This window comes from Onychostruthus taczanowskii, unplaced genomic scaffold (genome assembly GCF_017590055.1).
Source record: "Onychostruthus taczanowskii isolate IOZ18803 unplaced genomic scaffold, ASM1759005v1 scaffold23, whole genome shotgun sequence".
In the NCBI taxonomy this organism is placed as follows: Eukaryota; Metazoa; Chordata; class Aves; order Passeriformes; family Passeridae; genus Onychostruthus; species Onychostruthus taczanowskii.
This window is the reverse complement of record NW_024499573.1, coordinates 11,759,170-11,902,540: the sequence shown is the minus strand read 5'-3', so window position 1 is coordinate 11,902,540 and position 143,371 is coordinate 11,759,170. Positions and strand designations below refer to the sequence as shown.

The 143,371-nt window shown below is 39.1% G+C and overlaps 5 protein-coding genes across 5 annotated transcripts; 2 read left to right on the top strand and 3 right to left on the bottom strand.

Annotated features, from left to right (window-relative positions):
* Positions 1–22,054: 22,054 nt before the first annotated feature.
* ATP6AP1 (ATPase H+ transporting accessory protein 1) lies at positions 22,055–72,745 on the bottom strand (the record flags this gene model as incomplete). Its single annotated transcript, XM_041405519.1, has 10 exons — positions 22,055–22,759; positions 27,481–27,718; positions 34,353–34,406; positions 34,987–35,228; positions 54,462–54,547; positions 58,069–58,112; positions 59,171–59,358; positions 66,124–66,192; positions 66,295–66,421; positions 72,483–72,745. Coding segments are annotated over 10 exons (1,521 nt in total), but the record flags the coding sequence as incomplete, so codon positions are not given.
* Positions 72,746–76,826: 4,081 nt separating this feature from the next.
* On the bottom strand, positions 76,827–95,590 carry IQUB (IQ motif and ubiquitin domain containing). Its single transcript, XM_041405394.1, has 11 exons — positions 95,337–95,590; positions 94,345–94,494; positions 94,062–94,237; positions 93,665–93,820; positions 91,522–91,732; positions 87,673–87,848; positions 83,203–83,373; positions 81,602–81,778; positions 79,980–80,228; positions 79,381–79,566; positions 76,827–77,143 (listed from the first exon to the last, which is right to left on the bottom strand). The coding sequence occupies exons 1-11, from the start codon at positions 95,563–95,565 to the stop codon at positions 76,982–76,984; spliced, it is 2,043 nt and encodes a 680-aa protein (XP_041261328.1). The 5' UTR covers positions 95,566–95,590; the 3' UTR covers positions 76,827–76,981.
* Positions 95,591–100,242: 4,652 nt separating this feature from the next.
* On the bottom strand, positions 100,243–104,522 carry NDUFA5 (NADH:ubiquinone oxidoreductase subunit A5). The gene is made up of 5 exons (XM_041405393.1): positions 104,414–104,522; positions 103,421–103,465; positions 101,837–101,953; positions 101,060–101,125; positions 100,243–100,469 (listed from the first exon to the last, which is right to left on the bottom strand). The coding sequence occupies exons 1-5, from the start codon at positions 104,486–104,488 to the stop codon at positions 100,368–100,370; spliced, it is 405 nt and encodes a 134-aa protein (XP_041261327.1). The 5' UTR covers positions 104,489–104,522; the 3' UTR covers positions 100,243–100,367.
* Positions 104,523–110,699: 6,177 nt separating this feature from the next.
* Positions 110,700–113,998, top strand: ASB15 (ankyrin repeat and SOCS box containing 15). Its single transcript, XM_041405330.1, is given in 12 exon segments — positions 110,700–110,709; positions 110,863–110,994; positions 111,404–111,442; positions 111,445–111,543; positions 111,546–111,711; positions 112,201–112,295; positions 112,298–112,352; positions 112,727–113,001; positions 113,004–113,073; positions 113,075–113,234; positions 113,824–113,883; positions 113,885–113,998. Coding segments are annotated over 12 exon segments (1,275 nt in total).
* Positions 113,999–124,543: 10,545 nt separating this feature from the next.
* Positions 124,544–130,810, top strand: LMOD2 (leiomodin 2). Its single transcript, XM_041405446.1, has 3 exons — positions 124,544–124,932; positions 128,741–130,042; positions 130,387–130,810. Exons 1-3 carry the CDS (start codon positions 124,660–124,662, stop codon positions 130,411–130,413), a joined length of 1,602 nt encoding a protein of 533 aa, XP_041261380.1. The 5' UTR covers positions 124,544–124,659; the 3' UTR covers positions 130,414–130,810.
* Positions 130,811–143,371: the final 12,561 nt, after the last annotated feature.

Genomic DNA, 143,371 nt, shown 5'->3' with positions numbered 1-143,371 from the left:
GGGGAAAGAGAAGAAAGCTCCAGAAATGGCCTGGGTAGGCACTGTGGTGGGATTTACTTCGGATTTTACACTTGCATATCTAAATTGGTCACCATAACCTTTGTTTCACAATCTCTAGATAGATGGACTGTTGGGGACTCTCCGCGTGTTGAGACACGAGGCTTGACTCCATTTCAGAAGGCTGATTTATTATGCTAAATATTATATTAAAATACTACATTAAACTATACTAAAAGAACAGAGAGATCAGAAGGCTACAACAAGAACAGAACAAAATAGAATAACAAAAATCCTGTGACTGCTCACAGCCTTGGCACAGGTGGCTGTGATTGGTCATCAATGGAAAACAATCCACATGGACCAATCACAGATGCACCTGTTGCATTCCACAGCAGCAGATAGTAATTGTTTACATTTCTCTCCTGAGACTCCTCAGCTTCTCAGGAGAGGAAAAATCCCAGCAAAGGATTTTTCATAATATCATGGCTACAATGGAATACTCCCTCCCTGCTCAGCTGAAGTTCTTTAACCAGGCTGAGGAGAATTGTGAGCGTTTCTGTAGACTGGCTACAAAGTCTTATTCAAGGCATCAAACTTTTAGATGTCTGTGGTAGGATAGACATGTTTTACCTTCTGCTGGTTTGGGAAAAAATCTTAAGAAGCTCTCTGGGGTCAGGAATAGCTGCAAAAGACCTGGAGCACTGAGCAAAGAAACACACTTCCTTCCTTTCGTCTTAGATTTTAAGCAAATGGATATAGCATGTACCCATCATTAAACAAGATTTTATCAGTATTTTCAACTTCATTATTTTTGTTGAAGAATTAACTCTCAATCCTTATAATTGAAAAAAAAAATTGGAAACCATCTCTAATTTTATTTGTGTATTAACTTGCCAGTAGCTGGGATCAAAGTATTTCATTATTGCCAGAGAAAAATTAAATGTCTTTAGTGCCCAACACTGATCTCCACCTTTAGAAAGATGCCATTGAGAATAAATTTTCACTAATTAGAAAGCATGAAAATTAATTCAAAACCACTAATTCCTGAAGAACTTGCATGTTCTGTAAAGCTTTTAACAGGAACAGGAAATTTTGCCTGGCTGTTTCCCATTCTTGTTGCTCATTATTTTTCTTCAAAAACATAAAAGCTTTTGGAACTGAAAATTCTATTAACATCCCCATGTAGCATATAGAGAAAATTAAATGTTCCTTCTCTTTCCTTTTTTCTTATTACAGAAGTGAAATCAGAGCTGCACTGAGTGCAGTTCCACAGTGGTGGAATTGGATGTGTGGTCATGTGTGTCCCATCCTGAAGTTTTCCAATTTCTAAGTACATATCCAAGATGATAACAGACAACTGCTCCAACAACTCTAAATGTTCTAAAAACTAGGTTAGTAAATCTGTATGGAACTGTACTTCTATTTTAAACTGTGTGTTTTCTTTTTTTAAAGAATCTCCTAAGGAACAGACTCTTCTAAGCTTAGCAGGATGCTATCAGGGACAATGAGATTTGTATGGAAAAGGAGTTAAAGATTCAAAACAAAAGTACCTTTTGGGTATTTCAGTAGCACAAAATTCTGAATTATATGTGATATTTATCTGCAGATTGAAGATGGAGATTTTGGAGGCTTCTGAAATAATTTGGGTGTTGTATTCCTATATTCTTGGCCTGACATACTAAACAGCAATAGTAAAAGAACACTAAACCCCATTTATTTTCATAATATTCCTTGCATTTCTCTTTATACACCACAGAACAGCCGAGAAAGTTCTCTTTGAAAGAGATCATTGTCACTTTTTGGAGAAGCAGTTCACAAAAACCAGATTAAATCAATTTTCATCATATTATGAGAGGAGAAACTTATTTTATACCTACATTCAGTCTGTATTTCTGAATGGAAAGAATTTGACATGTTGAATACACTTCCACACTCCTTACTGCATAAAAGCAAACAAACTGAAAAGAAACAAAATCCAATTACTCAACACTGAAAATTTTAATAAGCAAGAAGCTCACTATTCCTTGTAGACATGCTTCTTTTCACTTTGGAAAGAAACCCAGTGTATCTAAAGTAGTTTAGTGTGCTGATTTTTCAAGATGACCTGTACTTAGAGCCATTTTCTTTGAATCAGTTCAAGTGCTTCAGAAATCACTGTATAGTCTTCCAAGTTTCTGAAGCAAATTACTCTGTTCCAATGATGCTAGATAGGACAGAGGGTCTCCAATATTCTCATTTATTCTGGGTACTCCATTCCTGTGATACTTCCCACTGGAATCACTGCCCAGTGACACAAAGGAGAATTTCCAAGACATAAACTACATGTAAACTTCCTGTTCATGAAAAAAGTAAAAGACAAAGAAATAATGGGATTTTAAAACATTAAAGGGCCTATATATGGGTCTCCTATATTTGAAGCATACCTTGAGAGCTTAAGAAGTCTTAGTTATGTGAGATTCATTACACAAACTCTGTCTCTGCATCAATCTGCTTCTCTCAAACAGCTCCTTGACAATGCTTCTCTGCACCTCTGAAGCAGCTGTAAGCAGTTTAACTTCAGAGCTGAAAGCAATTTATCTTCATCAATGAGATATCTACAACAAACAAGTTCTGCTGAGAGTTTTTCCTGGATGGAGCATGACATTAACCAGGTGAGTTGAATTTCACATATTTAGAACCCATCCTGGACACTTGTCAGGCAAGCCTGTAATTCACCTGCCACAGCATGTTATCTTCTTAGCCAGGACCTCTCTGTAAATACAGTCCTCTTGATGAAGGAGCTGCCATGCTTCCAGTTTGCCCAATGATTTTCTCCACCCTCATTCCAGAGGTTTCACTGAATGCCTCACACTCCTGTACATGGTGTCCAATGTGTTCCTTTTAAGGACAACAGACACATGCCTTTTGGAAACTACACCTGTCATATTCTGGCAAATTTTCCTTGCCAATAACCAGCATGGGCTGGGAAAAACCTGAAGCCTTCATAAGCTTTTCATCTTCGTGCATATTCTGCTCAGCAACTGAACAGGCAATAATACCATTCTGTAAGAGACATGGCCTCTGGGCTGCTGTCATGTGCCCCGGTACAAAATCAGAACACAAACCTTGAAGAATTTATAAGCCTAATTTATCATTAGCAAATTTTTTGCCTCCTTAAAATATGGCTCCATGTTTATTCTTGTTGAATGACATGTAGTTGGTGCTGTGTGAACTCAAAGTTTAACCTGCAGTGGATCTGCATGGACAAGCCTTCTTTCCAGAAGAGACACTCTCACAGCCTGGGAGAATTCATGTGCATGTTGGAGCAGCTATAAAGGCAGAGCTGTTTGTCTCACACCATGATCTAATTCTCTATGGCACAGAGTTTTCAGACCTCTTCCCACTGAAATGTGCACATTCCTCATGAAAGGATAGAGATTGTGATAGAGTTAACACAGATTTGTAAGACTTCATTTCATGAAGTGCTAATAATATTCCTCAAACTTACAAAACACTGGCTTGGTAATGAATTTCAAATATATGTCTGAAAATAGTCCACAACTGTCAGCAAATTATCTGAGCTGCAAATAAACTAGGTGTGCTCTGACAGAACACCATCCTATACTTTTGATTTTTATCATTTTGGAGGAAAAATCTTGTTTTAAAATAAGTTGCATGATATAACTCCCAGGTAAGAGTTTTAATTTTCCTAAGTCTATACATTCAGGGCCAGCTTGGATGAACTTTGAACAACCCGGTCTAGTAAAAGATGTCCCTGCCCACTGCAGGAGGTGAACTTGATGTTCTTTAAAGGTCCTTTCCATCCCAAACTATTCTATGTTTGCTTTTATACAGAATGCAAAAGCAGCAGGAAAAAACTCTGCCTACAATGGCACTATAAAAGGTGTCTGTTTGCAGGGGATTTCCGTTCATGACAGCAAAATCTTTTATGTGGACTTTTATCAAATAAAATCTGAGTCAGTAATACCATAATGATGTCTGTTGAGATGCAACATGAGAAAGAAAAATATTTAAATCCTTTCCCCAAGCATTTGCTAGTTTTTTTCATTTTTAATTATTCCAGGTGATGACAGATAATTGGAAGTGCTAGAGTTATGCCTCTCATAATTGGTGTTGTCTGTGTGGTGATGACATGCTAATGTCATCAACCATGCTGGCCTTTATCTCAGATGTTTGATCAGTTATGTTATTGTTGAGGAAAGATGTTAATCAGCCAAAACCAGTAACTATTATGTTTGACTTAGAGCAAAGTTCAAATTAATTTCCTTGAATAAATTTATTCTGGTGAAGCATGAAATTGAATAAAGGTAGTTTGTCAAAATTATGTAGGAACTTCTAATTGATAGATGTAACTATATGAAATTTCTCTGTGGCATAATTATTATAAACAGATCATTCCTAGATTTAATGTTACTTTTTTTTCTTTTTTTTTTTTTAATTACTAATGATTTGAACAGTTTTCTTCCTTTCAGAAAAAGACATTTATATTTCCATTTTATTAATACATTTTTTAAGTTCTCACATTTTTCCCCCGGTGATATTTTATTAATAAGGTTTCTGCATAATTTTATTCTATCTTTTGGAGATTTTTAGAATTCTTTATTAGGTCTTCTCCTGCCTTGACCCAAAACTTTACATTAAAACTTTGTTTTTCTGAATAATATCTGTTTGTCATAAATGTCCACATGGAAAAAAATCCCACATGAATAATTGCATCTTATAATGTGTACATGTTTGACTTCATAATACTTTTGAGTTCAAGGGAAAATCTTTTCTCTCAGTCTTCTTATGTACTCTTTTTTTTATAAAGTTTATCAAACTGCTAGATGACCACATCCACATTTTTCTCATTGACAGTAATATATTTAGCCAACCTTCAGTTCTGTTTTCCTTGTTCCTTTCTTAAATTTTCAGTCATTCTTTGTTTCTCTTGGAACTTACAGTGATCAGTTTATCATCAACAATAAGTGTTTCAGTAATTTATTTCTGTAAGGTCCTGAGAATAATTCATAACCAGATCAAAGCTGAGCTAATGTCTTATTCAAAACATTATTTCCTAATTTTACACTAATTTTGGATAATAAGGGCACAATTGTATTTACTCAGATTCTTTGTAATCTTAACTTTCTCATAAAAATTTTCTATGATGTCTACTATCAAAACAAACCACACAAGTACTCCCATTGCCCTTTGCTGCTGCAAACAAACTCAAATTGCAATAAAATTGACTTGTGAAGCCTTGGAGTTAACTGCACATATTCCTCTTTTTCCTCATTCTGTCAAGACCTTGCAAACTCTCTGCAAACTTGGGTTGGCAGAGTGTCTCCTACACTGCCAGGACACCGAGCCCTTCACTGGCAGTGAGTGTGGCTCCTAACGTGCCCCAAGCCAAGCTGTGCAAGGAAACAAGCCAGGCTCAAGCTTCTGCTGGACTAAGAAGGTGAGGTACTTGCACACATTTCACATCTCCAACCCCATTCAGTGTGGCTGAGGGAATTTCCTGTTAACAAAGTTAAATTTCAGGCTGAAACTGCAGCAACGAAAGGAGTCTGCAGCCAAATAACCTCCACCAGAGTGGAGGAGAAGTGCTGAACACAGTCTCTGCTCTCCTCTTCATGCCTATATCCATGTGTACATATTTTACTACCTACAGAAATTAATCATAGAATATTAGGGTAGCTATATCATTAATAGCATGTCCTAAGAGAAGCTGAAAATTCAGAAGCAGTGCTGGGATGTTTCTATCGGCATCTGCGTTTTCCCGCTGTTTACAGTGCCCATGCCAAAGGCCTATGGCTGTCATGTTAAAGAAAGTTCAACTCTGAAGAGTAAATTCTGCTTGATAATAATGTATTTTCATAGATTACTTCTTTTACTATCACAGGAATTCTCTGATGGAATAATAGGGAGTCAGGAAGAAAAATCACCTGAAAAATTATTTTTGAAAAGGTCATGAGATGAAAACTGACCAAGTGCAAATTCTCTCATATCCACAGAATTAATCTGCATGAATTAGTATGCAAACTTCTTAATTTGAATAAGGAGCTTTCAGTGAGTTGGCTAAATCATAATATCTCATGATTGGGGCAACATTGAGACTTATATGCCATGTTGCCAATGTTTTTTTCCTTGCAAAAAATTTATTTCTTGTGGGATGCAAGATCAGCCTCCTAACAAGAAAGCATATTTGTATCTGTCATTTAATCAACAGTAAAGGAAAGCATGTATTTCAAGAAAAACATATTCCATAATTCCATAAAATTCACATGTGAAATCACACTAAAAATCCCACTTTGATTTTCGTAGTGTGTTTATTAAAGTAATACAGAAGAGAAAAATATTAATCAGTAATTGCTTAACCATTAATTATTTTTTTTTAAATAGACCAAGCTCAGAGATCAGGTCCAGAGTTGCACTGAACAATATTTTAGGGCTCTTCTAATTTGTTTAATTTGAATTTGATTCAGTATTAAATTCTAACAGCATGAAAGACCAGGGAGCACTGATCATGATGTTTGACCTGCACCATCCCTTTCTCCTTTATTCTGAAATAATTATATTTTTCAGGTTCAAAGCAAGCTCTAAATTAATATTGTATGGCCCTGCCATTTTTGTGGAAAGAATCAGAAATCTTAAATGAACTTAAGAAGATATATAAAAAAATGCATAAAGATGCTATTACTTTATCATTAGATGTAATTCTGAGCCTCCTATGTATCCCTGGAGCACCCTGGTTCCAAGCCAGCCAGCTCAGTCTCGTGAGGCTGAGCCCCCAGCCTTCAGGGCTGATGGGCTCACACAAGTTTACATCAGTGGTGGGCAAGACCTCTTCAACAAGTGCTTTCAAGAGAAATTGAGGAGATGGATTTGCAGCACGCCAGCTATTAGCTTCATGTGGCAGATATGAAGCAGGAATAAATGACCACAGATTATTTCATGTCAGTGAGAGCAATGCACAGAAACGTGCTCAGATGGGCAGGCTACATTCCCAGCAGCTGCTCCCAAAGCCAATATCAGCTGAACAATTTAATTTTGGAAACACCTCATGCCTTAGAAATAAGTGTTCCCCCTGTCTTAATTTTCTAACATGGAAGAGGTTTTTTTTGCTTTTGATCTAGTTTTGACCTGAAACTAGATTAAACGATCTAGTTTGTATATTAACAGCTCCTGTGGCCTGGAAACACACAGCCTTTGCCAGCCCTACTGACCCACTTGCCTGAAGGATCTGCTTACATCTGGGAAGACAAATCTCCAGATCTACTGGGTGTAAATCAAGAAGAAAGGGGCAAAAACATATTTTATGGGTCAAAACAACCTGAAACACCTTTTATGTCTTACAAACTAACAGTATTTGTTTTTAAATTATAAGAAAGGCTTCCTTAGTTGTATATTTCCAAGTCCCAGAAAAACATTAAGGACAAAGAGGAGAGAGATACAACAGCACAAATATGTAAAGTATGGCAATCTGGAATTCCTTATGGAATTAGTTATGGAGAGACATCAATCACTGTCCCCTCTGACCTAGCTTCAGGTCACTACTTCTGTTCTTAATCTTTGCAAACATTAACAATCAGCCAATTTACATATATGTAGCTCTGTAAAAGATTTACAGGTTCAACACGTAGGAATGAGTTTCAGATATCCTGGCAAAATTCCTATCTTCACGGTTCTTCCAAATTAAATTCCAGTGTAAGTTCTCTTTCCCACCACCCCTCTTTCCCAAAATAAAAATAAATTCATCCAACAATAGTGGAACAATACCTAAAAATACCACCAAAAAATTGTATTTTATTCTGACTTTTTTCAGAACAGGGTCAGTTTTTTCTAAAACATATCCTACATGATTATAACTTTACTTATGAAGAAGACAGAAGAATATAGTTCAGGGTAAGAGGTGTTTTTGTGTACTGCTGGGTAGCAGGGCACAGCAGCACTGGGCTCCCAAGGGTTGGATTCTTAACAGAGCAAACTGAACAGCAGTAGCTCAAATTACCTTCTCAGCCAACTCTTGGATACACTTTAAACAAATTGCCTGCATTTCAACAAAATTATCCTTTCCTCTACTTTCCTGATGTGTGACACAGTAACTTTCATGTCCAAAAAACATCCATAATACTCTTGGTCGACTTCCTTTATGCTATGAAAACTGTTTTCAACTGGATTTAGCAGTTTAAGATCTCTGTAGAACACGATTATTTGTCAATACAAAGAAAACACTTCTTGAAAACAACTTACATTCCCAGCTGTGGTACTCAGGGCCAAGTGATACAGAGCCAACTATTTGGGCTTTCTCTGTTTTAACCCCTGGTGAGGGCAATACAACTCCCTTTTTCTGTCTCCAGTAGTAAGACAGGCACAACTCAATGCTGGCGCATCCCAAACAGCTTTTCCTATGGGACAGCCTCTCCAGGCTCGTTGCTTTTCCCTGAGAAGAGGCAGCTGCCAGCTAACAGCAATCATTGGCAAGCAGGCACATTCCTCCTGCCTGCCTAGAGGTGCCAGTGGGGAGCAGAGGCCAGCTCTGCAGCCCTGGTCCAGAGCAGGGCTGATAGCTTGACCTTCAAAACCAGTCTCTTCTGGCTGCTGAGTTCAAGGCAGTTTGGAATAGAGATTTCTGCTGTGTTAACAGCCCCATCAAGGGGCTCCCATTTCACTTTGGGTCCTGGTGCACTAGCTATGTTCAGACAGTGACTGCTGTGAACCTACTGCAGCCAAACATGCAGAGTGGTCATGATGTCTTTTAAAAGATAAATATGTCATGTGGCTATGCAGATAAACACCACTTTCCCCAGGTATTCTGAACAATGACAGTGGGAGGTTAATGGGAGTTTCTGTCAGATTCTGAAAACTCTCCTGGCTACTCAAGCAGTCTGCAAATTCCTCTGTCACAAGGTTCAATGCCTCCACATTCCTTTGCAGAGTGTCAGGGTGATCTAACAACAGGAAACCTGCTGTTGCTGGTTGCAGAGCAACCAAGGAGACGAATAAACTGTATTATAACAATTTGGTATTCAACCAGGCTCAGGTTAGTATTGGTGGGGCCAGGCAATAGCTGATCACAGCTGGGTGATGAGACTGCAATTTTCCCACAGTGTTCGAGTGTCCTCGGTAATCCACTTTCTTATAGGACTACTATAAGAAAGTGGATTACCGAGGACTACTATAAGAAGGCAAGTGAGGGGTTTGAAAGCTTTAAAAAACAAACAAACAAACTATTCCATAAAATAAATAGGCTTTATTATAATAGAAAGTAAATCAGCTAACAATTTAAATAGAAAATAATAAACTACTTGATATGCTAGGAAAATTAAATAAATAAATATTACCTTTTTTACACGGACCACTTCATCTCCAAAACAGTGTTCTGGTGTTGGTTTAGCTAGTTTTGTGGCTTTCTGACCAGAGCAAATTCTGCACAGCCCTCTGACATGGATAGTTTTCCCTCTGTCCCTGTCAGGGCTGGCCAGCTGCTCTGTGCTCCTTGCAGCAGCCCCCATCTCTGAGCTAAAGGTTCCCATCTCTGTGCCCTGATCCTTTGCTACCCCTCCCTGACAGCTCCTGAGCCTGCCCAGTCCCTCAGCACTCTCCCTCAAGAGCAAGTTCTCCCATCCTGCCTTCTTTCCAGATAGCTGAGCCAATTTAGGTTCTATTTAAGTGATCAGCATGAGTACATCTGTAGCAACAAATCAAGTGTTAAAACTGCCTGGCTCAAAATTTCTCAGTTGTGTAGACCAACTGGCTTTTTAGTGGTCAGCACTAGGGGTAAGATTAGTTTGGCCCTGCTGCTCAACCTTGGAGGCAAAGGGAACCGTGCTGCCCACAGCCTTCTTAAAAGCCATTAACTCTTAATATCTTCCTTACCTGTCTTGTCTCTTGGCAGACCACACAGCCAATTCAGCAAACTCACACTTGCACAAACAGAGCTGGCACACCAGGGCTGTGTTGTTACTGCCAGAGCTGGGTCTCCTCAGCAGTCTCTTTGCACCCTGGCTGCCTTCTCCAAGACACAGGTGGCTCATGTCAGCCCTGCTCCCCGAAAACAGACTGCAGCTGAGCTGGTGGCATCCCCTGAATCTGAATGGCATCATCAAAACTTTGAGAGGCACATGCAGACTTGTGCAGCAAGTCAGATGTATTGTGGAAAGGGCCATTGCAATTAAGGCCCATCTCTTATTAAAAAGAAAAAAGCCAAAAAACCAAAACCAAAACAACAACCCAATTAAAAGTCACACTCAGAATAGACTAAGCTGCAAAACAACATTCTTGTTAAGTCCATGCCCACTGTTATCGATACTGCAGGCAATGGGACTATAAATACAATAATTAGTGAGGAAACTCCTTACCTAACATAATTTAACATTGACTAATCTTTATAGCTGAACATATTTGGTTTGCAGCTAGTGACTGCTGTGGTGCAACTGTGGCTATGTCGAATTCTGGCAGTGGGGTGAGTTATAGCTGAGTATAACCCAAAACACACATTGCACTCTTCTGAGTTTTGAAGTCTGTATACAAGATTCCCTGATTTCCTACTAATTCATTTAATTCTAACTAACTATGCATTTACATTATTTTTGGCAAGGTTTCTTTTTGCAGTGGTTCTCCATGGTTTGCTATAGTATGATTTGACAAAAGATTCTCACAGAAAACAGCAGAAAACAGGCTATTAATGCATTGCAGTAGAACTGTATTTCATAGAAAGCACATGCAGCATTTGTAACATGCGTGTGCCAAATTCAAACTCACAGCAAAGCAACAAGAGCAACTATTTTTAATACTTAAAGTTTCTCATAAGCTCTGCTGCTGCAATGGTCACCAGAATTTTAAAGGTAGTAAACTTTAAAACCTTTATAAGTATAGATCACTTGGGGAGGATTTGCTGGGATTATTCAGAGGCTGCACAGTGCACTGTTAGTACATAAAAGGAAAGACTTTGTTAAAATTGTCAGTGATCCTCACTAACATATATTTTTGTGTGTCTTATCACACCCCAAAGGAAAGAAAGAAGAATAATTTTTTTTTTTTTTGAGAGGGGGGAATGGTGGGCAGGGGAAGTATTTTATGTTTATTTAAATCTCTTTTGCTAAAGATTCTGAATTATTCATACTATATTGTTAAAGCTCATATGTGTATCCAAGGAGTTTACATTAATCAGCTGTTAGCCACCGTTTACCACAAGCTCACTAGAATATCTACCACAACCAAACAAGTAAGATGACACAAATACAATCAAAGCAAATCCAGTTAGAATGTCAATGACTATTCATGGTATTCATCCAGCTGTAATTATTACATATATTCAGCTTTCCTGTCTCTGGACAGTGGAGCTGAGCCTTTTTTACAGTACCAGAAGCAACTTTTTCACAGGAAGAATGAAGTGTTCCAGTGTTTCCTTTTTCATCTCATTTTCAGTATGCCCTGTCATTTCTGTCTCTCTGCTCTCTTTCTTTTCTCTGCTCCTCAGTGGACCTGCTGGCAGGCTAAACTACAGAAAAGTTCTGGCAGACTAAACTACAAAAAATTTTAATTAAAAATGGTTCCTTTCCCTGCTTAACAGGACAGAATCCTCACAACTCATTTGACCACGGTGAGAATTTTGTCACACTCAGGCAAAGAGTATTACTTCAGGAGAAATGGAAAGGTTTTCAGCTCTGACTTTGCTTTTGAAAGGACTCTGCTTTCACTAACTTGTTGAAAATATCCAGGCTTCACAAAAATTGAATGCTCTGTCATTTGTCTCTAATCTAGCTACAAAAATGCTAATAACTTTAATTCATTCTTCAGATAATGAAATATAATAATTAATATAACAATTAATATTGTGGTTCTGAGATTCTAAAGTTGACCGGGCTTGAGGGATTACTTGTTTAATGGGTGAAGGAGAAGGACAAACTTCTCCTGCAGGAAGAGCAATATTAAATTAAATGTGTGTGACCTTTTCCACTTTGAACATTCAAAAAAATATTTTGAATACAGGACTGTTTACAGAGATTCTCCTAATTTTTTTTCAGTTCATATATAATTAAAAAGTTTGAATTTTTATCTCAGCAAATTGTATAAGGGAAGAATATGTATTAGGCATCTAAGGATCTTATTTTCTTACAGCCAAGAAAAACTCCAGTGAAAGAATTGAAGAAAACAAAATGTTCTGAATGCGTGGAATTATGAAAATTGTTCCTAACACAAAAACTAATGAGATACCAGAGCAAATATTCAGGGAAGTTCAGGGGAGTGCTACATGGAAGCAAGGTCTGAGGGCAGACTAAGTGGTGATAAGACCCCTTACAAGCGATGATGACACCTGGAGCTTCTGCTGTGCCTCTGTGTGTGTAGGTGCAGCAATGGCAAAGCAGAGGTGCTGTTTGTCTGTCTGAGCAACAGCAAGGTGTGTGGGTGGAAGCTCCACCTGAATATGAGGAAGAACTTTACTCTGCAGTGACTGAGCACTGGAACAGGTTGCCCAGAGAGGCTGTGGAGTCTCCCTCCCTGGAAATATTCCAGTGCTGTCTGGATGCAGTCCTGTGCCACGTGCTCTGGAATGACCCTGCCTGAGCAGGGAGATGGGACCAGATGACCCATGGGGGTCCCTTCCACCCGAGCCATTCTGTGATTCTGTGAGATATATAGATGCATAGCTAATTAGCTAACTGGCTAGAATATTTCCTGTTGTTTGCTGAGACAGTGGCTTCTACAGCAGCCTTGGGTTTGCCAAAAATTTTTATGTGGTCTACATATTTAACTGAAAGAATATAATGGAGGAAGCAGTTTTCAAGACCTTGTTTTCAGTCCAAAACCAAGGATTTTATGCAGCTACCTTATAGCTAAGTAGTTCTTAATAGGCCTGCAACAGTACTGTGGCATTTCTGCTCTAAAACTGGGTTCCTTTTTAGCTCTCAAAATTACCTGCATTAAAGAAATATCACATCATCTGAAAGCATGAACAACAGGATATTATGAATTTGGTACTTTATGTTCTTATAATCTCGATTCAACCATTTGGCAAAATAGGATGCAATGATAAAATAAGAGGATAAAATTTCAGTATTTGCCCATTATTTGAATATCAGGACACTTGTCCTTCTCAGATGCTTTTTAGGAATACTGGATTTAAACACCCACAAACAAAAGCAGAAAGAACTATAATTTTGTGAAGATCTGTCAAGGCTTGCTCTGTTTCTCAAGAACTAGTTAAAAAAACCTGGGGGAGAGGATAGCAAAACCTACCATAGCATCAACCGTGTTTTCTCACTTCCAACTATTTTCATATTCTTTCATATTCAACCACAAACATGGATGTAACTTGCTAAAGATTCCTTTGACTTTTCCATAGAAAAATTCCAGTACCATTGAACAAAGCCATAATTTCCAAATGTTGCTCCCCCTTAAAGACAGTTATCATTGCAAGGCACCTGGCAGATTGTGTGGGCAGAGGAGGGAAGGGGTACCACGCTGTGCTGGCAGATCCCCAGTCATTACAAAAACAAGGGATGCCTGACAACTGAAAGAAATCAATGCCAATTTGCTCACAAATGGTTAGCAGAATAGCCGTTACTTCACTGACTAAATCATCTGCTAACTAACTGGCAAAATTCAAAAATTATTAGAAAATTCATATTGTCACTATGTAAAATTATCTCCATTCTCTTACCAAGCTGCTGTGTCTTCTGGTGAAGACCTGCTTTGTCTCTCAGAGCCTGTTGCCATGGAAGTGACTGAAATATCATTAGTTAAGCAATAGCCTCTATTTTCAAAACAAATAAGCAGCTTCCTTCTGCAGAGAGCTGTAAGTGGACCTTGTGCTACTCTCAGGTGTGCATTGCACTTGTCAAATGCTTTTAAGCACAGAGCTGATCTCTAAGCAAGCAGGTTACCTAACAGGAAGGACCAGCTAGAAGGTGGTGCCTTGTGTGGGCAGAAGGGACCTCAGGTTTCACCTGACAGTATTTCCAAATCAGATCAGGTCAACCCTCACTTCTGCTGCTTACTGGCTAAGAAGGTTCATTGCAAACATTGAGAAGTGGAGTAACAATGTAAGTTTCAACTCAGGCCAAGCTAAAAGCCAGAAATCCAGATGGATGGCACAGTCCCATGAACAAAATGATGAAGCAAAAGCAGGTGCAATATTCAAATGCCAAACCATTTTTGCCTGTGTGATGGGAGCATGATAATACTTTGTCTGTTTGGAGAAGACAGGGGAGGACCATAATACTGCAGATGAGGAAGAGGTAGATCTGTATAATCTTCACATTAATCCCTCAGGTTTTGGGGGAGAACTGCTAATTTATGGTCCTGAACAAACCACATGGCCTACACAACCAGGTTATCTCAGGTATTAGCTGTAGCTTATTCATGCTTGTATTCATGGCAATATACAGTAGCATGCCAGAAAAAAAAGAGGTTGTATGCTGACAAAAAGCTTCAGGTTTAATGTATACATGAACTGATTTCCATTAATACACCAAGATTTGGAGACCCTTTCTGTATCAGAAACTTGTATTACTATCTGGTATGGAATGACTGCCGCCACCGCACCACCAGCAGAGTGAAGATACAAGGCTCCTTAAAAGAAGTATCCAATATAAAATTGTTTAACATTGCCCTTACTATTTAAACGGGAAAGATCATCCTCCTCCCAAATACAGTAAAACAATAATATATAGTGACAATAATGAAAATATTTTACTTAGAACACAAATGGCAGGCATTACTCCCCTGTTGCAAGTGCCCTTCAAGGTGCAGAGTGCTAGAGCACAGATTCTATTGCAGTTGAACCGTGCTGACACTTTGGCACACGAGGCCCTATATATTACACTGTCAGAGAAGCACACAAGCTACAATTTTGATCACTATGTAACTTCCAGATACAACATAAAGAGCTTCTGGAGTGAGAGTCCCATTGCAGAGTGCCTGAATCCAACCCTGGATTTGCAGAAGATGCATACACTCCTGATTAGACAACAGGCAGATTTACTTCAGAAGTACCATGCAATCTTACTGAACCTTTGAAGTGAAACCACCAGCTATCCACATGAAAACAGTGTCTCTGCTGAAGGAGGCCCTCACCTTTCTGATAAAGTTGGTGAAAGTAACTAGATCAAGTGTCAACCAAGAGTTTCATAACAAACAGAAAATAGTAATTCATTAGGCAAAAATCTATATTTTTCTTAATTCTTAGACAGCAGTTTTATAGAGAGTTTCAGGTACTACAATTCAGAAAAGTCATCATTAATCATGCTTATTGGGCTAAGCATGCTTCTGCTTCTAACTACAATTCAGAAAAGTCATCATTAATCTGTAGCTCATTTACCCATTGGCAGAAGCATGCTTAGCCCAATAAACCCTTTCTTCCCCCTTAAGCTTCATAATTGCTATAAAAGCAATTACAGCAGAAATGGGTTCAAATTATGTCAAAACATGAGTGGACTATTTTCAGAACCCAGGACATCCCCCAGATGGTCCTGGATAATCTGAGCCCCAGCCAGGGAGCTTTGAAGCCCTGGCAGGGGGGTCGGAGACCCTGGCATGCAGCCAAAGACCCCTGCAACTTTGAGTTCAACCCATGGAACAAATTACCACCTTTGTATGAAGAATTAAAGTCACAAAAGTTTAGACAGCATAACAGTAGTTGTCACAGGGTGAGGGGTGAAATTTTGAAGAATTTTACTATGGGGGTCTAGGGACAAGACTGAGGGATTTGGGCGTTGTCCTGTCCTTCTTCCTTCTCCTTCCTAGCCTCCATCGTCTTGGTGATGGTGGCACCTTGGGATTTGTTTAGAGTAGAAATTCACTGTCTGACATAGATGACAGGTATTGGAACATAACTGTAAATATCGAATATGTAGTTTATAGTATAAAAGACAACACCAGCCCTGTGGGAGGGCAGTGTGCCTCGGACTGACCTGCTGAACAGACCTCTGTAGCCCAGACAGAAAATGTTTTAGATCAGAAATAATAAACAACCTTGAGAACGCGAGCCGAAGACTCCTGATGTCTTCTTCGACAGCTGGGTTGGGGAAAAGAGACTTTTTAACACACCTCAGGATCATCTCAACCAGAGAGAAAACCCCGAGAGACTATAAATTCCCTGATCTACCCAGTAAATAATTGTTTGTGCTATTTAAGGAAAAAAAAGAAACCAAACCATATCAAAGCCCAGGTGAAAACCCCACCATACTAATTTATCTCCATTTAGGTATCTATTAATCACTGTTAGACCACAGAAATTGGTAGCAGTAAGACATTAAGGTGTAAATTCTTATGTCAAAACAAATGAGTACACTGGCAAAAACTCCTGTGAAAATCTAAATCAATAAAAACTGATGGAACCAGTCCACTTTTATAGTATGAGTACATACCCAAAAAACTCTACAAGCAAAAGCAGACTGTCTGTTTTGGTATGGTAATATTAATTAGTTATAAAAAGATAGATGAAACTCCGATTTTTCTACTCAGAAGTCAACTTTCTGTTTCAAGCACTCTGGGGTCTAATTCTGATGTTTCATGCTGTTGGTAAGATAAATGTGATATAGCTGCACAGTACCCTCCTTACACTCCCTTTCAGCTACCTCAGAATTTCTGAATGGTAGCCAAAGCAGTGACTTCTGCCTTAGCTTGCAGACAGCCCCAAAGAGTGGCTCTGGGAGAGAAAGCTGAAGATTTGAATAATGTTCCATGACAGCCCAGCACCACACAGATGTGCATACTTCTACTGAAAATGGTTAGGTCCTTTGTTTTCAGTCTTGCTTTTCCAGGCAAGGACTCGGGAAACCACCCAGAAGGGCAAGGATTCTCACTGTGGAGGAAGAGATGATGATCTGTCCTGCCCTTCCTCTTCCACATTTGTTTTTCTTCTTCTTCACTAAAGAGAAGAGTTGAGACTTGCTGGGGGCCTGGGCCATCCCTGTTCAGTTTCAGTCTGAAGATACAGAATGAGAGAAGGTGTCCACAGCTGGATCTTGATGCTCTCTAACTATCTTCTTCCATAGACAGCCTTCAGGGGTCTCCGTAGCAGGACATGAAACAGAGCACTCCAGACCTGAAGCTGAAGTGTGTTGAGGCATGTGGAGACAGAAAACCCATTCCCTGAGCTGGAGCTGGTCCTGCCTCTCAGGCTGTCAGTAACGTTGATCCCGCCAAGGCACTTGGCTATTTACATCCTTTGTATTTCTCCTTTTGACAACTATAGCAGAGATATTTCCTCAGTATTGCTACACATCAGTGTTTGCAGCTATCTGCTTTGCTCCTCTGCCAGGATTTCAGCAGCAGGAATGGCAGATCCAGAACCTGCATCTCTGCTACTCTAGTGTACAATCTGGTACATTACATCATTGGTGCCACAAGAGAGCACAGCAGTGTGGTCTTATCAGGCAGCTGAGGCACAGATACACATGAATGAAAGGCAGGGTAGAAAGGGACAGCAATATCTTAAATCATGCCAGTACACTTCAGTGAAAGATATCTGTTAAATAACTAAATTGATCACTCTGCTATCCATGTGCATTCATATTTACCCAAAGTAAATAGGATACACAAAATTATAATTAAAACATTACATCAGAAAGTCCTTAACTTATCCACCTTCCTAAATTACTTTTATGAAAGTGTTTGTTACGGTTTTTTTTTTACATTACAAACATAATTTTTTCAGTTTTCATTAAAGAAAATTAGTTGCATATAATATCATGCTGATTGTACACCATTCATTTTATATTACTTTTACACAATTAGCTAAAGAAATACTAAGAAAGACTAAAAATGGGTTTCTCAGTCTTCTACTGGACACTTACATTTCTCTCTGCAAAGCAGAGAGTATACAATGACTCAGTAAACAATCTTCTATTATGGCAATAATGAATGACATAAAAGACAGTCTAAAATGAAGCCCAACAATAATAATGCAAGAACATACCAGCTGCAGGGGTTATACAGAAATCCAGATAATGTGGAGCAGGGAACATGTGTTTCCACAGGAGGTGTACAAAAAGTTGTGATGGAGAGAAGGAAGCCACTTCATTTGTGGGACAGCAATAGCAGCTGATTTGCTCTGGGGCTCAGTCACTGTTGTAAGTCTCCTTTCCACCTACACAAGCAAGAAGATTAAGAAAGACACAGGCCCGCGTTCTGGCGAGGAGAGACTACTTGTTTAAGGAACCACCCCTTGGTAAGATCTCTTTTTTTTCCGTGCCCCACCCCCCGTACTTCAAGCATTTTTAAGCCTTTAGAAATCTGAGTTCTGAATAAACTGTTCTTTCCTCCTTTATATTATTTTTAATAGATAATTAACTAACCTAAGAACAGTACCTTTATTAGCAAACTGAAGATCAAGGGTTTTTACTGAAGGTATTAGACACCATAGGAATTTTTGGCATTTGTGCAGACTGAAGGCATTGCTTTAGTGTTCCTTTGGTTTCTTACTTCCCAACCTATTTTAATTAGCAATAAATTAATGTTCCATAAATGTTTTTAGCCCATAGTGGTAACTGCTCAAGGGTATCACTGTCTTTGTCTTGACCCACAAGATTCTCCATCTTATTTTCTTCCCTTATCCTGTTGAGGAGGAGGAGGGAGAGAGGAGCCAAGTGTGCATCTGGCAGCCAAGCAAGGTCAGCCCATCACAGAAGGCAAGATTAAAACACAGCCTTCATGAAAAGGACTCCCCTGCCCCCCTTGTGTGCATTGACTCTTTCTCTTGTTCAGTGTAATGATAAGATTGTCACTACCTGCCCTGAAAATCATCACCACCACTGCTATGTTTTTTTGCCAGCAGTGACCAGTATCTAACATTCAGACTTCTTCTTGTGTCTCTGATTATTTTAGGAATTGGCTTTTCAAGGCCATTCCTTGTTTTCAGCCTCTATTGCTTCTCCTGTTTGACTTCAGTTTATGCTGAAATAATTACAAAACTCTTTAATGCCTAATTAAAAAATAATTAGGGCACTGCCTAATAATTCTGCTGATTTAGATTAGCATATAATTTATTAGTCACACAGAAAGAAAGGTGGAGCTAATTACTTCATTGAGTTTTCCCCTGCAGATGGAATAACCTGTCTTCCTTTATTGCCTCCATAAAAATACTATTCTTGGACTATTTCTATCATAATTCTGTATTATTTTAAGTCATTGATGCGTTTCTGTAGGATTTGGGAAATGAGTAATTTCACAGGCAGAGAAACCTACAGACCAGGACACAAATCAGGAGGTTCAGATTCTAGCTCCATCTCAGCTATCCCTTTGAACAAATGATTATTGCTGTATTTTGTGATGAAATACCATATTTCTTCAGGACTTCTGTGTTTAGTTTTGTGGTTTCTCTGGTTTAACTCCTGATTCTTCAGAGTTAAAGTGATTTTTTTTTTGAGTTTTGCCATAGTTTTATAAAGTTCCTGATTTTTTTCCATAAAATATAATTTTTATATATGTAAAGGAAAAGAAAAAAAAAAGCTTTTACTTTCGTAAGTCATACTCTTATCCATTATTGCCTTCATCTTTACTGTATATTTTTTTAATTGGTAGAGAAATGAGCTAGCACATAGAGAAGTCAGTACTTCTGATAAATTCAGTGAAGTCTGGTAGAAGTCCTAAAGGCTCACACTTTTCCAGACAGAGCTAATATTCTGTCTGGAACAGCTCCCAAAACAGGCATGTTTTAACAAGTACATTTATGATTAAGCTGAATTGTGAAATCAGAAGTACGCAGGGTACTAGAAATACAGGGTTTCAACTTTATTCAGAAAGGGAAACAAACACAGACAGGTGCAAAATCCTCCTAGAATTTCCTGAGGCGCAGTCCTATTTCCAAAGGAGGAAGCCAGCCCTGCTGAACGAAGTGATCCGTTGTCCTTGTCTCCAAGGGAGTGTGATGGCAGCCACAGGGTTGCAGAGGGCATGGGGGCTCCAGCAGCCTGCAAGGTCCTCTGAGGCAGGGTTTTGGATGTCTGTGTCCAGGTGGTGTCAGCAGGGGTGGCCCCTGTGAGAAGAGGCCTGAGCAGCAGGGTGGGCACTTGCCAGCCAGCCCAGGTTAACCCATTCCATGTGGGCAGAGAGCAGTTCCTTTCCATGACAGACAGGCCATTGCCCCCAGAGCCCAGTCCACCTGGCCCAAAGGAGAGCTAGAGCTGTAGAGAGTTCCTTTCTTTTCCTGTTTTCCTGACGTGTTTTCCAGCACAGACATCACAAGGATAAGCCTGTGGTTTGATCTTTCCATGACAAAGACATCCCAAGTCACTATAGAAACAGACTATATGCCTCCACAGGCCCTACTTGCCAAGCATGGTACCCTTGGTGTGAGAGAAGGTGGGAAGAAAAAGCTTTTCTCCTTTAAAAATGCCTTCACATTCACCTTGCAATGTGTAATACCAAACACATCAAACAGCTCTTCTGAAAGAGGCTAATCTTTTCCTCATGGTACAGTCAATATGAGACTGTTTACTCGCCCTCTTCTCCAGAGTCCATCCTGGGCAAGCAAGAGAGGATATAAGCATTCCCAGTGCCATAATATCATCAGGACAATGTGAGCTGCCTGAGAGCCCACAAGCTCAAGAGCAGGCTGGACAGATTTATGGGCTATAGCTATATCCAGAGTTATTAAATGCAAAGGCAACACTTCTGGCTGTGGAAGTGCCTGAGCTAGATGGTGGAGAATGGAGAACACCTGCAGGGAGCACCAAGAGATGCTCTCCATACTCATACCACTGCTGGAGACAGACTCCTAAGCTAGGTGGCCTGGTAAAGCTCTTCCTCAGTTCTTTTTATGGCCACTGTTGAACAAAACCTTTTCCAAATTTTACTGAAGCTAGCTAGATAAAAGTCCTAAGAAAGCTGTTTTCTATGAATCAAGTCCTTGGCATAGCCTTTCCCTCTTCTAGCGATAGTTACATGACCATTATGTCAACTTTCCGTAGTCACATTCATACAATTTGCTTTGAAGGGAGAATTAATAGAACCAGTCCAGTTGTCTCCTGGCAACTAATTTGTGCAAAGAAAACATGCCTTTCTAACACAGAGGTTCTGTGTAGATCAAATGCATTTTTTCACGTTCTGAAAAACATTTGGGAAAAATACTACAGCATGAGAGACACCTCTGCTACTTATATGACACTTTCCTTTTGTTTCACAGGTCAGGATTGAATGATTCAGAAGGAATAGCTTCAGACAACATTTAATCTACTTTTTGGACTGCATAATAAAAGTGTGGCACCCAGAAATTATGGATAGAAACTACTGTCTGTCTAGTTAAATAGTTGATTCTAACTGTCTTTCCTCTGTATCATTGTACTATGACATGGATCAAGATCAGAAAAGTTAGAAATTTTTCTCATCTCATGAATGTAATTTTGTCAAAATGATATTTTTGGGGGTTTTAACTATTAATTGAACAGGCACAGTCATAAAAACATGCCAGAGGAAAGAATAAAAGTCTTATTTTTACCAATTTTTACCATTTTACCATTGCTCTTTTACTATTTCCTAGTTCTACCTGAAATTCAGTAATTCACTCAGTAATCAGCTTACCCAATTAGAAGATGTAGTGTTTCTATTAGTTGCAGAAGAATACAGAACACTGTGAATGTTTTCAGGCTTCTAGAAGCACTGAGATTACCATTAAATGCTCAGACTTAAACAGTACATTGACACAGTGCTTCTAATAATTTTATATAATATTATTTTTCCTTTTTTTTTTTTTTTTGTGAACTTCATAACTTTTCCAAAGATGCCTGGAAAATGGAGGAGGCTAAGAAAACTACCTTATCTCTGTTAAGATGCTGTCTGAACCAGCCCATTGAATCATAATAAGTTCTCATCTTGAAAATTTGCATTCATTGCCATGACACCAAATCTGATTTTGTGATCAGTTTGAACAAGGACCTATCTGCCACTGCCTGACCTCCCATCAGCTGTCCATTGCTAAAGCAAACACAAGTCAGTTACTCAACATAATTCTCACAAGTGCAAGATAAGAGCAGATGGAAGCTAAACCTTAATCTACCCACTCTCCTTTGCGATACCACATCTGAACAAAGTGATATATTTTGAAAAAACTCCTCAGGACCATTGATTTAGTGACTTATACTTTATTAGTTCTGTACATTTCTGAACGTTTTACTCAAGAGAAAAAATTTCAAAACACAGTTAAAATTTCCTAAGACATAGCATCATCATGACACTAAAGAGCCTTTAGAGAGACCAGTATTTTTAATATATAATTTCTCATCAAATATTTTATCCCTCCCTATTATCTGTGTCTTGGCATGTTTTCTTTGCCAATAGAAGTTAATCTGAAGGAAGTTTTTAATGGTCTTTCTAATAGCCAGAGAGAGTCATCTACAGTCTCACTTCAGAAACTTAACACAAAAAAGCTGTTAACAAATGATCATAATAACAGATAGAATTATTATTGTTGCTAAGCACAAGGATCATTTTTATATGTAGTTTCATTATCTGGTTTTCCTATGATATCTTTTTAAGTTAAACATATTTTGAAGTAAAAAGGTTATAAAAATCATAAACACCAGATTGGGGAAAGCCACAGTGGCATGAAGTCAATCCACGGCTATTCTGTCTGAGGAACTGACAGAGCTGGACCTTTGGGATCATCAAATCTGCTGTTTGTTGTGAGCTGCATGATCATATGGATTCCATAGGTCAGGATCCACAGTAAAATTATAGATGTCACCAAGCCCATCCAAATTCCAGGAGTGAAGAAACCTGTGCAGTCACTTGCATAGGAAAACTGGTTGTTTGTAACGTTGAAGCCTTGAATCTGAAAATGAAGAAAAGTAGATAGAAGAGTGCAATTAAGCATAGTCCTTACTTTCAGGATATATGTAGTAATTATAAAAACCCACAGCTTTTAACTATCAATCACACTCCCTGCCCATTAAAAAAAGAGTGAGAAAAAAAGAATTTCTGCAAAACAATTTTCCAGATCTCCTTTTCACCCAGGAAAGTAAAGATGTAGAATCCATTTCTTTGGTAAGCAGTAGGTTTGCCATTTCAGAAATTTGTATTACTTATAGAAGTAAAGTCCCAGAGGGGACATGTGGTCAATATTCTGCATTCATTGCATTCTGATCAGTATTCTGTATTCACATAATCAGTATTATCAATATACTGATAATATACAGTATACATAGATCATCAGCTCTATGACCACTTCAGAACCAGGAAACTCAAAGCACTCAAAGGAATGAGAGTTAAGACTCCTTAGATCACAAGATTTGTTGAAATAGTCTGACAGTTTTGAGGGTTTTTTTTGTCCTTGACAGACAAAATTCCTAGAACCTACTTTAAAACACGTCTAATAAAGGTGACCTTTTTTGGCTGAGTTTAGTGAGAGTTCAAGGAGAAAAAAGTTGTGAAATCTTTCTTCCTCCCTTCTTGGAATTCAAAGACTCAAAACAAAAGGAAAGTCTTGCTTTATTGAGGTATGGGGCATGTGTTGTCTATTAACTTATAAAACCTATATAAGCTTTTCCAGAAGTTAGAAAAGTTTGTAATATCTCTGATTTGACTGAATTCACAATGTCTATCACTCACTGTCCTCCGACCATATTATTTTCCTCAGAAAAATCAACCAATGTGGAGATATATTCTCTGTCTGGATCCCAATTGTACCAAAATATCAACAAACTGAATGCCTTTGAGACTGCTGACGTCCTAGAAATTTTGTTTAAACCAATCAAAGGATTAGAAAACAATGAAGAAAGGGAAGACAACTACAAACATGCACATAATGGCATAAGCACTGATTCCTTTAGAAGGAAGGGAACAAAACTGGTGGAAGAAGAGAAAGGAAAGAATTAATCTAATTCATTGTGATTAATTCTTAAATAATTTTATAAAGAAAAATTAAGACTGGGATTCTTATACATTTAGAGAATCTTTGAAATGGGTGTGTAGGGAAAGCACCAAATATCATAAACCCACTGCTAAAGAAACGATGTTAAAAATTACTATTTTCCATAAAATATTATCAAATCAAATTTCAAAAGGATTATTTATTTAATTCACTTCTCTTACCCAGCAATAAGCAAAAAGCAGAAGATCATGGATTTCTACTTTTACGTCTTCCCAAACCATAATTATTCTATGATTTACAATTAAAAAAATGGAAAGCTTGAGAATATTTGTGGTAATAAAAGAGTTTGTACTTCCTAGGAAAGGTGTTAGTACAAACTGAACAAATCTACCATGCAACAAACACACCAGTAAACACTCTGGGTTTGTAGTCAGGCATGTCTCATGTCCCTAAAGTTAATGTTCATGTAATATGTGTGTTATGAACAATGACCTTCCAGAATGGTGATTAATAAAACTGATGTGAGGAACAAAAGGCTCTTTAGATAATGTGGAGATGAAGACAATTTCAGCAATTAATTCAACCTTTTAGAAGAATCTTTCCAAGTCAAATCATGGTAGCTAACTCGCAAAGACTGTCTGCTTTCACCAAAGGTGCTCAGACTTCTGATTAAAGTAGGATTAGTGAGCATAAGCTGCAGGGCTGGACAGCTATTTGCACAGCTTTAGAGAATACATGACTGCAAAAGCCTTTGCTTGTTAAGCCACTGCTTTGACCACAAGCAAGAATGTGAATAGGAATCTTAAAATGCAACCTGAAAGACTTATTGACAATAAAAACAGACAGAAGATGATTGTTTATTTAATTTGTGTTCAAAAAAATGGATTGAAATTCTGGAAAACAATACAAATTTCCTACCACATTTACAAGGACTCTCTGAAGTACTTAACACGTATATTCAGTTTAGAAGGGCTTTGCCACTCCTGATTTAGAGCCAGAAATACTGAAATTTATTATTTCAATTCTAGTGGTCTTATATATTTTTAAATCAGAATTATGCTTTTTGAACCATCTAGGTGAATGATTCAATTGTACATTCCTAAAATGCTATGTCTTCTTTTAGGAAGGAGATAAAGAATATGCTGGGTTATTTTATTGTTTTTCTGAAGCTATATCATTTCTCTGGAGGTGTTAAATACCAGACAAAAATGAGAATCTTAGCAGCATATACAGAAAAGTTAAAAATACTTAAATGTAGTTCTCTAATATTTATGAATGCAAAAGTCTTTTGTATACAGGCCTTTGTCCAGTGGAAATTTTGATTTTGGTGTTTAGACCAGTCATTTGTCTTGATTATACAAGTCTGTGTTTACTGTAAATTTTTAAATATTTTTGAATGTAGATTTCTCATCATATGGCCTTTACAAAAACTTCAAGTAAAATATGCTGGGTTTATACCTCTTAAGTGCACACCAAATTTCCAATTTTTGAACTTTGAAATATTTTAGCTACAAAGAATACAAATATTCTTGATTTTGAAGTTTTGGCAGTTTTTCGTGGGTTTCAAAGTACTTCTGAACCGCACATACTAAAGAAAAGCAGTGTTTTTGCTGGCAGCCTCGTCTTTAACTTCATTGACAAATATGAGATCCTCAAAAGCACAGAAGATATCATGTTAGAACAGCCATTCCTGCAGCAACAACAACCAAACCCCTACCAAACCCAGAGCAGTTTTGGTGCTCTGCAGAGGTCTGGTGGCATCCCAGGCTGTGACCAAGCCTAGCCAGCATCCCACAGAGCTTCTCTTAGATGGCAGTGAGTGAGGCAGCTCCAGAACTGAAGTTAAAGGCTACACCAGTTCAACCTTGCCTAGGAAGAAGCTGTGCAAGGCTTCCCTGTGCAGCTGCCATTGCTCCTCTGTGATTCAGCTTCCAGGACCCAGCCTTGCAAAGTGCAATTGTGCCAGTTTGATTGGCACTGGATCCTGATTTCTAACTCATTGAGTAACATTGACATGAAAATCATGTTTCTCAGTTTCAGGAACAAGATTTTGTGCTGGCTGCAACTACTGAGCATATCCCACACGCTTCTTTCACCATGCAATAGAGTTTGGGGGTTTGTAAATCCTATGCAATAACAAAGACTGATACTGAGACCACCTTTCAGTATGTATCAGCGGAAGATACCTGGAAAAGTATGATCTAGGTCAGACAGAACTTGGAAATGAGCCCAGAATGGTGACCTTCTGTTTTCTCACACCACGGAAGAATATCAGACTGGGAGTTTTCAGGTTGTGTTCTATGTTTAGGATTTGATCAGAGAAAAAACCCTTTCTCAAGAGGAACTGGAGATTCTGTTGCCTGAACAGTGGAAGTGGCTGCTGTTCCAAATCAATAAGGAAGGTGGGAAACCACTACTTCTCCTCTTGGTTAAGACCACAATGAAAGGATGCCTGCTAAGGTTGGAGCAAGGCCTGTTTAGGCTTTAAGAAAGCAGTAATATCAGTGCATATAGCAACTGACAGGAAAGAGAGGTGGTAAGTATACACTTTGTAATTTCATAGGTCATGTCCTTTCATAACTTAGTGATGTGAAACCCTAACTCCAAAGAGTTTATTAGGCAAAGTACAGTTGCATGAGCTATGGTATTTTCAGGCCTTTACAAATAAATAACATAATAAAGAACCTTCACAACATTGGTATGTATTGCAACATTGTTTCTCAAAAAATGGTGAGACATGATACTGGAATGTGTGGAAAATAAATCTAAGCACCAATGATTTTTCTGTGAGATTGCCATTGCTTAAGGTGAAGTGTCAAGTCTGGAGTCAGATTATTGAGATTTGGTTTGTTATCAAAATTATAAATACAGCATTTGTATCCAGTTATCATGGGGTTAGCTCATGTTTGACAAATAGAGTACAGTTTGGAATTATTCCTATTATTTTCATCATCTCTTCCATCAAAGAGATCCCTTAGTGAAATATTAAGATATAAATGTTATGTTTCTCTTAAGAGCAAAGCTCAAAGGAGTAAAGGTGTAATTACCTACACTTCACTTATGTAGTCTCAACTACTACTAAATAAGCAAAAAAGCTACGTGTCATTCAAAAAAAGCCATCTGCTTTGCTTCTGGGTCATGCAGGAACTAGTACCATTCCTGATGGAAGTCCATGGCAAGCCTCCCATTAAATCTAGTTGCACTGGGCTTTGTTTCTGTCTGCAGGAGTACAGACAGTCCATGTCACTGAAAACAGCAGCCACACTAAGCTGTACTTTCCTAGGTAAACAAAACACCAAGAAATCAAATGAAAACAAAGCAAGCAGCATAAAGCCACCCACCTAAGAGGCCCCTGTTTCCAAGAGCAGCCCAATTCATTAAACAGGCATGAGGACTTAGCCATTCTTTGCCTGATTAAGCACATTTGGTTTAATTGAGTTTTCTTTCTGTAGACAACTTCACAGTTTTGTTTTTCAAAGCTGTGCTTTCATGTTTTCCTTGTTCAGCAACTGGCCTCGTTTTTACCCCTCTACTGAATAGCTCACCTAGGGAAACAGCTTTTCTTTTATATTTTCCCTCAGGCTGGAATGAAAGTTAGGGCATTATGAATGTGTGTCATTCACCACCTACAATAGCAAGTAATATTTCTTGGAGTTATTTCTCAAATGGCAACACATACTCACTTGCAACTTGGAAATGAAAATATCCCAATTTTTTGCCTCATCGTTGGATGGAACCAGCCTTGCAGGATAGAGATTGCTTGTTCCCACCAGCTGACAATGAAATGAATACTCTGCAGGGGCAGAGATGCCAGAAACACTAAAGTTAGCTAACTTTTCTCCATCTTGTACAATCTCAACTAAATCTAAAGTGGACCATCTTCTAGCCGAGACTTCATAGAACTTGTTGGTCATTAAAAACCTAGGAACACAAGAGAGGACGAAAAAAAAAAGTCAACAGGTTAGAAGGAAAAAAAATTAATATACATTTGATAAAGTAACAGATAAAGGCTCACCATTGCTGGCTGCAAACATCATGGCTGATGATGACATGGCCTCCCATGTCATTGAGATTGTTTCAAGGGAAGAGGTTCTGTGAATGTGTTTACTACTTAGAGTTTCACCTCACAAGCACAGCTTTCTGTAATGGTGGCAGACAAGAAGCAAATGCAGTTTCATTCTTCAAGGGCTTCTGCCAGTGCTGTATTTCATCAGTTACCAACAGTTTATAATAAATGGAGGCGAAGCTGAGAAATTGTCAGTAAGACTGCAGTGGCTCTGAATAAACATTTTATGGGATTTTTGGAAAATTGCTTTTCTTATAGGTAGAGGCATGATAAGCATTCTAATTTACCATTGCAATTCTTTCTTGGCTCAAATGCCTAAATGGCAATTTCCTTTGCAAAGGTCTGAATTTGGCATAGAAGACAGAGCTTTCTCTCACTGGTGGGTCAGGAGGAATTGCCAGCTATAGTTTCACAATTTGAAGTAGGCTAGGCACAAAAAATTATTTTATAATTTTGAAAGCATCTGTGTATGTGTAGTATTGCAGCAGTTTATAATCATGGAATTTATGTTACTACCAATGCAGTCTGAACAGCTCCCAACAGACATAAGTGAGAACATCCAGACATCCAGAAGTACATTCTGATCCTTTATAGATCATGTGCTACTCTTTACCAGTTTTTATACAGTTACTTTCAGGCATTCAAGCTATTTCATAAGGAAATTAAAAGACTTTTCCCCATAGTGTACATTGTTTGATGCTTTAACCCTACTTGGGCTATGCATGTGTATCTCTAAATAGTTTGCTGATTTTTTATTTTGATTATTGGTAACCACAAAATATTTAGAAGAGAAATATATTTATCAATAAATAATACTTGATACAAAATTAAATATTCTAATGTGTCTATCCATGATGGGTGACACTGTATGATCACTTTAAAATTTGAAGTAATAACTTAGATGCAATTATGATTGGTTAGAAAAAAAAGTATAATCATCTTAAATGAGGCTATTACAATATAAACTATTTTATGTTCTCTAGGGTATATGTACATAGAGAAAATATTCTCTCTGTAGAATATTGCTTGTTTGTTCAAATTAGTTACTTTCAATATTGTGTCATCCACGCAGCATAGAATCTAACCACAAATGATGCTTTAAAAAAATGTTTATTAATAATCAGTGGCTTTTGATTCAGGCAAGTTCAGAAACCTCAAGGGTTTCAAATGCTCAGAAGGAATTCCAGAACACAGTGTCATTGAAGTGAAAAAAGGATGTTTGCTCTTGTGGCATGCTTTATGTTTTAAGCCTGAACAGTTCTACCCAAAAAACATTGAGCTGCAAGCATCAGTGAAAAAAAAAAAAAAAAAAAAAAAAAAAAGAATTCCATCCAGTCCAAATTTACAAATATAGATAGAAAATATTCTATTCTTATACAGTTACAAAACTAAAACCTTGATATTATTGCTAGAAGAAAGGAACCTTTTCTGATGTACAGTACAATCTGAACAGAATTTCCATGGTGCCCCAGTAGCAATGCTATCAGCACTAGCTGAAAGCCAGTTATAAACACTGAGAAGATTACTTAAATGTTTATGACAACCACAGAGGCTGGGTGTGGTCTGTGCTTTTGCTGATAAGATGAGAAAAATGGTAAAGAAGGAAACTCCTTTTAAACTGACCATATGAACAAAAAGTTTTGTAAGGCCATGTATGTGAATACAGTCTAAAATGACTTTGAAGGGAATGCTGTCTCTTTGTGTTACACCAAAGACTAAAATACTGTGATACCTGCAGACTTATGAGAATTGCCATTCTAATTGGTTAACTAGTTGATCACAGTTAACTTAGTAATGAAGGCTGTTATTCTTAGCATTTTTCCAAACAACTAACAGTGAATAGCCTCCAGCAAGCACACACTTAACTGATAACAGATGTAAATATAGTTCATTAAACTACAAGAAAAAAAGGCATTCAAACAACAAAAATCTATTGAATTACTTAATTTAGTTCAACATTTTCTCAAATGAGTAGATAGCAAATAGAGCACATTATAGCAAATTAATCATACAGAGCAGAGAGAGAACAAAGGTTTTAACTGCAGAACTGAAAGTACCTTGGCTTCTTAAGGAAATGTTACATTCATGTTAAACATTAGAGACAATTATGTACATTAGAGACATTATGTACTTTATGTATGGTGGCACAAAAAATTCCTGGTCATGGGCCAGGCTCCCTTTGTGCCAGATAACCATATGAACTCTGAATGCCACCACCACTGATTGTGTCTCCTGTGGCTAATCATTACAAGCAGAGGTATTTCTGAAGCGGAAGATAGCTAGAATTACTGTTTCAAATATTCAAAGAGAAACACAACTGTTAAGCAAAAGACTTTAAAACATGTCTTTTGGGTCAGCTCTGCTCTCTTCTATACATTGAGCAGCAATAACAGTCAAGTATGTATCAATGTAAGTTTGGAACACTAATGTTGTGCACTCCCATTCACTTTGACACTTTTTCCCAGAGAAAATGACAGACAAGTGCTTGAACAGTTGGATCCGTTTATGAGAGAACTGAGATGGTGCTCCTTCCAGCAAAGGACTACTGCCCAGTGCTCCCACTCCTGCTGCAGCTGTAGCTTACTTTCCTAACACTATCACAACTCCACAACCACTCCCTTACAGCTCAGCTCCCAGAGCAAGTGCAGGAGGATGAGTGAGGCTGTAGCTGCTGCTGGAGAGAGTGAGAGGGAGGTGCCAGCTGTGCGTGTGCAGGATGGAGCAGCACTTGCAGCTGTCAGTGGGAGGTGGGATGTGACCAGCTGCTCTGTACGTGGGCATGGACTGGTGTTGGTAAAGGGGGCAGCCTCTGGATCCTGCTCAGCTCATGCTGCTGAAGTTAGAACCTATTTTATTGAAGAATAAACTGAGCTACTTGAACATGGTCCTCTCTGGAGTCACTTTCAAGATATGCTATCCTTTACAGAGGCAAGAAGTACAGTCATGGCTCTCAGCCCTGTTCCTTCCACCTCTCTGCCAAGCTTGTGTCCTGTTTGTTAAGGCAGACCATTATCTTAGCAAGCTGTAATCTTGAAAAAGAAATCAAATCAAGATTAACCAGGGGGCAAAACAGAGGTTGCAACATATCTCTATAGATTTTAGAAGCTCTGACGAGACATGCTGAGATACACAAGGTGAATACAGTGTTAGCAAATCATGAAAAAAGTCAATGGCTTGCTCTGGTTTTGTTCCATGTGTCTTATTATTTGCATTACATAGCATGCACTGCTGTATTATGGTGGCTAACAGAGGCCTAAAATGACACCATTGTCCCATCAAGTGACTATCCAACAGAAAACTAAAAATAATCAAGTAAGTCTTTAGAACCATTGTTAATTTATAAAGGCTCTGAGGTGTTATGGGTTGATACCAGCCAGCAGCCAAGGACACATTTAACTGTTTGCTCACTCCGCATGTTCAACAGGACAGGAGGGAGGACAGAAAGAGTAAAAATGAGGAAACTTGTGGGTCAAGATGAAGACAGCTTAATAAGTTAAGGGGAGAGGGGAAAAAAGCCATACAGAGGCAGTCAGTCTCTATCTCCCACATACAGGCCAAGGCATAGTGGAGGTCCAAGAAACAGTTGCCCTGGAAGCTGCTCCCTGCATTCTTCCTCTATTCCATTTTATATTTCTAAGCACCTGTGTCATAAATAAAAATTGATCAATTTAGGCATATTTGTGTTTATTTGTCCTGAAGGTCTATTAAAAACCTGGATCACACATGGCCCAATGGAATAAATCAAATTCTCCTGCAAAACACAGCCAGCCTATGCTAGTCTTATTTGCTTGGCATGAAAACATCCAGGACCCTACCTGAGCTCTCTTTTCAAGTCCTCACCTATTGTGGAGCCTGAGTTTCTTATTCCAGCTTCAAGGGCTGTTTATGCATTTTGTATTTAGCTATAATGTGTTCAAGCAGAGACACAGGTCAAGAGAGACTTTGTGAATATTTCTGCCTCTACTACAACAGGCTCAAAGGATATAATTTTTTTTCCTGAAAAAGAAAGAAAACATGAACCATTCACCTTTTGTACTGGCATTTTCGTTTAAATTACAGTTTTTCTGCAGAGTTGCTTCAAATTTCTTCTCTCCAGATGCAACTCAGATTCATGACCACACTAATTTTTTCATCCATTAATTAATTAAATGTATAACTTTTTAACAAACAGATTACTAAAAATAACTCTAAATAATCTTCACTAAATCCATGTGTGCACTAACATCACATCTGATCTTCTGCCAGCTGCAGAAAACAAAATCTAAGATAAATGTTTCAACTGAAAAAGGATTTTGTTTCTATAGTACTGTCTCAAGGTTTGCAATTTGCCATTGTACAGTTAAGTGAAGCCTGTTGACTACTAAAGGAAATAACACCTTTAAGATCTAGCTGTGAACTAGTTTTGAAGCAGAGTGTCATGCTCCATAGGATGCTTTGTGATTTGTACTATTTTTTTTTGGAACTGTAATTTTACTAAAAAAGATTATATTATGCTGAGGATAGCCATATTCAGGACAAATGTAGGAAACAACCACATTCATTCATACAGAAAGAGATTACAGCAGACCAGCTAAGACTTGTGCTAGGGTGTGCAAAGATGAAGAATGAGAATCAGAGCAGTGTTTTGGAGGGCTTGTTTCTATCAGAGTAGGATAGGAGCAAAGAGCAGTCAGAAGAGCATCAGGGCAGCACCAGAGAAAGTGATATTTTGGGACTTGTAGTAAAAATTAAAATACAACTTGGGTAGAGTCTTGGTTTGAGATCAGTATCTTTTAAATGGGATCCAAGGAAAATATTTTCTTAATTCCCCAAGGTGTTTAGGGAAATAGGTGTCTCTTTGATAATTTATATTACTGAGACCAAGGCATCACCAAGGACAAGTCCCAGGGATCCTATAAACAGCTAACTTCAATAGTCAAAAAAGTAAAAATACTGTACTAACAGCAATCTCATCTGTACAGTATGTTCTCTTACAGGACTCTAGCTGGTTGAGGGAGAAGGGAGGTGTATGTCTGGTTTTTTTCCACTTGTCATGATCTCTGATACTGACTACAAGTGTCTCTATGCACTCTGGATACCACTCCAAACACATCACTGACTCACCTCAAGTTCTTCTGGGATCCTTTTACCTTAACACAGCATGTCTTTCTGTCTCAGTGTAAACAAAGGTATTTATTCATTTGAGCATCTGGACAGGCTGGATTGATGTGCCAGAGCCAATGGTATGAGGTTCACCCAAGTCCTGCACTTGGGTCATAACAACCCCAGGCAGCACCACAGGCTGGGGACAGAGTGGCTGCAAAGATGCCTGGTGGAAAAGGACCTGGGGTGCTGGCCAACAGCAGCTGAACATGAGCCTGCCTGTGCCCAGGTGGCCAGGAAGGCTGATGCCATCCTGGCCAGTGTCAGCAATGGTGTGGCCAGCAGGAGCAGGGCAGGGATTGTCCCCCTGCACTCAGCACCGGTGAGGCCACACCTTGAATCTGGTGCTCAGTTCTGTGCCACTCAAAAACACAAGGACATTGAGGTACCAGAGCATGTCCAGGGAAGGGCAGCAAAGTTGTTGAAGAGGCTGGAGCACAAGTCCTGTGGCACAAGGAGTGGCTGAGGGAACTGGAGGTGAGGAAGCTCAGGGGGGATCTTATCCCTCTCTACAACAACGTGACAGGAGGTTTTAGTGAGGTGGGTTTAGTTTCCTCTTCCAAGTAAGAAGAAAGAACAGGAGGAAATGGACTCAAATTGCACTGGGGAGGTTTAAGTTGGCTATTAGGAGAAATTTATTTAGTTAAAGGGTTGCCAGGCCTTGGAAGAGGTTTCCCAGGCAAGTGGCTGGATCTCCATCCTTGAAGATATTTAGAAGATGTTGTACTCAGGACATGGTTAAATGGTAGACTTGGCAGTTCTGGGTTAAAGACTGGATTCAATGATCACAGAGATATTTTTCTTTTGATTTTTCCTTTGATTTTTCTTCCCAGGTCTTCCAATTCCCTAGCTTTTCTTCCCTCTTGCCATAGTAGGAGAAATATGGTCTTGTCACCATGCATGGAGCAGCAAAGACTTTAAAACTTTTTGCACCCCTCATTAACCACAAGCAAGCCCTAGCAGAGGGCACTGACAATCCACATTAGGACTCAATACAGCCCTGGCCATGCAGGTAGACTTCAACCCCTCAAAGTTTTGACAAATCACAGTTAGATTTACCTGAGAGGACTGTGGAACAACCCTATAAGTAAAACAGGAAGCTGCATATACCAGTAGCTTACAGTATGGATATTTGCCTACAATATTTTTTCAGAACTTTACCTGAGAATAATAATATATCTCCTGTGTAAAGACTGTATTGTTTTCCTGCTTCGTGACTCCTCAGAAGAGAAAGCAAATAATAAATTAAAAAATATTTTCATTTAACTTCTCCCCTATTTTTGTTCTTAGTTCATTAACAGGCATTGTAAACCACAAAAGATCTATATAAAATAAATCATAAGTTACCTTATCTCTAGGCTGCTGATTCCATTCACTGGTTTTGTGTATTTTAATGACAGTCTAAGAATAAGAAACAGATTTTTAATGTTAGAGTAGTCAGCTTTAATTAGATCATTGTGACATTTCAATTTGAGCGATATATTGTAAATCAGTAGGCAATTACAAAAGTCATATAGCAAAGGTTCAGTACATAAAAAAAATGACTAAATATTTCTAGGGTTTTATTCACCCAAGAGCAGATGCCTTCAAAGTAAAGGAAAACAGAGATCATGTTTCATTAATGTACTTCTAGCTGAGTTACTACCTCGTAACTGGCAATACTCCCCTTCAAAGGAATGAAATTATGGTCTCATTAATGCCAGTGGAGATTTTTGTGATTGTGAGATCAGGCACAGGGAAACCTGTCTGGACCAAATACAAACCAACAAGGAAGCGGGGAACATAAGAAGAAATAATCATGAAAATAACAGGCCTCATCTGAACAGTTTTTGCGGTCTTAATTTCTTTCTTCTAAGAATACATTTTTTTAAAGTTTTATGCTTTAGAAGAAGACAATGGAAATAGCACAGATTTTACATGATATTTCTGAAATTTTTCAGAATTACATGTATTATGATATGAAATTTCTTATGCTACTCACGTTGTGTTGCTGTCTGAGCACTCAGAGGCAGAAATATCCACATTCTGTGTTAAAAATGTTGCATTTGTCAAATCTACTAAAATGGAACTGTTGGCTTTGAGGCTGAAATTACTAGCATAAAAAAGGATGCATGTATCATTTCCAGTGGTTACATTCAGAGGAGGATATGATAAACTTTCATCTTCCTCAGTAGCCATTAATTGTCGCCTTACTTCTGCCACCACATCAGTTCTTCTGGAAATCTGGAATAACAACACATTAACAATTCATCCCATTGTAAGAATCATTTCAGTAGAAAACAGACCTTCACCATTCTGTACCATGAGCACCTGTTCTTCTCAAACCCTCAATCAACCTCAACAGTTGTTACTGTCTGTTTAACTGCTGGAGTGGAGGCTAATGAGGCTCCCAAGGCAAGGTGTCCACATGTGAAAATAAGCACCACTGATACTTGGCAAATGAATGTAAAACAATGTTGGTTGTGTTGCCTTAAGATAGTAGAATTCATTTGTGCTAACAGGTAGAAGAATTTTTTTTCCCAGAAGAAAATACTGACCCTTAAGTAACAGTAACAGTTTTTGCTGTCTTCATTTTAACAAGCAAGACAGCAGTCTACTTAGCTACAGCAAGCTTATTTTTAGACTCTTCTGATGGCTTCTGGAAAAAGAAGACTTTCACTCATTTGGCTGATGTAGTGAACATCAGCCTACAAGAGACACATCTGCTTTTAGGACATTTCCAAGAATTTAGGATATCTGCATTAATATTTTGGATATTTCCAGGAATTCCACTTGGTAGGCAATGCTTTTAAAAAAATGTGCCCAGAGCATCCTTGGTAAAGCAGTTCCACAGATATCAACAGTTAAAGCAACCTTACCTTACCACACAACAAATTTATTCTGTTCTTATCTTATTCCTCACTTCTTACCCTGTTCGTATCTGGAATATTCCACCTACTTTTGTGTCCCATGTCAGCTTTACCACTTTGTATGCTACAAGTGGCCTTTACCCTTGTATAACTTTAAGGCACAAGAAATGAAAGGCATCACAAAGGTTACAAGGATTATCAGAACTGTAATTATGTGGAGCTATTGCCTGCAACTACTTTTCATGGTTTTAAAGACAGTCAAGGATCATTTTCCTTGACTGAGACTCTAAAAAACAGAGACTATAATATCACTTTATCACCTGTCTGTGGAGAGGAGCCCCAGAAGATTTTGTCACCTGAACGGCTGCTCTGTAAACCATTGGCCATCTGTTATTTACAGCTTGTCTTTGCAGGTACCTCATTCTATCAATTAACCAGAATGGGCTGCATCAAAACCCTTTGAGTAAATGCTCCAGTGAAGAATGCAGTCTTCCCCTCCCATACATGCATACTTTATGAATTTCTTTTTAATTCAGAGTAGGGCCTTTTCAAATAGATCAGAACAAGCATTATTTTAAATGAATACCATGTTCTTTAAAAGAAGAGGGTACAACAAAAGAAAATATTCAACTTTTGATATAAAACTTTAAATCTTTCCTTAGACTTTCCTGAAATGTAATCATTTTGTTTCAAACTGAGAGGACAAGCTGAAGTCTAAATTATATCCTGTCTAACTATTGACTTTATTTTGTGGGGCCCATGTATCATCTAAAGAGGGCTTTAAAAACCACCTGCTAAGAGCTGAAAACAACGCTACATTGGATACTGTGACTGGGATAACTTTGGGGATTAGGTCGAAGTACCTTAAAATAAAAAGAAAGCTATTAAAATATAATCATAAGACTACAGCTTTATTTCTATTGTTCTCTGAGCAGTACTTTGCCATGAGGCTCTTACATACAGATTCCCTGTCTCTCTCAGAAAGCATGTGAACCAAAAGAGTGTAAACCTGGAAAGAAGGGCTTTCAGAGACAAAGAAATCCACTCGTTTGATAGGAATAGGCAGATCCATCAGGTCAATGCACGGCTCCAAGGTTGGTGTCAGTGGAAAAATTTTGTTTGCTGACCATGGGATAATCTACTCAACATGTGGTCCAGTGACACCTGACAGGATGCAACAGCCCAGAGGGGAAGAAGAGCTCTAGCCCAGGAGCCACTGGAGCTCGATGACAAAGCCTTAAATGAGCTTGGAAGGGGGAAAGGAACAAAACCAGGCTGTCCAGTGATAAGCAATGAGATGCTGTGCCAAAACTTGGGGAAATGAGCATTAACAGGATCCCTCAATCTTCTTCCAACTCAGATATTCTGTGATTCTGTGAATTAAGCATTCTTGAAATCAGAGAGAGATACTTAAAAAGTTAGTCTTCAGGATGGAAGAAGGATCTCTGAAACAGCCCAGCCTGGGACCCACTGGAGACCTGAGGGCAGCAGTTGCTCCTTCCAGGTAACTCCAGTGGGAAGCTGAGAGCTTCCACACTATGTCCCTGTTTCTCTGTTTAAGGAACATTTTATTTTTCTTTTGTTGCTGCACAAACATGAGTTTACTGAATCAAAATCATTCTCTGATGTCATATATTTCATGCTAAACTATAAATTACAAGACACTTCCTTGACAAATGGATTATATTGACACTGAATTACTGTAAATCAAATTAGATTATTTAGGAACAATACCTCGTGGAAGTGTTGCCAGTCATTACACCATATTTAATTCTGTCGTTCAGTGTGCTCTTCTCCTTCAGCTAATCTGAACTGAGGGATGTGTGAATCACTGTCTTATTCTCTGAATTTATCAGTGGCATTTTGGATCTCAGTCATGCAGTGAACAACAGCAAGACCTGATTAAATAATGTACAGGAAACCAAGAACTTACATTTTCCTAGACCACAATGGAATGTTGTAATTACTAACTGAACCTGCAATAGAGGTAGTTTGAACAAACTTCTTCCCTTTGATCTGATTTTCAAGTCTCCTAATTCAGAATCATTTCTCTTGAAAACAAGAAAGGAAGCAGATCTGGGAACATTTTGATACACCAACATAGAAACCTTTTTCAAAGCAAACAGACCTTACATCCAAAATTACTTGTTTTGTTGTTGTTGCCACAATTTTGTTGGCTCTTCCAACACAGAGTGGCTAGAGACAAGAAGAAAGATTTGGGGCCATTTTATACATTTGAAATTATAGCTGAAAGCAAATATAAATCAAACAGTTGTAAACACATAAGAAAACCATAGAAAATACTGTAAAAATGAAACTTTCATTTGCTGAAATGATGAATGGCAATGAACAACAGAAACAGATTACATTTTACACTGGCTACAACATGGGATTTTTGAATATCAGTTCAATAGAGTATTGTTTCTTCTGTTTCAATAATTTGTTTTTTGACTTCTTATTGCTGTGTTAAAGTGTGCACATCAAGAATAAGAAACTGTCCTGCTCCTTTTCATTTCTAACAACATAGATTTATGACCACATCCTCTCTGTGGGATTGCTGCTCTTATTGGAAAGGTATTTCTGTACTTTCAAGGAGGGAGGTGAGTGGTCAGAAGGGTCCATTCCCTTTCTCTTTTTAGGCTGTATCTTAGTTTAGTCCATACATCCATACTACTTTGTGCGCTACAGTGTGTTCTCTGTATATACCTGACTTAGATGGCAAATAGCAATTTTTCCAAGGTAAGTCATAACCTGATTAAGCCAGTTGTTAATATTGCAAAACTACATAAGGATCCTAGCTTCTACTTAAAAAAAAAAAAAAAAAAGTGCAGTATTAGAACCAGATATTGAAGAAAAGAAAATATTTAGGGAATGCATGTAAAGACAAGTTCAAAATACATTGTAAAAATGAGGACAAAGTATTTTTTTAGATCACATATGATGCCCTAAATAATGAAGTGAAAGGTCCAAGGAAGGGAGGGCAGGTGCTGCAACTGCTACAATAACACCACAAAGACAAATACCTTTTATCTGAACTGGATTTGGTAGATGGAACTGTATCTACATATCATGTACCAACTCTAGCTATTTTCAAAGGATAGTGAAATAACTGTATGCTTACATTTTCTCAATTTGCTTTAACAGGGACCATCAAAATCTTTTTTTTTTTTTGCAAGATGTTTTTTAAGAGAATGACACTAGGAGGTTGCCATGGGCTCAGTGGAGGGGTACTGCAAAATGGCAGACCATGCTTCTTTCTGGGGTTTGGCTGTGGCATATCAGAAGCCACTCAGCATTCACATCCTAGCCAAGTATCAGCACATTTCAAATGCTTTTTCTGAAATTATCTTTTCAATATTCCTTCCCACACAAACAGATCAGTTTTCCTCCATGCTTTCTATTTGACAAGGCCTCATGGTTTCACTATGGATAGCATCAGCACCACTTCTGCTAATACACAATTTTCCTGAAGGATAGTGTATCACGAATCTGTGATGCAGGCAATCTCACTGCTAAAGGTCAACAATTTCAAAGGCAAGCATTAGAATTTGGTATAACTGTAAAAATGTTCTTTATGGTGTCAAGTTTACAAAATCACACATGCAGCAAACAGAAATGTATTTGATTGGACTGTATTCTTTCACCTGTCAGTGGAAGACTGTAGTATAACAGTGTTTTAAGCTGTCAAAATCTAGAACATTAAGCAGTTACCAATCATCTCTATTTCTAAAAGTTTTAACTGTTTACATTTTTATGATTTCTAACATTTTGGGACTTTGTTTTTTAATTCCCCTCTAGACTGACTTGTGGCTGCCTCAGACCTGGAAGTGTTCAAGGCCAGGGTAGATGGGGCTTAGAGCAACCCGGTCTGCTTGAAGGCATCTCTGCTCATGGCATGGGGGTTGGAGCTGGATGATCTTTAGGATCCCTTCCAACCCTATTTTATGTATTTGTACTACAACTGTAAGCGTAAGCAAGAGATCAGAATAAATTTTAATAGCATATTGATATTTTTCCCAGAAGAGTCCTTGACCTCTATTTCCCATCTCTATATTACTCTGATGAAGCAGGTAAAAAAGAATGCACAGAGATGTGCATTCATTTATTAACAGTGATTACAATCATTGTAGTGTCTTGCATATATGACCAACCTTACTGTCTCACATTAGTATCTTATGGCTTCCCTCTTGAACCATGCACACTTCTAGCAGCAAGACAAATGGCTGTGGCACTCAGTTTGTACCTGGTGTGCTGCATCACTCAGAGGTTTTCACAAAAACAAGGCTGGGACATGAACGTTAAAGTCAAAATGCATGTCTTACAGTGAGAGATAATGATCTCACTGTAAAACATAATGTTCTCTTTTATAATTGATAGAACTGCTGTGACTTGTGGAGATTACCCAAGTCATGAGCAAGCACTTCAAGACCTTCTGTTAGAAGAAACAACAAAACTACAGTATTTACTATGCTGCTCATTTCAGTGGCCAAATCCATCATGCATAAACATGATCTGCAGGATCAGCTCACATACTCATAGCTAGATCTGCTTCTTCACAGGCCTGTCCTGTAGCAGCACTGGGATGGATAAAAGATCTCTTGGCTGTCATTTACAGAGAATGGAGCTACTGTGTGCCACTGACACTGTGCAGAGACAAGAGTTAGCAGGGACCATGCGAGCAACAGAGCAGAGCAAGGTGTTGTGATGCAGCACTTGTGAAAACTTCAATACAATTCCACTGAAAGGCTTTAAAATCAGACAAGGTACGGTACATACAAGAACATCTGTAAATGCAGTCCCCATTTTCTGAAGAAATGTATATTTCCTGTTATTTTCTTGATACAATTTTCAACGGATTTTTATACCAAACATTTTCATCTACCCTAAGAAAGAGCAGTAATTTTCTAAAAAAAAAATATCCTGATTTTAGAAAGTAAAACAGAACATATATAAGCTGGACTAGCAGCTGGAAGGAGCTACTATACTTAATTCACCACCTTAAATTTCAGTTACGACAAATAACCCAAACACAATTACTTCAATGAAAACAATGTATTGGTCATCTTCAAAAGTGTTAGAATTTACTTACCCCATTTTAGTAAATCAGATTTTGCAAGCAATATACAAAAGAGAGAAAAAATATATTAAGAACTTGCCTGTAAAACAAAATTAATCCTGAAAGAAATCTACCAGATGTATCATTCAAGAACTATTTGCTGATGCCAATGTCCCCAGGCTGAGCATTAGATTTTGGGCCCTGTTTCAGGCAATTCTGCCATAGAGATAAAAGAAGTTACAGATTTTGCATAATTTTTAGACTGCTAGGGGAATACCCACTTCCACCTGGTTGCTTTCCCCCCTTTCTTATGTCCATATGTAAAATTCAAGTTGCTATGGGAGATGTGAAAAAGGATGGAGGAGTGTCTGCTGCAATAAAATGGAGCAGATATGCAGTGAGAGTTGGACAGAGGTTACACAGGGGTCTGATGGGTTACTTAATTGAAAAATGCAGACAGGAGCCAAAGTGTGTGACTCACAGTGCTGGGAGACTTGCCAGCACTGTTTGTCCCAGATGTAGGCTAGTCACAGGGAAATTAAAAATCTGAAGACCCTTAAAATTTTCCCTTTCTCTATTTAATATTTAGATCCTGCAGAACTTTGGAGGACTAATTTGCAAAACTGGCCAGTAAAACTAGCAAATTGGATCATTTTACAGGGAAGTTAAAACAAGCATTTTTTCACAGAAAATCTATTAAAAGGTTTTCAATTTCTGCTCTGCTTTCTTGCACTTAATATGCATATAATTTTCCTGACAGTAGGATATGGAAGCTAGAAGGTGTGTGTGTATATATATATATATATATATATATATATATATATATATGAAATCCACATCAGAAAGTCTAGACATCTAGACAAAGCTAATCTTGGAAATAATATCCCTGGTTTTTTTAAAGCTTCTTCCAAGAGGAAGAGCCTTCCTCTTCCAAGTTTTTCTCAAAACAGACATGTTTTCACCAAAACCTAGTTAAATCTTCCAGTTAACACACCTCAGCCAATGTCATCGACCATAATTCCATAATTTCCTTTATCTCCCAGTCTCTAGACCATCAAATAAACCAAAATGAGACCAAAGCATGCAATCTTTCACAGCAGTTAGATGGAGCTACCACCCCTGTGTCTGCTAGTTATGGATCCTTGTCAGGATGCTTTGATATGAAACTCTGGAAAATAGAAATTTATAAGGTGAGGCTTAAGAAAAGAAACACCAATTTCCTTCCACCATTCTTGTGGGATTGCTTTAGCAGCTTGATGCCTGTTGCTGTTCTTACACCACATTCAGGATTCAATGCCAGGTAATGGCAAGCCTGCCTCGGGATTCGGTTCAACCACAGTCAATTACTCCTGCTGGAAGTTCAGATCCTGAGAACTAAGGATCAGGAGCAAGGAATATTTTTAGGTCCATAAGGAAATAATGTATTGGGGAGAAGGAAGGAGTTTTTAACAGCAATAAAGCACAGCAGAATCCAACATTGACCTTCCAATAGTTTTGCTCAACATAAGGCAAGAAACACTCTGTTCTGTTGCAGAATTTTCCAAGTGATTTGGCTGATTCCAAGTGATTTGGCTGAAAGTCCCAGAAGAAGAGAAATCTAGCTGTTAAAATAACTGAGGTTTCATTTTCATACTGTAGTGCACTAAAAAGTAGAATGTGCTTTTTCTGATTCAATAAATATCAATCTAGGAAATCACTCAATCATTTAGTCTAAATGAAAAATCAAATCACAGAATAATAGTTGCAGTGTTTCAATAAAATTGCAAACATTGAAGTTTTCATAAAACAGAAAAGACAGAACAAGAACAAAATATGCTGTGTAATATCAAATTTGATGTCAGGCATCACTTTTATGTACAGCTTTCAAAGTAATTCTTCCATCAAGAAATTAAAAAATATGCCTGTGACATTTTGTCAGGAAAGGGACTAGTTTCTTGCCTTTTTTCTGGTCTACCAGTGACACTAAGGACATATGTAATGCAGCAACTCAATACCAGAGAGTCCCGTGCGAGGCTGGAGGGAGCTGCAGGCACGCATGGTCAGAACAGAGCTGTGATACTGGTGGCATCCCAGAAGAAACAGTGACTTGTCAACCTCATTCAGGGCAAATTTGCCTCTTCTCTTCCAGCATCCCCAGTAAATAGTCCAGGGGGACACTGGCAAGTCCCAGAGCTCTCCCGACATTGCCTCTAGCTCTGCTGTACTTTTAATGCTGCTAGCACAGGTGACTGTACAGGGGTCTGACCACACAGGACTATTTCCTAAAGGATATTTGCGCCACAGCTTTCTTTAATCAGTCTATTTTCTAATTAGCTTTCTAAAAAGAAAGATACAATGTTTTAGTAGACTGAAATCGGTTTCAATTTAATTAAAGTTGTCATCTAGCAGGAATGGGTAATGCAGTCCTCAGAAAGAAATAAGCTCTGTGTTTCAATACCAAAACACTGCATTAACATTCTGTTAACCTTTTATTGACACCCTGGCTATTTCTTAGCTGTGTATGCTTAGTGCTGTAATGTACAAACTTTGAAAGAGAATTGCATGCAATTCCAGGTTCGAGATTTTTATGGAAAAGCCTTTAGGATTTAATAAAAGTAACTTTTAGAGAGAACATTTCAACACCCATCCCTAAATGAAAGATATATTCCTCTTCTAAAATCATAAAAATATTTGAAAATTCTGTTAAGAAATTATTATTCTTTATCCTAACTTCCGGGGCATGCACACTACACTTAGGAGTTTAAATGGCTGCAGAGTTTGGCATTTGGACACAGTGATGTTAGAGGCCTTTTCCAACCTTAATGATTCTATGGTTTTGTATACACAGTGACTATGTATGAATAATGTTGTCCCCTCTTTATTTTTCCAAATGGCAGGAAATCATTAGTTGATGGCTTTGAACAGTCTAATACTTCAGGGAATCACATTCAGGGTAAGAGTTCAAAATTAGAGAAAAACACAGCTGCTATATGCACAAATATAGCAGATCTAGAACTTCACAACAAAATGTCTTCCTACCACAAAACACTGACTTCCAAAATCAAAACTTTCTGTGGCATTACATATAGATTTTTTTTCAGAAATTTTTATAAAGTGAAAAGAAAGCCAGAATATGAAATTTCCCTTGAAACTAAAATTAAACAATCCCGGTTTCTTTTAACTAGTCCTAACTGTATTACAGACTGGATGCATTAAAACTTATGGCTTTGTTATTCTGCCATCAGATCTCACATTTCCCAGAATATGTGATCTGCATTTTACTGATTAAGAGCAAATTTTTATGTCCTGTGTTAGTAAAGTGTGTCTTTGTTCCTCTAACAGCTATTTCCCCAGCACGGACAACAGAGGCTGCAGTACAAAACAAATGATACAGGATACAAATGTTTTTTTCAGTGCACAGGGCATCCCTATGATTGCACCAGGTTTTTCTCTTACAAGCTTTAGTTTAATTTCCTGTGGAGGGAAGGAAGACAAGAAACACTGCAGGTAGATATTTAGGGTAAGGCTTGCTCTGATCACATGCAGAGACCACCCAACCATACAGCCACACATCTCTCAGCTCCTGGCTCTTCAGCCCCAGGTATCTCATGGTGGAGATTCACATAAATGGTCATCCCCGGGTAGACGTAATTGTTTTCCACTTCTAACCCCGTGCTTCCCTAAAATAGGAATGTTTATCTCCCTGTAAAAAAGATCATTCCAACAAGCTTTGGTGTCAGAAGAAAGCATTGAAGACACAAGTCTCCATGCTCACCAGTAGCAATGAATGGGGAAAGGATTCAGAGCTCCCAGAAGCAATTTGCAGATGCTTAATCACAAGGATCTTGAGAATCCAGCCCATTTCACTGTACTGAAAGTAGGAAGTCTGCACCAAGCTTGAGCTGCCACCTACCCAATTTTCAGCTGACGCAGTCACTTCTCCTCAAGGATTTCCTGGTTGCCAGCAGAACAATGATTTACATGCAGTAGGCTTTATGATGTGGCAATTATTTTCATTTTCAGAAGTGGCAGTTCTACAACAACCTAATAGGCGAGCATGAGGAGGAAAGTCCGTGAGCTTCTTATAGTGGAGCTTTGCTTATTCTGTTGGCTGCCTCTTCTGGCTCTTGGCCTTTAGTTAAATAAGTTACATATTACTTTTCACACTCTTGTTCCAGAGAAATGCTATGTCAACATCCCAAGCTTCCCCTGCCAAGACATGAGACCAGCTAAACTGTGCGAGGGCAAAGGTCCACCTAGCTCACAGCCAGAGCTCCTGATAGTAACTGGCAGCTGAAATAAGGAAAGGGTAAATACAAACAATACTTGTCCTAGGATGCCCTCTTTGAGTTCTGTAATCTTTAGGTTAGAAACCTTCAGGGCTGAAGACTGCATTCAAATGAACACATGTAAATAGGACCTTTTTTCCACTCATCCTTCCTTTCTTCCATTAGTTTATGTAATCACTGAAATCTATGTGCTTTTGTCATCCAAAAACCATTCACTTTTTTTCTTTAAAGGGCTTTGATGTCCCTGAATTCCATGTTACTGAGTGGCGATTGTCATGAATATTTTCCAGAGACAAGTGATATTTCCTGTTCAGTCTGTTCACATAATTGGTGGTTTTATTTATTATTTCCCTCTTAAATTGCCCTCACTTTCCCTAGCTGAAATATTTTAATCTTGCAGTTTTACTGTATCCTTTGGAGATGGGGTGGCCAGAACCACATGCACTATTCCACTGGCAGACTTGTACTCAGTAAGGGCTTAGTGAACTGACGCTGCTCTGCCCTCCTCCTTTCCAACATTCTGCTTGCTATTCATCCTACTGCTGACTGCTGGGATGTTCCAAGAGATCTACCCACGTTTGTACTGCAATTCCTCTTCTGAGCAGTCGCTCACTACAGTGTAATATGCATATTTAAGGTTTTCCTACATGTTACTTTTCTTCAGACTGGATTGTATCTGTCTTTTCATCACTCAGTAATGCAGTGCTGTGAGTGGTTTCTCCAACCTGTCAGTACATCAGCAAACTCTGGCACCTTTGAATTTCAGCCCCCTTTCCATACTAATCACTCTGCTGAACAGCACAGGCATCAACACCAATCCCCACAGAGTTCCATTGGCAAATACTCCCCACTGAGAACATGAATCCTTTATTTTTATCCTATGTTTCCTACCTTTAAAGATTTTACTTCTCTAATCTCTAAGGATTTTACTTTTTTACCCTTTTTACTTTAGCAACACAGTCACTTCTACTTGCACATCCTATGCCTCTTAGAGAACACTGAAACCACATAGTATTTTCTTCATGGATCCACATATTTATGACTACAGTTTCAACCATTTTGTCAGTATGGAAGGTAGGTTTCCTGGAAGTATTTTTCCAGACATATGGAGCCTCTTTTCAAGTGCCATGTTGCACTTGAGATGAAGGCTAAACTATTTTTTAGTTTTTATATACTTTATAAAAATTGTAATTCAAAAATTGCAAATTAGAAATCATGGTGACAGTTTGGCAGTTTCTTATTTTAGTTTAAACTTAGGTGAATAATATATGACCTTGATGATATGACACAATTCATTTATTCTGAAATCTCTTCTATTGCTAACGGAGTAGCAGCAAAATGTTTTGAGGCTCAATGACTATTGAAAAAGTGTCTGAAGTGAGAACTTTATGTTTTACCACAGCAATGATCAACACAAAGGCCATTTGGCTCTGCATTTTTACTCATTTTTCTGCACTCCTCTGTTTTATTAGATCCAGTACTCTCTGAAAGAATTTCTAATGTGTTTTTATGAATAGTTTTTGGGTCTTGTGCACATTATTCCTCTGAATCTCTTTAGGTCTGCCATATGATTCTGCACTAAATTTGCAAGAATTTATATTTCTTTTAATTTTCTGTATCTTACATAACTATGCTTTTTGAAGTGTGACTATTACTTTTAATATCCTCACGTCTTTCACTTTGTTAATTATGACAGGTTGGGATGTTTCCATGTAGGGAGGAGGGTGAGGGGAAAAATTCTTTTTTGATGTATAATTTGACCTTTTAATATGTTGTGTTGAAGCAGTTTGTATTCCAAAATAAGCAGTGTCAATCAACATAATTAGTGGAGATTATTGGGCAATTTATCAAATCACCGATAGAGAGATTATTTTAATCCTTATGTTAAAGACATATCTTGGATATTGCATTCAGCCTCAGTTCAAAGGCTGTTCTTAGAATAGGTCTCCAGGATTCTCAGAATATTTGTCTTTGTCTCCTGTAATCCAAAATTACTTTAAGATAAAACATCAGTCATTTACAGCTCTATTCTGTCACTCCAATACTTTTTTTACCTAGGCATTCTCCTTCCAGAAAGTGTTTAGTATGCCTACCAACATGTCATATAAATATGCTTGTTTACAGTTACACATTCCATTTCTTCTATCCTATTTTACCCTTATACCTTAATTTCATTCTGCATTATTATGTTTATGACTTCTGCTTATATATGCCTGTACCTTTCAGAATATTCATTGCAATTTTTATGCCTGCATTTTACCAATTTATGGTAAATTTTAGTCCTAAGACACAATTTATCCTACCTGTGTCCTTCTCCACCATACCTCCTCCACACTAGTTTTCTTGGTCCTTTGTTTTAAAAGCAAAATAAATACAACTTTCTGATTTGATCTTCTGATGGAAGATCTCTACAGGTTTCATCTATGCCTTAAAAACTTAGCATCTGAAAATAACAAAACTGTTCTGATCAGATAAAAATAATAGCTTAGTTCCACGCTGTCCTTCATTTAGCAGTAAAGTGCATAAACACACACACACACACACACACACACACACATATATATATATATATATATAAAAATAGAACATAAAATGTAAGCTAAAGTTGTAAAAATGTTTAAAGTAAGTGAATCAACTCACTCTGGTGCAAAGTCTACAGTTAAGGGTAAAACACTAGTTATTTCTCTGAATTCCCCACTAACACATCAAACGAATCATACAGAATTGCTAACAAGAATCTCTCACATTTTCATCACTCAATTTTGAAACTAATTTGGCTAAATGTTTGTTCATCTAGAGTGACAACTAACTGGCTTCAACCTGCCTCAAGCAGTTCTTTTGTAGGTATTTAAAAATACTCTACCGCTGTCAAAAAAAAATTCTCAAAACTGAGTTTGCTAGAAAATAATCAAATGTACACTCTTCATGTACAAGTTAATGTTTTGTTATAATGGCATTCATTAAGTGGGGAGAGGAGAGGATAAGGAATTCCTTTTTTCTTCTTTTAGGTTGGAAACACCAATACTTTATTATACTGTGCCAAACTACAGTTGCTCCTTCAAACATAAAAATAGAAGACTAAATGGGTATTCAAAGACATGTGAGGATATTTAATCTACACCCCAGCTCCTGAAATGGCATTATAACATTTTTCTAATGTTTATTCATGGGAGAGCTCATGTTATGTAATGTTTGAGCATATTAAATGGTCAAAAGCATTCCATCAGCCAGAAGCTGTGAAGTCAGTGGGGTGGCTGTTGCATTTAGTCTCCTCAGAGTGGTAAACTGAATAGTCAACAAAACAGGGGGAGCTGGATGGAAGTGGAAGATGCAGCAGAGAAAAATATGATGCATTTTAAAACGTGTTAGATGGAAGGCAGAAACAAAGAAAACATAACCACAAGCACTTGTCAAAGCAGATGAAAACTTTTCATACTCCTTTCAGCTGCGGTGCACCACAATAGCACATGAAGATCTCTGCAAGAGACACTTTTTAAGTGTCAAAACTAATCACTTGTGTGACAGATTCCAGTGTTACTTCTGACTGTAAAAAGTTTCTGTAACTCTTGCTTGGCTCTGAGTGGTATCAAGGACTCAACACACAGAAACACCAACTAGAGCAGACAGCTTGTAGAACGGAGTCCAAAGCTGATGGTAACTGGAGCTCTCTGAAAAGGTGGAGGCAGTGCAGAAAATTTAAACAGCATTTCACAAGGCATCTGTAAAAAGTGGAGTCAACAAAATGAGTATCAGCTGGAATGCAGCCATAAATCTCCTTTTAGCAGTGTGTGGTCCCTCAGCATTCAATCTCACTGAGAAAAGATACCAACTATAAAACTGTCTTGCAGTTTCAGAAGAAAACTAGTAAAATGTTACAGGGACATCTATGAGTTTCAGAAGGATTGGGGAACTTGATAAGATTTATGATTTGAAGCATATCTGTCTTTAAATCATTGCATCCTTTTTAACTTCTCCAATTACAACACCAAGGTAAGATTATGCATTACAACCACAAGCCAAAAAGCTAACCAGAAGAAAGCAGAATAGAGAGGTGACCATGATCAAACTCCTCAAGAACACAGAAATTCATTTATGCATGAGAACTCCTGATGAAAGAGTAGAACAAGGACTGCAGAGGGATTTGGTTCTCATTAAGAAAAGTAAGCTATCGAATGATTTTCAAAGGGAAGGAAAGTCTTGGCCATACACTCCTCATATCTTGAGATAAGTTTCTGGTTTTTAATGGAAAAAAATATTAGAAATATTGCGTGAGAGTTGTCTGACTATATGTACATGTCAAGATTTAACCTAAGCATGATGACTACCTTAAGATGAGTTTCATCTCATCCTACAGCCATCTCCTACAAAACAGTCAGAAGGATCATAACCTAAAAACCCTTGATTGTAAAGAGAACTCTGGTTGATGACTTCAGATATAGACATATAGACCTCACTTGCCCAGAATTAGGTGATACAAATCACTCAGCCAGAGAGATCCCAACTCAGCCAGGCCTACAAGGCAAAGCATTTCAAAACATGAGCTACAAGACCCAGCAGTTGCCTTTTTGGAGGAAGGGAGCTCCTTTAGGAGATGGTGGGAGGAATCATCAACTGGTTAGTGAAACCAGTTCAAATAGGTTGCCAAGTGGTGTCTCTTAATTCTGTCTTTGAGCTTCAAATCATACAATCATAGAATGCCTTGAATTAAAAGGCACATTAAAGGTCATCTAGGTCCAAGCCCCTTGCAGGGATACCTTCCCTAGAGCAGGCTGCTGAGGGTCTCATCCAGCCTGGCCTTGAACACTTCCAGGGATGGGGCACTGGCCTGTTTCAGGGCTTCATCATCCTCACAGTAAAGAATTTCTTCCTAATATCGAATGTAAACCTACTCTCTTTCAGTTTAAAACCATTCTCCTTTCTCCTATAACTACACACTCTTGTAAGAAATCCTCTCTCCAGCTTTCCTGTCGGTTCCCTTCAGGTACTGGAATGCCAGCAATTAGTTCACCCTGAAGCTTTCTCTTCCCCAGGCTGAACAATCCTGATTCCCTTAGCCTTTCCTCATAGAAGAGGTGCTCCAGCCCTCCAATCATGCTGAAACTGGAATAGAACCAGTGGGAGCAAATCTCCATCCTGCACTGGGGTAATGAACTGGTAATTATAACAGCCTAAAGGCATCTGTGTCTGCACTGACTAAAGTAAATAGGTCTTGCTCATCAAATCAGAAGACGCTCAGTCACAGGTGAGTTCTGCTCACTCATTCACTTTCTGTGAAGCCAATACCAGTCTGGAACCTTTTCTAATATATGCATGTCTCACATCTATTTTTTTCTGCTTGAGGCAATGGAAGAACAAACAAATATGACATAGTGATGTTATTAAGCCATAAACAGCCCAAGAGCAAGGAGGCAGACCTTTCAGAAAATAAGCATCCCAAACCCATCATTTTTTGGGAGTTTTATCATATAAATTGAATTTACCTAACTAGAAGGAGATTACCTTTTTTTTTTTTTTTTTAAAGTGTAATACCTAAAGCTAATTTCCTTCATAACTGAGAATAAGGCCACTAGTCAATGCAAATTCTTCCATAGTGAATGATAGCTATACATTTTACATAATGCATTTGAAAATCACTCTCCACGTGATTAAAGCCTTTTACTTCTTATATATATTGATCTTGGCTATCACTGGGGAGTGATCCTGTAACTTCTAGATCATGCAATATAGTCTTTATAGTCTAAGCAAAGGGAGTTAGTATTTTCATTTACAGTTATCAAACAGTTCATACCTTCTGCAGTTCAAGCACAGCCAAAGATATGCAATACATACCATGGAGAGGTTATATGCAAATACACAGAGTTATGAACCCTCAAAAGTACATTCTGCTTTGGCTTTTCTAGCTCTGCACAGAAGCTGATAACCTTGAATGCACTGAAATAACTTAAAGTTACTGTGAGGGGCCAAAAAATGCTTCAAATGGTTTTATAAAGTATTACATTTATATAATTGAGAAAAGTTTAAATTACTTTAAATTGTTTATTTTAAAAATGTAGAACATCTTAAAATACATTGCTTTAATTATTTAAAAGTGCTTCAGCTGCTCAAACTTAGTTACTTTAATTTGGAAAGCCTGTTGAAATATGCATAGATTTAAAATCTTTTTTAAATTGATCGAAAAAATTCCTTCTCTTAATTCCAATTTTTCATTAATTAAAAATATTTTTCATTCCAATTGTTCTAAATGCAATTTTCAGCTAAGAATGCCCATGTGCCTTTCATTTCAAACAGTACAGAGCCACAACAACAAAGTAAATTTTATTTTTATTTTGGATCTTTGTTAAAAAAGAAATAGAAGAAAAGGCAGATCACAAGACCATATTCTCTCCTTCTGTGTACACACAGTACACAGACTATCAATGTGGGCTTTCCTCCTCATGGTACTGTGTTTTTTTCTAAGTTTGAGCTCCAAAATTCAGACTCTGGAAGTTAATTTCACAGGGTGAATTTTTGAAGAAAGTTCTCATTTTTCTTCAGTAGAATTTGCCTTTGCCTCAGAGCCTGAAGGGAGTATTGTGATCACCTTGCTGGCTTAGTCAGAGGTTCAAGATCCAACCTCCATGCAAAATACTAATTTTGAATGAACACAGAACACTTTTGAGGGGCTCATCCACTACTGGGTTAAAGCACATTTATGAAGTCCATTTAAGTGGCCTCTTACTCTTCTCTTGGATGAGATAAAGGGACTTCCCTCTGCACGCACTGAACATAGGTTTTCTAGGTTTTATTCTTGTAATAAGAATAGCAGTGCATTTTTCATTGTGCTACCTCCTGAAAACCTTCCAGCCTCTCAAGATCCTGTTGGCATTTCTCATGCTAGATCTAGACAATCACACAAAGGTCTTTTATGTTGCCTAAACCAAGGAAAGGCAGGTGAAATATTCTATAAGCAACTGGCTGATGTTTCATGATTGCTAGCCCTTGTTCTTGTGGGAGACTTTAACTTGCCAGATGTCTGCTGGAAACTCAACAGAGTGAAGAGGCAGTCTAGGAGGTTCCTGGAGTGTAAGGAAGATAAATTCCTGACACATCCTGGTGAGTGAGCCTACCAGGGACAGTGCCCTGCTAGATCTGCTGTTTATGAACAGAGAAGGGCTGGTGGGAGGTGTGGTGGTCAGAGGCTGCCTTGGGCATAGCAACCCCAAAATGACAGAGTTCACAATTCTTGGTGAAATGAGGAAGGGGTCGACAAAACCTCTGCCTTGGACAGTCCTTAATAACAAAGGAGTCCAGGAGAGCTAGACACACTTTAAGAAAGACATCTTAAAAGCACAGAAGCTGGCCATCCCCATGTGCCAGAAGATGAGCCGATGCAGGAAGAAGACCGGCCTGGGTGAACAGGGAGTTCTCACTGGAAATCAGAGAAAAAAAAGGAGTTGATGACCTTTCCAAGAAGGGGCAGGCAACTCAGGGAGAGTAGAAGGCTGTTGTTAGGCCATGTAGAAAGAAAATTAGAAAGTTGAAAACTCAGCTAGAGCTCAATCTGGCAACTGCTGTGGGAGGTAATAAAAAGTGTTTTTATAAATAAATTAACAACAAAAGCTAAGTAAATTCTCTATCCTTGGATGTGGGGAAGGGGGGAACACTGTAACCAAGTACCAGGAAAAGGCTGAGGTACCTGTACTTTCTTTGCCTCAGTCTTTAACAGCAAGACTGGTTATCCTCAGGGCAACATGCTGAGCTGTCAGACAGGGTCTGGGAGCAGATCAGAACCCCTGCAACCCAAGAGGAAGCAGCTAGTGACCCACTCTGCCACTTGGACACTCATGAGTCTATGTGAGTACAAAGGACATGGCTGTGCTGATGACAGCAGCTGAACAGGACCCAGGGTGTGCCCAGGTGGCCAAGAAGGCCATTGCCATCCTGGCCTAGAGCAGCAATGGTGTGGCCAGAGGACCAGGGCAGGGATTGTCCCCGGTACTGGGCACTGGTGAGGCCATACCTCAAGGGCTGTGTCTAATTCTGGGCCCATCACAACAAAAAGACAGACGTTGAGGGGCTGGAACGTGTCCAGAGAGCTGGGGAAGGGTCTGAGGAGCTGGGAAGGGTCTGAGGAGCCACACGAGAAGGGGCTGAGGGAGCTGGGGTGTTCAGCCAGGACAGGAGGAAGCTCACATTTTCCAAGCGCCTCATCATTTTCCAAGCGCCTGAAAGGAGGCTGTGGCCAGGTGGGGGTCAGCCTCTTCTTCCAGGCAGCCAGCAACAGGACCAGCAGAAATGGCCTCAAGCTGCACCAGGGGAGGTTCAGGCGGGACATCAGAATGAATTTCTTCCCTGAAAGGGCTGTCAAGTATTGAAACAGACTGTCCAGGAAGGTGGTGGAGTCACCATCCCTGGAAGTGCTCAAGAAATTACTGGATGTGGCACTTAGTGCTCTGGTTCAGTTGACATGATGGTGATCAGTCAAAGGCTGGATTCAATGCTCTTAGAAGTCTTTTCCAATCTCAATGATTCTATGAGTCCATTATCATATTAGGAGCTCAGATTGTGTTACCTCTGAAACAGACAGACATCTTTCTTTCAAAGCTGCATTTTTAGCATTCAGCCCATCCTTCAAATGTTTCTCTTCTTAATTAGAACTCTTTTTTTTTTCCTCAAGGCAAGACTGTCTCCCATTTATTCGCATTAAAATTAAAAATGTAATATTTTTTGATTGCAATCTCTATGTCACACAAAAAGATAATTATGCATAAATAACTATCCAGCATTGTTATTTAATGTGATATGATGTGATCTACAAATTATATTCTGACTATCAGCAAGGGTGAAAACTTAACCTTGCAGCTCTAAATACCAAGTATTGCTTAAAAGAAATTAAACCAATTATTTTTAAAGTGGATACTTTATTAGCCTTCAGTTAATTAATAGCACTCTGCCTACACTAACCAACCACACTAGGAAGTTTGATAATGTTCCACACAGAACTCACTACAAAACCACTACAGTTAAACTGAAAAAAAAAAATTACTTACAGTTCTTAAAAATAATAATTAGTTCTATGGACAAAGGTAAATTTATAGTCTCCAGAACAGTAAAACTTCAATAGTTACGCGATATAGCTATCATATATGAAAATTCATGCAATCACTTCATATGAGGTCAAAACCTCATAAAATATAGATTGCTTGTCTGTATAATCTTGAAAATCATCTACAGACTTCTCCTGTAAACATTAAGCTATTGGATGACAAAAATCTGACAGTTCTAGGCACTGACCATTACTCACCCTCGAAGGTCTCACTGCAGTATAAATGACTGAAAAATGAATCCCTCGTTCCTGCAGATCCATGGTCACTCTTCCAATTATTTTGTCTGTAAATAGAAACATATAATTCAACAAACTCGGTACGCTGAGAAAGCTAGAATCCTACAGTAAATGGAGAAGTAATGAGCTAGATGTTTAAGCTTATTCAGTTTGTTTAAGCAACTTAAGTGCTCATTCTATCTAGGTACAAATGGGATAAGACAGTGTCTTGAAAAATGCACAGTTTCAGTGAGATGATTTTAAAAAAATACAACACTTCAGAAAAAGGGATGATTTTGATGCTGAAAAGTAAAACCATGGAAAATATACCCAAAAGTTTGAACTTTGGACGATTAAAAGCAGGAGCAGGAGAAATCACTTCAGAGGTTTCTTTTCTTTCTTTAAGAAATTTAAGCAGTGTTGTTCTCTGAATTACAAAATACACATAACTATCACTGAGAAACTCAAAACATGGTGTTTAGTGTGGGGCATGATACATATAATACTGGTAGCAATATTTCTTTTGCCTTCTGTGGATTTAAAGCCTGCTTATGCACCCCCAAGAAGACACAGAAAATTTTCATTTTCAGGCCAAAGGAGAAATATGTTGAAGTATTTCTGAACAAGGAAGAAGAAGTCAAAAAAGGAAGAGAGGGCCTTTCAAAGAGGTCCAAATATGCCTCTACAAAAGATCCTCTTCTAGTTCTGAAACCACAGGCAGCGGCAATAAATGCTTACAACTGATAAATGTTTTCAATATTTGTGCAGAAACATGAACATCTGCTAATAAGGAGCACAAAAGTTGTGAATCATGATCCATTATTAGTGTTGTTATTGGGACTGCTTGAGAAGCAAACAAGCAGAATCATATTTACTGTTTCAGTGCCTTCCCACTTCTCCTTCATGTACCAGCCTGGTGGATGGAGATTTTGTAACCTGGACATACAAACTTCTCAGATTTTGAGGTTATACTTTAGAAATTGTGTTTTATTTGCATTTGCTGAAATTAAGAGTTTATATTGTTATCCTCTTTAACCACTTCTATTTACTGTAATTATGGTGTCCTGGCTGAGTAAAATATTTGGCTTTTGTAAGAATTCAAGTATTGCTTTTTTCTGTAGGGTTTCAGCTGAACTGATTTCCTCATATCAGTCAAGAATCATAGCTATGTGAATTTTCCTTCTCAAAATTATTGCTAAGAGAATCTACTGTGAGAAATGTACTTACTCAGAAAAATAACTGCCTAAAACTACTGCCATAATTACACTGGTTGTGGAGATCCAAGGCATTATATAACGTTGATTTTATAATTTGGATTCACAGATTTTGGAAATCCTCTTCAGCCTTAGCAAAAAATTGCACAACAAAAAAAAAAATAATATGTATAAAAATGCAGAGATTGACTGGGTTTTCTTTCATTAAAGCAACCAACAGCTTTCTGAAGTAACATGTTATTTGCATTTCCCTTCAGAAGGGAGATACATGTAACTATAGTTACCAGTAACATCTGTAATTCCTGCCTTCAGGAAGATTCTAGAGGTAACTCCTTCGTCCAAAGAAGCTTCTGTGAACATCCTTATGACAATGGGGTTGATATAGATCTCTTGTTTGCCTGTGATCAGACTATACCTTTCTTATGATGTATTTTCAAATTATCCAGAGAAAAAGAGCTCAGACTGTCCACCATGTTTTAAAGCACCTAAATTAGATGCCTATCCGGGAGCAATAGTGCAGATTCTATACTTGGCCAAGCAAAGCAGCATATTTTCCCTAATCCCCACACCTTCTTCCCTATTAAAATCTAGTTGATGCTACCCAAGAAGTTGGCATAGCTTTTTCTTCCATCCTCCCACAGATCATCTCTTAACTTTGCTTTCCCAAAGCAAAGTGAGCAGCGGTTGCTTGAGTCTACAGTGTGCCCTGGCAGCCAGGAGGGTTAACCCTGTCCTGGGGGCATCAGGCACAGCATGGCCAGCCAGGCAAGGGAGGGGATTGTCCTGCTCTGCTCTCAGCTGGGATGGCCTCACCTCCAGTGCTGGGGCAATTCTGGCTGCCTCCATGTAAGAAGGATAAAAAGCTATGGGAGAGTGTCCAAAGGAGGGCAATGAGGATGGTGATGGGTCAAAAGGGGGAAGGGAGCCTTATGAGGAGTGGCTGAGGGCACTTGTTCAGCCTGGAGAAAAGGAGAGAGGGGAAATCTCATTGCAGCTACAACTTCCTCATGAGGGGAAGAGGAGGGGCAGACACTGCTGATCTCACCACTCGTGACCAGTGACAGGAATCAAGCAAATGGCATGAACCTGAGTCAGTGGAGGTTTAGGCTGGATATCAGGAAAAGGTTTTCTACCCAGAGCACTGCAATGGAGCACCCTAGAGAAGTGGCAGAGGACCAAACCTGACATAGTTCAAGAAGCATTTGGAGAATACAGTCAGGCACATGATGTGAATCTTGGGGTGTCTTGTGTAGGGCTAAGATGGACTCTGATCCCAATTGGTCCCTTCCAACTCAGTACATTCTATGATACTATAATTCTAGGGCTTGGGAAGTTCATTCTTGAATCCATGCAGCTGATGAAAGAAATGTCCCATAAAGACAAAGCTCTTGATCCATGCAGCTGATGAAAGATATGTCAAATCTGCTATTTGGCCGAGACCAACATTGAGCCAAGGCTCAGCTACCCAGTATGCTCTGGAGACAAGAAAATAGAACAAAATAACTCCTCTGCAATTCAGAGATGAAAACCCAACTGCTTGTTTTAGTATAAAACCCACTCAATTTGGACTAGAACAAAAACAAACAGAAAAGGATACACAACTAAGGTATTTTCCTCTGATTTTCAAATCTGCTTTGATTTTACAACCCCAGTTCTGATCATAGAACCCCAGTCATAGCCACCAAGAACACTGTTTAATTATTAGCCCACTACACTGTAAAGCTCCAAAGCTACCACTTCATGATTTTCATGCTTTATAATTTGATTTCTAATTTAGAGTAGTAAGTTGAAAGCTCTGCAATGAGATACCTCTCAGTGCCATTTTCATGTATAGCACCTCTTTTTCAAACAGATGCTAGGCAAGAAACTTTTTTTTATAGTATTATATTGAGAGATTCAACTTTAACAAGTAATGTTTAATACACTGCAAAACCAATAAAAGACTGATATCAAAGGCACAGAAGGCCATCAGTACTGTTTTATAAAGATTAGAAAAACATTTCCTATTCATGCAGACATCCTTTGTTGAGACAAAGGCCTTGGAATTGCCAGATGAGCCTGGCACCTCCAGCTGCCAGTGTGCAAGGTGAGATGGGAGGAGGCAGCTCAAGCTGCACAGGCTTGCAGGGGTTGTGCTCAGAGAATGAGCAAAGGCCCGTGCCTGAAGCAGACGTGAATTTATCAAGCTTACATTTCATATCACAGACACTTAGTGTCTGATTAGAACTAAGACAACCAGAGCTTATAGAAGGGGAGTGGGATAAAAGCCTTTAAATGATAGTAGCAAAGCAAAGCCTGGGGACTAGAGAATGCTACCTGCTCAAGTGAAACCACAAATGATGAAATGTTAGTTATGTCTAGGTACTATTACTTACCATTTTCAGCAATTGCTTCCAGGGTGGAAATCTCTTTTAAATCACTAGAGAAAAAGAGGGAGAAAAATAATTTAAAATCTTTCCTAGGCAAGAATGATATGAATCAGAAATGTATAAAGATACTGACTGATAAAAGGATTATTGTCAGTCCCTAGTCATTCTTTCATCTTCTCCTAATGACCTTTTTCTTCTGCAAAGCCATTAAAAATGTAAGGACCACATCTTCAGCTGATTCTTAAACCCCTCAAATTTCCTAGGCAGCAGAGAAGCCATACTACTGACAGTATTTTGGTCAGCCTCTGAGAAGCTTTTTTTTTCATTTTGTGTTGGCCCCTTGTTTAACATTTGTACAAGAGCTCTTTAAAATTGTTATCATGCCTCTTTTTGTGTAGTGATGTGACAGCTAGAATTGCATTTGTTTAGGACACGTTGATATCTGCACCTTACACCAACATGTACAAATGCCCAAGTAACAAGTTGGGAAGAAGAGGAAGCAGAAGGAGCTCAGCAACCATGCCTTATATTTTCTAAATATACATTCACCTGAAAGAACAGTCTCTCCCTTTCTCTGTTAGATCACAGCCCTCATAGAGCTGGAAACATGGAGAATTAGTCCTCCTCTTCCTTCCATAGCAATGGAAAATCAGACTTCAGGTTTACTTGCTTCAGGTTTGTCTGTATGTTTATTTGCTTGCTTATTTATCCTGCCAGTATTTTTGACCCCTGGAATGCCTTCTAGCAATTAATTCTGCAGGTAAATCATGTGTCAAGTAAAATAATTGAGCCTTTCTGCTAAAAAGTGCATTGCCATTTAGTTTTATTAGCTGCCCCTTTGTTCATATAATGAGGCAGACAAAATAGGAATGCCTGACTGCCTTTCTCAACATAATTCATCTAGTACACCTGGTAAGCTTATCAGGGGACTTTGAGAAACCCTGAATTTATCCTTATAAGAGAAACAATTTTGATAGCCCTACAAGCTTTCACTCTGTTTGTTTTTTGGTTTTTTTTTATTTTAATTTTCTGAATACAACTGACATTTTCAAAAGCTCTAAAAGTCGTGCACATGTGTGGGTCAGCTCTGTTAGTGATAAGCCCCTACCTGGTAAGTGGTTGTAGCTGAACCACCAGTAAATTTGGGTGAGATGCATTCACTTCCAGCTGAGAGACATTAGTTACATTTGTTAACTTCCAGTCTCCTGATTCTTGAAGAACCTTCAGGAGAGAGCTGGTAGCCTTGCAGTCAACAGCTGGCAAAACTAAAGATGAAGGAGAAGACTGAAGAATTTCCTGTAAAAAATTTACAAGATGTTTTTTTTTACTTGCTTAATATTCAGTTGCTTAATAATTAGCACAACATTTTTTTATAATGTATCCTTAATTTAACATTCAAGGTGAGGGACCTCCACAGTAAACAGCAATGTGAATTCTCACCAGTTGGATGGATTGTGGTTTGCAGGCTGCTCCTGAACTTTCTTGCAGCAAGCTTAAAGCACTCAGTAACACCAAATTTTTACTGTCTTCCACATGCATGGTGGAAGAGGAGAGCTAGATGATGTAGAAGTTCTCAAGCTAAGAGTGTAATTGTTATGAACACTGCCAGAAGCAAAGCTCAGATGACTCTAACTAAATACCCTTGGATGTGAGAAAGATCAGTGCCAGACACCCCCAGTTCCAGCAGCTCCATTCAGTTAAGTCATACTTGGAATAAAAAACATCCTGCATTTGTGTACATCCTGGTGGTACAGCACATGGTACAGAAAAATGTGTAATTTGTAATTATTAATTTTAAAAGCTGCAGATTCCAGGCTCTCCAGAGCATCCAGACACACACAAACAAAATTCATGTCATGCTTTCCACCTTTTTGCTCAAAGTACTCAGTATAAACCTCAGGCTGCATTCGTTCAGATAAAGCATCAGGGTATCATCCACTTTATTTACAAATCTGATAGCTGAGCTCCTGATACAGACACCTGAATGAAATTAATCGAAAAATATTCTTTACATTTGGAACTGTCAGAAAACATCTTTCCAAGCTTTTTTCTTGATAATAAAATTTACCTGAAATATCTGAGGAAACAAAATGCAAGATGAAGATTTGAAAAATATCAAAATTAATGTCGCGCATATTTAATGTTGTGGTGGGTTTACCCTGGCCTGATGCCAGGTACCAACCAAAGCTGCTCTATCTTTTCCTTCTTCAGCTATACAAAGGAGAGAAAATAAAAGGTTCATGGGTCAGGGAGAGTTCACTAACCAATTACACAAGAAAAACAGTCTTGACTTGGGGAAATTAATTGAACTTATTAACAATCAAATCAGAGCATGACAATATAAATAAAACACAAAAAGACCTTCTACCCACCCCTCTTCCAGGCACAACATTACCCATGACTCTCTACCTCCTGCCCTGCAGTGGAGAAGGGGGACAGAGAATGGGGTCTGTGGTCAGTTCATCACACGTTGTCTCTACTGCCTCCTGGCAGGAGGACTCCTCAAACTCTTCCCCTGCTCCTGCATGGGGTCCCTCCCATGGGAATCAGTCCTCCATGGACTTCTCCAAGGAGAGTCCTTCCCACATGCTGCAGCTCTTCACGAACTGTTCCAGCATGGGTCCCTCCCATGGGGTGCAGTCCATCAGGAATAGACTGCTCCAGCCTGGGCTCCTCTCTCCACAGGTCCTGCCAGGAGCCTTCCCACAGGGTCACAGCTTCCTTCAGGCACCCACCTCTCGTGGCACTGGGTCTCCATGGGGTGCAGGTGATCTCTGCTCCCCCGTGTACCTCCAGGGCTACAGAGGCACAGCTGTCACACCATGGGCTGCACCACGGGCTGCAGGGGAACCTCTGCCTGCTCTGCTGCCTGCAGCACCTCCTCCCCTCCTCCTGTGCTGACCTCGGTGATGGTTTCTCATAAGTTCTCACACCTCTCTTCTTGAAACACAATTGCTTCTGTGCAGTAACTTCTTCACCTTTTTAATACGCTGCCACTGTCTCTGATGGGCTCAGCCCTGGCCAGTGGCGGGTCCCTCTTGGAGCACTGACACTTTTGGACATGGGGGAAGCTTCTGGCAGCTTCTCAAAAAAGCCACCCCTGTAGCCCACCCACTACCAAAGTCTTGCCACAGAAACCCAATACAAATATAAATACTAGAAGATATTTTTTCATTGAGTCCTAGTTTACAACTTGTTAACTTTGCTTTTGTATTTTCTACATTTAAGTCCAGATTAAGTCTGTCACTTGATCCAACATTGAGATCTTCAAGCTGTTACAGACTCTCTCTCTCCCCCCCATGCAAGTGTTGTGGTGATCCTAACACTTTTCTCCTATTATTATTTTTTTCCTTTTTTTCTGTTCTATGACTGCTTTTCTGACCTGCTCTCTAATTCTTTCTAATTGCTCACATCTTCCTTCCTAGGCAAAGGCTACAGGTACTTCCATATTTCTATAGATGCTCATAAGGTAGGATTATATGGTATTGTCTGATTTACCAAACTAAGAGAAAAGTAACTACAGACATTAAAATAGAGCAGAAAGCATTGATCTTGTGTACAGGTCTTTTGAGTAGTGTTTTTAGCACCTCTTGGAAAAAAAAGATGAAACATTTAATTTTGATTTGTTTACAGATTTGAATTTAGACCTCAAATTATGATCAATTCAATGATTTAGTTTTATTCTCAATATTTTAATCCCTTATCCCATAGCAGGAGCCAGAATGGCAACAGCCATTTCATCCAAGGATATTAAGCAGATTACTCATTTAATGTAGAGTAAGATATAAAATGTATTATTACTTAGTAATATCTTAATTGTGCCTCTGCTCCTAACCAGCACTGCATTGCCATCTGTCTCAGCTTCCAGCCACTGGTATTCAGCTGCTTTTCATCCTAAGGGCAGACACAGCTGGATATCAACTCAACAGCCTCAGGTAGGCAATCTGACCCTGTGCCTCTTTGTCCTTCTTGCCATTTGGCAACTGTGCGCTTTTCTTTACAACACCCATATGTTGCTTTACACACTTTAGGATTTCAGCTACCTTGCTTGTTGAAAACATGAAAACTCCAAAAGGGGGTGGAGAATGAAGAAGATGTTGAGAAACACCTGATTTTGCATTCTGTTAAAGGAAACCACACAGTGGTTAGGAACAGGAGAGAGACAAGGAGAGAGAGAACGGAGAAAAGAAGGAGAAGGGGAAGGTTTAATTTTAACTTTCCAAATTTTATCTATCCCACAAACTTTTACACTGTAGCCATGTCCTTCAAATGTATGCATAAACCTGTAAGTTATAATTTTAATGAAAATTGATCTGATGTACTTTATGTGATAGAGTGTGTTGCAGCTAGAGGAAGTGTTGTTGAAAAAAACCCCATGCTGTACTGTTTAGTGGGAAACATGGCACCAATTTTTTTTTTTTTCTGAGGGTTACAGACAGATCCAAGGGACTGTCAAGAAGAAAACCTGAAGTCCAAGAATGGGAGGAAGCATTCCAAAGAATAAAATACAGATTATAACAATAACAAAGGATGGGGAAAAGATTGATGTGGCCTTCACAAAAAAGTTTTGCCTAGCAGTTCTGCTGAAGATACCTGAAGGAGTCAACAGCCATGTACTCTAGGAAGCTCTAGATGGTACAGTCTCCTTGGACCCACACAAGGCATTTGCCAGAGTCTTGAAGCAAGCACTACTAAAGAAACTGAGCTGCTTTGGAGAGAGAGGTAGTCTTCACATGAAGGTAGCTAAAGAATAGAAAAAGATTGAGCAAGCAAAGGGTATAAAAAAAAATCTGTTACTGCACTAGGGTCTGTTCTGTTCCATATGCTCCTAAACTCTCTGATAAAAAAATAAATATTGACCTAATGGGACTTGCTCATTATGCTGATTTTTTTCAGGTTAGCAAAGGCAGTGTCTGACTGATGAACTACAGAAGCAGCTCCTGGCACAGCCTCTTGGTCAACTGAGTAACTGATAAGATTCAACATAAATTGATTTTAGCACAGCACAGGGTGACAGAAAAACAAACCTAATTTTACATACACAACAATAGGTATTAGACTCAAACTGAGTATTACCCTTCAGTAATGAAACCTTGAGAATTACAGCAGCTCTTTGAAAATGGTAATTCAGAGTCTGATAGTGACCAGGATTGAAAAAAATGAAATATTAATAGTATTTTAGAAAAGGCTAGAGAACAAAACATCATCATGTCACTCAATAAGTCTATGATGAACTTTTATCTTGATTATTATACAGTTCTGTGCAGATTCCCTTGTCAAAAAATAATATAAGAAAACTAAAAGAAAGAAAATAAAGACAGTGAAAATTTTATTAGAACCTGTGTATCACATGTGACTAAACAGTATTGCTCAGTCTATGACCTCTCAGTGAGGACGGGATGGAGTTATCAGACTACAAGTGGCAATGACTTACAGTCATAATTATGCAGATGCACAGCTGGTCACTATTTGGAGTGTGTTAACATATACTGCAGTTCTAAGGAGCTGGGCATTGTCTAGGGAAAGCCCAAACTAATATTAAAGAAAAATAGTCTGTAGGGTAGGTGACTTCTTGAGAAAGAAGTTCCCCAAATGCTAATCTCTGTATTTTATTATTTAATTTAGAAGTTGCTTGAAAGTTCAAGAAAAATGATCTACCTATAAGATGCCCTTTGTATTTACTGGAATAAGATTCTTTTATTGCATGCAAACCCATTGATAACAAAATCTCAGAACAGCTGCTAATGCAGCTGAACAAATCAAATATCTGAAAATGTTTCTGGGGTTTACAAGTCTATAACTCTTTTTCAAATAACATTTTCTTCTTGTAGAACACATGCTGTTACATGCTCTTATACATTCCAAATGAAATCTCCAAAGTAGGTTTATGAATAAGTTTGCATTTCTGAGGTTCATAAAGGAGGATGCTTGAGAGCAATGGGATATTTATTACAGCTTCACTGATCACTTGTATAATATAGACTGTGTAGGTAAAAACCTTTGGATTATGCAACATCAAGGATTCTAATTTCCTCAGTGAGAAAACTCAGACCTGACTTTCACTCTGTCCTGTGTTGTGTGAGTACTGTTGCAATCTTTCACAGCATGATTAAGAATTGATTTCTTGCCCAAAATATCTCAAGTGGAGTTCAAGTAATACAAAAGCAACCCAGCAAATTTTTGTAGACTCTATTATGCCAAATATGGATGACTACAAAATTCCTTTACTGGCCCTGAGAACTAAACCCTATGCAATAGATATTGACAAAACTCTCTCTATGGGCAACCAGGTGAAAAGGAAGTATGCAGTTTATACATCTCATTTTCTTCCACTCACATGAATGACAATGAGATGTATAAACTCACTCACCTCACCTCCATCAAACTACACTGAAAAGCATTAAGATTGCAAAATCCAACAGAACAAATGTAGGAAGTGCTGGAGTTAAGGTGAGAAATTGGTAAAAATAAACTTTCCAGCCACAATATGGAAGCTCCAAGACAGAGAGGGAACAGAGGCAAAGTCAGAAAAAGACCAGTTGGTGACATTTATTCAGATTGTTAAATACTTGGGGGTAAGTGTTTGACCTGCCAGATACAGACAAAGATTTACTTAAACATGACCTTTTGTTTAGCTGAGGACCTCCTTCCCAGCACTCACAAGGTCCCCAATCCCCTTGTATAACACCTGATTTCTAAACCCATCAGTCACTGGCCTTATCTCTAGATTTAAAGCCTTTAATCTCTATCTACAGAGCTGATGGAGTCCTGATCACAAGGCAAAGAAGAATGCTTTAAGTACTTTGATATGCCTCTTAAACATGGAGGGCCTTCTTAAATAAGACCCACCACATTATTAGGAACTTGCAATGTCATGCATTGCAATGCATGTCAAACAGCTGAAATTTAACCAGTTTTGTAGTCAGGTAGCAACAAAAATTTGCTCAGGACACAGCCTAAACCCTCAGAAGGTAAGACATAGCAGAGAAGAACCAGTGCATCTGCCTGCAGACACAGCCACTGAGCCTTACAGTACAGATGATTATGACTCCCATTCATTCCTCAGAAAACCCATGTAGATACTCTGAATAATTGTTTCTCTTCCAGCATCAGCATTAAAATTCTGTTATACGACAAAGAGATTAATATCTCCAGTTCCACTTATACAAGGAAGATGTGAGGTTCTTAAATGCAGAGACAGGTATTATGTGAATATTTATGTATTTAATCACATATAGTGATTGCTGTGTGGTGCTTGGGAATTTGCACTCCCTTGTGTGCTCTAATACCATTTACATTACTAATAGCTCTGTTCATCCTGCACTGCCTCCAGGAATATCTTCATGACTTCCACAAGCGAACATTTTAAGCAACAGTTTATTGAAATGTCTAATCACATTTCAATAAACTGTCATGTAAGTACAACCATAGATGCTCTGCACAAAATCTATAAACCTTCTCAGTGAGGACAAAACTTGAAGCTGTTGACTGAGTCAGGATGATTCCATCTTAAATTCTGTGCCTGGAGTTTACTTCAAGTTAATCAACTAGCATTATTTTTTTCATGAATATTAAGGCAATATGGCATCTAGTGATACATCAACTTAATAAAAATATAAAACAGTTAACTCCCAGAATGAGCCTCAATTTCTGTAAAAACAAAATAGGTATTAAATTCTGTAAATAAGAAAAAAATTATTGGTTCCTATAAGTTTTTTTCTTCCTATGGCTTCAAAACAGAATTCTGGGGTGTTGGTCTGGAAGTTTATACTGTTTTTTATAATAGAAAACTGCAGCATATTTAAGAACAATTTTGTCAGTTATGATGAATTGTGAAAACTCAGTCTTTAAAACTAAAATAGCCACAAAGCATGTATCTGCAAACTCGCTTTATTTCCTTTAACACATCTGCTTAAACTGGAATAATCTCAATAATTTAAACAGGAAAACTTCTGCAACTCACTGCCCTCTTCCAAGTTATTTTCTCTACGCATCTTTCTTACATCTTTCTTTTTCTTTTTAAATACTGCACATAAAGAAATAAATGAGATAAATGCTTGCCTGAACATTTTGAAATGGATTCTTGTTGCCATAGGATTCACTGAAGTACGTGAAGTCATCTATGCTAAGCTGAAAAACAAAGAGAGTAGGTTGGTGAGAAGGAGTCATGGCATCTTATTTAGGTACAGACTTGTGCTCAGTATTGGTGAGGAAAAAAAATGGTTTACATACCCTATCTTGCAGGAACAAGACGAGGTTTCTGGAGTTCTGGGTAAAAAGAGGTTGCAAGAGTGCTGTCAGTTCCTCTGCTGAGACAACTTGTCCTCCATGCACTGCAGTCACTGGATTCCACTGCGATCTACAAAGGAATAATTCCTTTCTCTGTAGAATTTTTTTTCTTGTTTGTGTACAACAGCAGAGTTGCATCTTTTCATAAGATGCATTTTCATACTTTCTAAGTGCAATGAAGAAGAATACATTGAAAACATTCAGAGAGAATTCCCAGATGGCATCCCAACTCCCAAAACACTTTGCAGTGCTGACAGATGGAGGCCAGGAGGAGTAGAACTCAGACTAGATCACAAGTTGTCTTAAACTAGTATTTTTTAATAGAACTTTTGTTAGTACAAGTGTCTTACAGTGCCATTGTACACAGGTTCTCTCCTAAGGTTTTCATGATGAAGGAACCATTCTACTGAAGCTGCTCAGAAAAGCCACCTTTCCAGCAGCAGGAGCTCTTCTGAATGGAATGACTCAAAGCACCCAGCTTACAACCCTTTTGCCAACCTGTCACTATGAGGACTGGACAGAGAAATAACTAATCTATTTAGTTCTGCTTCTACAGGAAACAGGCAAAACAAGAGGTGGCGTTTTCTTTCAGCGCCTCATTGGGATTTTAACAGTATGCACCATGGGTCTGTAGGGATGAAACTTTTTATGAGCATTTTCATCCTAGGTGTTTTGACTAATGAAAATTGTCTTTGGAAAAACAAACTGAACTTGATGCATAATCTTCCATCTTTGTCCAAATACACATCAATTGCTAAAACCTGAGAAAACAGGTTGACACTCTAACTGGTTCTAATTACAGTAAGTCAAATACAGGCAATTGTTGTGTGCTCTAACATAATTTATTATTGATTACAATTTGATCAAGTTGAGATAAAAGTTAAATTTTCTAACACAAAGCAATTTGCAAATGACCATTGCACAGCAAGCTTTTATGAATAAGAACAACCTCCATCTTAAGATGGAGGCGGAACAGGGTTAATGAACATATAGGTGGAGTTCAATGTTGTTTTTTGGATAAAGAAAATCTAAATTGCACTCCAAGTCCTCCCTGCAATTCCAATGAAGATTGCTGAAAGTGAATTGAAAGCGTGAGATTGCACCCACGGCAGGGGCCAAACCAGCACAGTCCTGTAGCACCAGGTGATCCCCATCTCACTTCAGACTCTGGGCTTTGGGAAAGCATTACAGCAAACTCTGGATGTGAAAGACTCCTTCAGGACAATGTGCTGGAGATGTGAAAATTAAATTCTAGTAGAACTATTGTCTGTCACTTTACAAGCTTTAGAGTTAAATCTTGCTGAGATGAAGGAAATGGTTTTTTATTGCTTGAAATTATCTGATATTTTCTTAGTTTTAATCAGCATCTTCACTTTGTTAATTTGTGCTTGGAAATCCATATTAACTTATATTTGTGAACATAAACAACTGAGCAATTGCAACAGGCATGCCTCAACTTTTCAGGGAAGACAAACCTCACAATTTAAAAAAATTAAGTATAATCTTTTAAATGAATATATTTGAAAAAACAGAAAGTCCAAAAGATTCTGAATGACTCTTCAGGAACTGACTTTCATACTGACTTTTTGCCTTGCATGGCCACATCAAAATACTAATGATATTAAAGAAAAAGCAGATAGAACAAATTAAGAGATGATAAAAAATGGCTTGTGTGAAAGAAAATGACACTGAATATCTTGGTATATTTATTTAAAAAAACAAAACATAAATAAATCCATTTCATACCTAAACTTAGAGAAAAGAAATGAAACTTTTGAGAGCTTTGGGGACTTGCAATTAAGACAAAAAAGTAACAAAAGCACATCAAACAAAATGAAAGTATTTGAAGCAGCACAATGATAAAGGCTTTTGCTGTGAACTCAAAACCTCAGAAGTTTAATGATCCTCTTTTAAAACATACTTGCTTCTAAGAAATTCCCTGTTCCTTGAAGCAGTTCTTGTTAGCTACCTAACCTTGAAAACACCTTTTGTGACACTTTTTAACTTTCAAGCAGTCAACTTTAGTAACTTCATAATCATAAAGAAAATCTACATCAGTTGATTAATAATTCTATTAAAATGCAGCATTTGCCTAATACTTATATTCACAATATTTTGCATGCATTTATTTGGCTGCCTTTTACCAGTTTGCTGAGCACTATGCATGGCAGTAGGGAAGGCTACATCCTTCACTGAGGGAGCTGTTGTTGTCTGCTTGGTGCAAGAACATTCCCAGCGTAGTTCAGACAGGAAATAGAACCACAGAAACATTTAGGCTGGAAAAGACCTCTAAAATCATCAATTCCAACTGCCAATCCAGCACTGCCATGTCCACCAGTGAACCATGTGCCTAAGTGCAACATCCACGTGTTTTTAGAACATTTCCAGCTGACTCAACCACTTCCCTGTTCCAATGCCTGACCACACTTGCAGTGAATAAATTTTTCCTAATATCCAACCCAAACTTCCCCTGGTGCAACTTGAGGCTGTTTCCTTTTATCCAATCACTTGCTAGTTGGGAGAAGAGAGCAAACCCCACCTGGCTACAGCCTCCTTTAGGGGAGCTGTAGAGAGCAATAAGGTCTCTCCTCAGCCCCCTTTTCTCCAGGCTAAACACCCCCAGGTCCTCACCACTCCTCACCTGTGCTCCAGCCCCCACCAGCCTCCTTGCCTGGTCAGGACCTTTTACTGGGTGCTTTACTGGGAGCTGCAGGGTGAAACGGAGATCTGTGAGTGCCAGGGGCTCGTGGATACACCGAGGATGAGCTTTCCTGAACACAACCAAGCAGCTCATCCCACTGAAGTCCTCACCTCAGGGACAGATGAACGATGTGGAACCGGCAGCAGGCCAATACACACAGTGATTGCTCTTAGTGGCTGCTCACACAAAGCCCTGTGCCCAGAGACACACAGCCTCCTACAGCCACCCAGGTGCCAAGCACAGAGAACCCCTGCCACTGCACCAGCGGGGCTCAGACGACAAGCATCTCTGCTAACGTACGTGTGCAGGAGCACACAGCTTCAAGGAATCCTAGGGAAGCTTTAAGTTCGAGGAAACTTACAACTCTACTGCTCTCTCTGTCCTCCAACAGTCAAACAATGCCCTAAAGAAAAGTGAGGAAAGCAAGCTTAGCTTGATATTTTGCTTCTTTCTTATACCTCACTGCTCTGACATGACAACATGATGTTCTTTCCTGAACAGTATTCTTTCTGGAATTTGAGCAATTAGGTTGATGGAAGGAAAGATTTCAAGATTTCCTGCACCTGGACCCACCAGACGGGCTGATGGAAAGACAACAAGGCTTCTAGCAGTCTAACTCGTGATTACATTTTTGCTTTGTAGCTGGCTTCAGAACTCTTTCCCACAAGTTATTCTTGCCAGTTGTCTCTATCAGTCACCCTGTGATTACCATGTAAGAAATCATGTTTTCCCCTGCTCAGGAGAAGTAAAATAGCTTTCATGCTGGCACTCAGTGCCTCCATTGGCATCCAAAAAAATTATAGCTAAAAAAAAATGTCTTTCTATGTTACACCTTCTTTCACTAGATTTATCAGTAAAGTCCCTGTAGTTTAGGAAACAGTGCAAATCTACTAATTGGCATTAACACTTTCTCAAAGTCACTTATAACCTGGGTTTACCAGAATAGGATTATTTTCCCTATATAAGCGTAGCATAAAAAAAGGAAGTAATATATTTTAGAAGACTGTAGGCAAAAATCATTCCTAAAACAAACACATGAGGGGGCAATCACAAAAGCTATTTTTAACTAATTTATTTGCTCAAACTCCTTCTCTTTATCTGTGGAGGGAAAGAAATCCTTCTGAATATTAGCTCAAAATGGCTAAATCAAATTTGTTCTGTGTATCATATGCAAGAAGAGCCTCTCAACCTTCCCTACTTCAAAAACCCAACCAGGGAATATTAGTTTAAAGGCTGATTTAAAATAAAGGTCAAATTTTCCACACCAGAGTTATCTGAAGAACATCCAGTGATATATTCTTTTGTGAAAAACAGGACAGTGTGACATACTGAGTTATTCCCTAGTTGAATTGAGAAAGAATGTTTTCTTTTTTTTTTTTTAAACCCAATTTTCTCCAAGTAGGGATCTGCATTTTACATTTTAGAGGAAAGAGGTATTTGATTTCCTAATGTCTCTGTGAGAACTGATATCATACTTCCCGTTGCTTTGTGCACTGCACGTGTTTGTCAGCTGCAGGTTTCACCTCTATCTGGCATCTAACATTATCTTTAACACTATGAATACAGTATAGTAATAATGCATAAAACAGACTGTTACATTCTCTAATACAGCTGTCCTGAGACATGGCTTGGCAAACACTGGCTAGTTCTAAATTAGAACAAAATGTAGTATCCTTCAATTATTCAATACCAAATCCTAACAGATAACCTGGGAAAGGGTGATGGAATAGATCAGTGAATCACAGCTTCTGTGGATTAATGAATTGCTAGACTTTTATACTGGTGGGACATATTCCTCTTCAGAGAGTGAACAGATATCCATAGATATTATAGATAATAGATACTATAGATAATTTCTAGATTACAGATGTAGATATTATAGATAATTACTGCAATTCTGTACTTAACTTTCCTAAGACTCTTAATAGTAATTTCCAAATTTCATAGGCCTGTGGATGACACACTGCAAACCTCGCACCACTGTGAAGTACCAAATGTAAAGCACAGTTAGGGGTTAGCAACAGGAAGTTGCTGTTAGTGTTACATTGTTTTATAAAATAACGAAAAACTTCTTTTCAGCTTGAACCAGAACTAATTTTGGCCCTACAAGAACTTTACCTTTCAAAATGCAAATACCATGGTTGGAGGAACACTTCTTCCACAAAAGGTTGTATTCCTGGAGACATGAAACTCACTACCCAGTCCAGTATCCTGGTTTTCTGCTCTAGATTTGTATAAACCAGAAAAATCTGCAGTAGAACAAGCTGCTAATTACATCTTGATGGAAAGTTTGCTTTTATGTCCACATGGGATTAAGAGATAAGATCTTGTTTGTATATACACAGATATGTTTTTATATAAACCAGGAAGGAGGACAAAGGAAGCACTGATCTTTTCTTAAAATGCTTAGAATCACTTTTAACCTAAGAACAGTGCTTTGCAACAATTACTTTGCTTTTAAATACAGGGGTATTACACAGGGTTAATACGCTTATATAGGTGCCTGTCTTATATAATGGTGAATTACTAAGTATTTTGAATATAAAACTGCCTTGATGTTGAAACTTTTTTTTTTTTTTAAGGGGGAGAAAACAAAGAAAACAAAGTGAAAGCTAAAAATTCAAACATTTTCAAAACACGCAGATTTCCATATGCAGAGTTTCAGGTTTTGGAAATCCATAAAAATGAGTAAACATATGGCAAAGGTGGTTAATAAGTGGCCCATATTTTTCTGACAACTTAAAATATTCAGTATCCACCTGAAGCTACTGCATTGCCCAACCTGCCATATTTCTGGAAATCCCAAGTAATGGTACAAATCCTTAAAGTGATCAGGAATAAAATTCCTGGTTGGTTAGAAAGAGGTCTATACCTGGTTCTTTCAAAGCAGCTTCAAAGTCCTTTTATAAGAATATGCAAAACCCTGAATTTCAAGTGTCTCTGGATCTGTCAAGACTGCAGTTGTTTCTAACATCTGATGCATATACATACAGCAATGTACTTAAAAACCTGTATTTAAATGAACATTAAAGTGAAAAGTCGGGGTTCAGAAGTTAGGAAATCCAAGGTTTAAAAAACTACAACTGAATTTTTGGTCAGCTCCTTTATGTATCACTGCCTTATGTTGTGGCTTTAAGCCCTAACATCTCTAACAGTAGAGTTCAAAGATGCTTTAGAGTGAATAAAGCACACCTACTTCAGATTAGTTTACTGAATTTCTTTACTTCTTGCTCAGCTTAGAGCACTAAAATTATAAATAAAAAGGGTAAAATCATCTGTTGGCTTGTTTGACGGCGGAGGTGCAAATTTATTTCTTGGATAATTGCACTGCCCATAGCTGACTTACCATATTCGATGGCACAACACATTCTGTGCAGACACACACAGAGCAGGAGCATAAGCAGGGACACATTTCGATTGGATCTCTTACCTCCCAGTTGACCAGAGCAGCATCGGCACATGGTGCAGGGACAGGGAGGTGTGCAGCAGCAGGGCGAGGGAGCAGAGCAGCGCGGCTGCAGCCATGGCAGCGCGGCGAGCCGAGCGTGTGCGCAGCGGCGCCTCCGCCCGCTGCCCGCAGCCGGCCGGGTGCGCCTGACGCCGCTCCCAACAGCAGGGGGAAATTCGGAACGCCAGCTTCCTTCGCCTGAACTTGGGAGTTACTCGTGTTTTTAATGCTTTCGGGTTTGTGATTTAAACAGCTCGTAAAACGCTCTGCAGTGAAAGCTTTGTCAGTTTCCTCTAACCTTCAGGTGCATGAGAGTCATGAAGTCCAAATTCCTGTCCTATGCAGGCTCATAACAGTTATATAGCTCCAAAATGGAGTTTACAGAAAAGTTTTCTGTGCTGCACAAAATATATTCTGCAGAACTTCTGTCTTCCTCCCCTGCTACATATTATCATGTTCCTCAGCTTAGTTTTTTCACATGATTGAGATCTGGCGTCACACATTCGGGTGTTGACAGGTTTGAAATCTGCAACAAAACGCAGATTTCAGCAATAAGGAAGAGAGACAGAAAATGGCACGTTCAGAGCCACTGAAACACAGAATTGTTAAGCTATCTTTTGCATGGAGCAACGCTGCACCGGAAATCAAAAATCTCTTAAGTCAGGGGCAAATTATAGTCACTTCAGAAAGTGACACGACTTCAGTATTTCACAAGACTCATGCAAGAACAAAACAGTCTTAGAGACTTCCTTCATGCCCGGAAGCAAATTGCTCTGGGACGCTTTTTTGTGCCTGCCAAACACTGAGCAGTTTCTACACCTTGTGACTACATTAGGCAGCAGCAGCCTCGGCACATGTTTGGCTCTGGGCACAAATGCCTCCTCACCATCAGAACAGGATGTTAGAGATCATGCACAAAAGAAGTTATGAGCTGTGTTAAAATGAGCTGTGTTAAGGGAAAAATAAGGAAGCACAATGAAAACTGTGCTTCCTTATTTTTCCCTTTAAAAGAAATGACACAAATAGAGGTCAGAAGACATGCATGTTTAAATCTGAGCACATGTAGTCAGATCAGTTAAATCCATTTGCCTTGAATCACAGTATATTGTTATAGTGTGCTTGCCTAATATAAGGCAATTTGTTCATCAACTCAATCTGAAATCTGATTTCTCATAAAAAAAATAATTTTAAGGGTAGCAATAAAACATTTTCATGTTCTTTTCTTCTCCATGTTACCTTTATATAACACAGAAATGAACTGTATTTTTTCCTCTTAACCTCAGAGATATATTAGAAATCCCATCTGTTCCCTTTAACAAGCCAGTGTGTGTGTTTGTCTGTTTAAGGGTGTGTACAGGTAAGACAGCAAACCAGACCTCAAAGACAGAGGTAGAAACAGAAGCACCTAGACAGAATACAGGAATTGCAGAATTTCCAATAAAACTCAATTTTGCAGAAGGACAATATTTGACACACTAACCAATTCACACACTCTTACAAAAAGACCACTCTAGGCCTTACATCAGATGCACAAATAGTCTGCAGGTCTGATCACATCAGAAGAGCCAGCTGGGTTCACAAATCCATGGTTTATTGAATGTAGCTTCTTTGGGATTGTTGGTGACAAAAGCAGCTGCTGCAGAATATACAGCATTAACAATAAGACTGCAATAATATTGTATAATTTCCTGTGTCAATACTAAGCATAACTGACAATCCAAGACTCACCAAAAGGCATCCTTTTTGTGGAGGATGAGAAAGACAAGCGTGTCAATCTGTCCCTTAAAATTTTGTGTCAAATTCTCATCCCCCACTGAGGTACAAAATTGAGGTACATTTTATACCTTATTAACGACTATTGTGCAAAGCGCTGTCAGTGGGACTGTGATCAAACCTTCCACTCTGCGTAGCTGCATTGTGTGGAATATTTGCTGGTAGGAGGTGCACTTGGTTTGTACAAAACATTTCTGGGCAACAAGCGGAACACAGCCACATGGTTTCTACGCTCACTTCCTGCTCCTCCCCATGGCTGTGGCAACTCGAACCACAGGACTCCGGCCGGGTTCCGCAGTGCTCCGATCGCCGTCGGCCCCGTCCTCACATCCTGAGCTTTGCCTTCTCTTCACTGCTGGGTGCTTCCAACACACACACTGAGATGCACAGTTGGTGGGAAAGCTCTGTATTCTGCCTTACAGAAACAGTCTTAAAACTTCTTGAAACATAACCAGATTGTTTTCTCTCAGATTACCATATCACTTATGAACAAACTTTTAACTGAAAACAAACTGACTTTTCCTTTTTAATATATCTCCACAAACCACAGTTTGGGAACAACTGAAGTGAAAAAAGCTTTGAAAAAAAGGAACAAGAAGAGCCTATTGAGTGGGATTTTAATTTGCTTCACTAAGTAAATTTAGCTCACAAATATATCTGCATATATTTTCTCCTTTTTTCTTCACTCCTAAAAATAGTGGTTTTTTGGACACTGATTTGAAAGACTACATTAGTTAGAAGATGCTTATTTTGTGGAAAAGCATGTTCCAAATATTAGTCAAGCATCCAACTCACTGTACTTCCAGCACAAATTTTTAATTATTTATACAAAAGTTTTCATGGTGTGACTAAATGGCACTGCCAGGAAAGAGCTGATGGTGGTGGTGAATGGAGTTCACATCGATCTGGCACACAGCCACCAGTGGTGTTCCCAGGGCTCAGTACTGGCGCCAGTCCTGATTCATGTCTTTACCAATGACCTGGATGAGGGGATCTGCTGCCTAAGGATGATGAAAAAGGTTGATATGCTGGAGCACATCCACAGAAGGGCAGTGAAGCTAGTGAAGAGTCTGGAGACAAGAGAAGATGGCCTCAAGTTGCACCAGAAGAGATTTTTGTTGGATAATAGGAAAAAATTCTTCACTGAAAGGGTAGTCAAGCTTTGGAAGAAGCTGCCCAGGGGAGTGGTGGAGTCACCACACCTGGAGGTATTTAAAAGCCATGCAGACACAGAACTTAGAGACACAGTTTAATGGTGGAGTTGGCACTGTCAGCGGTTGGACTCGATCTTAAAGGTTCTTGCAACCTCAATGATTCTGGGATTCCAGAAACCTCCAACACCACAGCGCATTGAAATCAATGGACTACTGGCTTTTCACATTTGTTTGAACTATTTTCTTACCTTTTTTTTTTTTTTAATCATCCTTCTGGAGTTGTAAATTATAATTTTAAAACATGCTTAAGAAGGAAGGAAAAGAATGTATAAAGAGGCAGATTCCTATCTATGTGACTCATTGCCATTCAACCCATAATTTACTTCAAAACTCCTTTTATCACTCTGGGGGAAATTCAGACTTAGCAGCCATTCCTATCTTAAGGCTCAGATGTCAGAAAGCACATAAGCCAGCTGGAATGCTCGTGTGCTGCAATTCTACAATTAGTTCAGTACTGAACTACAGTCCAGAACTTAATTAAACTAAAATTCTGAATTTAATGGTAAAATCAGTGGAAAGGTTCCAATGATGTTAAAATGCACTTGTCAGCCAGAAACCGATTCTACAGTTCATGTTCTGTTGAGGGAGTCAATTCAGTTTTCAGCTGTTTGCTGCCAAATATGTGCTCATTTCTCTTTTTAAATGCTACTGCTTTTTCCTAGGTAGTTTCATCTGTTAGAGCAAAAGGCTGGGTCAAAACCACATCTTATAATAGAGGTTTCAAGAAGAACCTTGCAACTTTCTGTTGGATTTTTGAATTTACACCATATGTTTTTCTCTGTAACTATGATCAAACATAAACTTTTTTAATTATGGGGAGAATTTACTTCTTCAAATAATATAAATGCCTTCAAATAATACAAACTCAAAAGTAAACACATTTCAAACAGTATGAAATGTGTATTTTAAATTATGATATTTAAATTATAATACTCAAATTATAATAATTACAATAATTTCAACATCTTGGATGCAATAATTACATATTGGCAGTTCCACTATGGCCATCTAGATGAGCTACAAAATGTAAAGTTGTTCTTTTGCACAAATGTTTGCAGGGCAAAGTGGCTGTATCTGGAAAGCTATATATATTCTGTTCTTCTGTAAGAATCCAGGGATTGAGGGGGTTTCTGCCTTATGTGCTTAAGACAAGAAAAATAAATTTAATACAGTGCTATAGTATTAATTTTCTAATTAAAGGGTGACAAAGAATTAACAGGATTTGCCCAACAGGAATATTACACTACAGACAGAATGTTCCAAGCAATGCAGGAATACACAAAAAAAAAAAAAAACATAGCTCTGAAAACTGAGAATTTACAAAGCTCTTTAACAACATTTTATTTTTTTTGAATGAGGTTAAAAAACCTGAAATGCAGTTAAATTAACTGATTAAGATAAAATTATTTTATCCGCAGAAGTTTATTTTGATCTGTGTAATACAATTAGCGTATTCATGAAAAAGTGTATTTCTTTAAAACCTAAGAATTTAGTTCACTTCTTTAACTTTGCAGAACTGTGTTTTTTGTCAGAATTTGCATTAGACTCATTGTTATTTCTATGCAAAAATGATGACATCGCAGGAATCCGAGAAAAGTAGTTTTTTGCCCGGATATGCTTTTGTTCTATTCTGTAAATAAATGGAGCTTCATAAGTCTGAAAAAAAATTCAAATACCAGAAATACAATTAAAATATCTAAAAATATATGTGTTGCTTCATATTTAGACATTATAAACATTTCTACATATTTTAGACATTATAAATATTGACCTTTTAATAAACGAAGGCATATAATTTATTTGTGTATATATATATATACAATGAAATATTTTGTAGTTCTATAGTACTATCTTATGGGCCAGTAGTGAAAATTTTTCCTTGTGAAATATTAATCATGTTTTAAAACCAGAGTAACTTTTTTATCCATTCAAGATGAAACTTATTTATTTATTTATTTCAGGTGAGAACATTTGTACTCACATTTGAAAATTAAATAAGGCAACACTTAGCAACATTTGCAAGGTGAAGACTGTAGGGGCATTTCTTGATAAGAATCAGAGTTGTTATTCTCAACTAATCATGGCAGAAAGTATTTTGCAGCATTTCAGTCATCACTTGCACGCAGTGGTGACATTTTCCCAAATTCCTAGTTATTATTAGTAGTTTGGATGATGGAATAAATAACCAGAATATTTAATTGAAAAAACCTTTTGCTATTGCTGTAGCCATCACTTTGAATAACTGCTATTAAATAAAGTCACTATGATTAACTGCTATTAAACAAATGGCTTAAGAGGACTTTTTTGTTTTGGTGAATGAAAAACAATGATTCAACTTACAACATTCTATCTTCACCTCATTTTCTTTATTTCACACTCTTAATTTTATTTTTTTGAGGACGAAAGTTGAGTCCTCACTACAACTGATTCACATCCACATTTATTGCAAGAGCTAATGAAAATACCTCATCATTTTTATGTAGGCTTGTGTAGCTTACCTGTCCTGACTCCCCCATCCACTGAAGCCCTGGACCAAATCAAGTTAATGGCATTTCTTTGACTGTGGCATCCAGACTCATGGCATCAAACCAGAGAAGTGCTCAGTTAGGATCTCTGCCTGCCATAATGCTGGTAACAGAAATTTATGGGTGCTGAGGAGCATCACTAGATTCAGATTGTCTGAATAGCCTTCTTGACTCACAGTGAGTGAGAGGAGCCAATAAAGGGACTCCCAGCTTGAAACCGATTTTACCTGCCAAAGCTAAAGCTCTCATAAATGTTTCTGCTTGAAGACACAAACTGGGCACTCACACACAAAATATAATGGATTGCAGAATTCCTTTTGCCTTTAGAATTTCCTGATATATTTAATCCATAAAGCAAAACTTTAAAGAGAGAATTAATTTGCTCTATTTAGTTTGCTCTTAGGACTTCCAGAATGAAGAGCAATATGTAACAGTGGAAGCTCCATTTCTGATGTACATATGTCATGTTAAAAATTGAATTAAGAGCACCCAAAACAAAAGAACACGAGGCAACAATGACTGCAGATCACTACTTATATAAATCAATAACCTGGAACTGAAAGGCTTAATAAGCCATTATTAAGTGCAGGACAAAGACAACTCACAGGATTCTCCTATGCCTTACAAAACTAAATACTCTTAATATATTATGTTTAGTGGAGAGGTATTTCATAGACTACCATGTTTAGATATGGAATTTGGGGGTGGGGGGATTTGTGTGTTTTGATGATGAGTTTAACACAGTCCTAAGTGGTTTTAATTCAGAAGAGAAATTATGGTTTTATTGCTTAAATGCAAACTGTAAGGTTACATTGTAAGAACTGTAAGGTTACATTGTAAGGGATACTTAGCTGATATTTATGTAAGAAAGTAGTGGCAAATTTTATGATGACAAATAGACAAGGAACCGTTCTTCTATTTGATGAGAAATTTAGAAGACCAGAAACTAATGAGGCCAGAGCATGTGCAAGAGCACAGGCACACAATGGCCACAGTATTTATGGTTAGTCTTTAGCATGCTTTTCATCCAGCCTAGCTCTCATCTGATCTCATCTGAAGGAAGAGAGCATGCATGGCACTGCTCTCAGCAGGCAGCATGGGTGAGGCCACTCTGCTTCTTGCAGTTCAGGAGGGAGAACTGGGGCAAGACAGAGTTCAGGTACATGGAATGAGCTGGACATGCCAGATGCCTTCTGGATTACTGTCCATTCTGTTTCACAGTACAGATGCAATAATTTAAATAATCACAATGAGCCAATTTAAACATGGACAAGTGTAACAACTAAATTTGGCCCAACATAATTAATCACGGGATTCTATTAGAACATAACATGAATACTGTAAAAAATAAATCCCATTGAAATTTACCTTCTGAAGGTTACACAGCTTAAGATGTGCATCTGCCTCTTCTTTAGTGAGGAGAACAGTGTTCCATGGAGACCACTCATGTTGCTTATCCCACCTGACCATAACCAAATCATATAGGTTGCTGCAGGCACTGAGAGCTGACTGGCAGTTCCATATGTGCTCAATCAGGTACTGCATGTCTGGAAGCTGAAATAGAAAACAGGGTTAAAAAGGAAATCCTACAAGTCCTGCACCCATGTAAAAATTCAAATAAAGGTTTGGGTTAAAAAAAAAAATTCTATGCACATGTCATATGATCACTTGCTTAAAGAGCATCTTGATACACATATATACTTTTTGCATAGTTGTTGGAACATTCGATTCTTTGACCTGTCAGCAAGACTTCTTTTAGTGTACAGTTTGCAAACCACCTTTTAAAGTACACCTATGCTTCAAGAGCTTAAGGGCTCTTTATTTATGGTGTGGAACATTGCATATCACAGGAAGAAGCTGTAGCTTTTAGCCCATTTCTCAACCTGTCCACAACATACACAAAATAGAGGACATATAGTCAAAGTCACGTAGCTTACTATGAGTAGCAATGCTCTTTCCAACAGTACCTGAACTAAGAAAACAATTTTACTATCATCCTGATAATCAACTTCAGACTTCCTGAGATTTTCTAGTATAAGTCTGTACTTGAAATATGCTTCTCGTTTCCGAGCCTCATTATCAAGCTGGTAACACGAGCGACATCTGCCAATGGTGTGGGAACTTGCAGGAATGGGAAACTCAGTAGGTGCTAAGTACTTTTCGCAGCTATGACAGAAGTAAACATTTTTATAAAGCTTTAAGGGATCTTGTGGAACCTAAAAATTAAAAAAAAAAAGTTAATTTACTACAGGGTATCTTTGTATTACTTGTATGTTACTCAAACACTGTCAGGATAAGTCTTCCATATATTCATGCAAGTATTTTAATATGCAAAAGCTAAAATTATTTATTTTAAAATACCCAATAAAGTGTTGTGATTGTTCTTGGATAGGATACCAAGAGTCACTGTATTTTCTTACTGCATTTGCTAAAATCAGTTATATAAATCCGTTGATTCATTTTTAAGCTATATAAAGATCCTAAAAGTTATGTTCCAGTGCTCTTCCTGGTACTTTTATATATGCAGATTGTCAGTAATTCTGGAAAGATGACAACACAGAAAAAACAGAAAGTAAATTCTCCACATTTGATTTTTCATGTAGGATCTGCCCTTTATGGCAAAGATGAGATATGGGCATAATAATGTTTTGGCATAACAATACAAAATCATGAGGCCCACATGTCCAGAACACAAGGGAAGAAAATAGACTAAACTTGACATCGACCTCCTCATCCCTATACTCCTTCATGGGTTCTGAAAAGAATGTAATGCAGTCTGTGCAGACAGCCCGAGTCTGTAACTGGACAGTTTGAGCAGTCTGATAATCCTCAGTCTCTGCTGTGGTACATCTGCTAATAAACCTAGTGTAACATTAACTGTTAGTTGGTTCTAAATCAAACATCTGCATCTAAATCTGACAGATTCTCTACTCCTGAGATAACACTGACCACTGTATGAGGAGTGCTCTTCTGATAGATGCAAAACAGATCTTTCTACTTAGAGCAGCAACATATGATAGTGAATCATATTTTTATCTGTAATATGTAGTCAGAAAAGAAAAGCACTCACACAAAACTAACTACATCTTCTTCACACACAGTAGCAACTAATTCTGCATCAGAAGCCTGGAAGAGATTTTGCTTAGGTGTAAGCTCACTAGACACTGACATGGGCTACACTCTTCCTTTCTGGATGCACGGCATGCTGCCTCTTGACCGTAGAAAAAACACGACTCCCTCTCTCAGTACATTGGTACTGCTTTGCTATTACATTTTACTGATACCATCCCATGAGAGCTACCATTTATAACTTTCAGATGTTTTATTTCAGACACAAGAGTTCCTGGGCTCTCTCAGTGCTGCCAGCCACCAGTCAGGTGCTTATGACCATGTCTATGCCCCATGCCTCCTGACAGGACTATATAAATTTATTTGTGTGAAACCTATGTACTTGCTACATTTTACTTCCTGAGGAAGTCCTCCACAAATTCTACAGCAAAATGTAAAATAAAAAAGCTTTCAATATTTTCCATCCCCCTTCTCTTTAGTTTAGTGGCCACTATGTCAGGCTGCAAAATAAAAGTAATACCTTAAGTAACCCAGCAACTTGAGGGTTAAACTCTGGAGTTTTGATATACTGGAGAAATAATGTACAAATTCTTTTCCTCAGTCCTTCCAAGTTGCTTTCTTTCACATCTCTTGACATAAGATCAATTTCTCTGTCAATTAATGCCACTAATTCCTGTGTTAATTTACATTCATGTTCCTGGGGAGGGGGAGGGGGGGGGGGGGGGGGGGGGGGGGGAAGTGGGAGAGAGAGAAAAAGGAAACTAAACTGCACAATAATGAAGAAGCAAGCAAACAAAATCATTCAACAAGACATGAAAGCAACCTATGGAATCTATGAACATTACCATTCATACCTCTGTATGTTCATAAAATAACATGTTCACAGAAGAACTCGTTAGTCTCTCAGAGAAAAAAATCTCCCATGAAACAACTGTAGAACTACAAAAGAGAGAATGCTAACAGACTCTGTTTTAAAGGGCCTGTATACCAAAGCTGTGAGGAACTGTAAGCCTGGAAGCACTAAAAGATGCTTGGCAGAGGTACTCAACAAGTCCAAAATTTTAAGTTTTCAAAAGTCCAAAGAAATATTTCCCTAAGAAACTTCCTTTGGCTATGAGATTGGAGGTGTAATATGGATGGGTTTAAAAAAAATGACACAAGAAAACCCAAAAAATCAATCACACAAGAGGCATGGGGGACTTTGAGAGTATGCTTGGAAATTAGTCACTTCAATATTTCCAATGCTTGGCAGGAGATTCTCCAGAAAGAGAGACGTAAGAGGTGAATGAGTTCAGTGATTTCTCAGGTAAAAGAGAGTGCTAATTTACAGAAATTCACTTGTTCACTACAGCAATATGTGTTAAGATGGACAAGAGTTCATAAACCAGAAGTGCTCTCAATGCCATAGTGACTTTAGATCAAATACTGGCACTACTAAAACAATCAGCAAGATTCTTGTTTGTTTTAATAAGACCAGGAAGCAGCATTCTATTCTAGGCTGATGTCAACAGTATAATCCTAAAAGAAACCTTGAAACTCATTCTTTTTGTACATGAATAAATAAATCAAACCAATATGAAGGACTAAAAAAATGCAACCAGCTTCTAATTCATTGGAAACACTAGCAGCAACAGTGGCAGCAGGGAGTGAGAGGCAAAGAGATGAAAAAAATCAGTATTTGCTACCCATAAAACTGGTCATCCAAACCAATAGATAGATAAGGTTCTAAATGGATTTCAAAGAACTGAAAAAAAAAATGGTAGCTGCCACATATATACCTGCCACAGTTCTCATAAGGTTGATATTAACTAGGAAACAAAACTTTGTACTAAAACTGTATTATGTATTAATATACAAAGAAGTCTAAAAAAACCATGGGGTTAAAATTCTAACACAACCTGAAGACAAATATGCACACGATAAAGTGAAATATGAATTTAGAGTGTATCTGGAATGTAAATTACACTCACACACCACATGAGGGTACATGAGGGTCTCTAGCTCACCATCATGCCACTTGTCTGCCAGCAGCAGCACTGCTAATGTGTCAACATAATTAAGTGACAGCACCTTTGGAAAGTACAGCTTCAAACTAAATAGAAATAGAAAGCTAAACCTTACCTTCACTGTCCATTTGAGTGTTAACAGCACAGAAGTTCTCTCATCTTTTGGGATGTCCTTTATGTTAATACTGTGGTAGATTTCAAGTAGTTCTTTGCCACGGAGCGAGTTCTGTGTATCCATTTCAGTGATTTTTCCATCAAATGCTTTCCACCTTCTAGGTTGTGCACACTTCAGAAACAATTTGTAGAACTCTGAGCTATTAAAATCTGACCACCAGCTGAACAATTGCATTATGTTACATCAAGTTTTATCAGAGCAAATAGGGACTTAATGTCAATGCCTGACTAATGCAAAAGGCTAATTCTATTGCTGATATTGATACAGCACCTCTTCCACCAAAGAAAGCATTCAGTTGCACACTTTATTTAAAGCTGCAGGTCATGACAATTTCGACTTACAGGATATTAAAAGCAAATAATATTCTCCTACAGGGACACGCTCTACTTCTTTAAAGTGAATTTACTGACAGTAGTGTTAGAATACATTTGCTCTGTATTTCAGTTTTGCAGTCATAAATCCCATCAAACTATCAGTAAAAATCAATAGGTCTGTTGACTGTGTAAAGATTGAAAATTTAAGACCTTAAAGCCTACTGCAGTAAAAAATATCTCCAGGGAACTGTTCTATTTATACTAGTTGCAGAGAAGGACAGAAGGAATACAGTTTGTTAGAGCTAGGGCAAGGTATGTGTTTACAGTTTACCAGACACTTCACCTAGCTTCTTCTTTGCTACCTTAACCACATGCTGTATGCCTTATGCTTCAATTATCTCTTTGCACATCTTTAACTTTTATAGATAGTAAGAAGTTCCATGATGTCATCTGCCCCACAAGGTCTGAAAAGTACAACCATTTTCTTCTTTCCAGAAGATTGGTTTTGATTACAAATCACACTGTTACCTAAGGAGACAGGCATCCAATTCCAATAGAAAAAGAATTTTCAAAAGTCTCTCTCATCATTACTTAACTCCATTTCCTTTTCTTAATGGGGAGAGGTACGTGAAATCTCTTTCTATGTATCAATTATTCTCTTTCACTATATTTGGAATTTGTGTTCACTAGCACTCATGAACTTCACCTTGCAGTCTCAGTGTGACCTAACAACAGGAACACTTCATGCAGTATTCACATACCTAGTAGTTTTCTGCACATAACCCCAGCGTTGACACAATCATTATTTTGATGAAATAGACTTGATATGGTGACAAGTAATAAAAATATCAAGAATATTAGACAGCTAGAAGAGATATTAGTTATCACCACAATCAATTTCCTCACTTTTAAATAAATAGTTAGGTAAGGAAAAGAATGACAAAATAATTTTAAAAAGGTTTTAACATCTAATTAATGACACTTAATTACACTTAATTATCCGTGGGGGTAGAAATCTAATTAAAGGAGATATTGTTAACCAGGGGTCACATTTCAGAGCCAAAACTAAGAAATACAATAGCAAAACCAGACATTAGCTAAAAAAAAACTCCAAAACAATCAACTCTTAATTACTTGGTGAAATCTTTGAATTTCTGCAAAACTTGAGCAAGGCAATTTTTCTCTGTCATAGATAGGGAGCATTCTATTGTATGTTCATTTTGTTTCACTATCTTTGTACAATACCAGAAATTCTTTTCAAAAAACCCAAAACAAAAGCAAAACCCCACACTTTGCAAACAATGTAATTCAAACCAACTTAGAAGGTCTATCATGCTGACAATCCTTTGTATGTTAGACAAATCACTGTTTTCCATATAGTAGTTAATTCAGTACCCTCATTTGATCCTCTTTCAAGGAAATCACTTACAATAACAGATACAGATCATTTGCTAATGCTAGAAAGAATCAATGGCCAGAGTAGACCCTAAGAAATAGTCAGTAAAATTAGATTTTTCTGATAATTTGCAAACCCAATATGCGCAAGTCGTCTTGGTACCCTGTTCTGCAAATGACTCAACACAGACCAATTCTGTTATTATAATTCATTCTTCAAAAATAAATCTGTAACATCTGTATTTTTTCTTACTACCTTATCATAGCTGGGTATTACGTTAAAAAAAAATACAGCTTTTCACTGAAAAAAGAAGGAATCACAAGTTCCCTGATTTCAGGACTATTTTTCTGTACTCCAGACTGACAGGAGAAAAACTAAAACTTTGAGATCTTCTGCCAGCTTTCTCTTGTCTTTTGGTCTGCTGGCAGTGCTGTGGAATTTACAATAATCCTGTTATCTGTATTACTACAACGACACTCTGCTGCCAATGCATGAAAGCAGAAAAAGCACCTGAGGAGAGAAACACACCACCACAGACAGAGAGAAAAAGGTAAATATAATTTTAAAAAAATCCATAAGATGTGTGCAGAAATAGTACAAAGCATGAAAGGTATGAGCTGAGTAACAGTTAATAGTTACACAAATTTCTTTAAGTCAATATGACTGCTGTATAAAAGCTTAATCAAATACTTCCTCTCCAAAGTACAAATGCTGAAGAAGAACAAGTTCAGCATAAAAAACTCCCTAGAACACAGGGCACACACAACCAATAGCGATCTTCATAAGAGCACACATGCCTGTGGAGGTACATGCTTAAAGTAGCAAAGAAGGGAACAAAGGTTTCCATGGAGAAGCAACTTTCATGCCACATTGGCTATTGCAGCTTGCAGTCTTCAGATGTGAAAGATATTATTGCAGCTTTAACTGGCAAGTGTCCAGAACAACATTACCAGCTCCAAGTTCAAGAAAAAAACAAATAATCCCTAACCAAACACTCAAAAATAAATTTCATACTGGAACTTAAAGTGCTTAACTTGCGCTGTTACAATCATAGCAAACCATCCATCTAATTTTGAGATTTACAAAATTGTATTTATCTTTTTTAAAAATGCAAAAATTGTTACTTTTTCTCCCTTTGAGTTAGAACTATCTATGTCAACAGTTTAGAGCAACACTCAAAATCCTACAGCTGACATGACAAAAAAAATGAAACGTTGCACTAGTTCAGAAGCTCAATAAATTTTAAAACTAAAAATATTACAGTCCCTTTAATGAAAAACATAATTTATACATTTAAAGTAGGAATAAATAAATTATCAGTAACTGCTTCAGGAAAAGCAGTCTTTCCACTAGTGTTTTCACTGTTTGGAAAGACAAAATATCGGTTGTCTCTGATGTGTCTCCTGATTCTCCAAACGTCAACTGTCACTGAGAGTTCTTGTGCTGAAGAACGTTTTGCTTCTGATTCTAGATGTAAGAAAACTGTACAGCTTGTCAGAACATGTGCTGGAAGCAATCTGTACAGGTAGGACACTGGAAATCAGTCCTTGTGGGAAAAGTAACGACAGAGTCAGTTAAAAGAGAAATATATTTGCTTTGACTGTTTCAGCTTCTTTTTCTTAGAAGGTAACAGAACACATTGTAAGCAGTAGAAGCAAACATTAAACACAGAAATGATTCAAGGCTCTGAAAATATTCCTAATTATTTGGTTTTCTGTTGTTTTTTTTCATCCTTGAAAGCAGTAAGACAGAAAACAGTCATAGCACAGCAATAAATGTGGTAACAGATAAGCAACTTGTTCATAATGAGAAATGCAATACATTTTATCAAATCACATTTAGAGTACAGTTCCCCTGCATCAGTAATAAAAAGAATGAAAAAAGTCTCTTTTAGACAAAACCACCATTTTTACTTTTGAGCACTCAATAATCAAAATTTTAAAATAATAATAATAATAAAAAAATTAGAACGCTAAAAACCATTTCTGTTGCAGTATTTCTTTTCATAATCATGTCACATACTTTGAAAAGAAACTATTACTTTTTTCAATGGCTGGACATCTACCTCAAAGGACAAGTGTGTTTTTTGTATTTTACATTACGATACCACAGAATTTAATGCCATTCTAAATCATCTTTGTGAATGAAGGAATTCTCATATTTTTATGTAAAGACTGAAGAATACTTACCTTAAATATCATCCCTGAGATTATACAAGAATGAAATCTCAAGTTAAAATTCTAATGAAAATAAAGTCAGTGATTTAATAACTGAATTCAACATCAGATTCAAACTCTTCTTTATACAGGGAAACAGAATAAATGCTTTCTTTAAAGACAGACATATGATGACCAGAGGCCTACACTCATTTGAGAAATTAATGACAAATTTACTTCCTGAAGAATAACATATTTATTTTATTATAATTAATTACAAGTATTGTTTATTTTTATTATAGTTAACAGCCTTAATGATGCACTGTTCAACCTTCAACTGGTCTGACAGCTACGAAATTCTCAGATTGGAAAAAAGAAATTCACTGAATTGTATTGACATGAACAACCACAAAATTTGGATATTTGCAACATTAGCATTCACATGATTAACCGTTAAAAACTACAAAAGGCACTTTTTGTACTTTGCAGGTGAATTTTCTGTTCCTGTACTTTGATATTCTTTATGATCAGCATAATTACTGACCTGATTCAGAAAGTGCAGTATTGCTTTTTGTTGATTCTCCATATTGGCATTTAGTTTGTGCATCCCAATGCAAGCAATGAGCTCTGTCTCCTCTTCCAGCAGTGCACAAAGTGCTGCCTTTCTTTTAGCTCCAGTTAGAGTTCTGTTAATTCGCTCAGTCTCCTCCTGCATCCATACTGCAGATACAAATATTTGGGGTGGTTTTTACAAAATGCTTTCCAGCAAGACTTCTGCTTTCATATTTAAGAAACAACATAATTGACTTTTCTTTCAATATTCACTAAAACCCAGTTTCCATTTTAGGGAATTGATGGTTATAGCTATTTTCAATACATGCAAGATGGCCTAGAAATGAATGTGAATTATACAGATGTTCTGTGAGAGTATGTGTGTACATCAACTCCAGACTGCCAATTTGTACTCAAAACTCAAGGGTGAGTAGGAGAAAAAGAATCTGTAAGTGAGAAAAAGAATATAGCTCCTGTGGAAATGGCTGCATCTTACTGTGGTACCACTAGTACTCAGTGCTGAGAATATTACTGCTTCTCCCTGCACAAATGAGTAAAATCTAAAGAAGCTTGAAGTCCTCCAAAACCAAGATAAAACCTGACTGACAGTCACATTTAGCACATCAGGGTTTACACTGGATATTGCAGTGGTATCACCTTTTGCCATCCAAGGAAGATGAGAGCACATTAATAACTCAACAGTCATTGCTTTACTCTCCCTTTCCTTTTCTAAAACATAGCCCTACAGGTGGGTCAAAGTGTCCACAGAAGAAGCCACAGGATGGTCATGACAGCAGCACATGGAGAAGTCCATGCTGTATAAGAATCTGACCCCCTGACACTTTTGCTGCCAATATAGAGACTACATAGCTTTAGAGATATCAGCCCATAAAATCAAACTGTGTTTACTGCCTTCGCATATCCTGTAACAACTCCTGGCTTCTCCGAAGAGTCTGATCCAGTTCAAATACCTCTAGAGTTTTGTAGAGAATTTTATAAGATGCAAAACTTCAACATTCCTGAAGAATATCTCAAAGTGTTGTTATCATCCCAGAACAGTTATGGAAAAGCAAAACCCAGCATAAAAGAAAACCATTCAATATGTGATGCACTGAAAAAGCCTGTAACATCCTGGATCAGGTAAGATTAGAGGCAGGAGGAGGGAAAGGAGGAAGACTTATTTTCTGCCTGTGGCTTCTTATCTACAATACCTTATGTTTTCCATTTTAAAATATTTCAATTCATTTCCTTAAGGCTCTCCAAGCTGTAATATGACAGCTGTCTGACAAGTTCTGAGAACCCAAAGATATATATTTTAAATAAAGCCAATTCAGCAAACAACAGCATTATATAGAATTATTTACATGAAGCTTTATTATTCCTGAAGGGGGCAGCAACTTCTAAGGTGGAGCTAATAAATACAGTAAGCAATTTTATACTTTCAGAAATGCAGAAGCTGTTGCTCACCATTGATACTCACCTCTTGATTCCCCATTTACCTGCAGCCAAATTAAAACACTCCTCTTAGATTATCTGTTCTGCAGATAATCTGTCTGCAGAGATTTTACTCATTACAATTTTTATTCCAGTGTTTATAAAGTAAAATAGTTCATACTTTTCAAATAAATAATAAATGCCTATGCAGATATGCTGAATATATAGATAGACCTCATTTGCACCATAGTCAACAGGCAAGTTTTTGTACCACCAGGATTTGCTTGTACTGGCTGACCCTGTAATAGCAACCCTGTTGTGATTGCAGCTATAACCTTCACAGATCCCTGGAGGACAATAGTCTCATTCTATTACTGTCACAATGATTTAGCTTGTGTAAATTGTTGGCACTATAATAATGCAAAATTGTTTCAGATGCAGGTAGGAAAAAAACCCCAAGTTCCTAGAATCATTAAACTCTATTAAAATTAAGAGCATGACTGCAAATCTCCATGTAGAGAAGCAACTAGTCAACACCAGCTAACAAAAACTAAACAGTGAGATTGATACCAGACCATTATTTTTAACAAAATAGTAAAAAAAAAAATTCAAATACTGGAATTTGTTCTGTTCTGAAGTGGTACATGTTTTTTTCAGGTTGATTAGATATGAAATTCCTGAAAATGCTTGGCTGAAACTTTTATTATTTTTGAATCCAAAGTCATTCAATTAAGCAAGAAACACTTGCAAAACAGTAAGTTTCAAATCTAAAAATATAATGAAGATCAGCACTCTTCCATAACTTCAACTGAACTTGGTTGTTTCTACTGCAAGTAAGACTTTTCACACTTTAAAACAAGAAAAAAAAAAAAAAAAAGTGGATCATACATCTGATAGCACACTAGTCTGGAAGCAACTTCCCGAATAAAATACTGCAGAAAATCAGATGCAAAATAGTAAGACTTCTCATAAGTGGCATGGAAAAAGGTATTATTTTTGTACATTGGCTTTTGAGTACTTAGTCAGATAGAACTTGGAAAGGGCTTAACTCTTGGGAAGTGAAAAGCAAACTATCTACGAAGAAAAAGGGGGGGGGCAGACAACCTCAAGAAAACCACAAATTTCATGAAGATACCAGTCCAATAACTGCAAAGCTCAAGACAAGCAATAATTTTTACATTTGTCACGAACAGTGATATTTATAAATCATTTATTAATTCAGACAAAGCCATTTGTTCATTGCCACACAAAGTATGACAGCATTAAAAGATTAGTGTATAACTTGGGAATTTTTGAATCGTGATCCTGAACTCTATGAATAACACATGCCACCAAATTTATGCTCAGTTTACCACTGAAGAAAGAGCTGAGATGGCTTAAGGTAGGGCAGGTGGCTTTGCAATGAAGTAGGTCATCTGTTAGATCAGCTCTACTACAGGGACAACAATACCCAAACTGGCAAAGAGCTAGACCATAAAGCACTCTAGCTGAGATAACATCAGAATTGTTACAAGACACAGTACAATCCTCTGGCTTTAAAAGAGACATTGTAAAAAACCAAAATTTGTCTTGCTGTTTATATGCTGGTACAAGTACACAGCTTTTGACTGTTTTTATTTTTACAAAGGACATACTCTTAAGTTTTTTGTTCTATTTGCACCATTAGATTCTTGTAAGGTTTTATGTTAATTATCTGCAGAATTCACATTATTTTTCTGGAAAAGTTTAGAGGTGCTTGCCTGTATTAAACATCATCTACTCCAAGAACAGGAAATGTATGACTTTCAGAATGTCCTGCAGAACTCCTAAGAGATTTTTAAAATTTTGACAACACAGTTTTGTGAAACATGGAATGAACTAGAAAGGAGAAAAAGCATCAGTAGAGGACAACTAAGACAAGAGGAATAACTTCTGTCATATGTTGTAAAATTCTGTACAAAAATTTTTCAGTACCTTAAATGTAGAGTGAAAGATAAAAGCAACTCTGATCTAAAAAAACACCCTTTTGTTCTTCTAGCTGACCTTAACTTTAGACATAAATAAAAAATGTTAATAAAACTGCCAAAGAGCACTATTCTATAAGCCAGTTATTTCTAAAAAAGATGTACTGGTTTTGGCTACAATAGAGTTAAATTTTAGTCACAGCAGCTTGTAAGGCACTGGATGTTGATAAGACAGGGACGTTTAGTTCTTGCCGAGCAGTGCTTCCAGAGCATCAAGGACTTCTTTCTGTTTCTAGTAATATATAAAAGTAAAATAATTCCTTTAAAATAAAAAAAAAAAAATCCACTGTAAAGCAGAAAAAAAAATCGTGGAAGTATCTATAAATATATGTAAAACCCTAAGTTTGTTTTAAACAAACTGTATTATTTTGTTCCTTTAAGGATATCCCTTTAAGAAAACTTACATTCCAAGTCATGATACAGTAGCTCAAAGTCTTCTTTTGTTTTAGGGTTCAGTTTTTTCTCATACTCCCTCCTCAATTTTTCTTCTTTCTCCCATTTTTTCTGTAATTCTTCTTGTGCCTCCCGTGCCAGCCTTAACCTCTTTTGTTCCTTCAGATTTTGTAATAAATTTACAGCATGCCAACGACGGAAATATTTCTGTAATACTATTACCTATATGTGATACAATACCAAAGAGTCATGAATTTAAAACAAAACAACATAGTATTTTGAAGTGTAGTATTATTTCTTAACTGTTCTTTTCTCCAGCTCCCTAACTACATTTTCTAAGATTTGTCTTGTACTGAAACTAATTTAAATGTTACAAAATCAGTACTATTAATTTAAGCACTAGTACGATTACTCTATTAGGTAACTGCAGGAATTTAGCCAGTGAGTACAGTGGATAAAATAGGTTCAAATAATCAAATCAAAATATAAACTACATTTAAATATCCATTTTTCTTTTTCAAATCTCCCCTTAAAAAATGCATTTTGCCATGTAGTGTTTTTATTCTTTTCCTTATCTTACTGCCAATTTACAGAGTAGAAATGTAGACACATTTGCAAGATTTCTTTTAAATTTCCAGTTACAAAAATCAACACATAGACACAAAATCAAAAGCATTTTATTTGTGAACAAATAATAAAAGTGAAATTACTAATGCTGTTATGACAGAAATTAAAAAAGAAAATTAAATCATCGACCTTCTCAAGCTGTAGCTATTGAGGACTGGGGAAATAATAATAATATGTTAAGGGAGGATACTGCACAAGTCTCACCTTCTGCTGGTTGTGTTAGCACTTGCACTACAAACAGTTCATGCCATGAGGTACCAAGCATTGCTCAGCATCAAAAGCTATCAAGCACAAAATCATACTAATACAGTCACACTGTCTCTGGTAATATCTTAATCTAAAACTTCTCTTGAATATATCTTCAAACAGTATTTCAGTATGGACCTATACTGCACTGGGCAAATCCATCAATGAACCAACACCAAGATGACATCTCTCTACTGTGCATTATCAATGAGCTATAGATACTTTACAGATTCCCATAAGTGTCACTAAAGACCACAGTAAAACATATTGGTAGTCCTGAGGAAACTACTCCCTACTTGGGTTCCACTTCTACAAGATGCTCATTGCCATCAGCTAAAGCTGACTGACTTAAGAAGTTCTTACAAGAAAACTTCTGCCCAGAAAACTTCAAAGATCTTGCCAACCGTGTCAGTACAATAACCAATAGAATATTCTGCTTAGACACTTGAGGAATCAACTGTTTCTCCATTGAGTTGGATTGAGACTGTATATTTTCAGTAATTAAATTAATAACTAAAGCATTTGCAAAGAAGTGCCTCATCTAACACAATTTAGGGCAGACTTGAGTTAGATGTGCAGTCACAGAATACATGGTTTCCAAAAAGCAGAGTGGAAGGCCTAAATGGCATCCTCTGCACAATGAATATGCAGAATCTGTAAACTGAATTGCCTCCATGAGGCAACTCAGTGCACCAGAAAAGCCCACAGACCCACTGCCTGTGTTTGAACAGCCCATTTCTACTTTAGTGTCAAAGCAGGGAGCTTGAACAGAATCCAAAATGGATCAGTTTGCCCAAGGTAACCTACTAAGTCTGATAAAAAAACTCCAACCAAACAGACAAAGAACAATAGATTGTTCTCAAATAGATTGTTCTCAAAACTCAAAAGCTTGAATGCAGATCTCCTAAATCCTAACCCAATACTCCACTTATTTCAGGCCATACATTAAGCATGCAGCTTAGGTTCTTCCAAAGAGATCATGAGAATGTTGGAAGGACAAGCCTGTTTTAATCCTTAATGTTCTACACGGAAACTTAACTGTCACTGTGAGACAGAAAACAATAATTTCAGAATTCTTAATATTTAAGAGATTGCAAGGTATCAAATGTCACTAAAACCCCAGAGCAAACAGGCACTTCCCCTGTATCTGAAAGATTACAAAAGATGAGCATAAGAAGACATTTTACAGTTCACTTTTAAAGTCAGTCTTTGAACACTCTGAACACTCATTAAATATTCAGATAACCTTCACAATTCATTATTTTACAGATAAGGACTTACTGCTTCAAGTCTACGTTTATGGTATTCCTCTGCTGTAAAATACTTTCCAGGAGTTATTAATTTGTCAGTCGTGTTTGACACATAAAGGCCAATTTTAGTCATCTGTGTCGATGTTGTATTTCTTGTTTGTTGTCGTGTATTTTTTTCCACGGCCGTCTGGGGAAAAAATACATGTCAGCTTAGAAGAAAATACACTGAAATTTTTTTTCTCATTACAGTAAGTGTCAAAATTAGGTATTTGCAGTAAAAATTACAAGAATAATTATATTTTTCTACTAAATACTTTCAATTGCACATTTATCTCAGATTTACTTCCTCTTTCCTCTCAGAAATAGTGTCAGCATTCTATTCCATTTGGCAAAAACAACATTCTAAAAGGACATTACAAAGCCTTTACCTGTGTTTCCCTACAAAATAACTGAATTCCTTTGTCAGGTCGTTTTTTGGGTTTTGTTTGTGATCCTGCATTATGAAATTCCACTCCTGTTGACACGTTCCTAAATCCACCCAGAAAAGGTTTATTATAGGTAGATCTTTCAACTTTTACAACTACTTCTTGAAATGAATTTGTACCTGTTAAAATGGAAGTTCCAAAATATAGATATTGCTTCTTTCAGTAACACATCTAGATTAGACCATAATTACATATGTATCGACAAAGGTGCAAAAGCAGCATTTACCTGTTTGCACTCTGACAGTTATGACATCAGGCATGTGGTAATCCTGTGGAATGACTTCTCCAGAGAAACGTTCCTGATTTTCAGACTGGACAATTTCATCAAAATTAGGCCCAGTCTTGCTAGATGTTTCATTATCCTCAATCATGCTTGCTAAAAATAAAACCAAAATTCATTCCTGAGAAGCTTCTCAAAACAAACAAATATCTCTTTCAACTTTACCCCAGGATGATTTTATTGTAACACTGCAACACAGCATAATCACAGTTTTTTTCAGCTAAATGACAGTCACACACCATTTGAAAGCTGAAATAGTATTATCTTACAATTTCAAAGGTGGTATCTAATGTAATAATGTCACCACATAAAGATATTCCTAGCCAGGTACTCAGAATGAGAGCAGATTTCCTCAGCCAAGAGGAAAGTAGTCAGGAAGTCCATACTAGGAATTGTTATTCACTGTGCTCAGGTGCTGAACAGGATATGCTCTGTTCTGCTCTGAAGAACCAAGAAAATGGGGTCCTGTGCTGGGAAGAGGAAGTGACTGAAGACACCCAGAACAATGAAGAACAGGTGTAGGAAATGATGGAGCATTTGGGAGACTGCAGGAGAAAGACAAGGATAAAGAAGGGTGGCAGGCAAGTTACAGAGGAATCTAAGAAAGGTAAAATAGTAAGGTCATTTCTGTAATGCTGGCTAAACTGCTAATTTAAATGCACATACAAAATATGTATACCTATGCATATACATTTCTGGAAATAAGGATCATTCTATAAAATGCCATCTAGAAATGACTACTACAGTTTGAGATAAAGAATACATTCCTTACCTTTGGAGCATGTGTCATATGAGAATTTAAAAGGTTACTGCAGGACCAAATCTCAGCAAGCATAAACAGAATGAGGGTGTGCGGGGGTGCAAGAAGCTATAACCAAGTTGAAGAAAAAAATATCTCTTTAAACCATTAATACCCAACATTTTAACAACTTCTTTACCCATCTCTGTCCCATTTGCTGTACTCTCTGGTAGCACTGAATTTTGAGAAGGAGACTGCTGGTCCCAGCCCTCCTCTGACTGTGCAGTACCTGCAGCTTCCGGAAGCAGAGGCTTCTCTGCTGGGTCCCCAGCCTCTCCGACCGCTTTTCCTTGAGAGGATGCAGGTGATTGCTCTGCACCTGATCCTTCTGATGTAACAACTTCAAAGCCATCTGATGCATCTTCCATTTCCTAAAGCATCAGTTGCATGCTTTTAACCTTTCTGCAAGAATAATCACAGGATCTGTTATAAATTGCATACTGGCACATTTCTACTACCAGAATTATGGGTAACTTACTGTCCTGAGAAGCTTTTCCTGCATCTGTTCTCAAAAGGCCTATTGAGAACAGCATGAGGTCTTTGCTTCCACCAAACACTTGTGGCTGGTGTTTACCAAAAGTAACACTCAAGGCAGGCAGCCGGCACAGTTCTTTGTACCTCTCGTTCTCTGCCTACAGAACAAGATGGTCCAAGGGGTCACTACCCAGAGACAGCAAACCTTTACGGTTTTCCGAGTTGCCACAGAAATGATAGGGGCTGGAAGAGTCCTAAGCCCATACTCCTCAACAAAGGACCACAACCAACCCGCAGGATCCGGGACGCAGCTCCCGGCGGGAGCCCGGGGATGCCAAATTGCTAGGGCGGGCGGGCCCCTGGCACAGCGCGCACCGGGACCGGGGGTGCGGCTGCCGCTCGGGGCACGGCTGGGACCCCCGCACCCTCCCGCCCCGTCCCCGTCCCTGTCCCTGCCCCGCGGCACCTCCCGGCCCGGCGGCGCTCCGGACGGGCGCTGCTCGCCCCGGCGGCGGCGCGGTAGCCACGGCAACCGGGCCGGGCGCCCGGGGAGCAGGAGCGTGCGCACTGGGGAGCGGGGCCGGGCCGGGCGGAGCGAAAATGTGCCGGGGATCAGAAGGGTCGGGAAGTGAGGAAAGGGAAGCGGTGCGAAAGGCCGAGCAAGTGCCGCCGTGGTTCCCTGCAGCCCACAGCACCTGCACGGACCCGAGCTGGCGGCCTGGAGCGGCCCCAGTGCTGGCACACCCGCAGGGGCCGTGCCCACGCTGTGACCCTGAGCAGAGGCATGTCAGCTCGTACCAGCCCACAGCGGCACTAATGTATGAAAACACCGTTTTTCCTTATATCCTTCTGCTGTGGATAATGGCAGAAGTTGCACTAAACCTCCAGAAGTGTTGGATATCGAGAAAGGGCGTTGTGTGTGAGTGTCGGCAGCCTTCGTGCCACACACGGTCACTTCCGAGCTGTGTGGCAGTGCCTCCCCACGACATGTTAGGTTGTGCCCAATCGTGCTGCTCTCCCTGGAGGGTCCGTGGCGTGAGGACTGAGGCTGTTAACTGGAAATTAAACACTTGCAAATCAGAATGAAAACCATACGAAATTGGATTTCCTGGTGTTTGAGGTGCCATTTCTGACACAACTCCTGCAAATGTTTTCATCATAAGAAAACTGAGTGGACAGTCACATCACACAATTTTCAGATGTGCAATACACAGTTCTATGTGGCAATTCCAGGGGAATCCTGAAAAAAAAAGCCTTTCAGCAGGCATTGAATTCAAATGGATACTCAATAGTTGTATGCCATGATCATTGTTACCATGTTTCCCAGACATTGTTTGGTACTTGAATGTGGGCCTGCTCCGCATCTAAAGGACAGAAATTTCCCATTACTACTACTAATGCTGTTTTGTCTAAAACCTTGTTTGAACTCCCAGAATAGGATCACCATTAATTCTATAGAAAGATACTGTCATTTGTGTCACTTTGTCACTGTTATGTAGTTGATCAAAGATTCAACCTCATTTTCAAGTTGCAATGATTTTTCATTGCAACTTGAAATAAGAAATACAAATTACACGCTAATGAAATAGCATATAAGCTTTGAATATTAAAATAATAATAATAATAATAATAAAAAGCAGCTCTCACTCATCTCCTATTGGTTTTGGTTTCAGGTTCAGAACACAGCCACTCATGATAGGTTAAGCAGCACAGATGGCAGGTTAGGAATTGCAAAAACCTCAGTATTTGCTCTGCTCTCACCATGGGCAAGTTGTTTTTCTGGTCTAACCGCCTCTGTCTCTGCTAGGTGCCATCCTTGCAGATAAACTACATTTTTATTCACATGACTAAAATCAGATGATCTCAAAATGTTTTAAAGATATAGTTTGTTAACTGTACAGCTTGCAGTGATTTACCTTACCATATTACAACAGATTATAAAATTATTTGCATCATCATGTATTTTCAACAATTAAAGGAGAAAAATCAAGCAAAATCACTAGTTAGCCTTCAAATTATACCTTCCTAGCATATTCCTCTTGGAAAAAATTAGGACCTGTATGGAGGACACAGATGTATATTGTATCAGTTTTAAAAGGCCATGTATCAAATTTCAGCAGTGGTGGGACACGAAAAAAAACTCCTTGGAGCACAATTAATGAGCTTATAGGACAGCTGTTTTAAATCACATGACAAATACATCTTTAGAAGTAGAGAAAATAACTGAACAAGAAGAGTTCAGCAGATGTCTCAGGTACGGAATAATAGAAAGAATTCCAATAGTTGCTACCATATTCTGGCAACCTTCCTTCCCCCCCACCTCCAGTATTTCATCTACTCTCATTTATTCTAGACTTTGTTTGTTGTGGGTTTTAAAATTTTTTAGTTTATATTATTTTGATTCCTCTCAGGTGAGCTCAATACTTATTACCAAAATCCATTAATTTTCATTACTCATGTGACAGCATTGGCCCTCATTCAAGTCTGTAATCCCTTAATATTTCTCATGTGAAAATTGTGTTAACTTAACAAAGTCCTCTTCTGGAATGCCATCTAGCGGTTTTACTTAGGAAAAGACCAGCTTCTACCTTAGTCAAGACTGAAAAATCCTTCAAACAATGAAACTAAGTATTTTTCACTGTTTTAATTTTCAAAATCTAAAAATTTCTGTAATTATAGTAATAATAGTTCGGGGGGGGGGGGGAATCCAGTGCTAAAGAATGCAGTGAAAATAGCCTCTGGAGTGAATACATTGGGAATACTGTTTTTCTCTTCTATTGACCTACCCCCCCAATACCATTGCATAAAATATGATATAAATTTGTAATTAATCATTTATAATGATGTCACAAGTAAATTTATAAGCCTAAAACCAATGAAAAAACAGCTATGACCAAGTATGTTGCGTAAGTAGTGCTTATTAAACTGCAGATTTTTGTGATATAGCTGCATTCCTGTCTTTAAACTTACAGGAATGTTGCTAATGGTCTTGAAAAAAACATCAGTAAAGGCAAACCTGCACAGTGCCCTTAGATCTAGTCTGGATATGTTAATTGGGATTTAAGATTAAATCTCTAAACAAAAGCTTACAAAAGCATCATCAACTCTTAAATGAATGGCCCATGCAGGGGCTGAACACATACCCTGATGTGATTTGCCCCATGTTTTAACAACTGAGCTAATCCCTGTGGCTGAAAAACATTTCCCAATAGCAAACCTAGACCCTTCATGATACAGCTCATGCTGTTCCCTTGGGTCCTGTCACTGGTCACCAGGGATGAGTCCCTGCTCTTCCACTTTCCCATGTGACAATGTGGAAGACCACAATGAGGTCTCCCCTCAATCTCCTCTGCTCCAGACTGAACAGGCCACAGTCTGTCCACTGACCTCAGCCAGTCCTCACATGGCTGCCCCTCAAAGCCCTTCACCAGCTTCCTGGCCCTCTTTCTTGTGATGCCCTAAATTGCCCCAGCACTGGAGGTGAGGCCATCCCAGCTCAGAGCAGAGTGGGACAATTCCCTCCCTTGCCCGGCTGGCCATGCCTGATGCACCCCAGGACACGGCTGGCCCTCCTGGCTGCCAGGGCACTGCTGACTCACATTCAACTTGCCATTGACAGAACCCCAGGTCTCTTTCTGCAGCCCTGCTTTCCAGTATCTCATCCTCAGTCTGTTGCTACATCCAGGGTTGCCCCATCCCAGGTGCAGAATCCAGCAATTGTTTCTTTAACTTGATATGCCGATGGCCCATCTCTGTAATCTGTTGACGTCATGCCACAAGGCCTCTGCTTCTGAGGGAGCCAACAGCTGCTCCCAAAGTAGTGTCATCAGCAAATTCACTGAGTATCCCTTCTTGTCCTGCATCTAAGTCGTTAGTGAACATACTGGAGAGCACTGGGCCTAAGATGGAGCCCTGTGGGACCCAGCTGGTGACCGGTAGCCAGCCTGTTGTCACCCCATTTACTGCAACATGTAACACTCAAGATGTGAATCAACAATACAGGTCTGCACGACATCTCCTTAAGATCCCAATCCCAAGGTTTGTGCCACAGGTGTTATGCCAAGTATGGTAACCTACCTGTTAACAAGAAACCTGTTGCTGCCATCAAAGTCAGTAGCAGTCTTCTTTCTCCCCCTCACCTCTCCTATCTTCCCAGTACCTCCCAGAAGCCAGAAATAGTGTTTAGTTCTGTGGGCAGTAGGGTCAGCCAGTTCAGGACAGGGATTCAGCTGACACCTGAACTCCTGTTCTTTTTGGGAAGCGTTAGACCCCTCACTGCAGTATCTGCATGGCCACTAAGACCCTGTCAGGGGGCAGCAAAAATACACAGCCAAAGGTGAGACAAAGTCATCATACTTTTCTACAACTTGGATTTTGATTTCAAGTGGCCTACAATATCTGTCTTTTTAACATACAAATACAGATTATAAAAACAACTCAACACAAGGCACAAGTACACTGTTAATATAAAATGCAAAAATTTAAAGAAACAAAAGGTTGTAGGAATGCCAGAAAGAATTTTCTTAAAACCATTTTCCAAGAAATTGGCAGCAGCCTTTAGATTGCTAATGTAAGTGGACAAAATATATTTTAATGATTATTTTAATTATCTTTAATTTAAAGACAACTGTCAGTAACAACAGGTTAATAATTAATTTTTTCTTTTTACTTTCAAGAGGTCACACCATTTTGAAAATTATATTGGCCATCTCCACTGATCAGAAGGAGGTTCTTCAACTAGAGGCTCCCATGGTTTCCACTGTATCATTTTTCTTGCCAGGGACAGCTCATTTTCAGCCTGTTAATAAACGCCATACACAAAGTCTTAAATATTATACAATTGCCAAGATATTAAATTACCTCTATGTCAGTTAATTACCTCAGTGATGTCACTATCTACCATGATCACAGAACACCACAAATTTAATCTATAAATATCACAGGAACGGTATGCTTTGTGTTTTTTTTTTGTTGTTGTTTTTTTGGGTTTTTTTAATCCCATCACCCCTAAACACCCAAACAGCCATTCTGTTCAGTGAGACATTCCCAATGACAACTTCAAAATATTTTCCACTTGGTTTGGATTTCCCCCAATATGATTCAATCCTCTTCTGCCCTTTTCACTGATTTAGACTCTGTAAGAAACAGTGTAGGTATACATGCAGATCTGTAAGCATAATGCAAGGAACAGTTGTTAATTTGTTAGGTTTTAGCAAGGCCATCCCATCACTACATGACAATTTGTTTTCAGGGGTTTTTCTTCTGTTTGACTGTTTTGCAGCAAAGGAAGATACACAAAACTTCCGATTTTCTGAACAAAAGCTCAGCCCAAGGAGCATTAAAGAACACTGCCACATCTGTACTTCATCTCAAATTTCCCCTCTTTACCTGTACAATGACTTCTTCTATCTGACCACTGTTCAGTTTGTCCTGTAGTTTTTGCACATCAGACTCCTGCGTGTTCCAATACATACAATAAAATGTTTTAGTGAGAGTAGAAAGCCCATGAAAAGCATGAAAACAATAATTTAACCAGATCACAATCCAGTCCTTCTCGGAACTACTATTAAATCAGCTGGCTTATATCATTTTACATTATCAAAGAAATCTCACACTCATTTGTTACTGAGAAGCAAACATCAAACACTCAGTGATACATACAAAGAATGAATGCTATTTACTGACTCCAAAGAAGTATTAGCAGATAAAGGCTTTCGTTTTTATCGTGGAAAAAAGTCTTGTTCTTAGATATTTACAGAATTATATGCAAGCTTTCAATTATGACCTAAATACACAATAACAGTATTGCACAGTTTAATGTAATAAAAAGTGGTCATGAATATTGAAGGCAAGGATTATGCTAAGATACTACACTGGCAAGAGCACATACTTTTTTTTGTGCAAGTGTGTAAAGATTACCACTTTTCTATGAATCTTTCAAAAAAACTTATGTTTGCTTCTAATTTTCACAAAACATCACCAAGAAATTAACAACTCCTTTTCATATGCCATCAAAATATCCTAGTCAATAACCTTGATACTTCAATTGTTTCTGAACTGATATCTGATAGTTCCATGTGCACCTGAGAAACAGCCAGGCACTCCAAAATCACTTTTCTATGATTTTTTTTATGTGCAGCATTAATGAATTAGCACTGTACGTACCTTTTTCACCAAATCGAATCGCTCATTTACAATCTGCTCGGTGTATTTCCTGTAAGCTGCATCTTTGGGAATGTTTTCCAGGACACCAAGGATTTTTGTGTACAGTATTCGCAGGCGCTGAAGTGATCACAAGACACGGTTAAAATACACAACTGCAATTACTGAACTTCTTGTCCTACTAAACCTGCTAGGCTACTATCTATACACAAAATATGGTATTCAATCCAGAAGTGTATGATCAACATAATTAAGTCTGAGCCACTGAACTCCATCTTGGGTAAATCAGGGATTTATGAGGACTGAAAAAAACTACTGCTGTCACATTCCTCAAAACTAAAAAAAACCATGAAAAAACAAAGACAGTTGCAGTCTGAACACACTTGATGCAAAATGAAAAAAACAGTAAAGGCCATAAAGTGCTCTTAAAAAAAAAAGAAAAGGCAAATTCATGTCTAACCCATCATACTGAAAACTTACTTGAGTAGATACAGAGATTATAATGGAGGTTTTTTTGTCACTTTTCCTCGTGCAAAGTTCTGAGTAACACATAGATTTAAATTAAATCTGAAACTTTTCTTGCTGGATTTAAATGCAGGGATAAAGGACATATTGTGGTAAATAAATTCACACTTTTGTACTGGGTAATTGTATCTACCTGACAAGGAATGGATGTCCTGTAGGAAAAAGAAGAAATAGAAGCAGAATACTAAAAGAAGTACAAGGAAGAAAAAACAGGAAACAAAAAGAAGATTGGCAAAGAATCTGAACTTCAACTAAACCCTTATCCAGTACTTTACTCTTAGCTTTAAGTTGCTGAAAAAAACCTAAAATGTACTAAGTTCACCCAGAAGGTGTCTGACAAGGCTGTAGACTGAGCTAAATAATTTCTACCAAACAGTAGTGATTTTTTCAAGGGTTCTTTTTCACAGCATTCTTAAGTATTGGAGTCAAAGGCATTTTTTAAGCAGAATTGCTGTATAAGAAATTTCAAAGTGGAGAACTTAAAAAGAATCCCTGAAGTTGTTTCAAAGCTAATGCCCCCTGAATAAGCCTGATGTGACAAACGTACTTACACTACTGAGCCTGAGGAGGTAAAAAGAAAGCCACATATTGCTAGGAGAACCACCCAATGCAGCTTCCGAGTACCACTGAAGTATTCCACCCCAGGGCCTTGGTGTGGCTTTGCACATGGCTACTCTCAATCACCTAAGACTAGGCTATCCTTTAGTACAAGGTATTTCAATTCTTGCTTACCCAGCAAAGCAGCAAAAATCTTTTTGCCTGTGAAGCAGGAACTATAATTATGAAGAACTGAATTCAAAGAGTTCTTTGTTTTAGCACTGCTGATGAAAGAAGTATTGGTTCATAAAGATACTTATACTACAGAGGTTTTTGAAATCTGCATGCCACAAAAAGTACATGTGTAAACTAACTTATAATGACATGCATTAAACCTTTATCACAGTGGACTATTTTAATTACTTCGTTAAGCTGACACTGCATACCTACACATGCAAACACATCACAAAAACCTTAGCGCTCACAGAGAGTTTCCATTACTACAGAAAGAGACATGTTACGTACCTCGTGAGGGTTCTCAGCTACAGCCAATCCTACAAGGCCAGTGGTCTGCAGAGAGAACATAAACATACTTAACACACCTAAGCATCCATTACCACACTAATTATTTTGTTTTGACTCAATATACACCTGACAGGGACCACTCCATGACACCAGCCCTACCTCCTGCCAATGCCCATTATCCCAGAGTTCCAGTACTCCACGAGGGAGCAGCTCACCTTACCAGAAACAGAATCATAAAATATCATGAGCTGGAAGGGACCCACAAGGATCATCCAGTCCAACTCCTGCCCTGCACAGCATGGTTCCCAGGGGTCACACCATGTGCCCAAGAGCATTGTCCAAACACTTCCTGAATTCTGTCAGGCTGTGACCTGTGATTCTGTCTGGTGCTGTGACCACTGCCCTGGGGAGCCTGTTCAGTGCCCAACCATCCTCTGGGTGAAGAACCTTTTTCTAACATCCAACCTAAACCTCCCTGACAGAACTTCAGGCCATTCCCTCGGGTTCTGTCACTGGTCACCACAGAGATCAGAGTCTGCCCCACCTCTGTAACTGCAGTGAGGCGTCCCCTCAGCCTCCTCTTCTCCAGGCTAAGCAGACCAATGACCTCAGGCGCTCCTCACAGGGCTTCCCCTACAAGCCCTTCACCATCTCCGTCGCCCTCCTTTGGATGCTCACTAATAGCTTAGTATCTTTCGCAGATCGCAATGATCAAAACACTCAAGGTGAGGCCGCCTCAGTGCAGAGCAGAGCGGGACAATCCCTTCCTTCGACCGGTATGTGTGATGCGCACCAAGCAGCTGCTGGGGCAGCCGGCTCCAGCCGCCCCCGGCTGCCGGGGAGGTGACCCAGGCCCTGCGCTGCCCGGGGCCTTTCCCTCGCAGGGTGGCCGCTCGCTCTCACCCCACGGCTGCGGCACTCCTTGCCCTCCCCCAGAAATGCCGGCCCCGCACAGGAGCAGAACGCGGCTCGAGGCCCTCGGCACCGCCTCACCTTCCTCAGCGCCCCCGCCATGGCCGCGCTAGCGGCGCCCTCAGAGGACGCAGCGGAGGGCGCCGGGCTGCGCATGCGCAGCAGCGGCCCCGGCCGGCGGGGCGGCAGCAGTGCGCGTGCGCCGGGGCCGCTGTGGGAGAGGTCGCGGTGGAGTCGGTGCGCGGTGCGTGCCCGCACATGGGAGCGCTCCGGGAAGCAAAAACTGCCCTGAAACAGAACTAGGCAGAAAATAGACAATAGGGAACTTAATTAAGGACCTTGACATAGAGACAGTGGGACAAAAGAGCAGTGAAAAGACAGTTTAAATTATTGGTAGAGGTGAACATGATCATTTGAAGATCCAGTTGTCCCTCTGTTAAGTCTTATGCTTAGTTGCTAACTTAAAGCGTGACTTTTGCATAGTCGTACTTTACACTAATTATGTTGTAAGTTTGTATCTTATTCTGGACAAGTCTTTCTTTATATTTCCTTTGTCCTGCTCTTGAGCTCCTGTTTTTCATAGCTAGTAAGCAAACTCCACCAGCTGAGTTTATAATATCTGATTTCTCTCTGGAAGCCAGTGCTTTGATAAAACAAGCACTTCCTCGAATGTGCAACTAAAGCAAAGTGGCTAATACAGCTTATATCAGTGTTCAGGGTTTGTGTTCTTAGCAATTGCATCAGAAAGAGCTGGAGTTTCTTGCCTAGGTACTGAAATTCTTTCTCTTTCCAAAATGCCAGTCTTTAAAAGTTCCTGCCTTTCTCTTTATTGGCCCAGCCCTGTATTTTCCCTGTCTCTCTGATGGTCCAGCCAGATGATCAGTGTCCTGATGGCACTAACAGAGCACAGCACAGATGGTTCTGCGCTGGAGATCTTTTAACGCGGTCAGCGTTGTTCCAGCAGTAGTTTTGAGTGGGTGTTCAGACAGCCTAAGCGTGCAGGAGTCCTTGCCACATCCTAACAATGGGAAAAACAGCCGGCCTTGTTGAGGAAAATCAATCTCAAACTGGTACTGTGGGAAATTCTCCAAACTGGTCAAATCCCATTTCAATACATGATTTATTTTAAAATAAAACAACACTGGAACCTGTAAAGCATTATCAGTGTACAGTCAACACTGACTCTGAAAACAAACAAACAAAAAACCCCCAAACCACCCACACAGCATTTCACAGTTTATTTATTATTTGTTTTACACTGGTGATTCTGTCCTATGTGCTAATATTCAGTATGTAGGTAACCTAAGAAGGCCTTGCTACAGCTCTTCATTCCCTGTTTGTCTCACCAATGAGTTTATCTCGTGGTATTATATCTCAAATTGCCATGTGATGTGGTATATGTACAACAACAACTTATTTATTTTGCAGAAAACATAATTGATGATTTATACCTAGTAATTATGTATGAGTGGAATCAGGCGCTTCATGCACAATCCATAATGTTATTAAAATATCTGAAAATCAAAAAAATACCATGTTTGTAATGTGGATATTTACTAATTCTGATGGTGTCCTGGTTATTTAAAGGAAATGAAAGAACTGAAAGTAAATAATTACAATATTTGTGTTCTTGATATATACCATAAATACATATTTTTCATTTTTTAATTAGATAAGAATATATCTCTCTTCATATAATCTCCTAGCCAGCAGTAGGACAGGATCTCAGCATTGTTTCTGTCTGCTTCTGTTACACTGGGGTTCTTTAGGGGCATGCCACCTTTAGTTAGATCCCACTGGCCAAAGAAGTTGCAGTGAATATTATTTATCATCATTAAATGTTTTGGTTGATCTCACATGCAAAGATTGAAATGCATGTAGTGCCTTAGTTAAGCTTACACTTTTATGGTCCTATAAATGCAAGTGAGTCGAAAGTCATGGAAGAGTTCACTGTAAAATTTAATTTCATTAGAACAATTAAAGACAAGATGGAAGTTTGGGGTTTTTTAAATTTGTTGTATGCCCTTATTGTCTGTTCATTATGGTAAAAAGGATAACTTATTGGTTAAAACCAGAACAACACAGGTTTTGAATCCGTGGTGTTTCCAGCTTCTTCCTCATCCTCTGCCTGGGTTTGGCTTGCTGCGTTTGGCATGCTGGGTACTGCTGTTCTTGATCTTACTCTGGGATTATTCGGTATTTTCACCACTGCTGTCTGTGGTGCCATGCTTCCTGCTTCTTTGTCGAGCTTCAAGTAATTAAACTAGTTAAATAAGTACTGTAATTGTCTGCCATTGAATCTATAAAGCTTTGCATCATGTCCGCCTCAGAGAGAGAGGTGGGTGTTTGGTGATGTAATATGGCGGGATCTGCAGCTAGTTGAAGGCTAAACCTTCTCAAATTTGTTGTGATTTATGTAAATATGCTCCCATGTGTTGTTAATGTAGTGCTTGAGAATAATTGGCAAATAATTAATTTTCTTAATGGGAGTTGTTTAACCAATGGGGACACAGATAATCTTATATCCCCAGACCTCGTGTTACATTTGATGAGATTTTAGAGAAGTCATGTGTAATACTTTCCTGAGGGTCGAGTCTGCTTATGTTACAGTTGTACAAGGTCAGACCTTAATTTATCTAGCAACTGCGTATTTAATTTTAGAAGTATCACAGGACACCTCAGCTTGCAGGGCACTGTTCCTGGCTGTTCAAAATTCAGGCCCCAGAGTAGCACTGGCAAGATAATGGGTTGAAATGGTGAGACTGTGCTATGCTCGCCAATTAAACTAGCAGAGAAATAGTTTAAAAACTTAATACTTGAGACTCTGAGTCCAAATTTAGATTGCTAGTAGTTATTTTATTGCTATGAATAACCTCTGTGCATGCCTAAGGGCCTTCTATTTAAAGAGTAAAGCTAAGATTGTCTAGTTTATTTTAAGGATAAGAAATTAGAATAACACTAACTCTCACATAACTTTATGTGTTTAAAAGAAATAAATGCTTGATACACTTCTTTCCAAGGAAAGATACAAACTTCCATAATTAGCAAGTAGTTAATATTTTTTCTAATGAGAAAACAGCAATTTAGAGAGAAAAAACATTTTTTCTAAGTACAACATCAAGAAGTAATATCTAGTTTTTCAGGTATGAATATAAAAAGTATCAGAAAAGTATCAGGCTGCTCAAAATGTTTTTTTAAGGAGAATATTCTTTGTAATATAAAAATATAGAGTAAGGGTTTACAATTGTTTCCAGTGATCTAGTGTGTGGGTCTGCCAAGGGTGAATGGAAGAAGATTTTCCTGCTGAGCTTTTTAGCCTTTTCATTGCCACAGCACGTAATGGAGCAGCGATGTTTCTGTTGCTGCTCAGTGTACCAGCCATGCTGTTTTGCTCCCCTGTGATCCTTGTGGAACATCCTTGCTTTGGTCAGACCTTGTCGGCTCAGCACAGTGTATTACCAGCAGTGATGGAGCAAATCAGGCTCCCGGAGCGCGTGTAGACCCTTGGCAGCGCGTCCAGAGCTGTGGGGAGCTCTTTGCCTTACTCTGACTCTACCCTGCCACAGTTACTTGCTTTGAACCAACTTTCCCATTTTACAGTATGTGAACTTTTGTGGGATAAGATCATTTGCAAATAGTACACACAGCAGTTTTGAAACACTGCTCATCTGAGACCTTTCTGGTTAAGTTTGTGTTCGAGAGTTTTTGGTGCCTGTGGTGAAATCACTCAGGGGAGCATAGCAAAGCAGGAGAAAGTTTTGGGTATGGAAACTGCATAACCAGAGAAAATTTTCTGTGGTGGCCACTAAACTGGTTTTATTTAATTCCTCTGATCTTTTGGAGAGAAAGGAGCAATAGAAAGGAAATACACTCTAATGAAAATAAAAGGATTTTATTACTAAAATCTCTCTTGCTTAGTGTTCCTAACTCTTCCTGGAAACACTAATGTTGGGAGCATGTTGATCATCTGGCATGAGTAGACCATATGTGAACATTGCTAAAAAGTCTTTTTAATACACTAAACTGACTTTTTTTTCCAGAGAGTTTGCAGTGTGAGGGTCTGATCTAAGGCATGTGTAAATCTTCAGGAGACTTTTTCGTTCAGGAGTAAATATAATATGATGGGCTGGAATATAATAATTCTCAACTTTCCTAAGGACAGCAACTTCAGTAAGGCTGGCAGGGCATGAAGGCCCCTCCATGTGGATCCAATAGGGTGATCTTGATTCATTAAAAAAAAGTTTTATCAATGGCTTAAAATCTTCAGATAGAGGGTTTTCAAAATGAAAGGTGTGAAAAAGGGGAAGGTAGCTTTTGTCTCAAAGCAGTTGTGGAGGAAATAAGATTATGAATCTTAACATATTTTTCCTTAATAAATTAGCTCATGTAAATTAACTGTTTCATTAGGAGCACCTCTTAGCTGCCAACGAGATATTAATGTGCTCTAAAATGTATTTTCCTTTTAGCTGATGGCAGGTTGAGGTTGCAGTTATGTTCATTGATGTCTACTTCTGAAACTGCTAGTCCAGGAGAGATTTTATCTTTGCTCTCTAAAAGGTTTGTGGGTGTTCATAACAAGAGTGTATTTGTGAGTTAAACGATGGAAGCTTTTAGGTGCCATCAGAATTTGAGAAGTGTTAATGAAAATGAGAGGAAAAATGCATTAAAGAATCTTGCCTCAGAATTCTTCTGCCTGTAAGTGGAGTGTATTGCCCACAAGAGATGAGGGAGAGTGGTACATGTCCACATTGTGATGAGCAGTTGAGCAGTCTAACTACTGTGTTAAATCTTTTGGCCTGTTATGCTGAAACCTTGACTATGGACACAATAGGAAGGGACAGAGAAGAGAACCTTCAGAAAATCTTGTCCTTTATGAACAACATGAAGGTCTTTTTTTCTAAGCCCCAAATGAAAATGTATTAGTGAATATTAGTGAATATTCTTTTATTATTCTTGGACTTGTTTTTTTTTTTTTTTTTTTTTTTTTTTTTAGGGATGGCCCTCAAGACATGTTTTTGTGAATTTTCTTTTAATATTTTTGGACTTTTTTTTTTTTTTTTTTTTTTTTGTGTTCAGAGATGGCACTCAAGACCCAAGTTGTATATTTTCTCCATCAGAGAAAATGGGATTGACGCAGAGATTTTTAACATCTTCCTTCAAATTTCTTTTCTTGCAGTTGAAAACCCAGACCATGATTCCAGTACACATTGAAAGAAGTGAGAGACTGTATTATGTGGGAGTCTGAATCCAAGAGACCTTTAGTCAGTCAGTTTCTGAGTCAATCTACATGTAAGCTCTTACTGATTTAATTTTGGTTTGCAAGCTTTATCATAATATACTAACTAGTAAGGTAGTTGTGGATGGGATTATAATATTGGCTATGGTACTTTGAGTGACTTAGTGCTTACAAGAGCAATGCAGAAACTAGTCTGAAGAGAAAGTTGATTAACACTTCCCCTTGAAAATAAGTTCTAGAAGATTTCTTCCAAATACCATTTCCAATGTTCCTTCTCTGTTTGCAGGATGACTAGAATCATGATCTATGACAAACATACAACAGGGAGTTAGTATAACTGTGTAATATTTGTGCAACATTTTGAGGATGATAAGTGTTCAGTGTGATAGACAGAGCACATGACTGCACAAATTGTGGAAGTAGTAGTTTAAAAATAAAAAATAAAAAAAGATCCAACAGGACACATGTGTTAAGCCACTAAGATTGAATCAAAGAGAGAAACTATCAAAATTCAAAGCTCATTTGGAAAAACATAGGTAGATACAAGATATATTAACTTAAAACATTTTTCTTTCTGTGTGTTTTACAACGTATAAAGACTGCATTTTACAGTTCAAAAACCTAGAAGATGTTGTAACGGGCAAAATTCCCGACCTTCCAGTTATAATGAGAATTTACTAGTAAGATGGTTGGTTGATATGATATCATGGGGAAAAAGCTTAGTGAACATAAGCCACAGTTACAGTTGGTGATATGAACAGACTGAATTAAATTGATGACTACAGTTAAAAGGTTTGACATACTCTGTTACTAATCCACTGAGCATTTCAATGACGCTCACACCTTGAAAATAATAGCTGGCATGGCTTGACCATTGCCTGACCTTGTGTACCAAACTCATGTGAATGTCCATTAAACTTCACTGCAGAAATAGTGCAGGGAGTCCAAAGACCTTTTTCTTCCTTAATAGACTGTGCTTTGGCAGTATAAAGATAAAACAATATTTGTGAGTGTTTGGGGTTTGTTTTGGGCGGTTTTAGCATATTAAGGACCATTAAAAGAGATAATGACATGAGATGAGACCATTTTATTGTATCACCTAGTGAGAACAATGGGAAAATTGTAACATCCATGGCGCAAGGTGTCCTGGGATGAAGACAGAACAAAACCAAGAAACAAACAAAAACCAAACCAAAACAAAAAACACACCCTAAAATTAAATAAAATAGTCCCTTTGCAAATCTGAGCTTTTAGCATACTATTTTTTCAACTGCATCACATTTATCTGTTCAAGTGTGTAAGGTCAAGTATCTGGGCTTCAAGAACCTGACATATGCTTTGAAGGAAACTGATCAAAGAGAGTGGTTTCTGCTGCACGAGGTTGCAGTTCGGCCAATTCCACAAGTATTTGAAGTCACTTTAGATGGCAGGAAAGATTAAAATGTCCCATAAGATAAAGGCAACAATGAAGAAACATAGAATAATGAAGATACCAACGGGCTGGAACTGTTAACTAAAAGAAGTATGATCAAGTCCTCCATGGAGCATCTTCCTTATGTTGTTAAAATGTTCCAGCAAATTTTCTGGTTTTGGAAAAATTGCATCAGTTTACACCAGCAAATAAATTGGACCATTTTTAACATTTTGTTCAGAAGCTTACAGACAAAGCAACAATTACTATTCAGTATTCAGTGTGTTTGGCAGTACTGTTAGGTTAACATAATTACAAATGCTTTTAATAAAAATCTGGCATTTAAGGATTTCTGATATATGTGTATGTGTTAACAGCCTTGTGCTTTATTTTATTTTCTTGTTTTTCACTTTCTTACCTCTAGCATCTTATGAATCAATGTGGCAGTAAAAAACATGCAATGGAAAACAGCACTAACTTTGGCAGCAAAAACTGGCTTTGTGGAAAATGTGCAAATGATCCTGGAAAAGGGTGTTTATCCCAAAACCATAAATTACAAAGAGAAGCTCATTGGTCAACAGTGCAAGAAGCTGCAAAACAGAGATGCAAAGACATTGTTGATGTTCTGAAGAATGACAGAAATGTTAACATTAAGGACAAATATTGAGTCACACCATTGGGGGTTACGGCTGAATGTGGTCTCTTTGATGTGCTGGAGCATCTTAATCATAATGATATGTAGTCAGAAAAAGAGAAATTCACCTCTGCACTGGTATACATCTTGCCTGAGTGCTGAGGGCACTGGTATACATCTTGCCTGAGTGCTGAGGTCTTTCAGGAAAAAAAGAGGAAATTAGCTAAAAGGAAAGGAAGCACATGTGAGTCTTTCTGCTGGATTGGAATGATGCTTACATGTTTCTGTAGTGCCTGTGAGAGGAGCGGCAGAGTTGAAAGAAATCCATTTCAGTCAAGGAGAGATTGCTATACGTGCTCTTCTTGCCCTTCTATGTTTCTCTTTACTCTACTCCATCCCTCCCTCACTCCTACCTTTCCTTCCACATATGGAATTATATTGGTATTAATTAATGAAGTATATTTGAAATATGGTGGTTTGAAAGTCCTCAGTTGTAATGCTTACAGTCAAAGCAGAGTCCGCTCAGGCGAGCACTTGAACTTGTATCTGTACACCTCTTATTTTGATAAGTTCTGTATCCTCTTTTGAGGTGGACATGGCAAGGCCTTATCAGATGATCATGTACCAGTTGGAGGACATGGTCTAGGCTGCATAGCTCTGCTTTTGGAAGGAAGTGGCAATGTGCTGGTGAGGCAGGACTGCTTCCCATACACAAAGTGGCTTATGAGGGGCATCACCTGTGAGTATGAGTTTGGACTTCACATTTTCTCTAAGAAACAATGTGGTACAAGGTTACATCAAAGATGTCTGTAGTAAACTTGCAAACGTATATTTATGTACATTTCTATTTCAGAAGTACCTGTGTTACATTAGATTTAATTATCTTTTATTTTTAGCATAAACAAAGCAAAATGCAAAACATGCTTCTTAGAATTAAATGAAAACCACGGAAACAAATTAAACACATCTTATTTGACAGTGCTTAAAACTGGTGTTTCTGTGTTTTGATCTTTTGTAAGATGTCTAGGTGGTAACTAAGAACATAAATGAGTGAGGGTTATTTTCTTCCTGTAAGGAAGTTACACCTGCCTAGTTTTGTTGACTGTTTTTTAGGGGCGGGAAGTCCCAAACTTTAATCCAGGAAAGTGGGTCAAGCACTGTTCATTCTGCTGTAGACAGCCAGAACCAGTGTCTAGAGCTTGTCATTGAAAATGGTTTGGATGTCAACACTGTCTTGTCTGAATACTTAATTTCAAATACTTATGATGACAGAAGACAGCCTGCACTTTGTTGTGCTGTTTCTAATAATGGGATTCTTTGCACCCAAATATTGCTGAAAGCAGGAGCAAATCCAAACAAGGATCCTTTAAACTTTGTTCTCATAGCAGTGACAGCCATGGAATTCTAAAGCTACTCCTATCTTATGGAGCAGATGTCAACTGCTAATTTTGTTGCTTAATGATATGCGTTTCCCCAGTGCATTTGGTATTCTTTGAATGGTGACATGATGCTGAGGCTGTTGCTCAGGCATGGATATAATGTGGAGATGTGTTTGGATTTTATGTGTCAGGGTATCTTGGGAAATTCTTTTGTGTGGCCAGCCCCAGAGCTTGAACTTATTCAATAAATAATAAACTAATAAATACATACCTTCCTTGCTTCTCTTCACTTTGCTCTTTTCATTAGCCAGATTGAAACACTCTGGTTATAGTGTTGAATTTAGATTAACGTACTGTCAAAATAATTTTTTGAAAACACTCTAAAAAAAAATAGCCATTTCTCATTTTCCTCTCTGAGGCAGAGAAAATGACGTACATATGGTGGTGATGTGGTTTTATATTTGCATTAATTTATTAGAGATTTAGAAAGAAATTTTAAGAAATCATGAGGAAGCATTCTGGAATTTCTGTTCCTTTCCTAACTACTGGAGATGTGGTTCCAAATAAATATTTCTGTTGAACAAAACAGTGCCACGGATTACTTTTTTTTTTTTTTTGCCTTCAAGCCTGTTTACATAAATTAAGGGTTCACAAAGGCTAAACATGGAAGAAAATGGATTTAAAAGTAACCTACCTAGGTATCAATTCGACTGTTGAAGACCACTGCTAGGACTTTGTTTAAATTATCTTCTGTAATTACTTTAAAATGTGTTCTTTAGCATTTCTCTGCACAGATTTTGAAATTATGGCTGGATGTGTTCTCTGTTTCAGTTCTGTGAGTTTATTGCTGTTCCGTGATTGAGACATTTAGCTGGAAAAATGGCTTTTGTTTTTTATAGATTACACAGATTATGTACCTGTAAGCAAAACAATTCAGTTTTTCATAGAAACACAGAAAAAAAATGAACAGAACCATAGACTTGATAAATATTTAGCTTCCAGTTAATAATGTTATGGTTTATTATAGGAAATATGGTTTATTATAGGAAATTTTAATTGCTTATGTCAGGTCACATTCATCCAAGGTGTTGTAGCATACTTTGTATATTGAAGATCGTTGTGCTATGTAAAATTCTTCAAACATCTAAATGATTATTTTTAGGTATTTTTGCAAAGTGTTTGCTTCCAGGTACAGTTTCGTTTCTCTGTGTGCATGTTTCAAGGCTTGGCAATATTTAAGGGCCTTTAGACAGGCTCTTTTAAACAAAGAGTAGATTTTGATGGGCAAACCAGGAAATCAAGCTGCATATCTCCTTGGTTAAGAAATATTGTAACTTTAATTTTGGTTTCTTCAGAGCTTTGGCAGATCAGTTCTTGAACAGACTCACCCTCAGTCATGCTGTCATGCACTGCACAGTATGTTTCTGCACATTTAGAAAAAAAAATCTGACAATAAATTTTAAGATATTAATTAAAAATTATTTTCAATTATTCCCTTTGTTTTTCTACCGTCCCTTCCATCTTGAGGAAAGAAAAAAATGCAGACCCTCCCAACTAAGAAGGTATTTCAGTTGGTGGATATCAGGATTACAGAGGGCATAATCCTTTTAGCTAAACCCACAGTTGTCAAATGATTGTTTGAAGGCACCTTAAAGATCATTTAGTTCCAACCCCCTTCCATGGGTGGGGACACTTTCCATTAGAGCAAGTTTCTCAAACTTGAACACTTCCAGGGTTGGGACAGCCACAACAACTCTGGGCATGCTGTTATTTGAGAGATATGCTGATTATCACACACACACATATTCACACAAACCAAAACTCAGCTCCAGTATGCTTCTGCCCTGCCCCCTAAACTCATTCTCCATGTTCTTAAGAATTTCTCCTTATTTGCTGAATGTCATTGTCATATAAGACCTAACTTCTGAGTCAGAGATGTAAATTCCACTTCCCAAGGCAGCTATATTGGTCCTTTGTGTGTCCTTCTTCATGACAGATTCACTGGAGCAAATGGGAAAAGTGAAAATTACTGGTCTGGGACACAAAGAAGGTTTAACAGAAGGCTTAATTCCTCCTGCTCTCAGCAGGGCCACTGTTCATATAGCTTTCTGAGACATAACTTCTGGGGGTTTTGCCAGAAATTTTGACCAGGATGAAAAATAATAATTTAGTCACTTTTGAAAAATTTCTAGGCATCTGGCATGTGAGCCAGGCCCCTGACAGAAGGATGCCCCAGGTGACAGGTGACTGCAGGCATGGCCTGAGCACACAGTGCCCAGTGAACCCAACGCAGCTGACTGCAAGTCAAGGCTCCACTGGCCAATACCTCCTGGACATAACAGGATAAATACATATATGCTTCCTAACCTATACACTGGTATTTCTTTGTGGGAATTCTTAATCAGAAATATGAGCCTAATCATAATAAATCTTAAATTATGGTAATTTTAATTAATACAGTGACCACAATGCAAGAATCTAGGTAATTGCATATCTGATACAGTATACTGCAACCAGCAAAGGAAATACGATCAAATAAGGCTTTAGACAGGAGATTTTAAACCCTTTCTGTGGCTAGAGCCAAATTCCATTAGTAATTTTAGTTCACAGGCAAAGGTTTATATTTAGGACTTCATACAAGCATCAGCAGTAGTTACATTGCTTGCAGCATCAAAGTGTTCAGATGTAGCACTGAGCATTGCCCCAAGTGTTTAAAATACCATGAGCTAGTCCTTTGAATATCACTAGGTAAGCTAAAAAGACATGGTACTGGTTGTGTTTATCTTTTAATCAGTACAGCCAGGCCCTTTTTTGTTTGGTTGCCTGTCATAGGAGGTGGATACTGGTTTAAAGTTTTTCTGTCCTTCAACATTGAAGTTGTTTATTTATTGAAGGTTTCTGCCCACCCTTGCTTCCCATCACTCCCCTTCCCTCCCATGCCCCCACCCTCCTCAACACTAAAGAAAGTACAGCATTATGAGAAAGTGTCTTTATATTTTTAAGGCATCTGTGAACTGAATGGAGGGAGAAGCAATACTTTATTTTAAGTGAAATACGAGGTGAGATAGTCATGGAAAGGGAGCTGTTTTCCCCAGGTCAGGTTTATGGCGCAGCTAGGAATTGAACACAACTCTTTCAACTCCTATTTTTGCAGCCAGACCATTTGATGCCTACTTCTATGGACTTGGCTACATGGGGGCAGAGGGAGGAAATGTAACTGGGCCAGAGCTGGTGATGGTGTGAAAAGACACAAAGGTTTCATCCCTAGCTGGAAGAATAAATCGGTAGGAAAAAAACCTTTTTATTTTCCTGACTTGGACTGTGATTGAACCCTTGCAACACTAGCATTTAATTTTCTCGACTATTTGGGTGTGTCTCACAGGCTGTTCCACCGCAACCCAATTCCATGGCATGCCCACCCCCGGGCCATGTTGTCTACAAGTAATTAAATGCCCTGGCACTGAATCAGGCATGCTGTGGGATAGGGACTCCTATCGATTTGGGGACAATGTTTGAAATCAGAGGTATAATTTGGTTTCTATTTCTCATAAAATCTGACACAAGCAGCTGCACCAGGCTGTGAGCTCTCCAAGGAGCCAGACATTCAACAGTGGTTACATCAGCCTTTAACCTTTTCAGCACATTCAGCAGGATGGACTTTGTAGCTGTGAGTGTTTTCAGAGCTCAGTGCAGGAGGGAGAAAACCATAGCCATGAGGCCTGTATATGATGAGCTATTCCCTGTAGAAGCCATAATGTTGTGTGTGGGTCATCTATAAAACTCCATGCACTGACTACCATCTAATTTTGGGAGCTAGCATGGCAGGGCTTGTTCTGGGTATCAAGGCCGGTGTCAGGGTGAGGTGGGAGGTGAGCAACAATTTTACTGCAGCAGTCTGTGTTCTGGCATGGGCTCCAAGTGCCTGAGCTGCCCTTTCTCAGACTATTGCCATCAGTACGCGAGTCACACATGGAAAAACACAGTCATGAAGTCACAGGCTCTTTTGTGTCTACCTTGGGGTAAGGTAAAGGGATTTTTTGTGCCCCTTCCTTGGGGCAGAAAAAAACCCCTACTAAAATATCTGTGGTTTGGTTATGGCTTGCATGGACATAAATTTGTTTTGACTTATCTCTCTGTAGGAGAGGTTTTATCTCTTTTGTTTTTCCATCACTTCCAGGGTCTTATTAGGAATGGCTGAGAGAGCTGGGATTCTCCTGAAAAGCTACAAAAATATATTAGTGAATAGTTAGTAGTCATAAGAATGATATAACAGTGTAGCTGGTGACATGATCAATGTATTTTCATTTAATTTTCAAAATTCAAATTTTCATTAGAAGACTTTACATCTAATTGGGCAAACTCATTGCCATTTGTCCACGTTTGCAGTGCATGGTAGATATTCCCAGAACTTCTGTTATCATTAATATGGACTAACAAAAACTAAAAACAAAACAACCCCCCAGCATAATTAAAGACAGTAGAGAATTTACCTGGTTAGTACTGCTGCTTGTATTTAATTTCCTATATTTATTGTTTATATTGTTTGCATCTCCTTTTTGAAAAAATCTTCATGAACACACACTGTTAAAAAAAAGTGACAAAGGAAATGCTAAATATAGTAACTACCTGTTTTGCTCTCTGTGTATAAAGAAATAGAGTAATTTTTTTAACTGAATGACAAACCGTAGGTTTGGCTAAGTTACATGGGAGAATTGTCTGGGACTTGGGTATTAACAAAGGATGAAGTCCAAGCAGTTTTCATAATCACTTATAATTTAATAACTACCTGATATGGGCATGCATATTACAGTGTATTTGCAAGCACCACCATAAATAATACAGTTCTTACATTGGTAAATTTTACCTATTTTATTATGCTTCATTTTTTAAAAAGTAGTAGGCTAACTGCATCCCACTGAAATTATCCTTCCAAACCCCACATTTTTTGTTCATACAGCAGTTCCTCTGTTACTTTCTTTGCAATACAGTGGCCTCTACTTCCTTTCCAAACCTGTTGAGCAATATTGCGGTGTAATTCCAAACAGCTGCTGTGGTCACCCTATGTCTGTACATCAGTAGCAAGTGAAACGATTTCTATATATAGTTTGTAAATCTGTTGGCAGTGTTTGTAAAGCAGACTGAGACTGTTCCTGAGGAATAAGAGCAGCTCTGTGAAAGCAAGAGCATTAAGACTGTCCTTGTGTACCAAGCAGTTTATCTCTTTGGTGTGGCAGAAATGAGGAAATGGCCAGTCTGCAGAGACGTGAAGAAGCACTTGCTGTGGGCAAAATCCTGGCAGGAATAGTTTGTGCTGTCAAAGATAAGCAGGTTCATCTCACACTGTTAATACAGAACATGGCATGAACATTGTACTGACATGAGATGATTAAAAAGTATTGGCTGTGTAGGAAGAAAAGAAAACTGGGAATGGGAATGACATTTATTCAATAAGATTTCTTTTCCCCAATGTCTTCCTTATTTTAGTGTGATTCAGGTAGGCAAAAGGAGCAATAAATCCCATGTCTGCTGCACCTTTGGCACCCAGTGGCATCCTCTCTGTATAATAAAATAGACCTCCAGGATCCATGCACAAAGGTGCCTGTGTAATGTGAGCAGTGAGATTTCTTTCCTTTCATTAAAGGTTGAGAAATTTGTTAGTTCAGAAATGTTCTTATTTGCACTCAGATGTGTTTTTGCCCCCAGTCCTTCCCTGCAGTCAGGTTTACCTGACTCCCCCTGACTCCCCTTCCAGGATGCATCCATACTATCTTCCCATCAGCAGCATTATCAGAGCCCATTCACTACTTCACTCCCTCTTACTGTTCCGTGTTGATAAGTAAGGCAATGAATGCAAACACCCCCACCACTGAAATACATTAGATTAGTGGTTGCTCTGTGCCTTGTTGGTATATGGTGCATAATTATGTCCCCAGCAACTGTTGAGAAAGCTGTTTTCAAAACTGATCTGAGCAATAAGGCAGCCCACATGCAGGTGTTTTTGATTAAAAGCTGATTACTGTTTGTGATGGTCCAAGTTTTTAAACTACAGCCTGGACCTGGAATCTGCCCTCCTGGTAGACTGCGCTGTGTTGCAGGGAATCTGTGGGAAAAACCTATGTTTGAGATCTATTTGAGATAGAATGCTGAATCTGATTCCCAAGCAAAGACTGGTTTTGAATCAGGGTCATGTTTGCACTTACCCCACTTTGTGTTCCCCCAGCATGTATGACAGAAAACATCTTTTTCTTCTGTGTGACTCTGTGTTTACAGCATCACCCTGAGAGATGGAGTGAACAACAGAATCATCTGGCATTGAGAAAAGCAGCTGAAAATTTGTTTCTTCAAATGCCTTCAGTGCATGCTTCATCCCATTTGCTCTGCTGATACCACTGTTAAATGTAGGTGATGACACATCCTTTTCAGGCACAGTACCGTGTGTGCGATTTTCACAAGTTATGCTAGTCTCCCAAGGGAAAGAGCTGCAGCTTGTCCCATCAGTCTGCCTCGTGGTCTTGTGTACTTGCCAGGCTGCTTGACCCTGTGTCTCTCCAGGATGGTTTGAATTCTGCATTCAACCTGGGCCTGTACACGCTGCATACAAAAACTGAGAGATATATAGAGATAAATATATATATATATTGCTATAGTGGGAGGAGGAGAGCAGGCAGTGAGGAACACGAGGGCAGGACAGAGACGTGCAAGGAGGAGTAGGAAGGAGAGGTCAGCAAACAGGCTGTGGAGGTGGCTGAGAACAGTGAGGGGCTTGCAGGGAAAGCCGGAGCAGGGGGGCTGCAGGAGCAGGGATGGAGAAGGCAGCACAGCATCAATAAGGCATGAAGAGAGAGCTCAGGTGCTGGTGCCTTGAGTGGACCGCACGAGGGAAGGAGTTGGTTGAGGGTTGCAAAAGTGGTGGTGGGAGGCAGGAGCAAGCAGCACTGCAGATGGGCAGCAGGAGACGTGGGGAAAGCCCAGCATGCTGTGATGCATTGTTTTTAATGTGCTCTATGGCAATTGGAGCTGTTCCTGCAGTGTGGGACTGAGCTCAGTATGAGCCAACGCATCTGTCTGACAGGCTGTCCTCAGGAGCCGGGACTGAAATAGCCACTGTCCTGCGCCTGAGGACAAGGTTGTACAGCCCTCTCTTTCCTGCCTGTAGTTTTCCCTGCACTCATCTGAGTGGAAATATACATTTAACCGTGGGCTTTGTCCTGCTGAGGGGGGAGCACCGTCTGCCACATGTCGCTTGTGGCCTTTAAGCAACTGAGCCAATGTGCCCCAAGTGTAGAAACGTGAGAAGAACAGAGTTCCTTTGGCTGCTGATTGAAATAATTAATTGCTTGAAAAGGCAAAATGGACACTTCAAAGGGTTTCCTCTTGTAAAACCAAGACAATAAATAATCTTTCCACCAGGTTAGGAAAGATGGAAAGTCTTGTCTGAAATCTAGCTGCTGAAAGCCAGGAATTCTGAGTGCCAAGGTCTACAGTGATAGAGTGAATCCTCCTCCTATAAAATGGATGCATCTCCTTTTCTCTCAGCTCAGGTTCTGAAGTGAGCAAACTTTTTAATAATTCTGTCAAATGAGAAATGAGTTTTCATGACCTATTGGTGAAATGGTTAATTCCCTGCATGCAGGATTTCAGCAGGGCATTAGGGAGCTGAGTTTGGGTTTTCTGTTCAGAGTTGGCAAACCACTTCATCAATTCATCACAAAGATCTTTTAGGTCATCAAGTTCAAGTGGTAGCCTAACACTGCTAAGACCACAACTAAACTGTGTTCCTAAGTGCCACATCTACATGTATTTTCAATACAGGCAGGGATGGTTACTCAGCTATGGACACCTGTTCCAATACCTGACAACCCATTCCATGAAGAGTTTTTTCCTAATGTCTAATTGGAGGATTCATCCTAAACAGCAGCCAATGTAGCCACTATAAATCTGCCTTCCTCTACTACATATGGTTCATGCTCTACTCACTGCCTCCTGTGATGGAAGAAGTTCCCTGTGCCACCTCACTATCACACAATGGACTCTTCCTAAACTGTTTATAATGGTGTGATTGAGAACACAGAACTGTTTGCTCAGACCTCTGTGTCTTTTGCTTGGTTTTTTTTAGAAATCAGAACATGTATAGTGCCTGAGAAAGGAGACTATGAAACAGGAAGAAAATGTTTCAGGTAAGAATGCTAATAACAGGAAAACACAATTACTCCTGTCTTTGTTCTGAGTTCCTCTTGGAAGCTGGAACCTGTGATCTGAAATGTTGTAAGGGTGGGAAGCTTCAGCCACAGCTGGTGCCCAAAGGAACTGAGCCCTGATCAGCTGAAATGCTTGCATAATACCAAATATTGCCAAAAAGGGAATGCAAAATTCCAAATTAGTGGGTACTTTAAGTCTTAAGGTTTCTGTACCTCTTTTTTTCTTCCTTAAAAAAATGGTAACCTTCATGTCCTCTGAAAAGGCCACTGGGCAATTAAAATCATTGATAGCTTTACTATGCTGAAGAACAGGGGCAAAATAAAACATTGAAAGGCTATTAAATGTGTGTGATCCTTCCCATGCAATGAAAAAGAGTAAAGGTTCTAGTAAAGGTTCTGACACTCAGGTGTCTAGTATCAAAGTATAGATTAGAGAAGTATGGAATTAAGGAATGTGTTTCAGTGCTCATCAGTAGGCAACAACAAATACTATTGCCACATTTTCTGACCTGTGAGCACTTGTCTTTACAGTTTTAGCATATTATTTTTTCTCTGTGTGTAATTTTCCATGTGCTACAGCCTTATAATTTTTATTAAAATTTTCCTATAAAGTGTTCATGGTTCTTCACCTTCTGCCATTTCCCTGTAGAGAATAGGTCATAAAATACCGTGAGTGCCATCTAGGATCAAGAAGGAAAACAAACCTCTTGTAACATCACCTGACTGCCAATTTTCCCCCTGCTTCAGGGGAGAAATGTGCAAGAAAGTACCTTGTCCATCTTTAGTAACGTTTTTGAATTATCTTATGGCTAGGGTGGACATCATTGGCATTTTGTGTAGAAAAAACATCACCACTGGCCCAGTGTTGTATCTTGTCTCAGCAAGGAGCAGCATTGAAGGTAATATTCATGTTATTTAATATTCCTTTGGAATATTATTTTAGAAGTGAATAATACATGCTGCTTTTTAAAAGTTTCTTTAATTTTGGAAAATTTTGTTTATAGATACAAAACTTTGAATAGACAATTTAAATATATCTGTATGTTTGTACTTTGTATAATGGACTCTCAGCTCAGGAAAACTGAAAGACTTACAAATTTTGTTGTACCTGAAAAAAAGGAAGAGCAGAAAGCTGAGATTTTTTTTCTGGAAACAGTATATTTTATTTCCATTCATAAACAGTATATTAATAATTTTCATTTTTAACAGCATATTTTTTGCTTTTAATATTGTACATATCAGTGTTGTACATATCAACATTGTACTAATAAAATATAGCATATTTCTAAAAGTATTTCAGTTTTAATCAGGATTTTCCAACAGAAAGTATGTCTAGTTCACATTTCTTAACTCCATCAAAATGTTTGTAACAAAATGTTCTCAGCAAAAATGCAGTCAAGAAATATAACTTTATTGTGCTGTTTCTCTGGCTAACTCCAATGATAACGATGTGAACCATTGTCCTAGACATATTAAAGAAATAAAATTGCTTGCAGTGCAGCTATATACAGATAATTAATGCCTGTGTCAGCTCTACCAAAAAGCATTGATAATGCCAAATTAAAAGAAAAAGGAACTTATTATATTTTCCTAGTCTTTCACATTTTCAGAATTTGGCCCAGGCTTCACTTTGCAGGTGCAGCTGAAAGAGTGAGCAGAACTCCTGTGGACCCACTGACCTGTATGTGTGCACTTGGCCCATCATGGGACTTTATACCATGAAGGCATAAGGGTGAAGGTAACGCTCTTAGCTCCGTGTGCCAAGCATCTGCCTCCTTTTTATTTTATCCAAAGATTCTGCCAATGTAAATGACCTGCAAATATTTATTTTATATTAGGCTGCATGATCATCTTATGTCTGCTTTAATAATGTGTTCTGTAAGTTAGGAAAGATTAAGGTTATAAGCTTTCATACCATTTCTTGATCAAAATAACTGCATGAAGTTCATATAGACAAATTATCAAAGGAAAAATATAATTTCTTTGAGCATGATTTTCATAAAGATCTGATAATCTCCTCTCTCTACTGTCAGTAAAGTTGTATGCATAATAATGAAACTAAATGAGCAATTTGGCTAAACAACATACCTCAGTGCAGGTGTCCAATCCATACTGACCAAAGAGATGATGTCAGAAAAGAACAATAGTTCAAATTATGTTCACTTACATTTCCATTAAGATTGGCTTGACCATCTAAATGATATTATCATTTAAGAAGGTTGATGCATGTTGTTATAGATGTATTCCTACTTCCATGTATAAAACCTTCTCTCTTCCTCTCTCTCCCCCTCTCTCAGAACACAGGTTGGCAGATATTGGTGGCCAGCATGTTTCAGAAGATGTTGCTAGCTCACCATCATTCACTGCTGAATAGAAAAAATAAAAAACCAAAAAACAACATCAGAAAAACAAACAATAAACAGTACAAAGTTTAATCTTTCTTTTTGCAATTCTTCTTACTGAAAGATGCCTATCAATAAAAATAATATCAGAATAATGTAAAATCTATTAGCAGAAACTATTATGTAGCTAAACATTTGAAATAAAGAATTGAAGGGCTCTCTCCAGCTGCACGTCAGTCAGTGACAGTGAGCAACAGCCACTAAAAGAATAGCCACTAGAGGCCTTCAGTTGCTGGCCTGTCAGAAGTGATGAAGGCACAGCCCCCCTGCCCAGCCAGGGCTTGTTACCCTTAAATCTCTGGATGACTCAGTCCATGCCCCCCGGCACAGCACAATTCTCCACGTGAACAAAACTCTCACAGGTGCTCCAAAAGGACATGAACAGCTGATTCTCACTCTGGTAGTCCTAGAAAAAAATAAGGGAATGAGTAAAAAATTCAGCTGTGTGATTTGTTACAGACAACGTGTGGCACTGTGGGAGCAGTGCTCCCCACAGCTGCCGACCTCCTCCCCTTGGCTGCCTTTCCACCGACCCCAGCCGCCTGCAAACACCTTGGGATAACAGCATTCCACTAGAAAACTGTGAGAGGAAGTCCACAGAACAAGAGCAAGGGTGTTTTATTTCCAGCCCCTGTGACAGCTCAGGATTAAATGGATTTTCATTGTTCTTTCCCCACTGCACTTTGGACACGATGCCAGTGTAAGTGCGCCCGGGGTTTTATTTGGTGCCGCCCCCCCCGTCTGCGAGGCTGGTATTCTCCCACTAGCTGCCTGCTCTAAATATGGCCATGGCCAGTGTGTCAATAATCCCCCTCTTTAAGGGACTTGCAAACATTAGTGTTGGGACATTCTTGCTGTTCAGATGTCTAGCTGACGTCTGATGCTTAAAACGGAGCATGCTTTCATCCCTTCATGCATTGTCGTAAGGCCCCGATGATTACTCTTAAAAGGGTGCCTCTGCCTATGCAGGGAAACAGTTGCTGACCACCGCAGACACAGCTTGCTTGCTTCAGCCTTCTTGAATGCCTGGTCACTGTAGCTTTGTACCAGCCTGACCAAGCAGGACCATGTCTACCTTTGGGTACAGAAGAGAGCTCAGTAAATATGAAGACATTGATGAAGATGAGCTCCTCGCTTCTCTCACGGAAGAGGAGCTGAAGGAGCTGGAGCGGGAGCTGGAGGACATAGAGCCCGACCGTAACCTTCCAGTGGGACAACGGCAGAAGAGCCTGACGGAGAAAACACCAACAGGGACTTTCAGCAGGGAAGCACTGATGGCCTACTGGGAGAGGGAGACCAAGAAACTCCTAGAAAAAGAGAGGTTGGGTGCATGTGAGAAGGTAAGGTGCTGAGGCATTTGCTGTTTCCTATAGATATTTGGTTTTATTCTGCATTGGCATGATCTCACTGACTGATTTAATTTCTTTTCAGTCTCTTGTAGCATTTTTAAGAACAGTGTTAGCCAGACCTCTGTGCCTGCTAAAGCACTGAGTATTAGAGAGAGTGTTTGCTCTCTTTGGAGGTACCTTAAATACTCAGCTCAGAACAGAAGAAAGTGCCATAAAAACTATCATTAGTGATTAAAATAGGAACAAAAATTAAAGGGCATGTTAGAAATTATTAATAGGTAGACATGTGGGCTTTTGGATAGCATTTGATTTTTTAGGAAAGCTACACAAAATGCCTGTTCCTTTCCTTAAAAAACAACCAGTGTTGACTGCTGAGAAACACGTAAGGAAGATAATTTTGAATACATGTTATGTCAGTATTTGAGTAAGCGGATGCCAGGCTTTGTGCTCGCTGGAAGAAAGCGGCTTGTGTTGCAGTCAGCAGCTTGTGTTGCTTTGTTCCTGCTGAGGATCCTTGGCATGGTTCAGGAGTCTTCTGGCAACTGTAGTCGGAGGGCAGCTGTACATTATTTAAAAAGTGGCCTGGGATAGAGTCATCAGTCAAGCCATTTAACTGCATTCCCTAAAAAACAACCAATAGTGTTTGTTAAGCAACTCGTTCCCCAAAATAAAAATGTTCGTAATAAAAGCCATTTCCTGAACTGCAAATGGAGAGTACAGCTGGGCAGGAGTGAAGGGCTCAGTCTTGGCAAGCAGTGAGCGCTCTCAGTCTCAGCTGATGTCCATGTTGGCACTCCTGATCCTTGCTGAAAGTGTATGTGAGACTGAGCCCAACCAAAAAGCAACTTCTATTTTCATGATGGTTCTATGTAATTTCAAAACAAAGTGAGGACTTGGGGATTTTTTAAGCACTGCTTCATACTAAGCTTTTACTGTGTTTATAGGGACACATTTTCCCACGTTTAAGCAGAAAGTAATACAATAAAGGCAAAGACAGCAAAACTGAACTCAGAACCTCTAACAGCTTGATGCAGGAGCTTATTTAATGTTCAAGGAAATAATTGCAGTTTATACATTAGATAAAATATCTTCCTAGAGGAGAGTCAGATAGATTAAATTGCAATATCCAGGATGTTTTTACATGTAAGTATTTTCTCTTGTTTGTGAATGGTGGTATAAGGTCTTTGCAGGCAAGAGCACAGACCAGTAGCTGTCATCAGACCATTAGTATCAGCTTGCAGACATTGACTTCACTCCCTGTTTGTCAGTCCTAGAGAGTAAATGGCAAGATTAATGTTTATTTCCAGCTTAGCCTGGAACTCAAAACGTGGGCACTTCTAAAAATCTTATACAATGGCAGGATCTAGGTTTTTTTTTTTTTTTTTTTTTTTTTTTTTTCTTTTTACTTTTTCCATGTATATACAGCATTAATGATGGGTACTGGCTAAACTTCCAAGGCCTGGCAAAAGATTCTATACTTTTTGATCTGAGAAAAAACTTCCAAAATGCATCCTTAAATTAGAAAAGGTTCATGTGCTGATATAAAGGTCACAAAGACTCTCTCCACTGATGGCAATGAGAAAGGTCCTTGAAAACAATTTTCTTCTTGCCTTCGACTGTTTGGAAATTATGCACCTTTATCTAAGATGGTTATTCATGCTCCTTCTATAGTTAGTGGTGACAGATCAGCTGGTCCAAAAGGCAAACAACTTGCAGATAGCCTTTTAGGGTGAATAACTTGTCCTCCCAAGAGATTTACCTCAGCATTGACTCTCTTAGTCCTAACTTTTCATCACATTACTCCCACAAAGTAAGGTGAAGCCCTACAGGTTGCCTGCAGCGGTCCTGTACCACAATGCTGCTACAGTAGGAATATGTCTCCATGTTCAATTTCAAAATTATCATGCAGATTATTGTGACACCAGACAATGTACATGACAGGCAAATAAGTTCTGCCTTTGACCTCAGAAATGCCACTCAAAAAAAAATATCAAGTAGATCTTTATTAATTTAACATCACTAAACATATCAATAGTGAATTTAAAGGCACCTTCTTTTGCTCATGTGTAGTATATATTCCTCAGTATATAAAACCAAAGCCATGAAGACAGGGTTTTGGATACCCGGTGTTTTCAGGCATTATAGAGAAGATATATATATTCAGACATATAGAGAAGATACAGCTATAAATCTTAATCCCATACCAAGCCTATAGGTAGCAGTGTCTCTCAGCATAAGGGCCTTGCTGCACATGTTCTACAGGACAAGCACCAGGGCTGGGTCCTACAAGATCTCTGTGTGTGGGCCAGTGCAGTCAGACCCTGCCAGACCCCAGGTACTGAATGCTCAGGAGCACCAGGCAGAAACTACTCAATGTCCTGTTTCATTAAGAGTCACAGTTCTGCAAACATTACAATTAGCATCTTTTTTGCATATGTCCCAGCACAGAATTCTACTGAAAATTGTGAAACACTACCCTGCATTTTACAGTTCTCTATTTTCAGAGCCAGATAACTAAGCAAACCTAAAACTGCACAGGTTGTCTAAAAATAGGCTGTCCTGTTAGTAACACTTTTGTTTTCCAGAAACAGAATCACTGTGTCTCTGCAGAGTGTACTCACTTTGGAAAATACAATCTAGTATTAAAACACAAGTATTGCTAAAGTAGTGCATACAGAACAATCATAATTCTTTCAAAGTTTTACGAACATTTACAATTGTAAAGAAAAATGTGTACCTATAGTTTTTCCAGTAGGCAAAACATGACATGGAAGACCTTTTGAACAAGAGTTTTAAGGTTGGTTGTAGATTCTGGGTTCTGCCACAGCCCATAGATCCCCATCATACTACTGGAGTCCTCCATGGGGAGAGTGAGTCTTTCCTGGGATGAAGACCTTCCTGCTCCTCTGCATAGAGTTCTCTTTAGCCACCATAGTTGCTAAAGGCAGCATGCAGAGCTTTGGGGCATGGTTCCAAATTTGCCTTCCTGGTACCCACCAAACACACCAAAATAACCTTGTGTTTCAGAAAAACAATGCATTTGCTCTGTAGAAATGAGTTGTAACGATTTACAGTATGGCGGGTGACCCGTGACAGCTGGCGGTGAGCCCCAGCTTAGCTCCTGACAAACACGAAGAAATTCAGGGGTTATTGACATGTGGTTACATCTTACCTGTGGGAATGCATCTCAATCCTTTCTTCACAAATAGTTTATTATTATGTGCAGCCCATGCAGTACATCCAAAGTATTTTTGACATGACTTCTGTAATCCTGTACTGTTTTGCATGCTGGTATACAAGACCACACATGCAGACACTATTTGTATTTTAAAGCATGGCAACCTTTAATTTTTAGACGTACTAACATATGCAAGGGAGTCTGAGATGTCTGAGATGTCCTCATGAAATGAAGAAGCTTGTTGCTCATGTTCATTCTGAAATTGCTGTCTTATGTTTCTGCTGTCAAGGATCCAAATTATATCCCCTTGTAGACATGCCAACACTTAGAAAACCTGAAGTATGTCCGTGTCATAATATCTTGTATCAAGTTTTCTTTTGGCAGAAAACACTAACATTGGTAAAGTGTTTGCAATTTATGCTAAACATTTTCTAAAGAATGTAAAAGAAATAATGTTATCTAGGTGTTAGATGAATCATTTTCTGTTCTCCTAACTGTATCTGTTTGTTTTTAGTTTTCAATGTTAATTTATATAGTGTCAGTATAATTGTTCCTGTGCTAAAAGGCAGCAGTTGCATTACTTCAATCATGTTTAACACCCACACCTACATTCCTGTTCAGGATTCTGAGCAAGAAGAGGACAATTCAGAAGAACTTCAAGAAGAATGTTTCACAGAAAGCAATAGTGAAGTGTCTGAGGAGGCATATACTGAAGAGGATGATGAAGAAGAAGACGAAGAGGAAGATGAAGATGAGAGTGATGATGAGAATGAGGAAGAGCAAAATGCTACAGCTGGCAGGCGTTCTGACCACATCAGACACAAAAAGTGTAATGGTGCAAAGGACAATGAAAGCTTCCTCAATGGCCATGATGGAAAAGACAGTGATAATCGGAGTTCAAAAAGCAGTGCCATCCACCCTTGTGGAAATCCAACAGTTATTGAAGATGCTTTGGAAAAAGTTAGGAGCAACGACCCTGACACCACAGAGGTCAATCTGAACAACATTGAGAACATCACTTCACAGATGCTTATACAATTTTCTCAAGCCCTGAGGGACAACACAGTGGTTAAGTCATTCAGCTTGGCTAACACCCATGCTGATGACAACGTGGCAATAGCTATTGCTGGTATGTTAAAGGTTAATCAGCATATAACTAGCCTGAATATTGAGTCAAATTTTATCACAGGCAAAGGCGTGCTGGCCATCATGAGAGCTTTGCAGCATAACAAGGTTCTAACAGAACTGCGCTTCCACAATCAAAGGCACATCATGGGCAGCCAGGTGGAAATGGACATAGTCAAACTGTTGAAAGAGAACACCACTCTGGTAAAGCTGGGGTACCACTTTGACCTTGCTGGCCCAAGAATGAGCATGACAAGTATCCTGACAAGAAATATGGATAAACAAAGGCAAAAACGTATGCAGGAGCAGCGGCAGCAAGAGTCAGGTTGTGACGGAGCTATCAATCCAAAGACCAAAGTTTTGCAGAAGGGGACACCTCGCTCCTCACCTTACGTGTCACCTAAAAGCTCACCGTGGTCTTCCCCAAAGCTCCCTAAGAAGGCACTGCCAGTGAAATGTCAGCCTTCAGCACCTGCACCCCCACCTCCCCTTCCTCCTCCCCCTCCTCCACTTATTCCAGACAAGAAGGCGCCTACCAGGAATATAGCTGAAGTCATCAAACAGCAGGAAAGCGCAAAAAAAGCCTTACATAACGGACAGAAAAAGAAAAAAGGCAAAAAAAGCAGAAAACATGAGAACAGCTTATTGAAAGAAATTAAAGATTCTTTAAAATCAGTCTCAGACAGAAAATCAGAGGAAGGTTCACGACCCTCCACCCGGCCATCCACCCCACAAAGGTCTCTCCATGACAACCTTATGGAAGCAATTCGGGCAAGCAGCATAAAGCAATTAAGGCGGGTAAGTAAGAGATCCTAGTTCAGTAACTGATTGTGATCCAAATATAGCACAAGCTCAGTTAATTTTAGTACACACATTTAGTTTAAAAAAAAAATCTCAGAAATGTGAGTATAATAAAGCACTTGGGAGGAGGCTTCCCTCTGATTAGGCTTTTCTCAGCACAGTGATTTCTGTCTGACTGATTTTGACAGAAAGTGGGGTACTTTCCCAGGCTCAGTCTTGTTGTGGGAGATGATGCACAGATGAAGCACAGAGCGGTGTATATCTGGCAGGAATTTCAGGTATTTTGCCATCTAGAGTGTACAGCAAATGTAATAAATGCCCTTCCCTTCCCTGTTTCATAGGTGGAGGTACCAGAAGCCCTTCGGTGAAAGCCTGGGTGGCAGAAGAAGCAGAGCAGTGACCGAGGGGAGGCTGCTTGTCCTTTCACTGGTGGTAACATAGACTGTCTAGAAAGCTGCTTCCAAAGTACACTCTTAGATTCAAGCCATTTCTCTTTTATTTCAAAGAAATAAACCTGCTAAATACAAAATAATGCTTTAAGGATCCATTTGCATTGTAATCTGTAAATATGGAAATAATTTTTTATTTAATGAGATTTATATTGAGAAGTTGTTGCTTATTTAGATATTCTTGTCAATATCTGATTGCACATAACTGGACAAGTTCTTTACACTGAGATGTAATAGTTTACCAGCCTGTGGTTTCTTCTTCTTCTTTTTTTTTTTCCATGAATTTACAATAAATGTGGTTTGAAGCTTTCAAGCAGACATGTAGTCCTGGATTTCTGTGAATGAAGATCCTCCAGATGCTTGCATCAAGTTCATGAGCATTCAGGAAGTCTTCTGGAAAAGAACCTGAGATTTTTCTCAGCTGCACCTGAGCATATGTGGAGGACAGTACCTGAGCCCATATGTTGGTGCAGTTTCATATTTATATTGGAAAAAATGGTTTATAAGGCCATTAAAACTAAGCTATGGGTTGTGTCAGGTCACCAATATGGCACACCAGGTGCTGAACCTTGGCCTAAAGAACTGGAAGATGAACAGAGCTGTAGTTCACCTTGACTTACATGTTGATAGTCAATGTCAATATTTTAAGGATGCAGCAGAGCTACTGAAGTGAGATCCCTTCAGTACAAGTCCTGTCTGTAATCAGAACTAACCCCAGTGCAACCATCCAGTCAGACAGAGAAACTTGAAAAGCAGCCTACCAGCCAGGTGGAAAAAGGCTTTCCTGTGGTATCAGTTGAACAACAAGCAGGGTGTGAACTGTCAATATGATACAGTGGAAGCAGAGCCAATGTCACTTGGAGATGCACAACTGGAGATATCACATCACAGGCAACGGCACGAATAGCCCTTCTTCATGTAGCACTAGACATCTCCCTCTGTCAAATTAGTTATGGTTCTGGGTGCTTCAGCTAGTGTGAAGGCAGTGATAACATGAAGGAAACTGAGTAGTGGCCAAAATGTTGAAAGGCAAGAAGAGAGATATGTCCAGAAGCACTACTAAGTGTTAATTAGTTTACTCATTGCAACTATAAATAGCAGAATTAGTATTTCTTTTCTATAAAGCCACGTCAAAGAGAATTATTTAGGGTGGCCCAGCAGTGGTACTGAAAAAATATGAGTAAGCTTGTACCTACAAATATTAATGAGATAGATTTTCCCAGAAATAGAAACAAATTACTGGAGGGAAATTAAGCCGAATGGAGAGGGGGGGTCTTCAAATGAATTGTCAGAAATGTTACTGCCATGGCAAGAAAAGAGTGAAGACACCTTTTTCTTTTGTATTTATTGACCAAAACAGACCAAAAGCAATTTATAACTAACTGAAACACAATTTTCTTCTTGCTCAGGATCACAACAACTCCTGAGTATTTCTAGATCCTGTACTACAGTATTACAGACTGGTCTTTAGCTGCCTTCATAATTGCATAGGCTCCCATGGCATAAAAATTGACCTGTGGTCAATCTCCTGTGAACAAATGGAAGCTGAGGCTTGGGATCTTCTGAGGATGGAAGCAGATCACATTCAGGAGTAGACCTGTGGCCCCAGACCTTGTACACAGAAGCTTGAGAAGTATGAGAAAAATCCTGGATGTTTAATCAAATGGCAAAAGCAGCTAAGCAGCTGAAAGGGAAAATAAAAAACAATGAGGAACTCAGGAAAAGTACGATGGAGAGGATTTGGACAAGACAAGTAAACATTTTTAAAAAACAATACCATACTTTTGAGAAAAGGAGTGACAAGTGAGGAAACTGTATGAGAGTTGAAAAATGATACAGAAAAAGGAGATGATAAAGAAAACGAATACTGAAAAGTGTCAGATGAGAGAAGAGAAGAGAAAAATGTGAAAGGAGAAAAAGCCTAGAAAAAAAGGAAGAGGGTAGAATTCATTTTTCAGGTTGGTAAGAGCTGCTGGAATTACCCTTGTGCAGAAGGAGAGGACGATGGGCACAGCTCCTGTAAAGCCTTGTGCAGAGCTGCTGCCAGTGGTGGCTGTCAAGCGGCCGTGAGCCCGCTCGGTGTGAGCCCTGCTCTGAGGTGCTGTGCAGCCCAGCAGCAGCAGCCACGCGCGGTTATCGAGGCTCTGTGCCACTCTCCCTCCCCAGGGTGTCAAGTCCTGTTCCTTAGCCAAAGTCTAATCTGGGCAATTGCCTTCTGCCTGCATACGTTCCAGAGCAGTTTTCCTTGGAGGCACTTCAAGGCATGGCTCCTATTTGCAGAGCCACATGGCACCCCCAAACACCTTGTGAAGGTTTTGATGCCCCACTGAAAGGAAAGCCAGTCCCCTTCCCTCCAGCTGTGCTGCCAGTGGTGCTGAGCTCCCTCACAGATGTGCCCGAGAAGCAATCTCTTCTCCATTCCAACAGGCAAGCAAGCACCCTACGACAAAGCGCCCCAGCTCCTCTGGGAGCTACTGTGTTGCCTTCCTGGACAGTCATATGGTTTAACAGGAGCCAAGGGTGCCAAGATGTGTTTCTGTCTTGGGAACAGGCACCCCTGGGGCCCAGGCCCTGCCTGTAAGCTCAGTTCACTTCTTTTTGCTCACGAGGAGACAATTGACCTCTGCTGGAGGGCTGACTGCCTCTTGTTTGACCTGCAGGAAAGGTGTCCTGAGTCAGCTCCTGCACATGCTGTGCTATGCTCCCATCAGAGCTGGACACGGGAGCCCCAGAGTGCAGGTATGCTGCTCATTTGGACTCATGAGGCTCCTGCAGTGGGTGGCCATCCATTTCCTCTGAAAGACCAGTCAGAGAAACAAACACATAAAAATCCATCGTCTGTGCGTTCCATGTGTACCACAGCACAGTTCAGCACTGTGAGGCTGCGCCTCGAATCCTGCACACCTCACTGCAGAAGGACATTGAGGGGCTGGGGCAGGTCCAGAGGAGGACAACAGAGCTGGTGAAGAGTCTGGAGAGTGACTCATATCAGGAGTGTCCGAGGGAGCTGGGTGTGCTCAGCCTGGAGACCACGGAGACCTTGTTGTCCTCTCTAACTACCTGACAGAAGGCTGTAACCGGGTTCAGGCTCCTCTCCCGGACAAAAAGTTACAGAATGAGAGGAAATGCCCTCAAATTTCACCAGGGGAAATTTAGATGGGTTATTTAAAAAAAAAATTTCTTCAGCAAAATGGTGATCAAGTAATAAAATAGGCTGCCCAGCAAAGTGGTGGAAATGTCCCTGGAAGAGTTCACAAAATGTAGGTGTGGTGCTTAGAGTCATGGTTTAGAGGTGAATCTGGCAGTGCTGGATTAAGGGTTAGACTCGATGATCTTAGAGGTTTTTTCCAACCTTAACCATTCTGTGCTTCTATAAAAAAGCTGAAAGAACCAGGAATACCAGAGCCTGACTGCTACCTGTAAATCCAGTATGTGGCCCTTCAGGTCATGCCTCACCACCTAGGGAAGTGGCTGAAATTATAGAAAGAAAAGGAGCTCATAAAAGAGCAAGAAATTTTATTTTTACATCTTCTGAAAGTTTTGTTGCCTCCTGCTGAGTCCCCTGTTGGTGTTCTGGACGGTGCCCCACCTTGCTAGGGCTTGGATGAGCAGAGGGGATTCTTACCCTGCAGAGGTGATTCCTTCCCACCAAACAGGGCAGGTGGCCATGGGGGCTCCTGCTGGGTGAAGCCACATCCATTTCTGGAAGCCAAGTCTGGGCTGCACACGAGGGGGGAGCCAGAAGAGCTGGTGTAGGACAGCCCCTGCATGGCATGGTGGGAGAATGGATGTCCTGAGAGGCTGTGAGGCACAGGAGCGGGAAGCTGCAGCCACGGCCTCTGCCTTGCCCATGTGGCAGAAAACACAGTTATGACTCTTGCAGAACACAGCAGAAGCTGTGAGTATTGCACACTTCCATGCCACCACTCATACATCTTTCTCAGAAGTCCATCAGTTCAGGGGAAGTAATGATTAAGGCAGAGCAGCTCCACACTCAAAACAGAGAGGGCTTGTCTGCAGGCTGTTTGCAGAGTGACACCAATGACCACCGTGAGCTAGCCATGAAGGGGGTACTTGCAATGCCTGGATGTAAGGGGAGAGGTAGCTCCAAACACTATTTTCACAGGTGCAGGCCCAAGTGAAACTGCATCTGGAAGGGTGTGTACAATTTCAGTAACTAACAGCCAGGAAAAATTGTTGTGAATTGGAAGCGAGACAGAAAATGGCTGGGATAATTGGGGAACTGAAGAGGCTGTCCTGTGAGAGACATGAGAACAGGTGGTGGGATCAATCTAGCCAAACAAAGGCTCAAAGGGATTTCAGCTCATGTCTATAAATAATGCAACGTGGAAAGAGCTGTGGGACATAGTTAGCAGTAGAAAAAACCCCCAAAAACTGTGCATGACTGCATTTGGATCAGAAATTAGAAGACATATCCAAACTCTTATAACAAGAAGGTGCTTGGAACAGCCTTCCCATTAAAAAAGAATGGGCAAATTCTTACTGTTAAAATAGTGCAAGAAGCTTATGAAAATTGTAGTATGGTTTGGTGTTTTCAGAAGCAGAAGCCTGAAACTGGTAACACAGAAGCTCTGACATTATTAAATTAATGCTCTTAGATGTGATAACTCCACAGGATCTGCAACCTGGAATTTGTAAAAATCTCCTACAATTTGTGGTAAGATGCTCTATTTTCAAATCCATTCAAGTAAGATGTTACTTTAGACAAAGACTATCATGTAGAAACCAAAGTCTTCTGCTAGATTCTGGCTTAATACCATCCACACTTGATTCCAGCAGGAACCTAATAATTTGCTAGAGGGAGTAGAATTTTGTTCACATATTGATACGTGCACACAGCACTGCATGTACACTCTCTGGTTATGACAGATCCATTTGTCCAATGCTGCCCTTATGACAGAATTAATTTTTAGATTCATTCCTCAAAAGTTAAAAAACAAGTTTACTCTGACTTGCCAGTTCAGTTACTGAGTTTTGAATTTTAATTTCTTAAGTAGGACAGTGACAACTGTGCCATACACATAAGGAGAAATACTGCATTCAGGAAAAAAAAGCCTTGTTTAGAATGATTGCATGCCTGTGTCACTGAGAAGATGCTCTTTAGAATCACCTGGTGATTTGTGGTGGCCCCTTTTATATAAGTAGCATGAGATGTTGTTCTTTTCACACACCTGAAGTATCTGTCCACTCACAGTGTTTCAAGCTAGGCCCTAAATGAATTTTCTGTTCAGGACTGTGATTTTTGCAGTGTTTTAGTAATGTTATTTTATCTGACAGTTCTCTTGCTCTGGGAAGTGCAGAGGGCTCACGTTTAAGAGCTGTTACTCAGAAAACATCATTATCAAGGGAAAACATCTCAATATCCAACCTCTCGGCTGGGACTTGAGCTTCCCAGTCTGCAGCCTCACCCGGAGCGACAACGACCTGGAGCCGGAAAGGAGGGAAAGGAGGAGGATTAGGGACAGGGCTGCTGTCACAGCTTAGGCAGAGTGAAGGTGTAAATCTGGGCAAAGCAAGTGGGTGGCTGGTAAGGATGGGGTAGCTCCCAGCATGCACTGACCATCTCATCTGCCCCAGCTCCACGCTGCTCCCTGCCCTGCCAGGCCGTCCTGCACTGGCAGCTCGGGCTGAAGGTCAGCCAGGGGGATGCAGCCTTGTGTGAAACTGGAAGGCAAAGGAGAGAGCACAACATTTGAGGGCTTTCTTTCTGTGGAGATAATGGAAAAACAGGGCAGCTGTCATTCACGGGCTGCAGGGCAGCTGGGGCACTATCAGATCCAGATGTACTGCTCTGTGGCAAAAGGATTGATCGGTCCAAAAGAAAAATGGAGATATGAAACAATTCTGTCATTGTGGAAAGCAAGGAAACAGTCTATCTGCCAAATGTATTTATTTCTATCTGGAACCTTTGACTACTTTCACCTTCAAATGAATATGAGTTTTATAAAGCCTTTTTAATGGTAAAAAAAAGAGTTATTTTTTATAACACAGGGAAAGATGTTTCTCTTTTATTAAAATACAGTCATAGTAGGAATTCTTACCGAGTGTATGGTAAGAGTCCAGACATGTATCTCAAAGCTAAGACTGAGGGTTATGTCCTGGGCTGTTTGTGTACTTTGGGGTATATTTTTAAATTTAGTTATATCTCTACTTTGTCTTGGAGACATCAGTACTGATCCATCTCACAGTACTGATCTTCTCACAGTACTGCAAGGTTATGTTCACACAGACTGAAGTGTGCTCCAAGATCCTCAGGCATCAAGTGCTGTTAGATTCATTACTACTATATTTATTTTATTTTATTTTTTGCTAACAGGAATACTTTAACTGGTGGAATATAAGTGAATATTTCTAAATGGTCAGAGAAGCACAGCCCATGATCCAATGCAGGAAATTTTGTAAATGCAGATGAGGCAAGCCATGAGGACAGGAGTCTCACAGCTGACCTGGCTGTGAAAGAATGCCTGTGGAAAGGAAGACACGACATTTCTGCCATTTCCTCACTTAAGAAACAACCATCTAAGGACCTGATAGTCAGAAATGCTTATGCACTCTGAGGAGGATAAATTTGGGATGATTCCCAGGAGTGGCCTAGAAGACATTTCACCAGACTAACCAAGTATAACCTCCACGTATGAAGGTTATTTTTCTTGTGTGTATGTATAGCTGTATTTTTTAATTATCACACTCACCAATGTTCTCGAGGGCTGCCAATGAGCTCCAGTTAAAGCAGTGAATTTTGCAGGCACCTGAAGGAAGTGTTTATGTGTACACAGTGTGGGGTCACCCCTGTTGCTTGGTCTCAGCTTACTGCTCTCTAAATCTGCAACCCATGCATGTGTTGCTGTGTTTCACAAACAAGTTGGAAGGCAACAGTGCTCGGGTTTCATGTGCTCTTAATCACTTCTGCCAAATTCCAGCCCTTTGTTTTCCTCTTCACCAAGTGTGCCCAGACTGTGGCAGCTCAGTCTCAGCTGTGGAGGCTGGGCAGGCACAAGAAAACTCTGCCCATGTTGTGAGGGGTGAGACAGGCACCAGCCCAGAAGGTTTGTGGCTGCACAGGCGGCACCCAGACAAATACTCCAGGGCAAATACTCCTGCCTTTCATCCCAGTTTAGCATGGGTTTGGGTGTGTTACAAGCCCTTGTTAGAAGATTTATGTCATCCCATGCCAGGATTATCTTCTGTCTAGCCACTCATGAGCTAAACTTTTCAGTCTCTGCTATAGTTTAAAGTGACTAAAATCAGTTTGAGATCAAATCACTCCAAACATCCCAGTAGTTGGATTTTAGGTGCAACACCAGCTAGTGCAGCTCCAGGACAATTTTGCAGCTCTGGATGTGCACTGCAGAAAAAAAAAATCAACCAACAAAAAGGAAGACTGTTCCAGTTTGCTTCCCTAGAACTCTCACTGCAGTTTCAGAGCTGTGTTGCTGGTGCAAAGGAGATGCTGGGAACCTCTAGCTAGGAACAGAGGGAGGACAGCGTTGGGCAGCTTGGATTTAATTTTTCTGGATCAGTACCCTAGGCTCTTGGTGACTACAGAGCCACAGATGTTGGTAGTTGATAGGCCAGCACAGCTGAGCAGCCTGAATGACCCCACTGTGCCACTGCCTCCTAATCTCGAATTCCCACTGCAAAGAATCCAACAGGTCACATGGAGAACTGAGCTCACAGCTGGGTGTCAGACAATCCTGAGCCCTAATCCTGCTCTGACAGCTCCCTGTTACAAGACATGGTGTTACCTCAAGGGCACTGAGCACATTTTGTCAGCTTCCTGTCTGAACTCCTCCAGACTGGCCTTTGCTCCAAGAAAACATCAAACATAATTAGACTGGCTCTTAAAAATACATGGTAGATGGGGCTCCTATTCTCCCTAAACAATGTCCATTGGAAAGTCTTATTTAGTACTCCATCATCTTCTTAGGTGAAAAGTAAGGTCATTAATATCAACCATGCTGGATGTGGAGGACCATTCACCCTGGATAGCCATTATTTGACTACTTCAGAGTGGCAATGAATGGCCTTATCTCTGAGTGACTGAACAGCACGTCAATACTACAACTTGCTGTGTCTCATTCTAACGCCCAGTTAGATGAAGGGTGAGCAGACCTGTTCAATGCAGAGGGCACCAGGTCCTCAGACAGCCAGCCACCCTCAGGGCCCTCAGCTCCCTGCCGTGTCAGCCAGACAGGATCCCACTACAGACTGACCCTGAAGCAGTCAGACTGGTCCTGAAGCAGTGAGACTGACCCTGAAGCAGTCAGACTGACCCTGAAGCAGTGAGAATGACCCTGAAGCAGTCAAACTGACCCTGAGCACCACCTTTCTCCTCAGCCTTATTCCTCACCAGAGATGTGGTGCTGAGTAACTGGGAATGTGGGGTCCTTATCCCATTTGGGGATCTGCATTACCCAGGACTGCTCTCCCATCACCTGCTCTGCCTGTTGATTGTCTGATACTGTCTCATCCTTGTATTGACATTAGCAGTGCCACCTGGGATAAAGTGGCAATGGGGTGATAGATGCCGAGGTTCTTTCATCAGAGATGGGTCAATTCATCACTTCCAGGGTGGCATTTCTGGGTGTCCAGTGTTGCTGTTGTGGTGAGACTGACAGGCCTGAGATGGCTCAAAGCAAAGACCTGAACTTCACTGTCATATTTCAATGAATGTTTAAACACCTGCTTTCCAAATCAGCTTCTTTCCATGATAAATATTTAACCCCTCCTCCAAATGGAGCAGTGGTCTCAAAAGATTTTTAATTTGACTATAGCTGTGTTTATAGGATATTTTCTTCTTTGAAATTCAAGGTTAATGCATCTCTTGGGCACACTCAGGGTCTCTCACTTGATTTTAAATTAAGAAGTTGGGAGAGTTCATTACTTCTGGGGCAAATAGTAAAACTGCTCAGTTCTTCAACAAGCCATGAGGTGGAAAACTGCAGGACCATTCAGTCCTTCTGCTGGGTCTGGGGGAGCTGCAATGATCCGTGAAAAGAAGATTCAAATGTGTTCACCTTGTTCCAGTATTTGCCGGCAAAAGATGCAGCCTGCTGTCCTGAGGTCATGGGAGGTTTCCAGGGCCCTTCCTGGCATTTAAAAGCAAGCAGTGGGCTTGAGTAGTTATTTCTGACACAAAATACCATACTTTAAAGCCGAACATCTGGTTTAGTTGAAACCAGCTGGGGATGACCTGAAGGCAAATCAGGAGTTGCATAATTACGCTTAGCCTCTAAGTGAAATTAGGGATTTAGTCTGGAAATTCTGTTGAAGCTCTGGCTCTATTCTGATCTCCTGCCTCTTACACCAGTTATATTATAATCCTTCAAAATGCGAACACTGAGCTAACCAGTGGGAATTTTCTTCACAGTATCTGCTTTTGAGTGGGGCCCACACTGTGCTGCAGAGGGGAAGGCTGCATTCAAATATATGAGGAAGAAAAGATGCTACACCCCAGCACAGTAAGGACAGCTACCTTAAAGTGAGTCCACATGATGCCAACAGGTTGTTTTGAGGGATGGAGCACCTTTTCTATGTGAAAAGGCCAAGAGAAATGGGATTGTACAGCCTGGAAAAAAGGTAGCTTGGGTTGACCTAATTGCAGCCTTCCAGTACCTGAAGGGAGCCTACAAGAAGGTTGGAGGGGACTTTTGTAGATCAGGTAGTGACAGAACTGGCTTCAAACTGAAAGACAGCAGGTTTCGATTAGATATTAGGAATAGATTATTTATTGTGGGGGTGGTGAAACACTGACCAGGTTGCTCAGAGAATTTGTGGATGCCCCATCCCTAGGAATCTTTAAGGCCAGGTTGGACGGAGCTCTGAGAAACCTGGTCCAGTGCAAGGTGTCCCCGTCCATGCCAGGGGGCTGGAACTAAAGGATCTTTAAGGTCTCTTCCACTTCAGGCTCTATGACTCCATGATTTTATTTGCCTTTCCCCCAAGTGGTGTGTGAAGAGGGTACAGGGGAGAGGTGAGCACCATCCTGCCAGTGACCTGACTTCTCACTTGAAGGGCTTTTTCACCAGCTTGGCCTCCTTGCTGCGTAGCACCAAAAAAAGCTTGACTATGGTCAGTTTTTCTTTTTTCTTTCCCAATCTCTTGCTGTTCCTCCAATTAACACTTTAAAAATATGGAAGAATATTCTCCATCCCTTCCATTTTCTTCTGCTGACCCTTCCCTTCATTGCAGTGTTTTGCATAGAAGAGGCTTGATTTTTCCCACATTTGCTTTGGGTCTGTTTAATAACTCTCTCAGAGACAAAATCAGTGTGATTCAAATGTTACCAGCTTGGGCTCAGGGCCTCTCATCAGTGTCAATTCTTTCCTCACATGTCTCTCTGATGAGTCTGCTTTTTTATGTCAAAAGACACCCTGCAACTTTTTTTCCCCCCTCTTTAATCTTCATCTGGCATTGCTCAGGTAATGGGAGATGAAAGTACCTGAGACAAGGAAAAGCCAAGCCTAACCCATGAAGACAGTCTGAATCCAAGCTTCATCAAGCTGCTCTTTTCTCCTACTGGCTCTGAACCAAACAAAGAATAAGACATCTTTTCGTCTTATGTCTCACTAGTGATGAAGAATATTCTCTCCTGGTAGATATCACACAATCCCTCAATTGACATCCCTCACTGTGTTTCAGGTAAAGGGTCATAGCCTTGTGGTTGTGATATCAAGCCCCTCAAGATCTGAGCCCCCCAAAATTTGAATCTAATTTAATTTTTTTCTTTTGTTCTTAATCAGTAGCTAGAGCTGGACAGTTATGATTAAGCGATTGCATTGTGAACATTGTGTGCTCGACTAATCAATCTTTCAAAGGAAAGGAAAGACAGTCCCAAGCTGAATGGGCTGTTTGGACAAGAGCCACCAGGAGTGAAGTCAGCAGAACTGAGCAGTAACTGGGGGAAAGGTAATTCCAGCAGTGGGAGATCCTGACCACCAACCCATTGACCACCTACTCAAAATGAACCCAACTCAAATGGAGGGAAGAACTGTGCATGCAGACTAATTAACATGAGAATGAGAGGTAAAACTTGGAAATAGGAGTTTCAGTACTAATTAACAGAAGAGTTATGTAATCTGTAACCAATGAATGCTGATGCCTTTGTTAAAATACATAAATAGCACAATGTTTTGATGATTGAAGAGCCAGCCTTTTATGAGTTATGTCCCAGCTCCCTACTTTGCACAAACTAGAATAAAAAATAGAAATACCTCATCTTGCTGTGAATTGGTGCTGTGCACCCGACAACAAGCCTGTGTTTGTGTCAACAGCTGTAAATATGATAAACATAAATGAGAGACTTCCTTGGTATATAAATATAAATCTGAAACTTCCACTGTGAATCTAAATAAATGTTCTTCAGCATTAATTTGTCAAAAGCAAAAAATTCACAAAGCATTTTAAATATAGGTTTCCTTCTGTTCTGTATTCTAAAAATCTTTTTTACAGATTTTATTGGAAAGCAGTTACATAATCACCTGCACCACATACAAAATATGTAGTTGTGTCTTGGAGGACAAAATACGCTTGTTCTGTTAATAAAAATTGTCTATCAGTAGAATTTTATAAATACAGTGCAGCATGCAGAATCAGCCTTCTTTTAGAAGGCCTTCTCCAGTACCACAGAGGTATGTCCTTTATATAGCTCCAGTCTCTGGTCAGCCTAACAATGACCCACTACTAATGCCAAATGTTTTGCCAGTTTGCAAGAACCACCAAAACTGTAGCAAGAACTTGTGGAACTCTTGGTATAACCTTGTACATACTGATAGCCTTCTGTGCAATGGGGCACTGCTTCAGATAGCCTAGCAAATCCCTTCTGAACTCTGTAATTCCAGTCTTTGTTTTGCCCTGTGCATTCTGCCATAGCCTCGTGTGCCACAGCAGAGAGAAGAGGGCTTTGTACACACTGTGCAGATTGCTTCAGATGCTCCCATCTGCAGTGTAAGCCTGTCTCTTGTGTATCAGCTACGTGCTTCTCTGAGCTAGCACACACTTCAGAGGAGAAACAGTGAAGAAACGCAGAGACAACCTCATGGCATGAGTCCCCAGCAGGTAGCTATGGCACGAAGAGCTGCTCAGTGGTCATCATGAAACTAATCCTACAGGGACTCTCTCTCTGCAGACTAATAATTCTATTCCTGTGTTTCAAGTACCACACCAATTAAACACATATTCTTCTCTGGGACTGAGACTTGCTAGGGAAGTACAACTACACCTGTGCACTTGCTGCTGCAGAGCTCCCATCCTGGCTGTTTCCAGGACACCCCAACAGCACATGCATGCACAGGACAACCAATATTTAAACCAAGTGAAAAAATTTGGTGTAAGTACCTCTATGAGCTTCTGCTCAGCAAGACCTTAAGAAACTGAGGAGGGCAGAAACATTTTGCCAGTTTCACTCAAATTAGCAACACAAAGGACAAAGGTTTTGTTTCTTTTTTCCTTCTTTAATGCAACAATATAGCACCCGTCTTCATAGTAGTAAAGCAGGAGGTCAGATTTTAAGAGCTGCGCTTGCCCTTGTGTTTCTTAGAAGCCTTCTCTGTCTCCATGTTGACAGTGCAGCTGTTTACTGAAAATTATGCAGAAAGATTAATAAAATCTTAGTTGGAATCTAAAAACATATGGCAAGTCCAAAAGTTTTTTAAGTAAGCATGGATCATGTTATTCAGAAGCAATAGCTGACACATTTTTACCTTATGGCTGTAGTAGTTATCAAGTGCAAATTGTAAAAAAAAAAATTAATAGAGGAAAGTAAATCAATCTGACTTCAGCCACATCCTGTCACAATTTCTCCTAATGTTCCATGATGATCCAAGAGGCTGGGGAATATAGTGTGACTACCATCCAG

What these genes read in the sequence shown, in the direction of transcription:
- IQUB (XM_041405394.1), bottom strand. Translation starts at nt 95,565, where the DNA reads ATGGAAGATGCATCAGATGGCTTTGAAGTTGTTACATCAGAAGGATCA. An exon ending in ATAAACGTAGACTTGAAGCA is followed by an intron (nt 91,733 to 93,664) that starts GTAAGTCCTTAT and finishes TATCACATATAG; the next exon opens with GTAATAGTATTACAGAAATA. An exon ending in CACTCAAATGGACAGTGAAG is followed by an intron (nt 81,779 to 83,202) that starts GTAAGGTTTAGC and finishes CCCCCTCCCCAG; the next exon opens with GAACATGAATGTAAATTAAC.
- NDUFA5 (XM_041405393.1), bottom strand. Translation starts at nt 104,488, where the DNA reads ATGCGCAGCCCGGCGCCCTCCGCTGCGTCCTCTGAGGGCGCCGCTAGC. An exon ending in TGGCGGGGGCGCTGAGGAAG is followed by an intron (nt 103,466 to 104,413) that starts GTGAGGCGGTGC and finishes TTCTCTCTGCAG; the next exon opens with ACCACTGGCCTTGTAGGATT. An exon ending in GATTCGATTTGGTGAAAAAG is followed by an intron (nt 101,126 to 101,836) that starts GTACGTACAGTG and finishes TGGAACACGCAG; the next exon opens with GAGTCTGATGTGCAAAAACT.
- LMOD2 (XM_041405446.1), top strand. Translation starts at nt 124,660, where the DNA reads ATGTCTACCTTTGGGTACAGAAGAGAGCTCAGTAAATATGAAGACATT. An exon ending in GGTTGGGTGCATGTGAGAAG is followed by an intron (nt 124,933 to 128,740) that starts GTAAGGTGCTGA and finishes ATTCCTGTTCAG; the next exon opens with GATTCTGAGCAAGAAGAGGA. An exon ending in GCATAAAGCAATTAAGGCGG is followed by an intron (nt 130,043 to 130,386) that starts GTAAGTAAGAGA and finishes CCTGTTTCATAG; the next exon opens with GTGGAGGTACCAGAAGCCCT.